This window comes from Dipodomys spectabilis, unplaced genomic scaffold, assembly GCF_019054845.1.
Source record: "Dipodomys spectabilis isolate Male_0828 unplaced genomic scaffold, ASM1905484v1 ptg000034l, whole genome shotgun sequence".
NCBI classification, from domain to species: Eukaryota; Metazoa; Chordata; class Mammalia; order Rodentia; family Heteromyidae; genus Dipodomys; species Dipodomys spectabilis.
In genome coordinates, this window is record NW_024870711.1 from 1,538,966 (window position 1) to 1,681,342 (window position 142,377).

Sequence of the window (142,377 nt, forward strand, 5' to 3'; positions counted from 1 at the left end):
GCTAGCCTTGAGCTGAAGAGCTCAGGACAGTGCCCAGGCCCAGAGTTCAAGCTCCACGACCAGAAAAAAAAAAGAAAAAGAAAAAAGAAAGCTGGGTGTTGTGGTATGAGCCTGGCATCTCAATTATGTGGGATAATTAAATAGGAGGATCCAGTCCAGGGTAGCCTGGGCAAAATAAATAAATAAGTAAAAGTGAGACCCTACTTGAAAAATAACTGGAGCAAAAAGATGTCTGTCCATGGCTCAAGTGGTAGAGCACCGGCCTAGTATGCATGAAGCTCTAAATTCAATCTCTAGTTTAAGAGGGAGAAAAAATATTGGGAGCTGAGGTATAGCTCAGTGGTAGAGTGTGCACTTAATCCTAAATAATAATATGTGTGTATGTTAGTATTTTTTTTTCTTTTTGCCAGTCCAGGGGCTTGAACTTAGGACCTGGGCTCTGTTCTTGAGCCTCTGTATTCCAGGCTAGCACTCTACTGCTTGAGCCACAGCGCCATTCCTAACTTGTTCTGTTTATGTGGTACTGAAGAATTGAACCCAGGGCTTCATGCATGCTAGGCAAGCGCTCCACCACTAAGCCACATTCCCAGGCTCATGTTTCTTAGAACAATATTCAATACTGCCCTTGAGTGTCTTTTTTTAATTTCAGGCTCAGCTGACTTCTGGTTTTCCGTTTGGGGAACGGTTCCTCCGTTGCAATCCTGATTAAGAGGCTCACCTGCTCTCCCCTCAGAAGTTGTATTTCTGTACTCCAGCTAATGTCAAGGTCAATAATTTTGCTGCTAATATTATAATCCTCTTACTTAATCCTTCGGTATTTTGAACTTGATTCTTCAGTTAATCTTTGGCCTTGCTGATTACTTGGACTCGATGTGATTATATGATTTGAGGCATAAAACAATTAATGATTAGCTTAATTTCTATAAATTCCTTACAAATGTGTTGAAATCAGTCCTCTGGCATTTTTTTTTTTTTTTTTTTGTCGGTCGTGGGGCTTGAACTCTGGGCCTGGGCGCTGTCCCTCAGCTCTTCAGCTCAAGGCGAGCGCTCTACCACTTGAGCTACAGCGCCACTTCCGGTTTTCTGGTGGTTTATTGGAGATAGGAGTCTCACGGTCTCTCCTGCCCGGGCTGGCTTTGAACCGCGATCCTCAGATCTCAGCCTCCTGAGTAGCTAGGATTACAGGCGTGAGCCACCAGCGCCCGGCTCCTCTGGCATTTTTATGAGATTACAACCAGTCCTAACATTCTGCTTGAAATTTTGTGCTTTTCCCATTTGGTATTTGCATTTGGGACTGTAACTTTTTTTTTTTTTAACTGTCAGTCATGGGTCTTCATCCCAGAGCCTGGGCCCCTGTTCCCAGATCTTTTGCTCAAGGCTATTAGTGCTCTATCACTTGAGCCACAGTGTCACTTCCAGTTTTCTGGCAGTTAATTGGAGATAAGAGTCTCATAGACTTTCTTAGTCTGGCTGGCTTCTAACCTTGATCCTCAAATCTCAGCCTCCAGCGTAGCTAGGATTAAACAGACGTGAACCACCAACACCTAGCTTTGGGACTTTTAAATCTGTCCTTATACAATTTGTCTCTTTTCTTCATTATTCTTTAAGTGTTTTTTTCCTGTTTTCTTTTCTCTCCTCCGCTCTTCCCTCCCTTCCCCTGCTCTTCTCTCCTGTCCCCTCTTCCCTCCTTTCCTTTTCCTTTCAGTATGAAAGCTATTGTCCCACTACACAACCACAGTGCTAACCATCTTGGGAATTTTGATGTCGAAGTTTTGTTTTTCAGATAAGATCTTACTGTGTGGTCCAGGCTGGCCTTGAACTGGAAACCCCCTGCCTCAGCCTCAGGTGATAGGATGCAGGTGTTACCTCAGATGATTTTGTGGGTAATTTATTTTGTCAGTTCCAGTATATACTTAAAAAAAAAATTTAGCCGGGCGCTGGTGGCTCACGCCTGTCATCCTAGCTACTCAGGAGGCTGAGATCTGAGGATCGCGGTTCAAAGCCAGCCCGGGCAGGAGAGACTGTGAGACTCCTATCTCCAATAAACCACCAGAAAACCGGAAGTGGCGCTGTAGCTCAAGTGGTAGAGCGCTCGCCTTGAGCTGAAGAGCTGAGGGACAGCGCCCAGGCCCAGAGTTCAAGCCCCACCACCGACCAAAAAAAAAAAAAAAAAAACTGGAAGTGATGCTGTGGCTCTAGCGGTAGAATGCTCACCTTGAGCTGAAGAGCGCAAGGACAGTACCCAAGCCCAGAGTTCAAGCCCCACAACTGACAAAAATAAAAATAAAAAATTGCATTCTCAGGTCATCCAGCATTCCTAGAGACACTTCAAAAAAATATAATTTCTATTTATGGCATTCACCACATTAGAAAACCTCAGATCTTAGTTAGGTTGATATTTCAAAAGTAGTAAAAGCAAAATCATTCACTTCTCAATCTTCTCAATGACACAGTTATATCAATATTTGTATAAGCATTTCAAAAATTAAATGAAAGATGAATCAAGAAGCAGAGTCTAGACATTTTTTCTTCTGTCTGGTGCTGGGGAATCAAACCCAGAGTGAGGCCTCACTTTTTTTTTTTTTTTTTGTGCCAATAGTGGGTTTTGAACTCAAGATCGGGGCTCTATTCCTGAACATTTTTGCCCTTGGCCAGGGCTCAACTGCTTGAGCCATAGCTTCATTTCCAGCCTTTTACCATTTAATTGAAGATAAGTCAGGCTTTGAACTTCGATCCTCAGATCTCAGCCTCATGAGTAGCTAGGATCACCGGCACTGCTGCCCTCTCAGGCTGACTTCTTGGTGGTGGTGGTCGTCGTGGGGCTTGAACTTGGGGCCTGGGCACACTGTCCCTGATCTCTTTTGCTCAAAGTTAGCATACTACCACTTGAGCTACAGTGTCACTTCCGGTTTCTAGTGGTGTGAGCGAGACTGACATTTTTAAGAAAATGTTTTCAGTTCTTTCCCTTAGTTTCCTAAAGGACATGGCAAGTGAGAAGTGGTTTCTGGTGTCACCTATCTGAAAGAGATTCTTTTCCAGCTGAGAACATTCCTAAGCAATTACTCGGCTGTCAGATTGGTCAGACTGAGCTAAACCCCTGCGTGCTGTTTGGGAATGGCCAATTCATCATGCTGAGTAGACAGTGGCTGTCAGCACAACCAGAATGTGTTCTGGTTTTCTCCAACATCAATATCTTAAGCATTTTTAATTGGGTTATCAAATCAATATATAAAAGTAATTTTTTAAAATCTGTAGTGGGACCTGAACTCTGGGCCTGGGCGCTGTCCCTCAGCAATTCAGCTCAAGGCTAGTGTTCTACCACTTGAGCCACAGCGCCATTTCCTGCTTTTTCTGCTTACGTGGTGCTGAGGAATTGAACCCAGGGCCTCATGCATGCAAGGCAAGCACTCTACCAGTGAGCCACCTTCCCAGCCCATACGAGTAATTTTGAGGGCAAATCTTTTTTTTTTTTTTGGTTGGTCATGGGGCTTGAACTCTGGGCCTGAGCGCTGTCCCTCAGCTCTTCAGCTCAAAGCTAGCGTTCTACCACTTGAGCTACAGCGCCACTTCTGGTTTTCTGGGGTTTTTTGTTTTGTTTTGTTTTTTATTGGAGATAAGAGTTTTGTTAGGTTTTTAAAAAGAGGTAGCCAAGTAAGAACAGCACCAGCATGCACGTGGTATTCAGGTAAGGGGTAGGTTTATTCAGTAGACCTGCTGGGAACAGGCAAGGTTGGCACTCCACGTGGCTGGGAAAGGCCTGGGAATGAGAGAGAGCTGGGAAAGAGAGGAAAGAGCTAGAAAAGAGCAGAGAGAGGGGTGAGAACAGTAGCACTCACGTGGTATTCAGGTATTCAGAAGACCTGCTGGGACCAGGCAAGGTTGGCACTCCACGTGGCTGGGAAAGAGAGGGGAAAGAGCTAGAGCAGAGAGAGAGCAGAGAGAGCTAGAAAAGAAGAGCAAGAGCAAGAGAGCTAGAAAAGAAGAGCAAGAGAGCTAGAAACGAACAGAGAGAGAAAGAGAGAGTCTGGGCCTGGGCTAGGCCTTATGTAGGGTATGGGCGGGGAAAGGTGTGGCCACATCAAATTCAGATGTGACCTCTTCCAGGTGTCTCAGTTGCCTAGGTAACGCAGGTACTGGGTGGAGACTTTGCTGCGAGGAGGGTGGAGTCTGCTTGCCATCCAGGAGCAGACCTTACAAGTTTCATGGACTTTCCTGCCTGGGCTGGCTTTGAACTGAGATCCTCAGATCTCAGCCTCCTGAATAGCTAGGATTACAGGCGTGAGCCACTGGCGCCCAGCTTGAGGGCAAATCTTTACCTTACTTTCTCAGAACTCAAAAAGTTCTGAGAAGGCAGATATCCGTGGTTCATGCCTGTAATCCTAGCTACTTGGGAGGCTAAGATCTGAGGATTGTGATTCAAAGCCAGCCAGGACATGAAAGTCAGAGGGACCCTTATCTCCAATTAACCACAAAAAAAGCCAGAAGTGGAACTGTAGCTCAAGAGGTAGAGCATTAGCCTTGAGCAAGAGTTCAGGGACAGTGTCCAGGCCTTTAGTTCAAGCCTCAGGATTGACACAAAAAATAGTTCTGAGAAATATATTGTACTATGTACATATTACACTACATCTCTGCTTTGTCTTAGACCATTTATTCCCTAGGTGATCTTTTCTTTTTCTTTTTTCTTTCTTTCTTTTGTGTGTGTGTGTGTGTGTGTGTCAGTTCTGGGCTTGAACTCAGGGCCTGGACACCATCCCTTAGTTTTTCAGGTTTTCTTTTCTTTTTTGCTTGAGGCTAGTGCTTTACTACTAAGCCACAGCACAACTTCAGGCTTTGGGCTGGTTAACTGGCAATAAGTCTCACAGATTTGTCTGCCCAGGCTGACTTCAAACTATAATCCTCAGATCTCAGGTAGTAGGTATGAGTCACCAATGCCCTGCTTTTAGGTGATCTTGAAGTTTACAATCTTCTGAGAGCAGATAATATTCATTCACTTTCTCAGATGACAAAATGGTTAAAAATGTACTCCTTTCCTAGTAAACTTTCCTCTCATTTTCCCTGGGTTTGAGTCTTGCCTGAATTCTTACACCGGACACAAGGATGGGTTGGTAAGTCATAATTACATCCAGTAAAATTGACACCCAGTAATAGTTACTGAGTCCTGTAAGATATACAAATCAGTAACACTGCAAATAACTTCCATTGCAATGAAAATGAATGGGTCCAGTGGAATGCAATTGACTGTTGCTTTTTAAATAGCATACCTAGGGTCTGGGAAGGTGGCGTAGTGGTAGCTTGCATGCTAGCATGAACTAAGCCCTGGGTTCAATTCCTTAGTACCATATGAACAGAAAAGGCCAGAAGTGGTGCTGTGGCTCAGGTGGTAGAGTGCTAGCCTTGAGCAAAGGAAGCTCAAGAACAGTGCCCAGGCCGAGTTCAAGCCCCAGGACTGGCAAAAATACATACAAACATACATACATACATACATACCATATACATTAGGAAATTCATTCCTGGTTGTTGCCTATAACTAGATATGGTTCTTTGAATTCTCCTAGAGCCAGTTATGCCTTCTCACTGGCTCTTTAGATATGCGCTATATAAAAAATCCTTGGCTCTGAATTAGAGGCGTGGCTCAGTTGAAAGAGCACTAGCCAATGGGTGGAAGTGGCTGCAGGAGTTTGAGTCTTAGTCTCAGACCAAGGCGGGGAAAAAAAGAGAAATGCTCAAAAAGAATTATACTCATGGGCTGAGAAGAAGGCTCAGTGGTAGAATGCTTGTCTAGAATACATGAAGCCCTGGGTTTAATTCCTCAGTACCACATACACAGAAAAAGCCAGAGGTGGCACTGTGACTCAAGAGGTAGGTGCTAGCCTTGAGCAAAAGAAGCTCAGGGATAGTGACCAGGCCCTGAGCTCAAGCCCCAGGACTGGCAAAAAGAAAAGAAAGAAAGAAAAGAAAAATCCTTGGCTCACATTCATTTTGTTTTTACCATTTTACTTAAATGTTGTATTATATTATAATTATATACTTAATTTATATAATATATAATTACATTAATTATAATTACTTATTGTATAATTACATTATAAATATTGTAAACATATTACAAATATATAATCATTTTATAGCTATTGTGTATGTATATAGCAAACATTATATGCATTATGATATATATGCTATTAGTATTTCACTTTTTTCAACTTTCAATATTTTATTAATGCCTTGAAATATTGACTTTTTTTTTTTTTTTTTTTAGTATTTCATTCTATTCTATATGAATTATATAATGGTCCATCAAAAGTTATACTGTCAGCCAGGCATCTGTGGCTCACTCCTGTAATCCTAGCTACTCAGGAGGCTGAGATCTGAGGATCACCGTTTGGTTTGAGGACAACCAGGGCAGGAAAGTACTTGAGACTCTCCTCTCCGATAAACCACCAGGAAACTGGAAGTGGTGCTGTGGCTCAGCGCCCAGAGTCCAAGCCCCATAACCCACCAAAAAAAAGTTATACTGTCAATTGAAGGCATAATCAGAACTCAAACTCAGATTCCCAGCCCAGATCAGTTCTTCTGTAAGACTATACTGCCCCCTACCAACTAGGTTACTTTATAGGTGTTAGTCTGAACTTGCACTGTGCAAAGTTTGCCCCGCCAGAGTAATGCAAGAATAATCAAGTTCAGGCAGAAAGAAAGGCCTATCTGCCTGGCCCTTTGAGAGGCGTCAGTCCTGGGTTCAGAAGGTCAAGAGGTCAGAGTTGGGGTTGAATAGGGACCAGGAACCAATATCCCCTTCAAAGGCACACACCCTAGTGACCCACGCTTCCATCAAGGTTCCACATCCTCATGTTCCCATTACCTCCCAGTAGCCCAAGGCCCTGTGAACCCACAAGTGGCTTCATGATGGTAGGGCAGAGCCTGGCCATGGCCCAGTCACCTCCCTCAGAGGCCCCACCTACCAACACCACTGCCCCAGGCTCCAAGTCTGCCGACACTCAAGTGTCACATGCAAACCCCACAGCAGTATTTCTAAAACTTCCAAAGCAATGTATTCTTATAGAAAAATATCATATAATTAATGGCATACTAATATTATATATTATTGTATTTTCAAAAAAATGTCTTTGGAAAAACAGTCCCTAATAGCAACAGAGAAGCTTTAAAACACAACAATGTATTATTCCTAAAATAAAAATGGTATTATGAATCAATTTACAAAACTTCAAATACTACTTAGAGTAAGATTTATACTGGCCATCTATCAACAAAAATTAAAAAGAAATTACTACAGATAAATTACTACAAACTTTATTTACTAATATATAGAAAAAAATCAAAATCATCAGATAGATTTTATTTCAGGAATTGGAGGATGTTTTACTCTCATGAAGTCCTTTAATGTAATCAATCATATGGGTGATTTAATGATAAAAGTAATATATCAAGATAGCAATTCATTTGATCAAACTTGTAGCTTCTAATAAACAAGAATAGATATTATTTCTCTTCTATTTAAAAATACGTAAAACCAACTCACTTCATATTTAATGAAGAAATGCAAAAATAATCTTTTCATCATATTGTTTGTATTTAACGCAAAATAACAAATATATGAGAGAAAATCATTTTCCACTTATGATTTTATATTTAGAAAAATAAACTGGCCACCCACAAGTATGAGAACAAAGATAAATTGCCAAAAGATATTTAAAAATTAACAGCACTTTAAAGATAGACATAGAACACTCAAGAAAGTATGAATATAACAGATTTATAGGACCTAGACAAAAATAGAAAACAAGTAGTATGAAATAAGTAAATAAAAAAGCCACATTAATAGCAGAAACTTTAGCCTTAATAGAAAATAATTAGTATAGGTGCTGGGAAGGTGGCTCAGTGGTAGAGCACTTGCCTTGCATGCCTGAGGCCCTGGGTTCGATTCCTCAGCACCACATAAGAAAAAAACCAGGAGTGGCGCTGTGGCTCAAGTGGTAGAGTGCTAACCTTGAGCTGAAGAGCTGAAGGACAGCGCCCAGGCCCAGAGTTCAGGCCCCACAACCGGACCCCAGAAAAAAAAGAAAAGAAAAGAATTAGTATCTACAACCCTTAAAGAGTTCATTTTAGATCTAGATAATTCACCTAAAGCACTTTTAAAATATGTATACCATCAATAGGAGAAAAAAATGGAATATTAAAAAAAATAAGTAGGAAGCTGGGTGCCAGTGGCTCACACCTGTCCTAGCTACTCAGGAGACTGAGATCTGAGGATCATGGTTCAAAGCCAGACTGGGCAAGGAAAGTCCATGAGACTCTTATTTCCAATTAACTACCAGAAAACTGGAAGTGGTGCTGTGACTCAAGTGGTAGAATGCTCGCCTTGAGCTGAAGAGCTGATGGACAGCGCCTACCACAACTGATTGAAAAAAAGAAAAGAAAAGAAAAAAGGGAATGGAAAACCAATATGATACTGATCCAAACAGATTCAAATTCAGAGTTTAATTCAGTATATATTTTTAATTTTTTTTAAAGTTTTAACCTCCAAGTATGAGAATTACATGAATAATACATGCTCTCACTCAGAGGCAAAGAATTGGAATGTAACATGGTAAGTCTGATGCTGGTGCTCCAAGAATTCTCCAAGAACCATCTCTAGGGGTCAGGAAAGGTTAATTATTATTTTAAAGACTGTAATTTTGCTTTTGAGGCAGGCAGAGAGATGTTGTAATGAAACATAGTCACAAGACAAAATAGCACATTCCTCAAACTGCAGGTGGATAGTACAAACAGAATTGCTTTTTGAATTGAGTTTAAAAACTCAATTCAAGCCCGGTGCCAGTGACTCACTCCTGTAATCCTAGCTACTCAGGAGGCTGAGATCTCAGATCTGAGATCAGAGATCACAGTTCAAAGCCAGCCTGGGCAGGAAAGTCCTTGAGACTATTAACTCCAATAAACCACCAGAAAATTGGAAGTGGCGCTGTGGCTCAAGTGGTAGAGAGCTGAAGAGCTGAGGGACAGAGCCCAGGCCCAGAGTTCCCCACAACCAACAAAAACAAAGAAAACAACAAAATAAAACCAAAAAACCTCAATTAAAAGTCAATATTAAACATCAGAAAGTTTCTGACAAAGTTCTGGACTTGCAGCTTCTTCAGAAAAATGAGACAAGAAACAGAAAGCACACTCCAGATGGCATCCAGGGGCAGCTGCCACTTTAAGCTAGACAACTGGCCAGAGTACTAATGCCTTGTCCCCATTTCTGGTCTACTTCATCGTTCTAACTCATACTCCTGGTCCGCGTAGGATTTAAGCAATGACTCTTGCCCTCTGGCATGGACATCTATTAAGATTTTACTAGGAAGAAAAGCCATGTGATTACATTTATTTTCTGAAGAACAAGAAGACAGCTGGATGCAAGGCAGGAAGAGGAAAGAAATAAGGAGATCAATGAAATCCACGTAATCCAATTACATTAACAATTAAAGTGGGGCTACCTAGAATTTTGTATAAAAGAAAAAAAAATCCCAAACACCTAACTTGAAAACCACTGAATTATATCAGCACCTAGGCCCTGAGTTCAACCCTCCAGACCAGCACCAAAAACAAACAAGCAAAAAAACAAAACAAAACTTCTTTGCCTCAACCCCTAGACTACAGACATCATTGGGTAAGCGGCCAGACCTTTGCTAGTAACAATTAGATGAGATCATTTTACAGAATAAATAGCAACAGAACTCTCCTTAAAGTGGAATATTATAGAACTGAATAAATTCCAACAAAGATTATAGTGAGCCAAAAACTTCACATATAACATATATAAGAGCACAACTCTAAGATATATAAGAACACATAATGTAAAAGTCTACTAAGCCTTTTAATGTTAAGTATACTTTTATATACTGTTACATAAGGGTTGCAACAAAAATACATATGATAAAATGATAAAGAGTAAATAATAATAATAATAAGTAAAGATATATTTTTTAAAGAAGTTAGCACCAAGGCTGGGTACAGCTTAATGGTAGAGCACTGTGTCCAGCATACATAAAGCCTGGGTTTGATCCCCAGTAGAAAGAAAGAAAGAAAGAAAGAAGGAAGGAAGGAAGGAAGGAAGGAAGGAAGGAAGGAAGGAAGATAAATCAGCACCTATAAAATTGAGATTGAGGGAACAACTCTCAAAACAAAATATAGAAAACATCATTCAAACTTGTTGAAGCCTGGTGCCTGTGGCTCAGGCCTGTAATCCTAGCTACTCAGGAGGCTGAGATCTGAGGATCATGATTCAGGAAGTCCATGAGATTCTTATCTCCAATAAACCACCAGAAAACCAGAAGTGGTGCTGTGGTTCAAGTGGTAGAGCTCTCTCCTTGAACTGAAGAGCTTAGGGACAGCACCCAGGTTCTGAGTACAAGCCCCACAACTGACAAAAAAAAAAAAAAGAAGGGCTGGGAAGGTGGCTCAGTGGTAGAGCGCTTGCCTTGCATGCCTGAGGCCTTGGGTTCGATTCCTCAGCACCACATAAGCAAAAAGAAAAAAGCCGAAAGTGGTGCTGTGGCTCAAGTGGTAGAGCTCTAGCCTTGAGCTGAAGAGCTGAGGGACAGCGCCAGGCCCAGAGTTCAGGCCCCACGACCAGACCCCCAAAAAAGAAAAAGAAAACAGTTGTTGACAACTAAAGTTAAAAAAAAATTACTATATGATTCATGACTCACTGCCTGAAGAAAAAAATATAGTAATTTCTCACTTTGAAAAGGACATTTCAGCCTATATGGTTCATAAGGAAATTTTCTGTAATTTAAATAAATCTGGCTTGATGAAAACTTATTACATTGTCCCTATTTCTCAAATATATGTTTTTGCAGGGCAGTTAACTAAAAAAAAAAAGGTCTTACTGGGCAGGGCGCTAGTGGCTCATGCCTGTAATCCTAACTACTCAGGAGACTGAGATTTGAGGACAATTGTAAGCCAGCATGGGCAGGAAAGTTTATGAGATTCTTATCTCCAATGAAACAAAAAAATCTGGAAGTGCAGCGGTGTATGGGTCAAGTGATAGAATGCTCACTAGCTTTGTGGGGAGAAAAAAAATCAGGGATACACCCAGGCCCTAAGTTCAAGCCTCAGGACCGGCACAAAAGAAACTTTAAAAATCAAAACAATCAGGAAGTAGTTACACAGAGATCTAATCACTTGCACATATATTTAAAGAAATGCAAGTTAAAAGACAATATTATTTAGCATCTGTAAGTTAAGCAAGAGTAAAAAAAATGACTTTTGCAATTCAGTACTGTGTAGATTTTACAAAAAGAGATATTCAAGGATTTGTTCAGAAGAACTGAAATCTTCCAGGGTAAGAGAGGTAGTTCAACTATGATATATTTTTTAAGAGGTGCAAAAAATGATTATGTATGATAGATGCTTATGAAGCAGCTAAATAAAAATTGTGTAGGAAATGTACAAGCTCTGATGCTCACAATGGAAACTGCCAGTGAGTACTGTACTAGATTCATCTCCTCCAGACTCAAGAGTTTTTTTGTTTGTTTCTCGTTTTTATCATTTGGGGACTTGAACTCAGGGCCTGGGCACTGTCCTTGAGCTTCTTTTGCTTAAGGCTAGCACTCTACCACTTGAGCCACAGTTCCACTTCTGGCTTTCTCTCTCTCTTTTTTTTTTTTTTGTCAGTCATGGGGCCTGAACTCTGGGCTTGGGAGCTGTCCCTGCGCTCTTCAGCTCAAGGAGAATGCCCTACGGGCTTGAGTCACAGCGCCACTTCTGGTTTTCTAGTGGTTTACTGGAGATAAGAGTCTCATGGACTTTCCTGCCCCAGCTGGCTTTGAACCGTGATCCTCAGGTCTCAGCCTCCTGAGTAGCTAGGATTACAGGTATGAGCTACCGGTGCCCGGCTCCACTTCTGGCTTTTTCTGTTGATGTGGTGCTGAGGAATGGAACCCAGGGCTTCATGCATGCGAGGCAAGTGCTCTACCACTGAACCACATTCCCAGCCCTAGACTCAGACTTCACTCTCTCCTGCTTGTTTCATGTCCAATCCCATCTGCAACGCTTTCCTCCTAAGTTGACATTTTTTCCTTTTCCATCTTTAATTGACACAATCTGTGAGGTAGGTATCATCATGAATACGGCTCATAAATAATAGCATGAACGAACTGTCACAAACAAAAGCTCAGCAAAGCTGTGCTTTTGAATCTTCCAAGATGGTCAAACTTCTCACTTCTCCAATGCTCTTTAAGGTTTAGCTGGACAGGGCTTGCTGGCTGACAGAGCAGCGACGGGGACAAGAGGCCTGGCTTCTGCTGTCCCAGCCTTGTGCGCGCCTTGTTTCTCAAGGCCCTGTGAATGCTCAGTAGAAGAAGCTGAGTTATCTAAAAGGAAAAATAAAGAGATGAGCTTCACTGTCAAAATTCCACTTTATATTGGGAGCATCTCCCCAGCTACCCAGGCCTCAGACAAGACTCCTGATACATGAGTTTAAAGAGTTTTGTCTGCATTCAAATATATGATTGATATATTAAAAGTATAATAAAGCCAGGCTCTGGTGGCTCACACCTGTAATCCTAGTACTCAAGAGGCTGAAATCTGAGGATCGCAGTTCAAAGCCAGGTGGCCAGGAAAGTCCATGAGACTCTTATCTCCAATAAACCACCCAGAACACAGGAAGTGGCGCTGTGGCTCAAGTGGTAGAGCGCTAGCCTTGAGCTGAAGAGCTGAGGGACAGCACCATGTCCAGTTCAAGCCCCACGACCAAAAACAACAACAACAAAAATATAATAATAGGCAGGTAATGGTGGTTAATGCTAGCCTTCAGTGAAAAAGCTCAGAGACAGCACCGGATCCTGAGCTCAAGACCCATAGCCAACAAAAGTAAAATAAAATAAAGTAAGTATCATGCAATGTAATAAAGAAAGCCATCTCAAATAATATTTAACTTTCTAGTTACGGGAGAAAAAGTGATCATTTCTGTCAAACCAAATGTCTCCCATCTTGTAACCAGTCACAGTTCAGTACCAGTATTTCCTAGAATTATTTGCTTCTTGTCTTGAAACGATAACCACTTGCTATGTTGTTTGTGACCAGCCAGCCATGTTAAAGAATAGAGCCTCTCCACCCCACCTTGAGTGAGAACTTCTTCACTAATGCTTGAAGTACTTTCAAACTTCCTTGTATTATCCCATTACACTTGATAACCAATTGTGACTCACGGGAGTCTGACTCCCAGACAAGGAAGAGGGATAGCGTGGATTGGGATAAAAACCGAGCTAGGCAAGCACTCTACCACTAAGCCACATTCCCAACCCCTCTATTCATTTTCTGACAGTGGAGGGTCGTGAGTTTCCAACATAGTTATTGAACCATCTCCTTCCTCTGTTCTCAGCCAAGCTGTTAAGGCTGCTCCACTTCCTGAGCTTTCCCTCAATTTACCTAGGTGCTACTCTGTTCAAATCCTTGGGCACATTCTATGAATTGGCAGTCTTCTCTTTTTTGGTTAGAACTACAAGGCTCCATTCCAAAAGGTCAACTGTCTTAAGCTTTCCAAGGATGAAATTGCAATGAACATACAAAGTATTTCATCCCCAGACTCACTCTCAAGTGTGTGTGTGTGTGTGTGTGTGTGTGTGTGTGTGTGTGTGTGTGTGTGTGTGTGTGTGTGTGTGTGTGTTAGTACTAGGGCTTGAACTCACAGCCTCGCACTCTTGCTTGGCTTTCTCACTCATGGCTGGAGCTCTTCTACTTGAGCCATACCCCCACTTCCAGCTTTTTGCTGGTTAACTGGTGATTGTCTGTCAGATTTGTCTGCCTGGGCTGGCTTCAAGCCAGGATTCTCAGATCTCAGTTAAAATTAGTTAAGATTACATGTATGCACTACCACCAGCATCCGGCTCTCAAGTGAATCTCCTTCCTCTTCACAGTGAAGAATCTCCGAAGCACCTGATTGCCTATGGTTCTCAGCCATTTCGGAGACGCCTACCTTTATTTTCAAGCATCTGGTGCAACTTCATATGCTTGTATGCAGAGATGATCTGAAAATTCACAACACTTGAAACACTTAGTTCCTGGCCCTCCAGCCACTTGAGGGAGGCGGCGTGGATGAGCTGATGGGACCGTTTGCAGGTGTGAAGTGTGCACTCTCCACGCACAAAGTTCTTACACACATGGAACTTGGTGCATTTCTCCTTGAGGTTGCAGTACCCGTAGGGGGGGTGGCCGCCTTTGTTGTACAGCAAACAGACCTGGAGCAGAAATAAGGGAACACATCAAGTGTGAGAGTTCACTGTGTCTTCTTTTATTTTGATTTTTTTTATGGGGGCACAGGACTTGAACTTGGTACCTCATGCTCTCGATCACGTTCCTTGCTTGCTATCACTTTATTTATGTATTTATTCATTTTTTGGTGCTGGTTCTGAGGCTTGAACTCAGGGTCTGGGTGCTGTCTCTGAGCTTTTTCACTCAAGGTTAGCACTTGAGCCACAGCTTCACTTCCAGATTTTTGGTGGTTAATTGGAGATAAAAGTCTCACAAATTTTCTTGACTGGGCTGGTTTTGAAGCACAATCCTCGGATCTCAGCCTCCCTAATAGCTAGAATTATAGGCATGAGCTCTGTATCTTTTAAGCCCTAAACCACTGGGGATTACATCATCTTCGTTGTTGTTGATCTTGGGGCTTGAACTCTGGGCCTGGGCGCTGTCCCTCAGCTCTTTAGCTCAAGGCTAGCACTCTACCACCTGAGCCACACAGCCACAGCCATTTCCGGTTTTCTGTGGTTTACTGGAGATAAGAGTCTCACGGACTTTTCCGGCCCATCTTGGCTTTGAACCTCGATCCTCAGGTCTCAGCCTCCTGAGTAGCTAGGATTACAGCTGTGAGCCACCAGCACCCAGCTTAAATCATCTTCTTTCAATTCTTGCTTTTAATACTAATGGTAATATTAATTAAGATTATAGGCTCACACCTGTAATGCTAGTAACTTAGGAAGCTGAGATCTGAAGACAGTTTCAAAGCCACCCTGAACAGATAAATGCAAGAGACTCTTATCTCCAATTAGCTAGCAAAAAGACAGAAGTGGCAGTATTAAGAGTACTTCCGGGGTTGGGAAGGTGGCTCAGTGGTAGAGCGCTTGCCTTGCATGCCTGAGGCCCTGGGTTCGATTCCTCAGTACCACATAAGCAAAAAGCCGGAAGTGGCGCTGTGGCTCAAGTGGTAGAGCGCTAGCCTTGAGCTGAAGAGCTAAGGGACAGTGCCCAGGTCCAGAGTTCAGGCCCCACCACCGGACCCAAAAAAAAAAAAAGAGTACTTCCGAATCAAGTGTTTCCATACCAGCTTGAGCAAAAAATCTAAGAGAGACACATGGCCTTGAGTTCAAGCCACAGTAGCAGGCTTGAGCCAAACCTAACAAACCTTTAGAATATTAAGATAGAGGAACATGGTAAATGACAAAACAGGAATGTAATTGCTTAACTTGAAATATGGAAAATTACACAGAACACATAACCTACTTCAAAATAAAACATCTTATCTATAATGGTGGCATGAAATTTTTAAAACAAACACATAATTGTAATGCAATTCAACCTGCCAAGTTTCTATAATGTAGCTTTAGAAATTTAACTAATTCTAAATCTAGTCTGCAGGGGCTGGGAAGTGGCTCAGTGGTAGAGCGCTTGCCTTGCATGCCTGAGGCCCTGGGTTCGATTCCTCAGCACCACATAAGCAAAAAGAAAAAAGCCGGAAGTGGTGCTGTGGCTCAAGTGGTAGAGCGCTAGCCTTGAGCTGAAGAGCTGAGGGACAGTACTCAGGCCTAGAGTTCAGGCCCCATGACCGGACCCCCAAAAAAAACAAAAACAAAAAAAATAAATCTAGTCTGCAAAAGGAAACAAGAACTGATTAAACAAACAAAAAGAATGGAAAAAGAAGAATAGTAAGCAAAGCGATTTCTATTGTCTATTAAAATATGAACTAGGGCTGGGAATGTGGCTCAGTGTAGAGTGCTTGCCTAGCATGCATGAAACCCTGGGCTGGATTCCTCAGTACCACATCAACAGAAAAAGCCAGAAGTGGCGCTGTGGCTCAAGTGGTAGAGCACCTTGGGCAAAAAGGAGCTCAAGGGGGCCGGGGAGGTGGCTCAGTGGTAGAGGGCTTGCCTTGCATGCCTGAGGCCCTGGGTTCGATTCCTCAGCACCACGTAAGCAAAAAGAAAAAAAGCCGGAAGTGGCGCTGTGGCCCAAGTGGTAGAGTACTGGCCTTGAGCTGAAGAGCTGAGGGACAGCGCCCAGGCCCAGAGTTCAGGCCCTAGGACTGGCCAAAAAAAAAAACAAAAAACAAAACAAACAAACAAACAAACTTGGGAGCATAGAGACAGTAGGTTAGAGGGTACAAAGTTTCTGTTAGAATGAATGATTCTGGAGGCTTCACGTACAGTGTGATGAATACAGTTGATAATACCATATTGTGCCCTAGGCCACTGCTTAGCGTAGATCACACAGCCCCTTATCACTCCCCCCCAAACACAAAACCAGCCAGAAAAAAAAAAAGATAAGCATTGATGTGTTGACAGGTATGGTGGCACAGGCCTGTCATTTCTGCTACTCTAGAGGCTGGCTGAGGAAGATTCCAAGATGAAGGCCAGCCCAGGCTTGATCAAGACCTTATCTCAAGCAGGTTGCTTATGGCTCATGCCGGGCTTCAAAGCCTGAAGGAAGTTAAAAGGAGATGGCCAAGAAGAAACCTCTGGCTCCTCAGACACACTTTGCGTGCAGATTCTGCTGCGATGGCGGCCTCTGCCCCCTGCACCAGACTCCTGGCTCACAGTGTGTGCCTTTGCTGCCTCTGGAGTTAAAGCAGGACCGCATGATGATGGGTAGTATTCAGGAGTCTATAGACTGCGAATGTCTATGATAGAATCCCCATGCTAGATTAGAAAATCCTACTGTTTTATTTTTGGTCCGGTTTGATTGTTTTGCTTTTCTTTTATTGTAGGATCTCACTACATAGCACACGCTGGTCATAAACTCACATTTCTCCTGCCTCTGTCTCCCAAAAGCTAGGATTACAGGTATGCACCACCAGTTCAGAAAATTAGTCCCATAATATACTCTCTTGGGAGTTCCATTTTTTAAAAAATTCTTTATATGGCCAGGGCTGAGAAGGTGGCTCAGTGGTAGAGCACTTGCCTTGCATGCATGAGGCCCTGGGTTTGATTCCTCAGCACCACATAAGCAAAAAGAAAAAGGCCGGAAGTGGCACTGTGGCTCGAGTGGTAGAGTGCTTGCCTTGAGCTGAAGAGCTGAGGGACAGCGCCCAGGCCCAGAGTTCAGGACCAACGACCCGACCCCCCCCAAAAAAAATTTCTTTATATGGCTAAACAGAAACAAGCATGCTAATTGCTATAATAGCAACTGTAATGGGTACATCTTGAGACTCAGAAACTAAGCAGTTATAATGGAATTGGCTCACTTCTGTAATCCCAGCTACTAGAGAGGCAGAGATTTGGGAGGTTTGAGGTTTGAGACTAGCCTGGACAAAAAGTTCATGAAACCTTATCTCAACCAGTATGCGGTGGCATCAAATGCCTAGCATCCCTCCAACACGGGAAGCATGAAGAGAAGGACTTCATCTATGCTGGTATACATGGGAGATCTCATTCAAAAATAACTAAAGCAAAAAGATGGGGGACGTGGATTAAGACAGAGCACCTTCCTAGGGTGGGGCTCTATCTTCCTAGGCCCATCCAAGTAACACAGATACACAAAAATGACCCCAACTCCTAGAGCTTCGAAGCAATCAGAACTCAGATCTAAAACCAAAAAGCCAGAGGAAACCCCTGTAAGGATACAGCAATGAGGGTCAGCGGTGACTCACCTCTGGCAAAAGGCACGGGTCATTCTGCAAAAGCAGGATGCGAAGCTGGGCTTCATTGAGACCAAAGAGCCCGTGGCTTTTCAGGACTTGGGTGTTGACTGGGCTGTGGATGTCATGGGAAAGGGCACAGATGGACCTAGGAGAATACAACAGCCGTGGTCAGACGCTAAGGTGAGCAAGGGGAGGTGGGTGCGGGTCCCTTTCCAGGGCAGCTTCCGGCTTACAGGTGAAGTCAATTTCTCAAGTACCGAGAATAAAAATCAAAATACTGAGTAGGCCAGATATCCTGGCTCATGCCTGGAATCCTAGTCACTGGGGATGATGAGATCAGATGATCTCAGTCTGAAGACAGCCGCACAGAAACTCCCAGGAGACTCTTATCTCCGATTAACCGGCAAAAAGTCAGAAATGGAAGTGTGGCTCAAGTGGTAGAACACCAACCTCGAGTGAAATAAAGCTAAGCAAAAGCACAAGGCCAGCCAGCCAGGGAGTCTGCTTACCTAAACGTGTTTAAGCAGAGATTTAGATAAGGCCGACAATATTTGTGCTATATGATAAGAGCCTAAAGGACAATCAGAGTTGTTCAGGGCCCTGAGAATGGCTACAACTAGTTTTAATAGGGGGAAGCATTTTTGCAAGACCTTACTGTTAGGTTTTTAAAAAGAGGTGGCCGAGTAAGAACTGCACCACGCTTGTGGTATTCAGGTAAGGGGTAGGTTTATTCAGTAGACCTGTTGGGACCAGGCAAGGTTGGCACTCCACGTGGCTGGCAAAAGAGAGCATCTAGCCCAGGTTAGGCCTTATATGGGGGGGGGGGGGGGGGGGAAGGTGTGTCCAGGTAAAGGAAAGTGGGACCAGGTAAGAGGTGGGATCAGGTGGGAGAAAGGTGTGACTACATCAGATTAAGATGTGACCACAGCGGATGCAGATGTGACCTCTTCCAGGTGTCCCAGTTGCCCAGGTAACGCAAGTACTGTTCGTATCCAGGAATGGACCTTACACTCACTACCACAAAAGATGCGAAGAATTGAAATGCCAATGTTAGAACTTTTTTGAAGGCCTGCGGCACAGAGTCTTGGGCCAAGGATGTCCTGAAAGAGAACTTCAGGTGCAAGAAATGAACAAAGAAGTGGACTATTCAAAAGAAAAGCGGCTCCAGGAGATGGACACGGACGGGGTTTTTCCTTTGATGCTGTTTCCACCTTCTTTTCTTGTCAGTCCGTGCGTTCCTTTCTCTGTCTTTGGGAGGGTTGGGGAGGCCCAGGAAACTGGACCCGAGGTGGGAAATGAACGCTGCCACTTGTGGGTGGGGCCGGGAGGGGAGAACTGGGGGAGAGCCAGGGAAGGGGTGACAGGGTCCCCAGAGAAATGTCCCCCTTACCTGACATGTCATGTGCCCTTCCGTAATTACCTGCACACTAACACATTTTAAAAGGTAAAACAAAGCGCAAGGCCCCGAGTTCAAGCCCCAGGGCCAGTACACGCACACACACGTATACACACACAGCACGCGCGCGCACAGCTCACGCGCGCCCTGGTCCAGCCGGACCGCGCCCGCCCGGCACCCCGCCTCAGGGCGGCCCGGGGTCCCCCCGCCCGCGCCCCTCACCAGCAGTCGCGGTGCGGGCAGCGGCCCAGCATGTGGCGGCGGCAGAGGTGCAGCTGGTCGCAGGCCGAGCACTCGCCGCGCTGGTAGCGGGCGCAGAGGCGCGCGGAGGTCACGGCCACCACCCGGCAGGCCTCCGCCGCGGCCTCCGCGCCGCCCGCCGCGCCGCCCGCCGCCGCCTCGGCCTCCGCGTCCCAGCGGCCCTCCCGGGCCTCCACCGCCTGCAGCAGGAAGCGCTCGGGCCCGGCCCGCAGCAGCACCGCCCGCAGCTGGGCCTCCGACAGCTCCACGTGGCCGCGCAGGTCCCGCAGGAGCATGCGGCCGCCGTGCGCGCACAGCACCTTGCTGAGGAACGAGCACACCGTGGGGTCCGCCATGGCCCCGGCCCCGAGACTCCTCCCCGGCACGGCCGCCCTCCAGCCGGGGCGGGGCCTCGGGGGCCCCGGACTCGGAGGGTTTCTGAGGCGGGACCAGTGAGCTGGGGAGCTGGGGAGGGGTGTGGGGGGGGTCGTGTCTGACGTCACGGTGGCCGCTGATCATGCTGGAAAAGTGATCCTGCGGCACTGAGCTCTGTGTGTGTGTGTGTGTGTGTGTGTGTCCTAGGCTTGAAGTCAAGGCGTAGGCCATTGTCCTTGACCTCTACCACTTGAGTCTCAGCTCCACTTCCAGCATTTTGGTGGTTAATCGGAGTTTCCTGACCGGGCTGTCTTCGAACCGTGATCCTCAGATTTCAGCCCCTTGAGTAGCTAGGGTTATAGAGGTGAGCCACGGGCACCCAGCAACAAGACCTTTGTAATCTAACTCATTACTGTATATCATCATCACCTGTGTCCAGACATTTCGTAGGACAGTGTGTGTGTGTGTGTGTGTGTGTGTGTGAGAGAGAGAGAGAGAGAGACAGAGAGACAGAGAGACAGAGACAGAGAGAGACAGGGAGAGAGACACATTTTGCTAGTCAAACACTGTACACTGACCTACATCCTAACCCATAACAGCTATTTTAGAATAGCTGGCAGTAATGAGAGGAATGGATTTCTAGAAAGCAAGACAAGTAGTGGGGAAAAAAGCAGGCTTGAGGAGCTATAAGCCTCTATTTTATTGCACTTGCAGTGGACAGTCTAATAGAGGGCTCATATGCAGTTGCCTTTCATATAAGGTCTAGGCTTTAGTGGAGATACAAAGCTACTCAGGATACAGAGGCAGAAGGACCTCAAGCTTGAGACCAGCTTGGATCTTGGTATGACCCTGTCACTGGTGGCAAATGGGGGTTTGTGAAGATTCCTTTAAAAAAGAAGAGAGGGAGAGGGAGGGGGCCCAGCACCTGGCAGAGGACACCTGTGGCTCATGCCTGTAATCCTAGCTACTCAGGAGGCTGAGATCTGAGGATCCCAGTTGGAAGCCAGCCCAGGTGGGAAAGTCCTCTTGCAACTCATCTCCAATTAACTACTCAAAAACAAACACATAAACAAAAAAAACAAACAGAGGAGCTGTGGCTCAGAGTGGTAGAGTGTTATCCTTGAGCAAGAGATCAGAGACAGCAACCAGGCCCTGAGTTCAAACCCCACAAATGACTCTCCCCTCCCTCCTGCACCCCTCCATTCAGGGCCTTTATCCTGGGACAAGTCTCAATGGTAAGAAAACTTGGCAGAACTTTTTGAGCAAGCAGAAAGAGGTACCCTCTAACAGGTAGAGCGGGGGGTGCTCACAGGAGACACCCCCAGCTGCTTTGACATCAGAGGTATTTATAGCTAAAAGAAAGTAGAATTGGGATTTGGCTCCTATCTACCCCAGGAGCACAAGTTCCCTTTTGTTCTAACACCGGGTAACATTTTCTCCTGCTTGATGTTACAGTATTTATCATTTGGGTCAAGAGACTTCAAGGTTAGCCTGTTGCACTTGGTCTCTGTTGTACTTGAGTTGAAAAAAAACAACAACAAAAAAAAAAACTTGAATCACTGATGTCTGGACTTCTTTCAGATAAAGGGTAGGTTCTTCATACACTCCTTTAAAGACAGGTGTCTATCCTGAAGATAAATATTTTTCTTAGCAAATACTTTACTGTGCCCAAAGGAGTCATTTTCCCAGAATAAGAGACTAAGACTCAGTCTTGGAGCATGCTAATCAGCTGGACATGTAGGCCAGGGCAGAGGGAGACAGCTGTTCTGGTTCCTTTTCTTTTCTTCTTTTTTCTTTTAACTGAACGTTGCTGTTTATGAGGGAACACAAGGCATATCGCAAAAGTAGTGTTTCTGTTTTTGTTTTTTAATCAAGCTCTTGACCAACAGTGTTCGTCTCTAAATTTCTCACGGCTGATTCCAAGGCCTCATTTTCTCTATCTTTCCTCAACCCTATCTCAAAAAGAAAAAAAAAATACAAACAGGCTCAGTCATAGCATGCCCTGGATTCATTCCCCCAGGTGAAGGAATGGATATACTTTTGAGGGACACTTGAGTGTTAGGCAACAGAAGCTGTGAAAGCTAAGTGTGAAGAACACTATTAAGGGGCTGGGAAGGTGGCTTAGTGGTAGAATGCTTGCCTAGCATGCATGAGCCCTGGGTTCGATTCCTCAGTACATCAACAGAAAAAGCCAGAAGTAGTGCTGTGGCTCAAGTGGTAGAGTACTAGCCTTTAGCAAAAGAAGCTCAGTATAGTGCTCAGGCCCCGAGTTCATGCTCCAGGACTGGAAAAAACAACAACAACAATGAAAGAAGCAGATGACCGGGTGGTACCTGTGGCTCACACCAGTCATCCTAGCTATTCAGGAGGTTGATGTCTGACAATCAATGTTTCCTTGAGAATCTTTTTTTTTTTTTGTCGGTCATGAGGCTTGAACTCTGGGCCTGGGCGCTGTCCCTCAGCTCTTCAGCTCAAGGCGAGCGCTCTACCACTTGAGCTACAGCGCCACTTCCGGTTTTCTGGTGGTTTATTGGAGATAGGAGTCTCACGGTCTCTCCTGCCCGGGCTGGCTTTCAACCGCGATCCTTAGATCTCAGCCTCCTGAGTAGCTAGGATTACAGGCGTGAGCCACCAGTGCCCAGCGTCCTTGAGAATCTTATCTCTAACTAGCAAAACCGCAAATGGAGCTTGGCTCAATAATACAGTGCCAGCCTGGAAAGAAAAATCAAAGGGACAGTACCCAGTAACAACACACACACACACATTTTTTTTGGCCAATATTTACTTCAAATTTGTGTGCCTCAGTCTTACCCTGCAGGCACCCCTGGGGCCCGAAGGTATGCTACTGGCTCCCAACCTTTCTCTTCCTAAGTCCATAACCAGAGATGCGCCCACCCCCTGTGGGTCTCTCCAGGCACCACCAGCCCGGCCTTGCCCTGGCAGTGTGCCAGGAATATGGAAGCCAGAGGAGGAAAATCACATCATCTCCTTTTGAATAAACCAGTCTCTGCCGTTAGAGATACCTACAAGCAGAGCAAATAAAGGCAGCAAAACTGAATCCATTATTTTCTTTTTATTATGTAATTTCTCAAATTAAGCAAACAGAAGCGGCAATGAAACGCAACTGAAACATAAAAAATTGAGCATATTCAACAGAATTCAACATTATCAGTGAATCAAGCAAAACCAACTGACTAGTACAAAAAGATCATTTTATGCTGGACAAATGAAGGCACAAGAGTTTGTTTTTCTTTTTTTGCTGGTCCTGAGGCTTGAACTCTGGGCCTGGGCACTATGCTCTACCACTTGAGCCACAGCGCCACTTCTGGCATTTTCTGTGATTTAATTGGGAATAAGAGTCTCACAGACTTTCCTGCCCAGGCTGGATTCGAACCTTGATCCTGAGATCTCAGCCTCCTGAGTGGTTGGGATTACATAGGCATAAGTCACTGGCACCTGGCTCACAAGTGTCTTGTTATTGTTTTGTCGGTCATGGGGCTTGAACTCCGGGCCTGGGTGCTAAGCTCTTCAGCTCAATGCAAGCACGCTAATCACTTATGCCAGAGCACCACTTTGGATTTTCTGGTGGTTAATTGGAGGTAAGTCTCCTGCCTGGGCTGGCTTTAAACAGTGATCCTCAGATCTCAGCCTCCTGAGTAGCTAGGATTAGAGGCATGAGCCACCAGTGCCTGGCACAAAAGTATTTTCAAAACCAGAGGTTTGGAAGATTGGAAAGGATCTAATCAAATGGACAGTTGAGCTAAATTAAGGGTGCTGGATGTGAACTGGGTCAGTTGGTTCTGTTATACAGGAATTCCATTGCACAATACAGAGAAGCCACACTCTGAGAGGTTGAATCTGAACTCTTTATTATAAAGCCGGCAACTGTGAGCAGACTCATGCCTCAAAAGCATGTGAATGCAGTTCATTCAAAAAACCACAGAATCGGTATGAGGAACTTAACCTAGCAAAAGTATTCACAGAAGCAAAACAAGCTAGGAAGAGCAAGACTTTCCTGGAGCTGCACAACCCATAACACAGCTGCTGTTTAAAGAATGACCCATATCCCCGCCAGAGAGTGTTCAGAACTGGGTGAAAAGTTTCCATTATCGATTAAGATGCCAAGATGGCGGTGAAGACAAGATGGCAATACTTAGACCCAGTATCCATATTTCAGTGGTCACTGTAGTATACCAGAAAGGAGATGGCTTGTTGGTTTCATGGTAGCTGAGGGCGGCGTGGACACTGAGTAGATGCTGCCAGATGCACAACAGATGTTCCACAGGAGGAAGAATTGTTCTGCTTCTGCACGTCTGTCTAATGTCCTGCTGGACATTTACGTAGGACCTAGTGCTTGTCTGAGAGATTACAAAGCATTTTTCTCTGAGACAATCAGAAATGTGTCCTGTGCTACATTATGTTAACCTTGCTTCAGGTACGGGAACTTCAGATTTTCCTTTACCATAGACAGATTATATGGTGTGTTACGATTTTCACTAATTACTGGTTTTCATTCTAGTGTTACCTGTATCTCTAATCTTTCATTTTCCTGGATGCTTTAAGCCAAACACCCATTCAGAGTAAGAGTAAATGTCTGTCTCATGGCGTAAAACGTAGTCATGCCTGAGCATTTAACATATTTCATTACAAATTTCTGTGTGTGTGTGTGTGTGTGTGTGTGTGTGTGTATCGGAACTCAGGGTCTCACACTCTCATTTGGCTTTTTCACTCAAAGCCGGTGCTTTACTACTTAAGCCACAACTCCACTACTAGCTTTTTGCTGGTTAACCGGAGATAAGAGTATCTTTAATTTGTGTGTCTGAGCTGCCTTCAAACTGGAATCCTCAGAGAAGTTACCTCGAGAAGCTAGGAATGCACTCAGCTTTATTATAAATTTTTTAATTTCCATGTTTCCATTATAATAGAACACTCAATTGATTTTTTGGGGGGGAGGGGACGGTTGTGAAGCCTGAATTCTGGGTGTAGGCACTGTCCCTCAGCTCTTCAGCTCAAGGCCAGCACTCTACCACTTGAGCCACAGCGCCACTTCTGGCTTTTTCTGTTTATGTGGTGCTGAGGAATTGAACCCAGGGCCTCATGCATGCAAGGCAGGCGCCCTACCACTGAGCCACCTTCCCAGCCCCTCGATTGACTTTTTTAAAAAAGATATTCATGTGATACCTAGGAATCATCTCAGTATAGCAAGAGATATTGCAAAACAGCTATTTTGCAAAGGGCAAGCAGGTCTTGGGGTTTATGGTGGTCTTCTTAGAGAAAGGTTTCAGGGTACCAGGTGCAATTGGCATTTAGCACGTGAGAATCAAGTATGCCGAAGATCAAGCAATACACTGGACAGTTCTCACAGTCAGCAATCATTTTGCACCCTATACGAATTTTGAATGTCTCTCTAGACATTCATTAAGACTCACAGCTTGTCTGTGACAATAGTAGATTCATTTTCTGTCGACAATCTGTAAATTCTCTTATACAGAATATTTCAAAGGTTATTTCGTTCCTATCACATATACACAGTGCTATCATTTACAAGCAAGTTACCTCATGGCTTTCTATCCTAAATGTCCATTCTTGTTGTTGGGTTTTCATGTTCTCTGTGCACTATAACTTTTGAGCTCCTACCTCTGAGTTCGTATTTATTCACTATAAGTAGGCATAGGCATCGACGTTTTATATCTTCTAGTACTGTGAAGTTGTACCTAAGCTAATGTGCCTTTTATTTCCCTTTTGTGTTTTTGTTAGTTTTATTGAATTTTTAATTTATTTCTAGAATGGCATGTGGTTAGTATATTTATCTCTGAATTGCATGCGAAAATCACAAAGCAGACATTGTGAAGGATTTATCATTTAAAGGGAAGAAAAGGTAGAAAGGAGATATTGAGAACCACTGAACTAGGCCTAAAGGACCTGTGTAGCTGGGGTGAGGAGGATAAATAAAAGGAGATCACCTCAACCAGGAAATTCTGACACTTTAGATACTGATGTAAAATTTGACCAACAGAAATATCAACTCAAGTGGAACTAGAACTGGCAATTTTGGCAACTGGCACAGCTTGTTGAAGAAGAAAAACACTTGAGTCATAATACAAAAGGATATCGGTCCAGCTACCCATGTGCTCCTAAGACTAATGCTATTTAATTTGCCCGAAGTACAAAAAGAAGACCCTAGCAGGGACAAGGCATGCTTCACACATCATTTCCGGTTCTGCTTCTGTATATACCTGAATCAGGGTCCAAGGCCGGCCCTTCTCATTTCTTAGTGAGCTTTGTTAAAATCGCCAAAGCAAGCCACGATGGCAACATGTGGGTTTATCAACCAGGCTTATATGAATCTCATTACTGCAACTTAGTCCTCCTAAAACACAGACATTTCCATGATATCTTGACCTGAGAAAACATTCTCTGTATTCACACTACAGATGGCTACTTTGCCATAATTCCATCAAGAGCCCAAACGGGCAGTTCGTTCCAGTTGTTTCTGTTCTTACAACTGCATCTGCGTCAAGCCCTTAGAGTCTCTGCGTTGTAACAAAATGTAAAGACACAGAAACGTGTGCTTCATATCAGCTCATTACATAAGACACAGCACTCTATTTAGGTCTGCAGTAATACTTAAATTTAACTATTTTGTTGTTGTTATTTTTGGTCTCTGCAAATCTTCTACCCAAGATGCAATGTCTTAAGTCCTGATTTTAATGGGTATAATTCCATCTCATCGACAGAGATAATTTTCTTTCAATTAAATCCAAACAAAACCACCTTATGCTATCCAGTAAATTAAAAGAGTAGATGAGAAAGGTTGATGTAATTGACAGAGAAGTTAGCAATTAAGCTTTGACCAGTTACATCTAAGACAACGCAAATTCTCCAACAAAACATTGGAATTATGGGGAATTCTTTAAAAACTAGCTCTGAAGCTGGGCGCTGGTGGCTCACGCCTGTAATCCTAGCTACTCAAAAGACTGAGATCTGAGGATCAAGGTTGAAAGCCAGCGTGGGCAGGAAAGCCCATGAGACTCTTATCTTCAATAAAGCACTAGAAAACTGTAAGTGGCGCTGTGGCTCAAGCCATAGAGCGCTCGCCTTGAGCTGAAGAGCACAAGGACAGCGCCCAAGCCCAGAGTTCAAGCCCTATGACCGACAAAAACAAAAAAAAAAACAACAAAAAAAACCAAAACAGCTTAGCTCTGCATGATGATCACCCTCAGAAGGAATGACTTAATTGGGAGAGGGGTCCAAGATAGGCATTGGAAATTTTGTACAGCAAAGCTTGGAAGCTACTAATTTTAAGGCATTAGGTCACCTGGCAAGGAAATATCAAAATCTACCCTATTTATCTGGGGCACTTTGGTCCTGTAAGAAAATAAAATGGGTAGGTATCATTAATATTTGCCATTCCTTAACTTATCACACAGGCTTTATCTGATTCCACATACTCAATCACGTATGCTGGGTAAATCTGACTTTTCTGGAAGATGACATAGACAGAAGGATTCAACCGTGTATCCACACAGCTGTCATACATGGAAGGAGGGCTCGTGTACGCCATATTTCCTTCGATGAACTCTCCAGCCAGGACTCGGGCTACAAACATGACGGTATTTTTGGTATCACATGCGTAACTTTTGTGGGAATAGATGGCTTCTTTTGTAAAGTAATTGCCTAGACATAAACAGAAAGATTGAGAATATTATTACAGAGAATCAGATGATAAGGGACTGTGTTCCAATATCTTAGCAATATTTAGAAAACCATCCTTTGCATTAAAAAAAAAAAAGTTTATGGCCAAATACTGGTGGCTCATGCCTGTAATCCTAGCTACTTAGGAGGCTGAGATCTGAGAATTATAGTTCAAAGCCACTTTCCATTTATTATGATGTTTGTCATTCTCTCTTTTTTTTTCTTCAGTTAGATGTTTTTGTTTTTGCCAGTTGTGGGGCCTGAACTCTGGGCTTGGGCACTGTCCCTCAGCTCTTCAGTTCAAGGCGAGCACTTTACCACTTGAGCCACAGTACCATTTCCGGCTTTTTCTGCTTATGTGGTGCTCAGGAATCGAACCCAGGGCCTCATGCAAGCAAGGCAAGCACTCTACCACCAAGCCACCTTCCCAGCCCTTCAGTTAGATGTTTGAACTCCAGTTACACTGCTTATCCCAGGTAGACCAAATATTGGAAGATCTGAGTAAATAATGTTCTACTAATTTAAAGTTAAATACGAAACTTTGCCTGCTGTGGTCTGGGTATTGAATGTGGCCCCATGTATTAAAGGCTTCGTTCTCTGGATGGTGCACTGGAAGATGGCCAGCCCTTGGGAGATGGGGCAGAGTTAGGGTCCTAGCTCATTGGGGGTGAGCCTTCCAAGGGGATTATAAAATCGTGCAGTGCCATGGTTTTAGAAGCCAAACAAACCTGTTTATAAGTTAGTTGTTGCAGATATTTCATTGTAGTAACACAAAGCTGAATAATATACTACCAGTACATCAATATGACCTAAGTAGGTCAGTATGGGAAGTCATATCTATTCTCAGCACTCCTCCAACAATTAATAGCTTCTTGGGAATTTCTTTCACAATTGTCTCTATGTACTTGCATACATATATATGCACATCCAATCTAATACTATTTTAGTCCAGTTTATTTATTCACAAATAAGATTATACTATAGAGCTAGGTATGGTAGTGCACACTATAATCTTGCCACTTAGGAGGCTGAGACAAAAGGATTGATAAGTCTGAGGTCAGTCTGAGCTACTTAGTGAGGCATCCTGCTGAGCAGAAGCGCATTTGCTTAGCATGTATGAAGCCATGGATTCAAATCTCAGTACCAAGCAAAGAAGCAACCCATTTAACTTTTGTTTTACTAATAACAGATGTCACTGTGAATGTACCATTAATAACACAGAGAGGCCCTCTTGAGTTATAAGGTGAATATCCCTACATTCCTCTATTCCTCAGTACTAATGGCCCTAGCATAAGATTAAAAAAAAAGTTGAGCCAGGCACTAGGTGGCTCACCTGTAATCCTAGCTACTCAGGAGGCTGAGATCTGAGGATCAAGGTTGAAAGCCAGCCAGGGCAGGAAAGCCCATGAGACTCTTATCTCCAATTAAGCACCTAAAGTGGTGTAGTGGCTCAAAATGGTAGAGCGCTAGCCTTGAGCAGAAGAACTCAGGAATGATGCCAGGCCCTGAGTTCCAGCCCCACAAGTGACAAAAAAGAAAGAAAGAAAGAGAGAGAGAGAGAGAGAGAGAGAGAGAGAAAGAAAGAAGGAAAGAAACAAAGAAGGAAAGAAAGAAAGAAGGAAAGAAAGAAAGAAAGAAAGAAGGAAAGAAAGAAAGAAAGAAAGAAAGAAAGAAAGAAAGAAAGAAAGAAAGAAAGAAAGAAAGGAAGGTGTCTGTTTTGTAGATTCTTTCCCCCCCAATCTGTTATCCTCTAGCATAGCATCTAGGCTCCATTTCAAATCTGCTGGGCTCAGAAATAACAAACTTCTCAAAGATAATATTGAAAAAACAATGTGCCTTTACTATGGTGATGCATGCCTATAATTCCAGCATTAAGGAAGCAGAGACAAGAAGATCACAAATTAAAGGCAAGCCTGCTATCCATAGTGAGCTTCTAACTTATAAGTAAATAAGGTAGCACTGCTTTTTTTTTTTTTAATTGGGGAAGGAAAGAGAGCTCCGCATATATAAGCACATATATAATTATAACTATTCATTTTTTAGCCAGACATATTTGGAGGGAGGCTAGTACTTGGGCTTAAACTCAGGGCCTCCCATCCAGCCTTAGTCAGACATATTTTGCCTCAAGGAGAATTGTAATTATTGGAAGGAATATCAAAAGAAAGAATCATGATCCAATTCATAAAAATCAAAATAAGATTTGGCAATTAATTGTAAAATGCTGCTGTAACCTGAGGAAGGAACCCTTCCCAGGCTGAGAGTTCACATGGCCGCCACTGCCTCTAATGGCACGGCAAATGGCTACTGGACAGAGGACAGGGAAGAGACAGCACACTGGAAGCCAGGCCCAATTCCTGTAAAGCTAGCATTCGGCTCTTTGTTGGATTCTTTTGGGTTTTCTCCAGAGACATTTCTATTACCTCTAGAAGCAGTTTTTTTTTTTTTTTTCCCATCATGGGACTTCAACGCTGTGCCTCTGAGCACTGTCCCTCAGCTCTTCAACTCAAGGCGAGCGCTCTACCACTTGATTCACAGGCCACTTCCAGTTTTCTGGTGGTTTATTGGAGATAAGAGTCTCACAGACTTTCCTGCCTTAGCTGGCTTTGAACCGCAATTCTCAGCTCTCAGCCTCCTGAGTAACTAGGATTACAGGTGTGAGCCACCAGTGCCTGGCTTTACACATCCCTTTTAACAGAAGCATGTATAGACCTAGAGCATGATTCAGCTAGTTAGCTTTCTCTATTCTAGTACAAACCTTTTCCATATTTGGTTTCATGAGCTCCATGTAAGACGTAGTCGAAATTATTTGCACAGATGGAATCTACATGGGCACGGCTTGTTGCATAGAAGAGAAGTTTCTCGTCTCTCTTATTCATCGTCCATTTCTTGCTATGATAAGGAAGTATAAGAATTACCATCAAGGAGATTCTCTTTGTTCTAGTTAATAAACATCAATCCTACAACCAATCTTGAAATCATCTTAAATCATCTTCTTTCAAAAGGGAAAATTCAGTCAACAATTCATTGTACAGGCTCACACCTGTAATCCTAGCTACTCAGGAGGCTGAGATCTAAGGATAAAGGTTTAAAGCCAGCCCAGGCAGGAAAGACCATGAGACTTTTTTTTTTTGGTTGTGGGGCTTAAACTCTGGGCCTGAGTGCTGTCCCTGTGCTCTTCAGCTCAAGGCTAGAGCTCTCCCGCTTGAGCCACCGTGCCACTTCCAGTTTTCTGAGTGGTTTATTGGAGATAAGAGTCTCACGGACTTTCCTGTCCGGGCTGGCTTTGAACCATGATCCTCATATCTCAGCCTCCTGAGTAGCTAGGATTACAGGCATGAGCCACTAGCATCTCACTATGAGACTCTTATCTCCAATAAAAACCACTAGAAAACCAGAAGTGGCACGGTGGCTCAAGTGGTAGAGCACTCGCCTTAAGCTGAAGAGTGCAAGGTCAGCTCCCAAGCCCACAGTACAAGCCCCATGACTGACAAAAAATAAAATAAACTCATGAAAAAATTTAAAGACACATAAAATCATTAACTTGTAAGGTTTGCAAACTGCAAGAGGGGAGCTCAAGTCTTTTTGTTTGTTTGTTTTTTGTCAGTCGTGGGGATTGAAGTCTAGGCCCGGGCAGTCCCTCAGCTCTTCAGCTCAAGGTGAGTGCTCTACCACCTGAGCCACAACACCACTTGCAATTTTCAGGTGGTTAATTGGAGATAAGAGTCTCATGGACTTTCCTTCCCCAGGCTGGCTTTGTACCGTGATCCTCAGATCTCAGCCTCCTGAGTAGCTAGGATTACAGGCGTGAGCCACTGGCACCTGGCGGAACTCAAGTTTATACAATGGAAAAACTAGTAGAGACAGAAAAACTGTTGTCTACTAAAATAAAACAGTAAATATAAACTGAAAAGACTGTAGCACACCCCGCTTTTCTGTAAAGAAACCCCATAAGGTAGCTGGGCACTCATACTTGTAATCCTAAGCTACTCAGGAGGCTGAGATCTGCAGGTCGCAGTTCAACGCCAACCCAAGCCGACAAATCTGTAGGACTCTGATCTCCAATTAGCTAATTAACACTAAAAAGCTCCGAGTGGGAATCATGGCAGGTGGCAGAGTGCCAGGTTAGAATGAAAAAGCTAAGCAAACGCCTAATACCCTGAGTGCAAGCCCCATTGACAGCACCAAAAACAAACCCCACAACTACAAAAACAAACAAACAAAACCCAACCCCCAAATGTGGCTACCAACCTTTCAAAAGTATCCAAGAGTTTTGGATTGTTGATCTTCTTTATCTTTTCAATCTTGAAATTTTTCATAGAAGCCTTAAAATGTTCACTAATTGTTGCATATTCCTGACAGTAACTATTCAGCTCCAACAACTAGAAAAGATATGAAGCATGTAAATGTGAAGCAGGAGACACAAAAAGCATGCCACATACAAATGTATGCTCAACCCTCAATCCATGAGGATCATTGCCAGGCTTGGGTAAGACAGGCTGCCTTCAGGTCCTGGGGCCTCTTCACACTTAGGCCTCAGGGCAAAAGGACACCTTCATGGGCAGCTAGAGACTTGGCAAGTTATTTGCCTAAAGCTCCAAAACTAGCACATTGACACAGGAACTGGTGGTAATCACAGATCCCCGAGATCTCTGTACAACAGCTGAAGCAAGATGGTCTAGGTATAGTCTTGCCACAACCAGGCTAGGTAAGAAACAGTTACTTCTGAGTTGCAGTTTTCTCATCTGTAAAATGGAAGTATTATAGGCCACTAGTAGCTCATGCCTGTAATCCTAGCAACTCAGGAGGCTGAGATCTGAGGATAACAGTTCAAAGCCAGCCAGGGCAGAAAAGTCAGTGAGAGTCTTTTCTCCAATGAACCACTCAAGAACCAGAAGTGGTCCTGTGGCTCAAAGTAGTAGAATGCTAGTCTTGAGTGAAAGAGCTTAGGGATAGTACCCAGACCCTGAGTTCAAGCTCCACCACTGACAAAAAAAAAAGCTGAAGTGGAGCTGTGGCTCAAGTGGTAGAGCACCAGCCTTGAGCAAAAAAGGCAAGCAAGAATTCAAGCACTAGTACGAGCACAAAACAATAAAACAAAACAAAACAAAAATAAAAACTTGGATTTTCTTGTTGGTGGTGGTGTTTGTTTCTGCTTTGGATTTTTTTTTCTTCTGGAGGAATAAAGGGAGTGAAAGGGAGGAAGGGAGGATGAACAAATGCAATCATGCTATTCAGTATACACTGTGTGGAAAATGACCTGTGTAACTTTGGCGAGAGATGGGAAGGGGAAACGGGAAAAGTGACGGAAGAAGTGACATTATCCAAAAAAAGAAATGTACTCATTATCTAAGAAATGGCAACCCTTCTGTAAAACACATTAACAAGACCAAAACAAAAACCAAAACCCTACACACACATACACATACACAAAAACAGGTATTATGGCTGGGCGCTGGTGGCTCACGCCTGTAATCCTAGCTACTCAGGAGGCTGAGATCTGAGGATCGCGGTTCAAAGCCAGCCCGGGCAGGAGAGACCGTGAGACTCCTATCTCCAATAAACCACCAGAAAACCGGAAGTGGCGCTGTAGCTCAAGTGGTAGAGCGCTCGCCTTGAGCTGAAGAGCTGAGGGACAGCGCCCAGGCCCAGAGTTCAAGACCCACGACTGACAAAAAAAAACAGGTATTATGCTCTACCTCATAGGACTGTGGTGAGGATTTGTGTGGATGAAAACATGTGGCTAACTCCCCTCCCCGCCAAACCATGGCATGCCGAGGCCAGCTGTTGTATGGAACAACAGCAGAGTCACATTTCAGGTCTGCCTTTGAATCTGGATCTCAGTAATTTACAGAGCACCTTCATTCATTCAAACAGACAAGCATACGGGTATCACAAAATCCTTCCTCAACTCTAAAGGATTCCCCCACGAAGCAAAGAAAACCCACATACCTCATAGGTACTGGCAGGGAGGGAGTCAGCCACTGTCTGAAGATGAAATTCTGAAGTTAAAGCTTCTGACCTGCTCCCCAGAGGCTGATGGCTACAAATAAAGGAGAGAGAATTCACTTGGGTCCCATTCCATCAGCCCAAATGATGCTCTAACCTAACTCCAGCCACGAAGCCAAAGTTTCCTGGAGAAAAGCATGAATTGCTATTTCATTTTGGATTAAACATCATCCTTGCACATCCTGGTAGAGCGGTGCCAGTGATCAAGGCTGGTTTTCGTTTGTTGTTGTTTTTTGTGTGTGTGCCAGGACTAGAGCTTGAACTCAGGGCCTGTGTGCTCCCGGTTGGCTTTTTCACTCAAGGCTGGCACATTACCACTTGAGCCACACTTCCACTTCTGGCGTTTCACTGGTTAATTGGATAGAAAAGAGTGAGAGTCCCCTGGACTTTTCTGCCTGAACTGGCTTAGAATCACAACCTTCACACTGCAGTCTCCTGAGTAGCTAGGATTACAGGTGTGAGCTATCAGTGTCGGGCAGGGTTTGTTTTTTCTTAATGACAGACATTCAAGTTGAGGAGTCCAGAACCTCCCCTTTTCCTGTGTAAACTTGATTTCAGGGTAACAGACATAAGGGAAAATTCTTTAGATGAATCAAAGCCAAGAAAACAGAAATTAAAACAAAACTTGTCATTTTGCAACACATAATGACCAACTGGACCTAGCCTGTGACTATCAAGGGCTACTAAGTTAATAGCATTAATGACAGACAAGATGAGGAATTCTATAATGGAAGGATCAGACGGCAGTGACTTAATCTGCTTCACTAAAAATAGGACAATGGGATGTTAAGCATGTCCTTAATAAGAGGTGACAGGAAGTACAAAACATCCCTTGTAGCAGATTCTTGACCAAAAACTGGACCTGAATCTAATCAACCCCCTCAATCTAATCATCAATTGACAGAAATTACCCATCAAGTGACCTCATCAGAATACAGTTTAGTAAATTTTGAATTCAAATTATCCAGCTTCTTAAAGACAAACTGCATGAAAAAAGCAGAGGAGGGAAACTGCATAGAATAAAAGAAGCTTAAGAGACCAATCAATGAAATGTAATGAACAGATCATGTTTGGATTCCAACGGGAATAAACCAGTACAAAAAGGTCATTTAGAAGACAATGGGGAAGCAGAGAACATGACTTGAACTAGATATTATGTGATATTAAGCAATTATTGTCTGATTTGTTAAGTGAGTTATTCTATAATAGTATTGTACATCTGTTAGAGACATACCTGATATATCTACAGAGAAATGAGTCTTTGTGGGATTTACAAAAAATATTCCAAAAGGGATTCAGATAGAAAAAGAAGTCAAACTATCCCTACTTGTGGATTACATCATCTTGTATCTAACAGATATGAGACTCCATCTCCAAGCTCTTAGAGCTGATTAATAACTTTGGCAAAGTAGTAGGATATAAAAATCAACCCACAAAAATCAGCAGCCTTTCTGTACATCAACCATGTACAGGCAGAGAGGGAAATCAGAAAAACAATGCCATTTGCAATAGCCTCAAAATATATTTAGGAATAAACCTAACTAAGGAAGCCAAAGATCTTTATCATGAAAACTAAAAATCTGAAGAAAGAATTGAAGATGACATCAGGAAATGGAAAGACCTTCCATGTTCATGGATAGGTGGAATTAATATTATGAAAATGGCCATACTACCAAAGGCAATGTACAAATTTAACACAATCCCCATCAAAATCCCAATGACATTCTTCAACGAGACAGAGAAAACAATCCAAACATTGATATGGAACAACAAAAGACCTCAAATAGCTGAAGCAATTCTAGGCAAAAAACAGCAATTCTGGTAGCATTACAATCCCAGACCTCAAGCTCTACTACAGAGCTGTAACAACAAAAATAGCTTGGTACTGCACAAAAACAGGCCCAAAGATCAACAGAACAGAACAGAAGATCCAGAAATAAAGCTATATACCTCCGGTTATTTATTATATTTGGCAGGGGAGACAAGATACACTGTGGAAAAAAGATAGCCTCTTCAGTAATTGCTGTTGGAAAAACTGGACATTCATATGTCGAAAATTAAGATCAGATGGATACCTGTTGGATAAAATTGGATACTGTTGTACCAGTATCTCAGAGTGGATCAAAGACCTCAATGTCAGACCTGAAACTCTGAAACTACTGCAAGAGGGAGTAGGAGAAAGATTAGAATTAATAGGCATAGGTACAAAAATTTTTTAGAGTCCTGGAGCAAAGCAAATAGGAGAGAGACTTGACAAATGGGATGACATCAAAATAGTTTTTGCATAGCAAAGGAACCTAGTTACTGAACTAGAAAGATAGCCAACAGACTAGGAAAAGATCTTTACTTGCAATACATCAGACAAAGGCCTAATATCCAAAATATACAAGGAATTCAAGAAATTAAACCCTCTCCTCCCCCAAAAAACTAATAAACCAAACAATAAATGGCCAAAGGAGTTTAAAAGAGACTTCTCAGAAGACTGCAAATAGACACATGAGGAATGCTCATCATCCCTGGCCATAAAGGAAATGCAAATCAAAACAACTCTGAGGTTCCATCTCATCCCAGATGGATTAGCCAACACCAAGAATTTGAACAAATGTTGGCAGAGATGTGGGAAAGAAGAATCCTATTGCACTGTTGGTGGGAATGCAAACCATTCTGGACAGCAGTCTGGAAATTCCTTAAAAAACTAAACATAGACCTTCCCTATGACCCAGTCCTACTACTGGGCATCTACCCAGAACATCACAAGTCAGGATACAATACAGTCACTGGCACATCCATGTTCACTGCTGCACTATTCATAATAGCCAAGTTATGGAAACAGCCCAGATGCCCTAGATTTGATGAGTAGATCAATAAAATGTAGTATATACACACAATTGCATTTTACTCATCCATTAGAAAGAGACTGTCATTTGAAGGAATATAGCTAGACCTAGAACAAACCATGTTAAGTGAGGTATGCCAAGCTCAGAGAGACAAACAGCACAGGTTTCTCTCATATGTGTAAATTAGAGCTAAAATATAACTGGACATGATGACCTACATAGCACTCTAAAGTGGAGGAACCCAAATGTGTAACTGCTCTAACATTTAAAATACTATTGTATTAAAACTAATGTCAAGAAATAGAAACATGGCTTTTTGTTGGTGGTGATGCTGTTTTTTATTTTTATTTTTATTTTTGGGAAGGGAAAGAGGGTGAACAAATGCAATCATGCTATTCAGTATACACTATGTGGGACAGGAACAATGTAACTTATGGGCAAGGATGGAAGGGAGAAGTTGAGGGAAAGTAAAGGAAGGGGTGACACTGTTCAAAGAAATTCTAATTACCTGACTTATAAAATGTTAGCCCTTTTGTTCAATACTTTAACCATAAAATTATATTAAAAAAAAAACAAAACAACTCTAGTGAGGATGAGCACCCATGGTTCATGCCTGTAACCCTAGCTACTTAGAAGCCTAAGACCTGAGGGTTGAGATTTGAAGCCGGCTCAAGCAGAAAAATCGAGACTCCATCTCCAATTGGTCAATAAAATGGAGGCATGGCTCAAGTGGTAAAGCACAAGCCATGAGTAAAAAAGCACAGTAAAAGACCCTGAGTTTAAGCCCTGATAATGGTACAAAAAAAAAAGGGCTGGGAAGGTAGCTCAGTGGTAGAGTGCTTGCCTTGCATGCATGAGGCCCTGGGTTGGATTCCTCAGCACCACATAAGCAGAGAAGGCCAGAAGTGGCGCTGTGGCTCAAGAGGTAGAGCGCTAGCCTTGAGCTGAAGAGCTGAGGGACATCACCCAGACCCAGAGTTCAGGACCCATGACCACCAAAAAAAAAAAGGGGGGGGGGTAGTGGAGGGAAGCAGGGAGGGCAGGAGAAAATATTCCAGTGAAATAAAAAATTGGAAATTATAAAAGTGGATGAAACAAGATGGTAAAAAACTAGCACTGAAGAAACGTGTTGGGTACACAGCAGTTTATTATACAATTCTCTACACTGGTTGATATTTAAAATTTGACATCACATCAATTCTTTTTATGTTAAGGTGATTACAGAGGGGTTACAGTTACATAAGATAATAAGTACATTTCTTGTCAAACTTGTTAGCCCCTTCATTTTTTGGGGGGGAGGGGCCCAGTTGTGGGGCTTGTACTCTGGGCCTGGGCACTGTCCCTCAGCTCTTCAGCTCAAGGCTAGCGCTCTACCACTTGAGCCACAGCGCCACTTCCGATCTTCTTAGTGGTTCACTGGAGATAAGAGTCTTGTGGACTTTCCTACCTGGGCTGGCTTTGAAAAGTGATCCTCAGATCTCAGCCTCCTGAGTAGCTAGGATTACAGGTGTGAGCCAGTGGCCTCCGGCCCCTTCCCTCATTTTTCTCCTAAATTCCCTCCCCCACCCTATTACCTTTTTTTGTGGATTTTTGGCAGTATAGGAGTTTAAATACAGGGCTGTACCTATTAGCCAAGCCAACCTGTCTTTTTCTCTATTTTTCATGTGTGGTCTAAAGCGTCTGCCTATAACACTTAAAAAACAAATGCATTAAGGAAAATAGTCTGTTTTCCCTTTCCTTTGGAGGTGCTGTGGCTTGAACTCGGGGCCTTGTGCTTGGCAGGCAGGCAGGCACTCTACCACCAAGCCACTGCTCAGCCCTTTCTCCAGGGGTTATTTATGAGGGAGTGTTTGGTTTTTACCCTGGCTGGCCTGAGTTGTCATCTTCCTCCTTGTGCTTCCCCAGGTCATTGTAGACCACAGGCATTTAACACAGTGTACAACCATTAGCTGAGTCTCCCCAACTTTCTTTGTCCATCGTGGGGCTTGAACTCTGGGTCTAGGTGCTGTCCCTGAGCTCTTCAGCTCAAGTGAGCTGGAGCCCACTTGATCCGCAGCGCCACTTCCGGTTTCCTCTCCCACTCTCCGCAGGCCTCTCTGCTCACCACGGGCCTCTCCAGCTCTCACAGGCCTTTTGGGTCTTCACAGGCCTCTCGGCCTCTCAGCGAGCTTCTCCACCGGCCTCTGGGCCCAGCGTAGGCCTCCTCGGCCCTGCACCTCTTCCTCTTGGCCCTGTGTGGGTGTCCTCAGGCCTATCCGCCCGCCTGGGCCTCTGTTCCAGCCCAGGTCTCCCTGGACCTCTACGCAGGCCTGAGGAGAGCCTGGGCACTGATCTGCTCCAGGGACAGCGTCCCTCCCTCCCTTCTATCCCTCCCGGGATCCTCCTCCTCCCTATATCCAGTGGCGGACCCCCACCAAGCTGCCCTTTGACGCCCTGCGGCCTGGCGTGATTGGCAGCTGGAGGGGGAGGGCTGATTCTCGCATAATCATACTTTAGTCATCTGGGGAGGGGGAGAAATCCCACTCCAAAAATGTTCATAAGCAATGTAGTCTTTTTTGTTTTTGGTTTTTTTTTGTCATGGACCTGGGTGCTTCATGGTAGAGTGCTTGCCTAGCATCATGAAGACCTGGGTTTGATTCCTCAGTACCACATAAAGAGAAAAAGCCAGAAGTGGTGCTGTGGCTCAAGTGGTAGAGTGCTCACCTTGAGCAAAAGAAGCTCAGGGACAGTGCCCAGGCTCTGAGTTCAAGCCCCAGGACTAAAAAAATAAAACACAAAAACAAAAAGGAAAAATTACAGTGGAATGTAAGCAGCTTTCCAAGAACACAGGATGAGCTAGATGCCAGAGGCACTTGATGAGGAGGCTGAGAACATTGCACACATCTGCAGGTGTTCTAAGAGCACTTCAGAACACTTACACTGCTCTTGCTTTGATCTGCTCCACATCCCGCGAAGAAACAAACACCGGCCTTCGGACGACATCCTTCTGCGTCTTGGAATCAACGTTTGTCTGAATCATCCCTTAAGAAACAAAAGCCAAAAACTAGCCTTAAAAAAATAAAAATGGGGCTGGGAATGTGGCTTAGAGGGAGAGTGCTAGCCTAGCATGCATGAAGCCCTGGGTTTGATTCCTCAGTACTGCATAAACAGAAAAAGCCAGAAGTGGTGTTGTGGCTCAAGTGGTAGAGTGCTAGCCTTGAGCCAGAGAAGCTCAGGAACAGTGCCCAGATCCTGAGTTCAAGCCCCAGGACTGGACAGATAGATAGATAGATAGGTAGATAGATAGATAGATAGATAGATAGATAGATAGATAGATAGATAGATAGATAGCTCCTTTTTCAGAAGCTATTTGCACAATTGCTCTCCAGGACTGCTGCTCACACCTGTAATCCTTGCTAATCAGGAGGCAGAGATCTGAGGATCATGATTCAAAGCCAACCTGGGCAGGAAAGTAAGTCCATGAGACTCTTATCTTCAATTAACCACCAGAAAACTGGAAGTGGTGCTGTAGCTCAAGTGGTAAAACATTTGCCTTGAGCTGAAGAGCTGAGGGACAGCACCCAGGCCAAGTTCAAGCCCCATGACCAATTAAAAAAAGAAAAAATTAGATCCTTCGTTGCCCTAATTAAAAGATTCTGCTATCAAGTGGTGAAAGTACATTTAGAAATTAACCAAATCTGTACACGGAAGTCAGAAAAAGAGGAGAACTAAGGCACTCAGATAACAAACAGCAACTACTTAAGCTGCTTTGAAGCAGACAGAAGTGATTATGGGTTGGAACTGGTAGCCTTCTTGAAGATTAAAAAAAAAAATGAAACAAAAAACAAAACAAAACTTGGCACTGGTGGCTCATGCCTATAATCCCAGTACTCAGGAGGCTGAGATCTGAGGATCATGGTTCAAAGCCAGCCCAGGCAGGAAAGGCGGTGAGACTTTTTTTTGTTGGTCCTGAGGTCTTTTTCATGTGGTGCTGAGGAATGGAACCCAGGGCCTCATGCATGCAAGGCAAGCATTCTACCACTGACCTACCTTCCCAGCCCTCGCGAGACTCATCCCCAATAAACCACTCAGAAAACCAGAGGTGGTGCTGTGGCTCAAGTGGTAGAGCACTAACCTTGAGCTGAAGAACTGAGGGACAGCGCCCAGGCCAAGAGTTCAAGCCCCATAACCGACAAACAACAACAACAACAAATATCCACCTAAGCTAGGTGGTAGTGGTTCATGCCTATAATCCTAGCTACTCAGGAAGTAGAGATCTGAGGACTGTGGTTCAAAGCCAGTTGTGGCAAGTCCATGAGACTCTTATCTCCAATTAACCAGCAAAAAGTCAGAAGTAGAGCTGTGGCTCAAGTGGTAAAGTGTCAGCATGGAGCAGATAAATCTCAGGGACAGCTCTCAGGTCCTAGTTTGTGCTTGCATGCGCGTGCAGATACACACCCACACAAAACCTTTACCCTGGTGTGGCCATGACCCTGAGTGAGGCTATGTTTCTCAATTGTTCCCTCTCTCACAGGTGCAGGATGTTCTGGTTTCCAAGGACATATAACTCACCTTGGAAACTCAGCTCGAAGTTCCTCGAACCCTCCTGAAATGGCACAACTCCTCTGGGACAGGACAGATAAAAGGACTCCAGGTAGGAAGAGTCGATGTCTGAACTGGGTTGGTTGTCATACTAGTTCAGTTAAATTAAACAGAAAGAAAAAAGATGAAGACTTCAGGATTGGCGTTTAGGCAGTCTCTACTGTGCTAGTTTGTAGTTTTATTTCAGCTGAAGGATTTGAACAGGAGTGTGTTTCACTTCCCAAGCCAGGCTGTGAGGGGCTTCCCAGAGGGAGCATATGCACCTATTTTTGTTAGTGAAGGTGTATAGGTTCCCCACTCAGAACTCTGAGAACTGAGTTCAAGTCCTAGGACACACACACACACACACACACACACACACACACACACACACACACACAAATCACTGGGCACCAGTGACTTGTGCCTGTAATCCTAGCTACTCAGGAGGCTGAGATCTGAAGATCACAGTTCAAAGCCAGCCAGGCCAGGAAAGTCCGTGAGACTCTTATCTCTAATTAACCACCAGAAAACCAGAAGTGGCGCTGTGGCTCAAGTGGTAGAGTGCTTGCCTTGAGCTGAAGAGCTGAGAGACAGCGCCCAGGCCCAGAGTTCAAGTCCCACAACCAACCAATAAAAAAAAGAAATAGTATCCGAACTGGTCATCAGTGGCTCATACCTGTAATCCTAGCTACTCAGGAGGCTGAGATCTGAATGAAAACACTATGAGACAGTTCCTCGGCCTGAGTTCAAACACCAGTACCAGCATGCACACACATACACACACACAAAGGCAATTCATCCATTTGTTTCCCAGACCTACTGGAGTAGATGGGAAGAGACAAATACGTGCTTTCCTCCATGTGCACTTCCCATGGGGAGGCATACTGACTCCAAATATTTCGTTAGTAGCTGCTTGGGATTTTAATGTTGGCACGTGTACATAAGGGCCTTTTTCAGTAGGACTGGCACTCACCTCTGCTCCATATTGTATCCATTTACCAGATTTGTGCTTCCAATACCAAAGCCATTTGGTGGTGAAGACAGCATTGGCCAGCTCCGGGACGGCAGCGGAAGGGGTGGAGAGGCGTCGGATGGGATGAAAATCACAAATCATCTTCTTGAAATCGATTTCACGGTTCCCTATTGAAATTCTGAGAAGGAAGAAGAAGGTAATGAAAGGTTCCCTGGGCCCTGCAGGACCCACTTTTTTTTTTATTTTTTGGGGTCCGGTCATGGGGCCTGAACTCTGGGCCTGGGCACTGTCCCTCAGCTCTTCAGCTCAAGGCTAGCGCTCTGGGGTCCGGTTGTGGGGCCTGAATTCTGGACCTGGGCGCTGTCCCTCAGCTCTTCAGCTCAAGGCTAGCGCTCTACCACTTGAGCCACAGCGCCACTTCTGGCTTTTTTCTTTTTGCTTATGTGGTGCTGAGGAATCGAACCCAGGGCCTCAGGCATGCAAGGCAAGCGCTCTACCACTGAGCCTCCTTCCCAGCCCCCTCACTTTCTTATATTCTGCTGTCCTCTAATGACAGCACAGAAGTTCGAGAAATTAGTTTTTTGTTTTTTGTGTTTTGTTTTTGTTTTGTTTTGCCTCCTGGGGCTTGAACTCAGGGCTTGGGCACTGTCCCTGAGCTTCTTTAGCTCAAGGCTAGCACTCTACCTATTTTTTTTTTTTAATTTTTATTTTTTTTTACCCCCTCCATTGTTTTCCCCCTACCATCCCTCCCTCCCTTCCCCGAGGTTCTTTTTTTTTTTTTTTAAATTGTTACTAAGTGATTACATAATTTCCAGAATTTCACAGTATTGTGGAATAATGATGCTCATTTAAAATCACAAGTTCATTCTAACTTTCCTGGAGCAAATTGTCTATCACAGTCTGTAACATATAACGGTGTTCACATGTTATATACCATATATGTGATCAGCAGCATTCAGTTATTTTTTTGAATAGTGACTCCCCTTTATTCCTAAACTAGCCTGGACTGTGATACTCCTATTCATGTTTTCCATGTAGCTCAAATGAGTGTACGTAACCACATTCAGCTTTTATTGGTTGAGATAGAGGTTTCACAATTTTCCCAGTCCCCCTTCCCCCCTGCCCCCCCCATGGCTTTAAGTCAAGGATTACAGGTCTGAGCCACAGTTTAATTTTTTAATACAAGACCTATAATTCACAGAAGTAGGAAGACATTGGGATCATAGTACAGTTTAAGAATGTTGAAGCTAGCATGGTGGTACACATCTGTAAACATTAGCATTCCAGAGGCCCAGACAGGAGGATCTTAAATTCAAGGACAACCCAGGCTACAGACCATAGCTCTAACCATCTCACAAACAAAACCAAGCAAGACAGAAATGAAAAAAAAGAGTTTGATGAAAAAGTTTGGGAACTGCTGCTGTAATAAAGATAGGAAATTGGGAACAGGGAGGATGATGCTCACTGGGATCAAGAATAGATGCCAGCTGAGCACCAGAGACTCACACCTGTAATCCAAGCCACTCAGGAGACTCCTATCTAAGGATTATGGCTCAAAGACAGCCTCGGCAGGAAAGTCCATTAGACTCAAAACTCCAATTAACCACACAAAAAACTGGAAGTGGAGCTGTGGCTCAAGTGGTAGAGCATCAGCCTTGAGTGAAAAAGCTAAGGGACAGTGCAAGGCCCTGAGTTCAAGCCTCAAGATAGTTATCCTAGAAAGGAGAGCACATCCAATGCTGCCCTCTACTGGTAGCACTTGGCAACAAAGAATCTCTACCCAAAGTTTACTGTATTTTGCATAGGAGGAATTCGGCATTTAGGTCCCCACCACCACCAAGGAATTTCCCTGTGAAACTTGAATTCATCTCACATCCCTGCACATCACCAATAAATACAGTCATGTGAGTACCATCCATTCCATCCCTGAAGGAGAAATGCAAACTATCCCCTTAGCTAATGTATAATAAAGAATATAGCTACATAAAGTAGAAGCAGGGTATAATAGAATGCCTGTAATCTTAGCTCCTTAGGAGGCATTACTAGGATGATTGCTAGACTAGTCCTGACAAAATCAAAAACAAAATACAAAGGGCCAGGGTCATAGTTCAAGTGGTATAGCACTCAAGTGCAAGGTTGTGGGTTCAGGCTGAGGGAGGAGGAGTGGGAAGAAGGAGGGGGAAGAGAGGAAAAGAGAAGGGAGGAAGGGAAGGGAAAAGGAAAGGAAAGAAGGAGGGGAAAAGGAAGAAGTAAAGAGAGGAGGGAGGGCGGAAGGAAAGAAAGGAGGGATAGATAACAAATTCTTGCATTAGGATATCGAATTATCCAAATCATGTGCTCTCTATTTTGGGAAGGGGAGTGTGATACTGAGGTTTCCACTCAGGGTCTTTCACTTGTTTAGCAGGTACTCTACCACTTGAGCCACGCCTCCAGCTCAAACCACGTTTTAAAATTATGCAATTAGGGGCTGGGAAGGTGGCTCAGTGGTAGAGTGCTTGCCTCGCATGCATGAGGCTCTGAGTTCACTTTCTCAGCACCTCATAAACAGAAAAAGCCAGAAGTGGTACTGTGGCTCAAGTGGTAGAGTGCTAGCCTTGAGCTGAAGAGCTGAGGGACAGCGCCCAGGCCCAGAGTTCAAGCCCCATGACTAACTCTCCCCCCCCCAAAAAAAAATGCAATTAAGTCAAAGTTTCATTTGTTCTGAATCACTTAGTAACTCTTCCCCTTCCTTTCTATTCTTTGAATTCTTGTCTGTATCTACCACTTGAGTCATGCCCTCCCCTATCGTTTTTGCTTCTGCCATTTCTCAGATGGAGTCTTCTATCCCAGGCCAACCTGCACTACAATCCCTGCTTACATGAGGTGTCTTGTTATCTCCCGTTCCCTAACTCCACCTCCCACATAGCTGGGATGAAAGACAGACCATCCCACACACAGCTGTTGACAGAGATAGGGTCTTCTGACTTTTTGCCAGGGTTGGCCTTAAACCACAATCCTCCCAAACTCCATTCCTAAGCCACTGAGCTTGGCCTCATTTAATACTTTTAACAACTCTTAAAATGAATGCAATGCCCTCTGTCCTATGTTTTTCTGCAGGACACACAGCTGGTATCAACTGAATGCATAATCATATCACTGTCCATTTCATTTGTCTTAGCAAAATTTCCAGCATTTCCTGGCATTAGCCAGGCTCCATGTAGCATAAGCCTAGCACTGTGCTTGAATTTCCTAAGCCAGAGGCCAGTCACGAACTTACTTGTGCTTCTGAGGGTCACAGTAGGCCTCCTCGATCTGCTCCATGGCCGGCAAGTCCCTCCAGGTGTTGGAAATCAGAATCTGCCACTGGTAGGGCAGGTGAAAGTGTATTTTGTTGCAGTTGCCTAGAAAGAGAGACAGGTCTACAGGTGTAGACAAAATTCAACCGAGTTTCACCGCTGGCTCTCCATGCTCTGCCAACCTTTCCCTTCTGTGGCTACATGGCCACAGCACCACTTCCGGTTTTCTGAGTGGTTTATTGGAGATAAGAGTCCCACGGACTTTCCTGCCTGGGCTGACGTTGAACTGCGATCCTCAGATCTCAGCCTCCTGAGTAGCTAGGACTACAGGCTTGAGCCACTGGCGCCCAACTGGATGCAGCTCTTTTTACTGCTGGGTGATGTGAAGCCTCACTCTAATCAGAAACCTTAGGAAGAAGATTGCATCACTGCTTAGCTTTGTCCCCTTTGTGTGAGCAGCATGGGTAGCCATGGGGGGTAGGGGTGGGGAATGGCTATCAAATGAAACTCAAAAATGAGGTAGATGTTAGAGGCCCCTGACACAGGAATATGGAAAATAGCTGTTTGGGTGTGTTTTGTTTCCCTGTCCTGTTAAGTTTACATTGCTTTGAAATGTTCAAAAGGTATGTGACTGCTTTAACACAAAAAGGTACTACAGGGAAAGCCCCAGACTGGCAGTTTAAGCAGAGGCTGATAAAGAAATGTTAAGTACCCATCCCTACCATTAGAATGGCTGCTATCAAAGAGAAAGAAAGTGGGTACGGGATAAAGGAAAGAGGGAGAAGATAAGGAAAGAGGAAAGGAAAGGGAGGAAGGGAGGGGACAGGAGAGAAAGAAAGGAGAAGGGAAGAAAAGGGACAAGTAAGGAGAAGGGGAGAAAGAGAGAGAGAAAGAGACAGAGACAGATTGAGAGACAGAGACAGAGACCGAGAGAATACGCCTGTGCTAAGTAGCTTTCTCCTTTTTCTCCTTTCATTCCATCTGGGCCCCAGCCTATGGACGGCCTTTCCTCCCATGTTTATCCTCTCCGGAAATGGCTTTCCATCTCAGGGACAGAAACAGAGGTGTGTCTTACTTATCTCCTTGGTCCTAGGAAGCATGTGGAGAAATGTGCAACCTTGTACACTGCAGGTGAGGATGAAGAATGACCCATCCACTATGGAAAATGGTTTGCCCACAATTAAATATCTAATTACCAATTCCATCTCTGGGTATTTCCCTAAAAGAAGTGACAGGAAATGCTTGAGCAAATATTAGCATACCTGTGCTCATAGCAGAAGTTCTGTCACTTACCATTCACTTTACAACCCATATACAGATGGTCTAGACAAATTTCCTTTGGGCCAGCATTATTCATTGTAGATGTGATACTTGAGATCCCAGACATAGAATCTGTAAAACAAGAGCATAAGTGTTTCACATTAAATTTTTTTTTTAATAAGGTAACCTGGTCTCACCATGAAAAGCAATGATTCCCTGTTGCTTCCCGCAACCTGGAACAACACAACAGGATACTGGAACGAAGAAATGAGAACAGAGAGAGTAGAACACCTAGGGACCAGAGCTCAAGGTTCAAGGCTCATTCAATTCCCATAAGCAAGCCTATTTACTTAGGTTAGTACAGGGAAGGTTACCATAGGTACATGCAGAAAATAAGACGTCCATCTATTTTGTTATTACAATCATGGAGATGAACCCAGAGTCTGGGTGCATAATGAATAACTGGCTCCCTTACTGCTTTGGGGAAAAGACTGCAACTTAGACATAACTTAGACAATAACCTACTTTATCTGTTTCAACCTTTCCAGGGTCCAGTTCTCAGCCTTCTGTGTACTGATGAGGTGGCCTTCCAACCTCTTAACTCTTTTGTGGTCTCATAGCTCAACTTGAGAGCTCCCTAGAGTCCCTCCAAAATTGGGACCATGTTCAAGAAAAGATGTGGGTTTCAGCCACTCAGTAGAACAAAACATGGACCCTAGGTCCAGATGTCTTACACTATGATTGTGCTAATCTGAATTCTAGTAAATGCAGCCAGCCATATCTTCTATGTGGTTCCATGGTTTGGTCTCTCTCTCTCTCTCTCTCTCCCTCTCTCTCCCTCTCTCCCTCTCTCCCTCTCCCTCTCCCTCTCCCTCTCCCTCTCCCTCTCCCTCTCCCTCTCCCTCTCCCTCTCTCTCTCTCTCTCTCTCCCCTCTGCTATAGAGGCAACATTTGGGAATCCCTCTTTCCGGGGACTTACTCTGGGCAGAACCTGTAGACCTTCTTGAGAGCTCATTGGTGGAGTTCACAGGAGTGTGGGCGGAGCCTTGGGCCCCATAGTCTCCAATTCTGACGGAGGAAGGTGGAGGTGCTTGGGGCAGCATGCTGACTCCTGCAGAAGCAGTGGCTTCCCCAGGGGTGGCTGGGACCTGGCTTCGTGGACCCTTACTTCTCAAATAGAATGCATCTTTTTCTCCAGTGACTGCTGTTTTTAAGCCCAAACCTGTGACACAAAATTGATCTGCATTAGTAACTTCATAATGTGAGTGAGTCGGTGCTTCGGTGTGTTGTATGTAGCTCCATATTTACCATTCAAAAATGTCAATCCTGGGTCTTTATCATCACCAGTCTTTTGGCCAGTGGTCTGGAGATCCCAGAAAGTACTTCCATTGTTCAGATGGTTCCCAGACAGTGTTACTTCTCTTTGATCATTGATGGCTGCGGCTCTGTAACTGACAGATCTTAGAGAAGTTAGATCTGCAGCCACTCCGTTGGCCTTATTTTTAAGAAGGACTTGCTGGATGTCTTGAGTTCCACTCCTGCCTTTGACATGCACGTGATCTGATGAAACAATGCCCAGGCTCTTGCTGGAGGTTATGGCTTCAGGTGTTTTTGTAAAACCAAGGAGAGAGCTAGAAACAGCCTGGCTGGATGTTGAATCAGAAGGATTCCTGTAAAAGAAGCTGTCGGGACCATTATCCTTTGATGCTCTCTGGCTTCCTCCTGCTTGAGGTGCTCCTCCTAGACTGGCCACCTTAGCTGAGGCTGAGGAAGACTGAGCCAGATCCTCACGCCCCAGACAGCTGAACTCCTCCTCAAGATTATTAATACCATCCTCGAGAGAAGGCGAAAAACTCGTGGCACCCAGGCTGGGTGTGCAGGGCTTATAAGCCGTTGAACTGAATTCTTGGCTGAACTGAAAAAATCGGTCTCTACTTTTGCTTCGACCTCGTGATGCCGGTGGGGCTCTATGATTCAAGGGAGCTGGGAAGAGGAAAACAAAATAACCAAATAATGAAAATGAAAAGCTCACATCATTCAGTTTCTACCACTGCGACTCCTCTGCTTTTCCAGCCTTGCTTTCCAAGTGCTGTTATCTGTTCTGCCAGGTACCACTAGCTCATGCCTGTACTCCTAGCTACACAGGAGACTGAGATCTGAGGGCTGACGTTTGAAGCCAGCTCAGACAGACAAAGCCAAGACTTTCATCTCCAATTAACCAGCAAAAGGCTAGAAGTGGAGGAGTGGCTCGAGTAGTAGAGTGCCTGCCCTGAATGAAAAAGTTAAGGAGCAGTAAACACCCAAGCTCTAAATTCATGCCTCAGTACTAGCATGTGTGTGTGTCCATGCACCCACACACGCACACACCCAATGTATTTCCTTCTGTTGAGAAGAAAAACAAAGCTGGGTACTGGTAGCTCACACCTATAATCCTAGCTACTCAGGAGGCTGAGTTTAAGCCCTTTGACCAAAAGAGAGAGAAAGAGAGAGAGAGAGAGAGAGAGAGAGAGAGAGAGAGAGAGAGAGGAGAAACACAGCTTTAATAGTTAACCTTGGAAAAATCTGAAACATTTTTCTGCCAAGCAAAAAATATCAAATTGCAAACTCATATATATGCTGATTGCAATTAGATTAAACAGCGCATTCAACGGACAAAGTTTGGGAAGGGAAAATGTAGAAAATTGAATGTATACAGGTCCCAGAAATTACAGAGGTGGTACTTTCAATTCCTAGAATATTTTTTTAGTGGGTTACTGGGGTTTGACTCAGAGCCTGGGCATTTTCCTAAGAGTGGCACTCTATCACTTGAGCCACAGTTCCAAATTCAGCTTTGGGGTTGATTAATTGGAAATAAAGAGTCTCAGTGACTTTCCTGCCTGGGTTGGTTTGGTATGGAGTCCTCAGATTTCAATCTCCTGAGTAGCTAGTGTGAGAAAAAGCCATCTTTTCTGTCAAGCCGAAATGCCTCCAACTTGTAACCAGTCACAAATATATACTGATATTTCCTGGAATTATTTGCTTCTTGACTTCAATTATAACTATCATCTGTGTTGTTTGTGACCAGCCAGCTATGTTAAAGAGTATGAGTCTTTACCCACAGAGTTAAAGACCACTCCCCCTTGAGTGGGAACTTTCCAGACTTTACCAACCTCCTCCAATCATAAACTTGACTCCTTAAGAAGGGACAATGTCACCTTTTGGGTTAGGATAAAAACCAAGCAGACCACCCTGCCTGGTATGCCTGTCTAGCTCTGGGGAGAAGTAAATTGCCTTAACAATATCTCCTATATCTCTTGTTGTCTGTATTCATTTTCTGACACAAGAAGGTCACGTGTTTCCAACACTAGGATTATAGGTGTGAGCTAATGTCATGGGGCTGATTCCATAGAACCTGTTTATGTGACAGCTCGTGGGTTTATCTAAGGCTGGGCGAGTACCTCTAGAGCGGGGCGGGTTCCTGCGAGCATGCTTGTTGTTGCAGATGTCCTGGATGTTCTGAACCACCTCTGGGCTCAGGCCATGCTCCCTCATGATGGCGAGCGCCTTTCTGTCCATCAGGTTGTGGGACCTGTTGCAGTTGAGGTACTTGCAGTTCCCGCGGGTGAAGTGTTCACAGATGTGCAGCCTCTCACACGCTGCGTGCTCGCTGCACGTCTGTTTGCGTCCCTCCCCTTTGTACTCTTTGCAGATCTACAGAAGAAAGACACAACACTCATTGCCTGAGACAAAACACTTCTTTGTAGCTGCCACACACTGTCAGGAAGGCTCAATGCAGAGACATTTCTGAAGCGTGTAAAGACCAAAGGGCAGGCAAAGGGTGAGGATATGCGATTTCACTTTTTTTTCTCTTTTTTGTTTTTGGTGCTGGTACTGAGACTTGAACTCAGGGGCTAGGTCCTGTCCCTTAGGCTGGTGCTCTACCACTTTAGCCACATCTCCACTTCTGGCTTTTTTTCGGTGGTTAATTGGAAATGATAATCTCAGACATTCCTGTCCAGGCTGGCTTTGAACTTCAATCCTCAGATCATAGCTTCCTGAGTAGCTAGGATTACAGACTACCAGCACACACTTTCCACAATCTTCAATGAGATGCATTGAAGTGATGACTTATTTGAGTCAGAACTCAAGACCTGCAGACTAATTAAGGGACAGTGGTGCCAGGTATGGTAGCAGATACTTGTAACCCCAATACTCAGGAGACTAAGATAAGGGACTGAGAATCTGAGATTGCGTGGTGAGTCTTAGGCCGCTTGGGCTGTATATTGAAACCTTGTCTCAATAAAGTTAAGAAGAGAGAAAGAAGCTGGGTGCTGAAGACACACCTGTAATCCTAGCTACTCAGGAGGCTGAGATCTGAGGGTTGGGGTTCAAAGCCAGTCTGAGCAGGAAAGTCTGTGAGACTCATCTCCAATAAACCACCAGAAAACCAGAAGTGGAGCTGTAGCTCAAAGTGGTAGAGCATTAACGTTGAGCAAAAGAGCTCAGGAACCACTGTTCAAGCCCCATGACCAACAAGAAGGAGGGGAAGGAGGAGGAGGAAGGGGAGGGGGAGAAAGGGGAGGGGGAGAAAGGAGGAGGAGGAGGAGGAGGAGGAGGAGGAGGAGGAGGAGGAGGAGGAGGAGAAGGAGGAGGAGGGAAGGGAAAGAAAGGGAAGGGAAAAAGAGGGGAGAGTGTAGTTGTGGAGGTGGGAGGGAAGGGATGGTAAGGGAAAAACAAAGGAGGCAACAATGCTTGGTAAGAAATGTACTCATTACCTTGCTCATCTAACTGTAACCCCTCTGTACAGTATTTTCACAATAAAAACTTATAGAATAACCCTTGGGAAAATCAAATTCAGATGACCAGCTATAAACAAGACCCAAAGTGAGCCCCACATTATAAAGAAGCCTAAAGATGAAAGTCTAGCTTTGAATATCAACTTTATACTTACAAGGACATATATGTGCTGAGCACCAGTAGCTTTCTAGCTGTAATTCTAGCTACTCAGGAGGGTGAAATCTGAAGAATCACTGTTTGAAGCCAACCTGGGCAGAAAAGCCCTCAAGCCTCCATCTCTAATTAACCAGCAAAAAGCTGGGATAGAGCCAGGTGCCAGTGGATTACGCCTTTAATCCTAGCTACTAAGGAGGCTGAAGCCAGCCAAGTAAGGGCAGGAAAGTCTGTGAGACTCTTTAATAAACTACTCAGAAAAAGCCAGAAGTGATACTGTGGTTCAAGTGATAGAGTGCTAGCTTTGAGCACAGAGAGGCTCAGGGACAGTGCCCAGGCCCCAGTTCAAGCCCCAGGACTGGCAAAAAAAAAAAAAAGAAGGTTACGATAGAGGCATGGCTCAAGTGGTATAGTATCAGCTGTGAGAAAGAAAGCCCAGCAAGATCAAGCCTTGAGTTCAAGCCCCTGATGGACATTAGGATATATGTTTTACCTGTGTAACTGTTGGGGAATTAAAAATCTGGTCTCTGCTGGGCATAACATTAAAGTTTCTCAAATTATTAAAAGAAGTTTAAAATTAAAACAAAAATGTTCTTTTTTAACTAAAGTACATTTTTTAATTAAAATAAATTTTTTGGTTTTTTTGTTTTGTTTGTAGTCAGTCATGGGGCTTGAACTCTGGGCCTGAACTCTGTCCCTCACCTCTTCAGCTCAAGGCTAGTGCTCTACCACTTGAGCCACTGCACCACTTCCTGTTTTCTGGTGGTTTATTGGAGATAAGAGTGTCATGGACTTTCCTGCCCGGGCTGGCTTTGAACTTCAGTCCTCAGATCTCAGCCTCCTGAGTAGCTAGGATTACAGGAGGGAGCCACCAGTACTTGGCTCTTTTGGGGTTTTTGTTGTTGTTGTTGTTTTTGGTCAATTGTGGCTTGAGAGCTTGAGGCTTCAAAGCTTCGGTTAGGATTAGGGTTAGGGTTAGATCTTTTTTTTTTTTAGGTCCGGTTGTGGGGCCTGAACTCTGGGCCTGGGCAATGTCCCTCAGCTCTTCAGCTCAAGGCTAGCGCTCTACCACTTGAGCCACAGCACCACTTCCGGCTTTTTTCTTTTTGCTTATGTGGTGCTGAGGAATCGAACCCAGGGCCTCATGCATGCAAGGCAAGCGCTCTACCACTGAGCCACCTTCCCAGCCCTAGGGTTAGATCTTTTGCCCATCATTTTCAAATGGGATCTTAGGCTAAGCATACAATAGTTAGGTAGGTAACCACAGGGACCAGCTGTTCACACCTCCTTCAGGAAATGATGACTTTCCCAGCCTGGGATCTCCATCCTGACCATAGGCAAGTGGAAATTTCATTATTAGCTCAAAGTCAAAGCAAGCTTCAGACAAGTACTTTCCACCTCACTCACTAAACATGGGTGCTACAATTATACAGGAAAAGGGGTATAGTCCCCTAATAGATTCTTTTTTTTTTTTTTTTTTTGGGCCAATCTTAGGGCTTGAACTCAGGGCTTGGGTGCTGTCCCTGAATCTCTTTGTGCTCAAGGCTAGCGCTCTACCACTTGAGTCACAGCACCACTTCTGGCTTTTTCTGAAGAGTTTATTGGAGATCAGAGTCTCATAGACCTTCCTGCCTGGGCTGACTTTGAACCATAATTCTCAGATCTCAGCCTCCCTAAGTAGCTAGGTATGAGCCACCAGCACCCTGCTCCCTAATAGATTCTTACAGGATGTATGATATATCTATCCTGAGCTCAGTGCCCAACTGAAAATCATCTCTCAACTCTGTGTGTGCGTGTGTGTTTAAAGTTATTTTTCTAATTGTTATTATTAAGTAGTTGCATGAAGGGATCACAATTCCTTAAGTCAGGTTAGTGGTACCATGCTTCTTATTCATATCAACCCTGTTCTCCCTCCTTTTTCCTCTCCCATCCCTGCAAGTTTTTTGTCTTGTAATACTAGAGATTAAACTCAGGATCTCCATCACTTGAGCTACAACTCCACTTCCAGCTTTTTTTTTTTTTTTTTCAATTGGACATGAGTCTCATGGACTTTCCTGCCCAAGCTGGCTTCTAACCATGATCCTCAGATCTCAGCCTCCTGCATCTCTCAGTTTTTAGGTCATGAGGGAAATGCATTGAGCTGAGTAAATATGTGCTTAATCCTCAAGAAGTCCTCAATAGCTTTCTTCCCACATGGGTAGTGCTTCTGAATTCTATGCTGGACCTCTCTTTCAGAATAAGACAAACTTCTCTACTGAAGGATTTCTCTCAAGCCAGATACCATGCTTTGCATGCATCCTCTAATCCTGAAGTCTGCATGTCTATGGTAGAGGAAATTTAATCAGCCACCACTGCCAGGTGCTGGTGGCACATGCCTATGATCCCATCTGTGCAACAGACTGGGATCTGAGGATCCCAGTTCAAAGCCAGCCTGGGCAAGCAGATCTGTGACACTCATCTCTACCCAGCAAAAAGCTGTAAGTGGAGGTGTGGCTCAAGTGGTAGAGCATCAGCCTTGAGAAAAAAAAGCTGGGAGTGAGAAGCCCCTGAGTCCAAGCCCAGCACAATAAACAAATAGTAATTATCTATGGTTGTCCCTATCTTTCTTCTAGTAATAGAAGTTCCCAGATTTAGGTAGACAAATTGGCATCAAGCAAGAAACCACATTTCCCAAGCTCCCTTTCGGCTAACATAGGCCATGTGTTAAACCCTGAACAATGGGATGTGAGCGATATACAATGTTCACGTCACTTTTTGTTTTTATTTATTTATTTTTGGGTGGTTCTGGGATGTGAACAAGAGTTCCAGCCTGACTGGGCTCTTTATTGCTGAGTTATGTATGCCTCACATCCTTTTTTCACTAGTTCTTTAGAGATCAGGTCTCACTTTTGTCTGGGCCCACATCTATACTGCAGTTGACCTATTTTCTGCTTCTGTTTGTAGCTAGGATGGCAGGCATGAATCACCATGTCTGTGTTGAGATGGAGTGTCAGATAGTCTCGTGCCCAGGCTGGCCTGAAACCTTAAGCTTCCACATCTTGGCCTCCCAAATAGATTACAGGCATGAGCCACCTCACCCGCCCAGGTCACATCTTAAAAGGAAACTGCATGCATTTCAATAACTTCCTCTTTACATTTCTGCTGCCTAGAAAATGGTGACAAATGAGAACAACTTGTACCTAGAGAAGGAAGACATATTTTAGAGGTAACAAGAGAGGACATAATGGCCCGAGTCCTGGATGAAATCGTAGGGTTTACCTGCTGACCACACAGCCTACCTGCCTGCCCTTACCCAGGTAAAACAGGAGTTGGCCGACTTTTCTGTAATGGATTAGACAGTAAATTCTGTAGGCTTGGGCTGGGAATGTGGCTTAGTGGTGGAGTGCTTGCCTAGCATGCATGAAGCCCTGGGTTCGATTCCTCAGTACCACATACACAGAAAAAGCCAGAAGTGATACTGTGGCTCAAGTGGTAGAGTCTAGCCTTGAGCAAAAAGAAGTTCAGGGACAGCATCTAGGTCCTGAGTTAAAGCCCCCGGACTGGCACAAAAAAAAATAATAAAAATAATAATAATAAAGAAAAATACTGTATGCTTTGCAAGGAATTTGGCCTTTGTTACAACTACTTAACTTGCCCTAGTAGGTTACAATATGTAAAAAGATGTAGCTGTGTTTTAATAACCTTCACTTATACAATCAGATGGCAGGCCAGACTTGGCCTGTGCATAATCTGATCTAAACTACTAAGTAAGAAATAAATACATAGATTTCATTTGAATCACTCTATTTAGGGTAGAGGAGCCGATTATACAACACCCAATCTGTACTCTCACCTTTCCACCTCTCTTTTAAACATCATTTCTAAGGCCACCTCCTCCAGGAAATCACCCTGAAGTAATACAGTTATTTCTACCATTATGTCTTTAGCTCATCTTTGCTAACACTGGGTTCCTGGCAGCCCGTCAGAGGAGATCACATCCCAGACATCTCAGCAAAGCCTTGACTGCCACCTTCGGAGCCCTGGTGCTGGCGTTGAGGTTTTTCTGTGCCTTCTCCAACACAGTACTCTCCTGTCATCTCAACTGGGAAGCCACCACTTACCTCAGGTATAAAAAAGGGGTCACTCTGGACCAGGAGTACGGCTAATTCCTCTTGGTTAAGCCCAGAGAGCTCGTATTTTTTCAGGACTATAAAGTTGTCCTCTGAGAGAACACTGTGAGAATATTTGCATAATTTCCTAGAAGAAAGAGAACAAGTGTCAGTGTTTCCATGACACAGAAAATTTCACTCAGCAAAGATAGTGTCCAGAATCCTCTGGGTCCAGGCACAGGTTGACTGCCACTTAAAGAATACCATTTAAAAGCTAGGCACCAGCTAGCTTTAATCCTAGCTACTCAGGAGGCTGAACCTGAAGACCGTGGTTCAAAGCCAGCCTGGGCAGGAAAGTCAGTAAGACTCTTTTTTTTTCTCAGTCATGGAGCTTGAACTCTGGGCTTGGGAGCTGTCCCTGTGTTCTTCAGCTCAAGGTGAGCGTTCTACTGCTTGAGCCACAGCACCACTTATTGGAGATAGTCTCACGGACTTTCCTGCCCGGGTTGGTTTTGAACCTTAGCTACTCAGGAGGCTGAGTAGCTAGGATTACAGGCGTGAGCCACCAGCGCCAGGCAGTGAGACTCTTATCTCCAATTTACCAAGAAATCAGAAGTGGTGCTGTAGCTAAAATGGTAGAACACTGGCCTTGAGCAAAAGACCTCAGAGACAGTGCCCAGACCCCAAGTTCTAGGTCCACGACCTACCAAAAAAAAAAAAAAGTTGGGAGCCAGTGGCTCACATTTATAATCCTAGCTACTCAGGAGGCTGAGATATGAGGATCATGGTTTGAAGCTATCTAGGCAGGAAATCTCCACTAAACTACCAAAAAAGCCAGAAGTAGAGCTGTGGCTCAGGTGGAAGAGCACTATTGTTGAACAAAAGAAGCTGGACCAGCACACAAAACAAAAACAAGTAAGCAAAAAGCCAGGAAAAACTAAACCAAGAAACTATTTAAGCCAGGGGTTTATAGTTCACACCTGCAAGACTAGCGACTCAGGAAGCTGACAATCCAGATTCGAAGCCAACCTCCAATTAACCACAAAAGCCAGAAATGGAGTGCCAATTTTGAGTGAAAAAGCTAAGGGACAGAACCCAGACCCTGAGTTCTAGCTCCACTATCAGCACAAAAACAAAAGCAAAAGGAAAAAAAAAAAAAAACTACTGGGAGCCAGGCACCAGTGGCTCACGCCTGTAATCCTAGCTACTCAGGAAGCTGAGATCTGAGGATCACGGTTCAAAGCCAGCCCAAGCAGGAAAGTCCATGAGACTCTTATCTCCAATAAACCACTAGAAAACCGGAAGTGGTGCTGTGGCTCAAGTGGTACAGCACTTGCCTTGAGCTGAAGAGCTGAGGGATAGCGCCCAAACCCAGAGTTCAAGCCCCACGACGACAAAAAAAAAAAAAAAAGAAAAGAAAACTACTGGGATACCGATTGTGTTTTTATTTAGTCTTTTGCTTGGAGTCCAGAACCATAAAATTTAAATGTTTTCAACCATATTTTAAATATTAACAAGATAAATTGATTGGAATACAACTTAACATGGAGATGGAACAGTAAAATTCCCACCCTTTTACAACTGATGTAAGCCAATAACAAAAATAAACATTAACAGAATGAGTTCTGTCACTGACTTCTAGGACAGGAAATACTTATTTAAGCCTTGTTCTGTTTTCCTTATTTGTAATTGAAACATTTCTATTAATACTTTCAAGTATTGAATACTGTCTGTCACCACCTTTTTCACAAACAACTGTTTGTGACTGGTAAACAAATATAAAATGATCTTACTGAAATTGATAAATTTTCAAAACTGTTAGCATTGAAGCGTGTTAGTCTCTAAGAATTCATCTTTAAATATCCCAAGTACCTGTGCAAAACACTCTAGAATTGCCTTCAAATTTAAGCTATAGAATCTCATTTAAAAAAAAAAAATAGGCCACAGAATTCCTGTGAGCCACTGGCGGGGCCGTTAGGCCCTGGCTTGATTCCTGGCTCTCTGCTCACCAGGAAGCCAAGGGCAATTGGGCTGGCTTTGGCAACAGCTCCCAGTCTAGCTTCCAGGTGAGCCCTGACCTTGCTTTCTCCACTGGCGTCTTTAGCTTTGAGCTTGTTCCTGGCCTTCCTTGTAAAGGCCAGCCTTTGCTCCTCTAACGTTTGGGGTTTTGCTCTGAAGTTTCAGATGACTGCTCCCCCATGCCAGCCCCCTCCACCACCTACCCAGAATCCTCAGCAGCTGGGCAAAGTCCCCCTACCATGCTCACTTCCCCAGCCTTGGGAGGGAGATTTTGGGAGGGAAGAGACTCCAAGAGGACAGGCCTCCTAAAGGGAATCTCATCAACATTTCAGCAGACGTTTGCCCAGATGCATCTATAGCTGTTTCTCGTCTAATGAGACAGCTCATTCCACTCTTCCCAGGGCTACTGCACCAACGTTCTTGTCATCACTGATCTGAAACTCACCCCACCCCACTCCCAACAGACAGACAGGTTCTGCCCGCTTGACAACTGTTCGTGGAAGGAATAAGCAATTGGCTGCTATCTCTTCCGCTCCAGTTCAGACATCCCGAATGAGGAATCAGCGGCTAGTCACAGAAAGATACTCCATCCTAGGCCAGGAATATGTCATTTCCAAGGTCCCTGGTGAGCATTTCCTCTAAATGACTAAGGGCTAGGGTCCCTCTCTTGGCATTCTGCATACCTCAGGATGCTCGCGCACATGGAGTGCGTGCTGTGCTGGCTGGAGTCCTAAATATCCTCACGATGGCACTGATTTTACTCTACATTTCTTAATTCTCAACAAGCTCCTTCTGACACACTCACTGAACCCAGTTTGGATCTCTGTGCAAGCCTGGGTCTGGCCGATGGTCCCATCCCTGGCAGGCTGTGCTGTTTCCCACATTCCGTACATCCCCCACCCCCTGAAGCAGGTTATGTCTTTAAACCTGAAGCCTGACGGAAGTGACACCATTTTGTGTCCCAAGGAGAAAGGCCCCTGACCCCAGATATGTTATTTGCTTAGCAAGTTCTGCAAAAAACCACAAGTTATTTGCTCAGCAATTTCTGCAAAATAAACAAACAAACAGTTTCATCTGCCCAGTATTCTGGGAAATAAGTCTAGGTTTATCATAATGCTCATTTTCATCACTTTTTTTTTTGGCCAGTTCTGAGGCTTGAATTCATGACCTGGGCACTGTCCCTAAGCTTCTCTTGCTCAAAGCTAGCTACCACTTGAGCACCACTATCAGTTTTTTGTTTATGTGGAACTGAGGAATCGAACGAATACAGGACTTCATGCATGCTAGGCAAGCACTCTACCACTAAGCCACATTCCCAGCCCACTCATTTTCACTTCTGTGTATACTTTGCCAAACAAAAAACCCCTATGCATTATGGTTTTCTGAAGAGGATGTGGCTTTTGCCTTTACAAGAATGACTCTCAGCCAGAAATGTGGCTTAGTGGTAGAGTGCTTGCCTAGCAAACATGAAGCCCTGGGTTTGATTCCTCAGTACCACATACACAGAAGAAGCCAGAAGTGGTGCTGTGGCTCAAGCGGTAGAGTGCTAGCCTCAAGCAAAAGAAGGATAGTGCCCAAGCCCTGAGTTCAAGCCCCAGGACTGACTAAATAAACAAACAAATAAATAAATAAATGAAAATAAAAGACTGAGGGGGCTGGGAAGGTGGCTCAGTGGTAGAGTGCTTGCTTTATATGCATGAGGCCCTGGGTTCGATTCCTCAGCACTCCATAAACAGAAAAAGCCGGAAGTGGTACTGTGGCTCAAGAGGTAGAGCGCTAGCCTTGAGCTGAAGAGTTAAGAGACAGCGCCCAGGCCCAGAGTTGAGGCCCCGACGACCCACTAAATAAATAAATAAGTAAATAAATGAATCTGAGCTGTCTCATGGCTGCATTAAGAAGTCTATGCATCTGTGTAGTCATTGGCTTTTACATTAAAGACTCCTATAATTTGTCTTATTAATTGTGGCCTCATTTTTTTTCTCATTGATTGGGATACAACATTTTGGAGGCCCTAGCAAGATCATGCGTACCGGCACTTGGGAGACCCTTCTTGGGTTGGACGCCTGGGGACAGCTGGCCTCTCCCTCCCAGGTGTCAGTTTCCACAGAGCCTCTAAGAGAAGCAACCCTCGAGACGTTCCAGGGCCCCCCCGGAGGACTCCAAGGGAGGTTTTGACACCTGAGCAGGAGATATCAGTCCCCATCTCTGCATCCCAGGAGTCTCTCTGCCTTTGTGGAGGTAAGTCACCTCACCTCATTTGTCTAGGTACCCGTGCAGAGGTGGACTGTGGGAGAGCAGGACACAGCCAGAACTCCCTGCCGCCAGCTCCCCTAAGGTGTTAGTGGGAGCCATTGGCGGTCCCTGGAGTGAAACCCGTTTGAAATTGTGTTAATTATCCTGGGATGTCTATAGGCCCTTTTTGTTTGTCCTGTGAATTTGAGTTGTTTGTTTTGACTTTTCTTTATGATATTAACTGGTTTTTATCCTCTTCCCCTGAGGATTTCTTTTCATGGATCACTGACCTTTTTTATCAAGGAACTCTACAGGACTTTTCCCCTTCTAAAATGCTCTTTATACCCTCTTTTTGATTAGGGAGGATAGGGGAGCAGATATGCTCAGACCCACCTTCCTTCTCTCTTTCTGACGAGAATAGAGGGTGCTACTTCTGGTTTGCCATGATTAGAGATCTGAGGACCAGACCACGCAGCGTTGGGTACTGCTCTCATACTGCAGTATGACTCCCAACGGTAGAGTTCTGGTAGGGCTAAACTGAGGAGGCCCACTTACGGTGAGAGAGGCCCCAACTCAGCTTTTGATTTTTGTGTTCCTGTCTTGTCTCATACTGTTTTCTGTGTCTGTATTCTTCATATGGATATCTGGGGGGAGGGGGGGGCGGAGGGAGTCAAAGTTCTAGCATGTGGCAGTAGCAGCAGCTTGCTAAGTACAGCAGCTGAAGTTGGAGGCTGGGCGCGGGTAGCCTCAGTCCTGGTTCTGACCCCTTGTTAACTCTGGCAACTTAAAATTGAAATTGTAAAGCACGCCTGTCTAAAACTGGATAAAAGATGGAATCAGGACAGTTCAGTTTAGCTTCAGGTAACCCCCATCCTATCCTTCCTCTATCTAAAGGTATTCAAAGGTCAATTGGTATACCAATCCCTTGCTAAACAAGCAAGTCCTGGAGACATGGGGCTGGGAGATGCAAAGGTGATTTGTGAATTTGTTAGTCAACTTTTTTTTTTTGTCTTAAATCTTAGTCATCTGTAAGAATAAATGGCAAAAAATATCTCTTGCCACTGGAATTCCAGAAATGTACAGCCTACATTCATTTTTGGGTGCTTGAAGATCTTTGTGCACAAGTCTGTGTGTGTGTTTGTGAGTGTGTAACCATGTTCAAGGTAAAAGCTGTTCTTAGTGTAATGAAGAGTTATCTGGCTTAGCAAAAATGTAATCTTTTGAGGACTTAGGTTTTATTTCCCTCCACTGTTAAAATTTGGGGCTAAGTCTCCAAAATTTGAATGTAAAGGTGTGTTTATCACTGTTAAAGACAATGTCTAGCTCTCTAAAAGGGCTTTGGTATTTGTCTCAGTCAAAAATAAAGAGGAAGGACTAAAAAAAATTTTTTTAATGAGTCAATGGGGGCCTAGCTGTGAGGGGTGAAGACTAATCTGGCAAAGGTGCAGCTTGCCCAGCCCTAAAGGTGGGTGAGCTGGTGAGCTGGCACAAAAGCAGCTCAGCTAACCCTAAGGAGTCAGATGGGTTTATGCCCACTCCATGGGACAGGCGGGTGGCCCATTTTCACTTCTGTCTCTTTCTTTTCCTTATTGACAGACATGAAAAACCTGATGATATTGTGGGTAATATATTTCTGAAACTGCCCCTTGGGATATATACAAATTTTAAAAAATAATAAAACTTTAAAGGAGGGTTAATGTAATCTGGTTTCAATGATATTTTGCAAATAGATTAATTTTTTAAAAAGCAAAAAGATGCTCTGAGCTTCCTTTAGTTTGTTAAATTCTGGATTCTTGGTGTAGTGCCAACATGCAGTGCTGATCTGCATGTAATTCTTACATGTAGAAAAACTGTCATTTGAGTTAAAAGGTTTTCTAAGAATTAACTCAGTCTGAGGCTGGGAAGGTAGCTCAGTGGTAGAGCGCTTGCCTTCCATGCATCAGGCCCTGGGTTCGATTCCTCAGCACCACATAAGCAAAAAGAAAAAAGCCGGAAGTGGCACTGTGGCTCTAGTGGTAGAGCGCTAGCCTTGAGCTGAAGAGCTGAGGGACAGTGCCCAGGCCCAGAGTTCAGGCCCCACGACCGGACCCAAAAAAAGAATTAACTCAGACTAAAACCAAAAACAAAGAAAACCAACTGTTTTAAAAGCCAGGCTACAAAAAGAAAATGGGGCTGGGCATGGTGGCTCACACCTGTAATCCTAGCTACTCAGGAGGTTGAGCTCTGAAGATCAAGGTTCAAAGCCAGCTCAGTCAGGAAAGTCCAGAAGACTCTTATCTCCAATAAACCACTCAGAAAACTGGAGTGTCGCAGTGGCTCAAGTGGTAGAGTGCTAGCCTTGAGCTGAAGAGGTGAAGGACAGTGTTCAGGCCCAGACCAACAACAACAACAAAAAAAAAAGTAAATGGGCATTACTTGCTTCAAGGGCTGGGAAGATGGCTCAGTGGTAGAGCACTTGCCTTGCATGCCAGAGGCCCTGGGTTCAATTCCTCAGTACTACATAAGCAAAAAGAAAAAGCCGAAAGTGGTGCTGTGGCTCAAGTGGTAGAGTGCTAGCCTTGAGCTGAAGAGCTGAGGGACAGTGCCCAGGCCCAGAGTTCAGGCCCCACGACCGGACCCCCCCCCCAAAAAAAAGGCATCCCCTGTGTAAAAAATTTGAAAAATGAGCCGGGTGGCTCATGTCTGTAATCCTAGCTACCCAAGAGGCTGAGATCTGAGGATTGTGGTTCAAAGCCAGACCAGGCAGGAAAGTCTATGAGACTCTTATCCCCAATAAACCACCAGGAAAATAAAAAAGGAAATGGCACTGTGGCTCAAGTGGTAGAGTGCTCACCTTGAGCTGAAGATCTTAGGACAGCGCCCAGGCCCAGAGTTCAAGCCCCACGACTAACCCCCCCCCCAAAAAAAAAATTTAGGACTACCAAACTTCACTTAAGTATTTACGTTAAGGCCATTTTGCTATGTCAAGTCCGCTTCTCAAGGATATGTGCTGCCATGGATCCTTGGAGCCTTTTTCTGCCTCATTCTTCATTGTAATCACAAAAGGTCAGGTTCCCCAGACAGCCAAAAAAAAAAAAAAAAAATGCTTTTATAGACCAGAACTGCTAAACGAGCTACACTACTATAGCTCCCCAAAATGACTACACAGTTATTAGAAGTTAAAAATTATATTATTTCCCATTCTGTAATACATATTGCTCCTATTGATATCTGATCCTGGCAACCCCTTGGTAAAAATAGGCTAAGCTTTTAGGCTCTTGTCTACTTACCCAGCTTAAAACAGATAGAGAAGATGGATCTTCGCCCAGCTTCCCTTATGATCAAGGAACCAAAGTCATTTTTAGACAATGAGGCAAGATAGATTTATAAAAGAGGCATGGAGGGGCTGGGAAGGTGGCTCAGTGGTAGAGCACTTGCCTTGCATGCCTGAGGCCCTGGGTTCGATTCCTCAGCACCACATAAGCAAAAAGAAAAAAGCCAGAAGTGGTGATGTGGCTCAAGAGGTAGAGCGCTAGCCTTGAGCTGAAGAGCTGAGGGACAGCGCCCAGGCCCACAGTTCAGGCCCCATGACCGGACCCAAAAAAAAAGAGGCATGGAAAACAGTGGTAACAAGTGTGCAAGTGTGGAGATGGCACTTGTTAGCGATGGTTACAGACTCAAGCCTTCTATGTCTGCCCAAAAGATCCTAGCCTTATTTTTTTTTAATTTGGTTAATAAAAGTTGTTGCCCAAGTAAATTGCCCTGGGGCAGGCGGAGCTGTCCTAAAAAACCAGTAGGGCGCCAGCCAGCAAAGCAGGTATCCTCAGGGAAAAGCAACCAGAAACTATTGGGAGGTTCACTCAGGTTGGGCTCCTGTCTTAGGTTAAGTTAAAAATGCAGCCTTTTTTTTATTTTGGTCAGTCATGGGGCTTGAACTCTGGGCTTGGGCACTGTCCCTGTGCTCTTCAGCTCAAGGTGAGCTCTACCACTTGAGCCACAGTGCCACTTTGGGTTTTATGAGTGTTAATTGGAGATAAGAGTTTCAGGGCCTTTCCTGCCTGGGCTGGCTTTGAACCGTGATCCTCAGATCTCAACCTCCTGAGTAGCTAGGATTACAGGCGTGAGCCACCAGCGCCTGGCAAAAATGCAGCCTTAACCAGTCTGTGTAGAACTTGCAGGCAGCCCAACAGAAGGTGTGTAATCAGTCTAAGATTCTCAGAGATGATGCTAAACACTGCTATGGCTGAGCTTGGATCCAGCCCATCCCTTCCAACCTGGAGATTCCATTTGGGTTAAAATGTTAATCAAGGATGGCCAGCAGCCATGTAAAACGGATTCTACCTCACCACCCTGAGCACCCCCCTCCCCATGTGAAAGTAGACAGGACCCCTGCCTGGCTCCATCATCCTGATGGAAGGCCACTTTGAATCTGCTGGAGCTTAACACTTTTGTGGGGCATTCTTTCTGTAAATCCTCCCCAGCCTGACCTGGGAGAAGATTGCTGGTTATGTTGTTTTAAGGCTAGTAGAACAGGTGTAGCCCAGTTAAAGTAACTTGGAGTCCTAAGGGCCCAAGGTAGCTCTTTCACTGAGAATTCAATGATTTGATTCATACACAGAACTGGGGGAATGAAGTAGGGTATGTCTTTAAGCCTGAAGCTGGACAGAAGTGATGCTATTTTGTCCCCAAGGAAAAAGGCCCCTGACCCCAGGTGTTTGCTTAACAGGTGCTGCGAAAAACTGCAAGTTGTTTGCTCAGCAGGTTCTGGGGGAAGGGAGGAACCAAAAACCCCCAGAAGTTCCATCTGCCCAGAATTCCAGGAAAGAAATCTAGATTACTAATGTTCATTTTCACTTCTGTGTATGCTTTGGGGAGGGGGGGAATCCTATATCTTGTTTTTCAAATGAGATGTGGCTTTTACCTTTAAAAGACTGTGTCTGAGACAATTTAAAAGTCTATACCCACTGGGCACCAGTGGCGTATGCCTGTAATCATAGCTACTCAGGAGGTTGACACCTGAGGATCTGCCCACCTGGGGCAGAAAAGTCCCATGAGAGTCCTATTTCCAATTAAGCACTCAAAAACCGGAAATGGAGCTGTGGCTCAACTGGTAGAGCACTAGCCTTGAGCACAAAGAGGCTCGGGGACCACCCCCAGACCCTGAGTTCAAGCCCTACAACCAACAACCACAAAAAAAAGTCTATGCCTCCATGTAGTTGCGATAAAGACTCCCATGATTTAGTTTAATTGTAGCATCCTTTGTTTTCTTAATGATAGGGATACAACACCCCGACCTCCTCAACCGCTTCTTCCAGGCTATATCTTCATCCTAATTTCAGGGGGGGGGGGGGTGTGTTTGGCTTTCTTGCTCATGGCTGATAAGCAGCTCTTAAATCATGCCTCCCATGGAGCATTTTGCTGGTTAGTTGAAGATTTAAAAAAATGACTTTCCTGCTGGAGCTGGCTTTGAACCATGATGCTCCAGGTCTCAGCCTCCAGAGTAGCTAGGATTACAGGTGTGAGCCACAGATGCCCAGGAGAGAATGAGTTTTCCTAACATACTTCCAGGGAGGTGATACTCGTTGCTCAAGGCTGCCTCCCCCTAAGGGAACAATGGGTGTATGATAGAAGGTTGATTAGAGGCGCACAAGTACTCTCTACGCAACAGTCCAAAAACAGCTTGACTACGAACCTTTCTGAATTTCCTGTAACAGAGCAAACATTTGCAGAATGCTGCCCCCACATGGAGCAGATAAATCACAAGCCATCAACTTGGTGGAAATAGGAAATGGTAACTTAAAAATTAAAAAAAAAAGGGGGGGGAGGGCTGGGAAGGTGGCTCAGTGGTAGAGCGCTTGCCTTGAAGGCACCACATAAGCAGAAAAAGCCAGAAGTAGCACTGTAGCTCAGGTGGCAGAACGCTCACCTTGAGCTGAAGAGCTGAGGGACAGCGCCCAGGCCCAGAGTTCAGGCCCCACGACCAACAATAAATAAATAAATAGGCCAAGATGGCCTTGAAAGAGGCAGAATTATCTCTCTTTCAGGAATCCCAGGCCAAAGCCTAAAAATCAAATGACCTTTCTGCTTTTCCATTCCATACCCAGAATAAAATGTTTTAACCCAGCTGGGTGAAGCTTTCCCAGGCCCCATGTCTACACAGTAAGCCTGCACAGGGTTCTTAAGCGTGGTCACAGATAACACTCCCACTGGAGAGTTTTTAAAAATACCTGAGCCCAGCCACATCCTGAGACTGGTTTACTTTGACTGCAGTGGGATTCCAGGTGATTTGAGACTCACTGGCTAGGTTCAGATGTTCACCTCTGAGCGCTCAAACTCATCAAGACAGTAAAACTCACCAAGACAGTAAACACAGAGCCAGTCACATAGCAGACTGCAAAGGAAGACAATAACCTGAAACCTTTGATAGCCATTTATATACTGAAATACCTCTTCTTTTCTCCCCACTTGACCTTATGCAGTTGATGAAAACACACACACACACACACACACACACACACACACACACACACACACACAGAGATAGTTAAAAGACACTATAGGAGGGGCTGGGAAGGTGGCTCAGTGGTAGAGTGCTTGCCTTGCATGCATGAGGCCCTGGGTTCAACTCCTCAGCATCACATAAGCAGAAAAAGCCGGAGGTGGTGCTGTGGTAGAGTATTAGCTTTGAGCTGAAGAGCTGAGGGACAGCGCCCAGGCCCAGAGTTCAGGACCCACAACCACCAAAAAACAAGTTACTATAGGAAATATTCAAACACATGGAGATTGAAAAACACAGCTAGGTCACTGAAGAAATGAAAAGAGAAGTCAAAAAGTTCCTGCAAACAATGAAAATGAAAGTATAGCAAAAGCAGGGTAAGAGGAAGTTCATAGTTATGAGTGCCTACATACAAAGGCCAGGTGCCAGTGGCTCACGTCTATAATCCTAGCTACTAAGGAGGCTGAGATCTGAGGACTGTGGTTCAAAGCCAGACCAGGCAGGAAAGTCCATGAGACTTTTTTTTTTTTTTTTTTTTTGTCCGACCTGGAACTTGAACTCTGGGCGTGAGCACTGTCCCTGAGCTCTTCAGCTCAAAGCTATGCTCAAAGTTAGTGCTCTAACACCTGAGCCACAGAGCCACTTCCGGTTTTCTGGTGGTTAATTGGAAATCAGAGTCTCATGGACTTTCCTGCCCAGACTAGCTTTGAACTATGATTCTCAGATCTCAGACTCCTGAGTAGCTAGGATTACAGGTGAGCCACCAATGCCTGGAGAGACTCTTATCTTCAATAAGCCACCAGAAAACTGAAAGTGGCACTGTGGCTTAAGTGGTAGAGCACTTGCCTTGAGCTGAAGAGCTCAGAGACAGTGCCTAGAACCAGAGTTCAAACCCCACAACTGACCAAACAAACAACAACAAAAAAAGAACAGAAAGTTCCCAAATAAATAACTTGACAATGCAACTAAAAACTTCTAGATGGGCTGGGAAGGTGGCTCAGTGGTAGAGCGCTTGCCTTGCATGCATGAGGCCCTGGGTTCGATTCCTCAGCACCACATAAGCAGAAAAAAAAAGCCGGAAGTGGCACTGTGGCTCAAGTGGTAGAGTACTAGCCTTGAGCTGAAGAGCTGAGGGACAGCGCCCAGGCTCAGAGCTCAGGCCCTATGACCGGACCCAAAAAATAAAAATAAAATAAAAAATAAACTTCTAGAAAAACAGGAACAAACCAAACCCCAAACTACAAGATGGAGAAAAATAGTAAAAACCAGGCAGAAATGGGTGAAATCGAAATTTATTTTACACACACACACAATCAATAAAATAAAAAGCTGGTTATTGGGAGAGGGGGGATAATATAAACTAGTCAAGAAAAAAAAAAGACCAGAAAATGTGAAAAGATAGAATCTAGACAACAGCTGGGCGCCGGTGGCTCATGCCTGTAATCCTAGCTACTCAGGAGGCTGAGATCTGAGAATTGCAGTTCAAAGCCAACGGGGGACAGGAAAGTCTGTGAGACTCTTATCTCCAATTAAGCACCAACAGCACAAAGTAGAGCCTTGGCTGAAGTGGTTGAGGACTAGCCTTGAACAAAAAAGTTCAGAGGCAATGCCTAGACCCTGAGATTCAAAACCTATAACTGGTACCAAAAAAGAAAAAAAGATTACGTCAGTGGGTTAGGAGAGGGTACGGATGGGTCACTGGGTCTAGGATGCCTACAACAGTGGGGAGAAACAAGACCAAGAGACCACATGAGCAGTGTGGGGAGAGGAAGGGTGGAGCTGGCAGAACAGCTGACTTTAACCACAGCTTTATTACCCAGAGCAAGCTGGACAGAAATCAAGCTCCAGGTGAGTGAATCCAGATAGATGACTGAGCCTCAGCTGGCTGCTGGCCTCGGTATGGAGAAACAACTACAGCTAAGCAGCCTTGATTATGCAGGGACCTCACAACCCATCTAAGATAGAGTAGCGACAGAGGAGAGGCTGAGGATCTGTACGTACTCTACAGTTATATCAAGACTGAAGACAAATGCCACGTAGGGCCTTTGCTAGAATCTCTGTGCCTGCCTGGAAATACAACTCAGTGCTGGATGGCTTGCCCAGCATGTGCAAGGCCCTGGGTTCTGCAAACAATTTTTTTTTTTTAATTTGAAAACTAAAACAATGTAAATCTCCAGGTTTAACTCAGACCCTTCAGAAGTCTGTAAGAATATCTAGGGATAAGAACTTTGAAAGATTCTCCAAGGATTCTGCCATGCAGCTAAATTTTGGAGGCATTGCCCTAAATCCACAGCAGGGCTGAAGGAAAGCAGAGGAAGAGAAGAGAGTAAAGGATAGGGGTCGGCAGTGGCATTGCCAAAACAATGATGGTCAGAGAAACTAAGTCACCCCAGTCTTCTCTTCTCCCCAGTTACACTTCCCAACATAAATTCCTTTGAAAGGTAAATTGAGTAGTGTGATGCAAACCTGTAATCCCACCTACTCCAAGAATCAAGAGACACAAAGAAGGACTGAGGCTCTAGGCTCAGTCAAGACTCTATCCCAAGAATAGCCCAAAGTAGTGTTTACTGAGTATGGTGGCTCACACGTGTGGTCCCAGCTACTCAGGGGGCAGTGTCATCTAGTGAGTTGGTCTGAAATGTATTAAATGCTCTCTCTAGAGGGAAAAGAGTGGAAAGGGCCTCTACTCTCTCCTCAGTCCAGCTCCCCTGCTCTAACTTGATTAAATTCTGATATCTCAGTAGCCAGAAATCCTGGGTCCTCCTGGGGTCTTTTACACCTCTGCCTTGCCATTTAGGTCCTTACCTATCCCAAAGTAGCAGATTCCTTCCTGGCAATAAATATGATTAGGGACAGAAAGCAAGTTAAAAGCATTTAACACTCGGAAAAGTAATATATACTTATTTCAGATGTTTATTTTTGCCCTCCCTGTATTACTAAAACTTAGAAAGTATTGTTTCCAGATACATATTTGTCTCAATGTAAGATTTTGATCATGGTTTCCAGAAACCTCTTGTTGTTGTTGTTGTTGTTGGTTGTGAGGCTTGAACTCTGGGCCTTGGCGCTGTCCTTGAACTCTTCAGCTCAAGGCTGGCGCCCTACCACTTGAGCCACAGCACCACTTCCAGCTTTTTCTGCTTATGTGGTGCTGAGGAATGGACCCAGGGCCTCATGCATGCAAAGCAAGCGCTCTACCACTGAGCCACCTTCCCAGCCCCCAGGAACCTTGTAATGCCACCGAGTTTCTTCTTACCTTAATTTCTGCAGAACACTGCAGACATGGAAAGTCACATGTGATCAAATTAAAATGGAGCAAATCAGAAAAGAATGGAAATTCCCAAATGATTCTAAACCATAGGGTGCATCTCTTTGTGTCACAGGGTGGAGAAAACAGCATGTCCTCAGGGCCGCAGCCTGACTACGTGACCCGGGACACAACTCAGATGACTAAGAGAAGGAACTTCCCGCAAGAGTGTTCCTGGTAAGTTCACCCACACACATGCATGGCACGTGTGCGCACTTGTACTGGCAAAATGCAAGCCTTGAAAATGTCCTACTATGCCCAGAACCCAACAGCAATGCCATATAGGATTCCACCTCAAGCAAATGTCTAGTATAGACAAATCCATACAGAGAGACAGTGGATTGGAGATTTCTAGAAGCTGGGAAAGGGCTGAGGGAGGAATGACCCTTGCTGGGTGTGGAGTTCTTCGGAAGGTGATGTAATCTGATAGTGATAATAGTTGCAAAACATCATGAATGTGTTTGCTAACTCTGAAGTGTACACTTTTTTTTTTTCAGGGCCTGGACGTGAGCTTCTTTTGCTCAAAGCTAGCACTCTACCACTTGAGCCAAAGTGCCACGTCAGGCTTTTTTTACTTATGTGGTACTGAAGAAAGAGACTCAGAGCTTCTTGCATATCAGGCAAGCACTCTACTACTGAGCCACATTTCCAGCGCTTAAGTATACACTTTTAAAATGAGTTTTTAGCTATTTTAAATAGTCAAATAGTAAGCCTGAGGCTCATACCTGTAATCTTATCTCAGAAAGGAGGCTGAGATCTGAGGATGACAATTCAAAGCCAGCCTGGGCAGGAAAGCCCAGGAGACTCTTATCCCAAGTAACCACAAAAAGCTAGAAATGGAGCTGTGGCTCCAATGACAGAGCCAAGGAACAAGTGCCCAGTCCCTGAGTCAAAGCCTCAGTACCATAAAAAAGTAATTTATTTATTTTAAAACTCTTTATTATTTTATAATAAAATAGAATAAAGGGTACTATAAACAAAAGTAAAATGTTCGCTTCGGCAGCACATATACTAAAAATTGGAAGGATTACAGAGAAGATTAGTATGGCCCCTGCGCAAAGATGACATGTAAATTCGTGAAACATTCCATATTTTTAAGTGAAGTAAGCCAGGCCCAAAGAAACATAGGTCCCATTGTTTCCCTTATTTACAATAACTAGTATTATCTCTGAGACTAGCAGAAAAGGTCAGAAAAGTTGATGTTAGCTGAAATGAACCCTAAGATAAGTATTCAAATTTGTTTTTCTTTCTTGCAATTGTTTCTAACATATTTATAAGATGATTTCTTTGTTGCTTTGTATGTCCCTCCCCCGCACGGTTTAAGCCCTGCTTTCACTGTATTTGATGTTGGTATAATTTATGGAGGGGAAGGGCAAAAACAAACCGTTTAAATAGGGATACAGGTGGACCCATTGAAACAATGAGATGTACAAGTCGTTATGTTGAAAAACAAACTTTACAATTTTGGTGAGGGGGGGTGGGGGTGGGAGGGGCAGGAGTTGGGAAGGAATGGAGAGGGGAAACAAAGGAGGAAGCAAAAATGCTTGATAAGAAATGTACTCATTACCTTGCCCATGTAATTGTAACCCCTCTCTAAGGTATTTTTACAATAAAATTTTTTTTTAAAAAGTAAACTGTGAAAATGACCCCCCAAAAAGTAAAGTCAAGTAAGACAAACTTAAATGATAACTGGGAATCTGGTATGGTGTTGCATGCCTATAATCCCAACTACTTGGAAGACAGAAATAAGAGGTTCTCAATCAGAGACCAGGTGGGACAAAAACTCAAAACTCATTTGAAAAACAACCTAAAGCAAAAAGGGATGAGGCATGCTTCAAATGGTAGAGTGCTTGCCTAGCAAGTAACCCCAAGTATACCAGGGAATAGCAAGTTGGAAGCTTGCCTGCACTATACTACGAAAACATAAAACAAAAATAAAAACCAGGGCTGGGAAGGTGGCTCAGTGGTAGAGTGCTTGCTTGCATGCATGAGGCCCTGGGTTCAATTACTCAGCACCACATAAGCAAAAAGAAAAAAAAAAAAAGCCCAAAGTGGCACTGTGGCTCAAGTGGTAGAGCGCTAGCCTTGAGCTGAAGAGCTGAGGAACAGCGCCCAGGCCCAGAGTTCAGGCCCCATGACCGGACCCCCCAAAAAATAAAATAAAAACCACTATGATACAATTTCATAGTTCTGTATTGGCCCAAATTTCAAAAGACTCACGAAACCTCATGGCAGGGACTCAGCATGGGAATGTTGTCAACTGGGTGGAGAACAACTTGGAAAACACTCTTTAGAAAACAATCTGGAGGGGGCTGGGAAGGTGGCTCAGTGGTAGAGTGCTTGCCTTGCATGCCTGAGGCCCTGGGTTCGATTCCTCAGCACCACATAAGCAAAAAGAAAAAAGCCGGAAGTGGCGCTGTGGCTCAAGTGGTAGAGCGCTAGCCTTGAGCTGAAGAGCTGAGGGACAGCGCCCAGGCCCAGAGTTCAGGCCCCACGACCGGACCCAAAAATAAATAAATAAACTAAATTAAATAAAATTTGTGCTACAAGTGAAGGGGAGGGGAGGGGAAAGTCAGGAGGGGAGGGGAGGGGAGGGGAGGGGAGAAAAGAAGCTAGGGGAGGATAGGGGAGGAGAGAGGAAGAAGGGGAGGGAGGAAAGAAGAGAGAAGGGAAGAAGACAGGACAGAGAAGCGGAAGGAAAAAGGAGGGAGGGGAGGGAGAAAAACAAAAGTAGTCGCTCCTAATGTCAACATGACTACAACTTCAAAACAATACTGAATGAAAATTCTAGAACACATTAATCTTCACTTTTGAATAGATACACACATATATATGATACACATATATACATGAAGAAATTTAAAAATCCTAAAAGAGCAGGATACTAAAATCACAATTGGGGTTACTTCTGGGAAAAGAGGAGAATGAAATGAAGGGAATTTAAAAAACAAAAGTGCCAAGGCCTATTTTACTTTTATTTACATATTTATTTACTTATTTATTTGGCAGTACTGGGGTTTGAACTCAGAGCCTGGTAGACTAGACACTATGCCATTTTTTTTTTTTTTTGGTCGGTCGTGGGGCTTGAACTCTGGGCCTGGGCGCTGTCCCTCAGCTCTTCAGCTCAAGGCAAGCCACAGTGCCACTTCTGGAGTCTCCCAGACTTTTCTGCTGGGGCTGGCTTTGAGCCGAGATCCTCAGATCTCAGCCTCCTGGGTAGCTAGGATTCCAGGAGTAAGCCACCAGCGCCAGACTTTTGCCTTATTTTTCAGATAGGGTCTTAGCTTAGACCCAAGCTGGATCACAATCCTTCCATTCGTGCTTCCCGCACAGCTGGAATGACAGAAATAGAAACAGCTAACTTTCTGCCCTGGCTGGCCTGGAACCGCAATCCTTACTATCTCCATGTCCCAGAAGTTATTTCCTTTGTACAGCTAAGGAACAAAAATGAAAAAGGTAAACATTCATTCTGAGAGATGAGTTACTTCTGAGAGGTGAGTTACAAGTATATTCTCTATCATTTCTGTGTGTGTGTGTGTGTGTGTGTGTGTGTGTGTGTGTGTTTTATTTATTGCCAGTTCTAGGGCTTGAACTCAGGGCCTGGGCACTGTCTCTGAGCTTCTTTTGCTCAAGGCTAGCACTTTACCACAGAGTACCACTTCTGGCTTTTTCTGTTTATGTGGTACTGAGGAATCAAACCCACGGCTTCTTGCATTCTAGGTAAGCACTCTGCCACTAAGCCACATTCCCAATCTCTCTGGTATATATTCAGAGTACACATACGTTCTCTTATTCTTTGTGCATTTCAATATTCTTCCTCTCAATATATGAAACAACTGGTCTTCTTCTTATTTACCCACCCCCACCTAACGTTTCAACTAAAAGAGAAAGGCAAAGGCACACAAACAGGAAAGCAAGAGGAGGAAACACCCACATTGGCATAAACCACAGAGCCCGTGGAAGGCACTACCAGCTGACTTGAAACAGTTAACCATCAATGGTGCTTGCAAAAACAATAACCTGAACTGATGCGAGATCACACTTCCTAGATCACACTCACTTCGATGAATTGAGATAACATCTCTAACAAGCTTATCTCAGAGCTTGGTACTTAATGATTTGTTCAATAAGTGGTAGTTATTGATGTCAGAGCTGGAGTTTGTTTTCCATATGTGGGAATATTACTTCAGCAAAGCAAAATTTAATATCAAAACTAATGTGCCAAGAGAAACAATTTTTGTTGTGTTGTTTTTTTGGGGTTTTTTTGCCACTTATGGTGCCTGAACTCTGGGCCTGGGCACTGTCCCTCAGCTCTTCAGCTCAAGGCTAGTGCTCTACCACTTGAGCCACAGCGCCACTTCGAGCTTTCTCTGCTTATGTGGTGCTGAGGAATCCAACCCAGGGCCTCATGCATGCAAGGCAAGGACTCTACCACTGAGCCACCTTCCCAGCCCCAAGAGAAACAATTCTATAACACCTAAGCGAGCCTGATTATCAACTGAAAAGTACAGGTTAAAGCATTGAAAAAGCAGGGGGAAAAAAAAAAAAGAAAAGAAAAAGAACAGACAGAAATTATAGGACAGGGCCTGGGAAGTTGGCTCAGTGGTAGAGTGCTTTTGCCTTGCATGCCTGAGGCCCTGGGTTCGATTCCTCAGCACCACATAAGAAAAAAGCCGGAAGTGGTGCTGTAGCTCAAGTGGTAGAGCACTAGCCTTGAGCTGAAGAGCTGAGGGACAGCGCCCAGGCCCAGAGTTCAGGCCCCACGACCGGACCCAAAAAAAAAAAAAAAAAGAGAGAAATTATAGGACAGAACAAAATCCTGTCTAAGTCCAGGAGCTGGTGACTTGGACCTGTAATCCTAACTACTCAGGAAGTTGAGATCTGAGGACGGAGGTTCAAAGTCACCCCGAACAGGAAAGTCCATGAGACTTTTATCTCCAATTAAATACCAAAAAGCACAAAGTAGAGCTGTAGCTCAAGTGGCAGAGCACCAGCCTGGTGCAAAAAATTTCAGAGACAGCACCAACTCCCTGAGTTCAAGCCCCAAGATCTGAAAGAAAAAAAAAGGTAGGTGTACTATGATTACTCTAATAAAACATAGATTTTTATCTGTTAGATATAATTACCAAAATTATGAAGCAAATGACTGCTAGGATTTTAAAAACTCATTGAGTTCAGGATAGTGTAGAGAAGGCAAAATAAACAAGACCAGCCATATTTTGAAAACTGATGAGTCAAAATGATGGACATGGGGTTGGGAAGGTGGCTCAGTGGTAGAGGGCTTGCCTTGCATGCATTAGGCCCCTGGGTTCCATTCCTCAGCACCACATAAGCAGAAAAAGCCAGAAGTAGCACTGTGGCTCAAGTGGTAGAGGGCTAGCCTTGAGCTGAAGAGCTGATGGACAATGCCCTGGCCAAGTTCAGGCCCTATGACTGACTCTCCTCCCCCCACCCCCCCCCCAAAAAAAAAAAACTGAGAAAAAGACTTGTAAAACCAAAAGTCAACATTGGTTGGTGAAAGAATTTTCAAAAACAAAAACAAAAAAAAACAGATCAGGAAACCTTGTGACTGGTTGTTACTCACAACAGTAGAAGAATGTGCTAGAATGTTCTTTCCTTTTCTCTTCTCTACCCAGTCTCCTTTTCCTGCTTAATGGAATTGCTGGTAACTTAGTTGCCTTCTAGATACAAGTTCTGGCAACTCAGAAATACATTTTTTCTTTTTTCATGGGGCTTGAACTCAGGGTCTGAGCATTAACACTGAGCTTTTGTGCTCAAGAGTAGCAGTTTACCACTTTTGAGCAACAGTTCTACTTTTGTTTTTCAGGTAATTAATTAGAGATAACAGTTGGGGGGGGGGGGGGACTTTTAAACCACAATCCTTAGATCTCAGCCTCCTGAGTAGCTAGGATTACAGGCGTGAGCCACCCACCGGCCCACAGCCACAACATATTAAATACATATTTTATTAGGAGAGTCCATCCTAGCAACTAAAAGAATTAAGTTTTCTTTTTAAGCATTCTAATCTAGTAAATTTCTTGGGGAAAAAAAAAAAAGATCATCTCATCCACTCCATCTATTTAAAACTCTTTGTATGTTTTATTACACACAAATTAAGGTGAGAAACTAGGTTTTTTGCTAGTAAGTTCATGACCAACTGTTTGATGACCATCTTTTTGAATACTGGGCACCAGCTAAAGCTTTTTTTTTTTTTTTTTCTGGCCCTGGGGCCTAGGCACAGGTCTCTGAGCCTCTTTATGCTCAAGGCTAGCACCCTATAACTTGAGCCACAAGGCTACTGCCAGCTTTTTTTGAGTAGTTTATTGGAGATAGGAGTCTTGTGGAGACTTTTCTTCAGAGGCTGGCTTAGAACCCTGATCCTCAGATCTCAGCCTCCTGAATAGCTGGGATTACAGGTGTAAGCCACCAGTGCCCAGCTTCACCTAAAGATTTAAGGACAAACGTTTTACCTTTATCAGTTACCTATATTGTTGCTGTTTTCCTTTTTGAGTAGATAGAACCTACCGACAGAAAAGATGTGAAGGACAGAGATTCATTAATGAGCCTTTCAATCTCAAGTGAGATGGGGGAGGGGCAGATGGGGAGAAGGAAGGGAGGGGAAGGGAAAGACAGGGGTGGAGAGGAAGGGGGGGAGTAGGAAGAAAAGGAGGGAGAGGGGCAGACAGGAGGAGAAGGAAGGAGGAAGATAGGAGGGAGGAGAAGAAACTGGAGCACAGGTCGGAGAGCCTGCCCGGAGGGAGCTGACCAGTGTGGTCACAAGATTGCTCAATTCCTCGGACCCCGGAATCCAAGAGAGCAGGCCTGAGCAGCGAGTGTGTATTTGGAAGCCATCTTGTCATCACCATCTACTTGTCACGCCATCATCGGTGTCACCATCCTAGGTGTGTGACATGTAAACCCCTCACCCGATGTTTGACTCCTTTTTGTAGTTGTTTAACAAGGCTGGAGATCACCCCAGGCCTTGGGTACGTGGGGCCAGCGCTCCAGGAAGAACTGAATCACAAGGCTTGCCAGGCACCGGTGGCTCAGGTCTGTCACCCCAGCCACTCAGGAGACTCTAATCTCCACAATTAACCAGCAAGAAGCCAGGAGGGGAGGTGGGAATCCAAGTGATAGAGCTCCAGCCTTGGAGGGGGGGAGGGGGGGAAGAAAAGCTAAGCCGGAGCTGGAGGCCCTGGGTTCAAGACCTGGGAGCAGCACAAAAAATGAAAAAAAAAAATCAAAATAAGAGCTTCAAGAGCAGAGGGCGACCGCGGGGGAAGCGTGGGCTGGAGGGTGGTCCTGGGGAGGGCGCACGGGGCTGGCCCCCCGTGCGGGCGGCCCGGGAAGGGGGCGAGGGGGCTTTTATCTCGGGTCACTCTGAAAAGGGCCTTGTCGGCCCGGCGGCGGTCAGGAGGAGCCGCGGCTGAGCGGCTACGTGCGGTGTGGACCGACGCCGGTCCGGGGTAGTGCTGCTGGCGATCTGGGAGGATCTCCACCCGTTCCGGGACCCGAGTAAAGGAGGAAACGACGCCAGCTAACCCGAGATCTGCCTCCCACCCCGCAGGGAAGTGTGGCTCTGGCCACACACCGGGAACGAGGCAGGGGCGCCGATCGGCAGGGGACCCCTCGCAGAGGCGGAAAGGCGCGGGCCCGCCCCGGGGCGGGAGCACTCACCGATCCGCCTGCGTGTAATGGCACCGGCCCAGCAGGTTGAGCTTGCAGAGGTGCAGGTTGTCGCAGCCTCGCTCGCAGTACTTGCGACGGCAGACGCGGGCTCGAGTGTTGGCCACCACCGACCAGGTGCTGCCGGTGCTGCTGCGGGTCTGGAGCAGCACGAAGCGGTCGGGCCCGGCGTCCTCCAGCACCTGGCGGAGCTGGCCCTGGGAGAGCGCGATCTCCTCCAGGAGCGCGTCCAGGGTCATGCGGCCCCCGTGGGCGCACAGGACCTTGACGATGAAGCTGCACACCTCCGGGTCCGCCATGACGGACACTCGCGCGGGGACTCGCGCGGGAACGGAGAATCGGAACTTAGCCGGGTTCCCGGGGCGGGCGCGGGCGGTGCCGGGCGCGGGGCGCGCGCGCTTTCGGTTTCCGATTCCGATTCGTCCGGAGCGTCCCGGGAGTTCGGGGCCCGGCGATCCCGCGGAGAGCCAGCCGCGCGACGGCCAGGGGAGGAATCGATCGCGCACCCCCGCCTCTCTGCCCCGCGATCGCGGCCGGCGGCGGCGGCCACAGCTGGCCGGGTCCCTTCTCTCGGTCCCAGCTGCGCCCCGCGACGCCTCCTCTCGGGTAAGAAGAGGAAGTTGAAGATGGGTCCTGGGACTCCGCGGTGGAGGTCGGTGCGGGCCAGCCCCGGAGGCGGGCGACACGCCCCAGGGCCCCACTAGAGCGGCCCCACCCCTCTCCGGAAAGAGCGGACCCTTCGGGAGCCGCGCTAGGAAAACCCGTCTTCCCCACCCATCTCCCCACCCCTCCGGGGTCAGCGCCAGGTCTGCACCCGGGGAAGTAACCCGAGCTAACGCGTCCCGCCACCCAGGGCTCCCCAAACACGGATCCCCGGACCCCGGTGGCGGATGAGCTTGGTTTTAGGGTGACTTGAGTTGCACCCTCTCTGAAAGATCGACGTGTTGGTGACTTTATGCCCTTTTCTTCTCGTTCGGATTTGCTTATAACTGCCGACTTTGGGGTGTCTCCCCCCACCCCCAAATCACAGCTTTTTCAGTCTCCTGATGGCGAGAAGTCGCAAGTGGACAAGTACGGATAGCCCAAGATTTCCGACCGGTGCCTTCCCCCCCCCCCCCCCCCCCGCCCCGTCTCCCCTAGATGTGACATGAAGACTGTTTCTAAGTGAAAACCTTGGTGTGATAGCAGAGGTTAAAAAAAAATAAGTCTGTAAATTTGCCTTTGCTGACTAAAGCAGGAGCCCCCCGAAGACTGCTCTTAACTGGGGTGGGGTAGGGGTGCATTTCCTGCTCACTCACCTGCGGGGTGGGGGCGGGGGGCAGGGGATCTATCCCTTGTTGTTAGCATTAAAAAAAAAAAAACAGTACATCCATATGCAGAAAACTGAAAGTGGATCTCAGTGGGTCACCAGGCACTAATACCAATTCGAAGTGGATCGAGATCGCTGCGTCAGACCCGAAACTGAAATTACTGCCAGAGAAGGAGAAACAGAACTTACAGGTAGAAACTTCTTGAAGAGTCCCCTGAACCCCACAGATAGGAGAGAGACATGACACGTGGGACTACATCACTGTAACAAGTTTCTGCACAGCTAAGGACATAGCTAACCCAGGAAGAGAGCCAACAGAAGGTCCCTCGCTCTTTTTTTGAAGGTCTACATAGAAGTGATTTTTGTTATTTTTGTGCCTGAAATGTAACCGCTTTTTCTACGGAGCAAATAATGGTAAAATACTAGAAAGGTTTTATATGCTATTTTATTCCTTGTCTTTATTTATTTTTGCGGGGTGGTGGAGGAGAGACTCTAAGCTTGGGAGTCTGGCGCCGCCGCTGCCTCCTCCTCCTCCTCCTCTTCGTCTTTGCAATAGGGCTGTTTTCTGTTATAAGTTAGTTTGACAGCCTTTATGATGTTCTTGATGTTTTTTTTTTTTTCCCCAGGGCTGAGGACCGAACCCAGGGCCTTGAGCGCGCCAGTAGGCACCCTTCCGCTGAGCTAAACCCCCAGCCCCTCTTGATGGTTTTTTATAGTTAATGCTATGCTATTTTGTGCAAATGTCTGTATCTGAATTTTTTATCTAAGATCAGAGATCGATATATTTTATTTATTTAATAAATATGACATACAGGTAATATATTAAAAGATATTTATTATAATTAGTGGAAGTTTTAATTCAAAATTAACACAAAACAGAACACAAACATTGGATAGATCTTGGTTTTTTATTCAATTTGCTATTCTTCTTTTGATTGGAGAACTAAGTCCAAGAATGGTTAGGGTTATTATAGAGAGATGTGTCATAATTTCCTGTATTTTGCTTTTTCCTCTTCCTGTAATTATTAAATTGATCTTCTAGTGATTTGGCCCGATATGTTTCTTTGATTTTGATTATTTTCTTCAGATTGTATTCCTCCCTTTAGAATTCTTTATAATGCTGGGTTAGTGGTCATGAATTCTTTTAATTTTGTTTGTCATGGAAGGAGAAGATCTTTACCAGCAATATCAGACAAAAGCCTAATATCCAATATATACAAGGAGCTCAAGAAACTAATTCCTCCCAAACCTATTAAACCAATCATTAAATGGGCAAGGGAGCTAAGGAAAGACTTCTTAAAAGATGTAAAATGGACAAAGAAACATGAGAAAATGTTCATCATCCCTGACCATAAAGGAAATGCAAATCAAAACAACTCTGAGATTCCATCTTACCCCAGTTAGATTGGCCAACATTGTAAATTGGAACAACTAATGTTAGCAAGGTTGTGGGGGAAAAGCAACCCTACTGCACTGTAGGAGAGAATGTAAACTAGTACAACCACCATGGACCGCAGTATGGAGTTTTTCAAAAACTAAACATAGACCTATCCCATGACCCAGCCATACTACTCCTGGCATCTACCCAGAACATCACAAACCAGAATATAATAAAGACATTTGCACATCTATGTTCACTGCTGCACTATTCACAATAGCCAAAATATGGAAACAGCCCAGATGCCCGCAATAGATGATGGGTCAAAAAATGTGGTACCTATGCATAATGGAACTTTACGCAGCCATTAGAAAGACTATAATAATGTCATTTGCAGGGAAATGGATGGAACTAGAACAGATCATGTTAAGTGAGGTAAGCAAAGCTCAGAAAGACAAAAGGTGCATATTCTCCCTGATATGTGAAAATAAGATATAAAATACACTGGAATATGATAAACTATACATAATTCTAGCTACACACAGTGAGACCCCAAAAGAGGATATTCTTTTTTGTCCATCATGGGGCTTGAACTCTGGGCTTGGTCACTGTCCCTGTGCTCTTCAGCTCAAGGCCAGCGCTCTACCGCTTGAGCCACAGTGCCACTTCTGGTTTTCTAGTGATTTACTGGAGATAAGAGTCTCACAGACTTTCCTGCCCAGGCTGGCTTTGAACTGTGATCCTCAGACCTCAGCCTCCAGAGTAGCTAGGATTACAGCCACCAGCGTCCAGCTATTTTTTTTTTTTTCAATTGTGAAGGTGATGTACAGAGAGGTTATAGTTACATAAGTAATGAGTGCATTTCTTTTTGAATAATGTCACCCCCTCCCTCATTTTCTCCCAGTTTTTCCCTTTCCTTCTGTCCTCCCCAAGTTGTATAGCTCATTTCCAATATAGTGTCTAGTGCGTATCACTGCTGTATTAGTTCACCCTTTGTCCCACTGTTTCTGTGCTTCCCCTCCCCAAACCAGCTAAACATATATAAGACAAAGGATACAGAAATAAAAAAACAGTGACAAAAAGGGGAGGGGGTGGGAGAGAACCACAAAAGAGAGAAACTCAAAGGCACAATGCCTTAGTGCTTCATATTCTTTTGTCTTTCTTTCTTTCTTTTTTTCTTTTCTTTTCTTTTTTTTGCCAGTTCTGGGGCTTGAACTCAGGGCCTGAGCACTGTCCCTGAACTTTTTTTTTTTTTTTGGTCCGGTCATGGGGCCTGAACTCTGGGCCTGGGCTCTGTCCCTCAGCTCTTCAGCTCAAGGCTAGCGCTCTACCACTTGAGCTACAGAGCCACTTCCAGCTTTTTTCTTTTTGCTTACATGGTGCTGAAGAATTGAACCCAGGGCTTCATGCATGCAAGACAAACACTTTACCACTGAGCCACCTTCCCAGCCCTCCTGAACTTCTTTTGTTCAAGATAAGCACTCTACCACTCAAGCCACAGTGCCACCACTTCCAGCTTTTTCGATGTATGTGGTACTGAGGAATTGAACCCAGGGCTTCATGCATGTTGGGAAGCACTCTACCACTAAGCTACATGCCCAGCCCATCTTTTTCAAATAGTTCCAAGTCTAGTCTAGACACTGAGATCTGAGAATTCAGGTAAGAATACTGGGCAGAAAAGTCTTTAAGACTCTCATCTCCCACAAACTAGTAAAACAACAGAAGTGAGCTATGACTCAAGTGGCAGAATGCCACTTTTTTCTCTTGAGAGAAAAACCTAAAGGGATAGCGCCCTAAGTTCAAGCCCAGTACCAACATGTGCACATAGACAGACAGACAGACACACACACACACACACACACGCACACACACACACAGAGAGAGAAATAGAAAGCTGGGCACTGGTAGCTTACACCTGTAATCCTAGCTACTCAGGAGGCTGAGATATGAGGATCACAGTTCAAAACCAGCCCAGGCAGGAGAGTCTGTGAGACTCTTATCTCCAATAAACCACTCTGAAAACCAAAAGTGGCAGTGTGACTCAAGTGGTAGAGTGCTAGCCTTGAGCTGAAGAGCTGAGGAACAGTGCCCAGGCCCAGAGCACAACCGACAAAAAAGAAAGAAAGAAATAGAAATACAAATAGAAATAGAATCTTTGGTATGAAAACCAGCCAGACCTGGGTCCACATTATCTGACTCCATTGGCTGTACATGCTGCATCTATAGTTGGACTTTTTTGTAGTCTGACAGGTTCCTAGGGACCTTTTACTAGAAAATCACTTGAGTTCAATGAATTCATTGTATTTACTGATAACCTTCTATGCAACCATAGATCAGTCACTCTGAACATGTAGACATCTAAGAAACATTCTCCCATACTCAAAGAATGTTTGGGGGAAACACAAATAAGTGTTAAAGTATACAGGAATCTAGGCTTGGAAGGTGGCTCAGAGGTAGAGTGCTTGCCTGGCATGCATGAGGCTCTGGGTTTGATTCCTTAGCATCACATAAGCAGAAAAAGCTAGAAGTGGTGCTGTGGCTCACGTGGTAGAGTGGTAGCCTTGAGCTGAGGGACAGCACCCAGGCCCAGAGTTCAAGCCCCAAGATCAACAATAACAACAACAACAAAAAAGTATACAAGTATGTGGCTGAATGCCACAGCAGGCATTCAAGAGTTAAAGAATGAAGAGTTGTACAGGTAGTAAATAATTCCCCTCTATTTGAAGTCATAGAAATCAATTGGAGAGGCAGGCACCGGTGGCTCACACCTGTAATCCTAGCTATGCAGGAGGCTGAGATCTGAGGATCACAGTTCAAAGCCAGCCTGGGCAGGAAAGTCCATGAGACTCTTATCTCCAATATACCACTAGAAAACCAGAAGTGGCACTGTGGCTCAAGCGGTAGAGCGCTCACCCTGAGCTGAAGAGCACAGGGACAGTGACCAAGCCCAGAGTTCAAGCCCCATGACCGACCAAAAAAAAAAAAAAAAAAAATCAATTGGAGGACTGGGGAAATAGCTCAGTGGTAGAGTTCTTGCCTAGCTTGCATGAGGCCCTGAGTTCTTTCTATTCCCACAAACATAGGCCTGTATGTAATTGTGTGTGTGTGTGTGTGTGTGTGTGTGTAATTAGATAAGGCTTATCTCAAAAGAAACCATTTTGGTTGTGGAAGGGGAGGGCAAAGAAGATACTTAGGGTTTTGGAAGTAAGGAATTTTAGAACCATGGATGTGGTCAGCCTCTCAGGAAGGAGCTACTGACACGAACATAGGTGCTGAAGTGGCCAGGTGTGGTGGTACCTACTTATAATCCCAATACTGGGAAGGCTAAGGCAGGAACACCAAGGAGAAAAAACGAGGGGAGTAGTAGAAGAATGCAGAGGAAACAGCACAGAAAGTCAAAGGAGATAGTCTGTGTCAGACTGGGGAGCTCCCCGAGCAGGAGTCTACCCTGGGGGAAAAACAAAGTCCTATACATTGCTTTGGAGTCACAAGGAAAATACCAGTTTGGCTGGAAAGTGACTCCAGAATAGTTAAGCCTGAAGGCTATCAGCAACACACTCCTGGAAGCCAAACAACAAGAATGTGAGTGTGGTGTCAGCTAAAGTCCATGCTTGACTAGTGGAGAGGGAAGGTCACGTGGTGCCAAGCATGAACAATAGTTGATACCATGTGATCCTCCTTCTCCATTGTACTAGGGAAGCAGCTCTTTTAGAACCTCTCTTCCTACAAGGAAACTCAGTGCAGGGAAACAAGTGCAGTGGCCCTTATTCTACCCCCCCCCCCGCCCCCCCCCCACACCCTGCACTGTGGATGCTAATACCCCTCACCCTGCTCTAGCACTTCAGCAGATCTTAGTAGCTACCAGACTGGGAGCCCCAGTGCTCATTCTTAAGGGGTCTAAGCACATTCTCCAGTAAAGGTGCTGTTCTTGTCATAGTCATTCAATCACAGTTAAGTAAAGAACAAAGAGACACTTAAATCCATCCCTGGGGTTCCAAACACATTCCATTCTGTCCCCAGTATGGAACAACCTTACTTCCCTTAGCTGACTTTTCCTGAGATGGCCTTTCCTTTTCTTACCACCTGCTCTCTAACCATTTAGCTAGCAGCCAGCACTTGGGAACCTCTGTTGTATCTATGGGCTAAAGTATGTCCATCTGGGGACCCTGGGCCTCTAACTCTACAGAATTCAGAATTGTGGGGACAGAAATGCCCAGGAAGTCATTGGAATGATGACCAGATTTTCCAGTTCTCTTTGGACTGAATTATGACAGGACTCTGTTAAGTAAAGGTAGCTCTATGGCAAAAGTGTGAACATCTGTTACTCATTATGTGTGAATAGGAATTATGTTCTGATTAGGGTAGACAAGAACACATTCATTAGATGAATGCTGCAAACCACATGCCTTAGGAGGCACAAATTTACCCTGGCAAAAATGCTATGTTCAGCACAGGAGGTATGACGAGCAGTAGTCCGTAGGCATGGTCTAGGACTCATCCAGTTACTTCAGGATCCATACTGGAAAGCTAAACAGAGATACAGCATGGGCCATACTTCCTCATCCTTTATGTACTTAAGTGTAGCACTAAGCCGGGCACCGGTGGCTCACGCCTGTAATCCTAGCTATGCAGGAGGCTGAGAGCTGAGGATCACGGTTCAAAGCCAGCCTGGACAGAAAAGTCCGAGAGACTCTTATCTCCAACCACTTGAAAAACTGGAAGTGGCGTTGTAGCTCACGCAGTAGAGTGCTAGCCTTGAGCTGAACAGCGCAGGGACAGCGTCCAAGCCCAGAGTTCAAGCCCCACGACCGACCCAAAAAAAAAGAAAAAGAGTAGCACTAGTCTCTGCCATATTTTCCATCACTATAAATCGTGACTATTTCACAGTTGTCTAGAGAGCGGGATGCAATACCAGATGGTTCCAGCTCAACTTCTCTCTTTGTTCTTGTTGTTGGTTGAGGAGCTTGAACTCAGGGCCTGGGTAATGTCCCTGAGCTCTTTTGCTCAAGGCTTAGTGTTCTACCACTTTGAGCCACAGCTCCACCACCAGTTTGTGAGTGGTTAATTAGAGATAAGAGTCTCACAGGGACTTACGTGCTCAGGCTGACTTTGAACTGCAATCCTCAGATCTCAGCTTCCTGAGTAGCTAGGATTACAGGCATGAGCCACGAGTACCCTGCACTATTTTTGTTTGTTTTTGTTTGCTGTTTTTTGTGTGCCAGTCCTGTGGTTTGAACTGAGGTCCCAGGCACTGTCCATGAGCTTTTGCTTGACTGTTGCTCTACTACTTGAACCTCACCTTTATTTCACCTTTTTTTTGGTAGTTAATTGGAAATAAGAGCCTTAAGGACTTTCCTGCCCAAGATGGCCTTACCTGAATCTTCATATTTAAGCCTCCTGAGTAGCTGTGATTACAGGCATGAGCACTAGCACCTGGCTCGACTCCTGCCTTACAAGGCCAAAATGAATGCGATTAGCACAACTTATAAATACATCAGTCCCAATTATTTGACAAGTGATAGAGCTAAGGGGACTCAAGAACTCTGTAAGCTTGACCTTAATCAAGACTTCATTTGACTCATTCTCCTGTGGGGTTCATGAAGATGCTTCCAGTTTCTGGACAAAGGCTGACCTCTGACCTATGCCTAACACTCATTAAATTGTCTAGTTTTTCCTCTTTTCTCAGTATTTCATCACTGCAGTAAATGGTGTCTGTCTAGGGAAAAGATTGGAAGAACCATTGCAATACATTGCTGACATGGTCTTGCAGGTCCTTCACCTGAGGAAAATAGCCGCTTTTCCAACTCAGTGGGTTCTGAGCTCAAGTATGGAGTCTGGGTAGGGAATTGTGATTATGTGGGGTGACTACTCTTCTAGTTGTTCTGCTTCTTAAATCTTGTTCTTTGAAGGGAGGGTATAGTACTATAGTTTGAACTCAGAGCCTGGTGTGTCATATGCAAGTGCTCTGTCACTGTGCCAAAGCCTCAGCCCTTTTTGCTTTTGTTTGTTTTTAGAGTAGGGGTTACACTATTTGCTTGCTCCAAGCTCAGACCATGATTCTCCTTTTTGTACCTTAGTAGTTGCTAGGATTACAAGTGACAGTTCCTTACTCATTAGTAATATCTACCAGCACTACTGAGCTTTTTCTTTTCCTTTCCTTTCTTTCTTTCTTTCATTTATTTTTTATTTTTGGGGTCCGGTTGTGGGGTCTGAACTCTGGTCCTGGGCGCTGTCCCTCAGCTCTTCAGCTCAAGACTAGCGCTCTACCAGTTGAGCCACAGCGCACTTCCGGCTTTTTTCTTTTTGCTTATGTGGTGCTGAGGAATCGAACCCAGGGCCTCTTGTATGCAAGGCAAGTGCTCTACCACTGAGCCACCTTCCCAGCCTCTCTTTCTTTCTTTCCTTCTTTCTCTTTCTTTCTTTCTTTCTGTCAGTCATGGGACCGAACTCTGGGCCTGGGGACTGTCCCCCAGCTTCTCAGCTCAAGGCTAGCACTCTACCACTTGAGCCACACCAATACTTCTGGCTTTTTCTGCTTATGTGGTACTAAGGAATTGAACCCAGGGCCTCATGTGAGCAAGGCAAGCACTCTACCGTTGAGCCATCTTCCCAGCCCCTGAACTTTTTCTTTTTAGACAGGAGTTGTAATGTGTTGTTCAGACCCCCCTCAAATTCACCCTCCTCTTGGCTCATCTTTTTTTTTTTTTTGTTAGTGGTAGGACTTGAACTCAGGGCCTGGGAGCTGTCCCTGACCTTTTCTGCTCAAGGCTAGTGCTCTACCACTTTGATGCACAGCACCACTTCCAGTTTTTCTGGAGGTTACTTGGAGATAAGAGTCTCACATCGGGGCTGGGAAGGTGGCTCAGTGGTAGAGCACTTGCCTTACAAGCCTGAGACCCTGGGTTCGATTCCTCAGCACCATATAAGCAAAAAGAAAAAAGGTGGAAGTGGCACTGTGGCTCAAGTGGTAGAGCGCTAGCCTTGAGCTGAAGAGTTGAGGGACAGCGCCCAGGCCCAGAGTTCAGGCCCCATAATTGGACCCAAAAAAAAAAAAAAAAAAAGAGTCTCACATCTCACAGACTTTCTTGCCCTGGCTGGCTTTGAACTTCGATCTCAACCTCCTGAGTAGCTAGGATTACAAGATTATCAGTGCCTGGCTTTCAATCTCCATCTTTATGTATTATCACCTTTTCATGCTTTAGGGAAACATCTTGGCAACAATCTGCAACATCTGGTCTTTGCCAGAACACTTCATGTTGTATCCTAAGAGTGGGCACTGAAGTCAGTAAATTCTTCCATATACAGTCATATTTCCATTTATTTAACAGTTTTCTCAGAATGTTAACATTGGAAATCAGTATCTATAGTTTAAAAAAGTAGGACAAGTGACTGATAAGGGAAAAGAAAGAATTGTTAAGTAACCAAAGGAAGAATTTTTGTTGTTTGTTCTTTTTTATTTTAATTGTGTCTGTCTTTCTACTATTATTGTGTATCACTGTTATTCGATTGGATGATCTGGGCATATGTGGGAACCTGAAGGAAATGAATTGGAGGACAGCGTAAAGTTGGAGTTGACAGGGCACACTGGTATGAAATTAAGCTATATGAGCCACCAATCAGAGGGAAGCAAAACAAACATGGGCTATGATGAGTCTGCTATGCCAAGTCATAGAAATGAAAAGTACATAAACATTAGGGTTGAGTCAGATGGAATGTCCAAAGTCCATGCCAACAGGTGTTGGACAGGAGATATGGGAGTGGAGAGAAGCTGCAATCCAGAGATCAGATAAAAGGAGAAGGGAAAAGGCTGGGACGGGGTGGAGGCAGCAGACGCAGGGGTTTTCCCTACTGAACTGACTCGAGTAGTCAGCTGGCCCTCAATGACTTTGCCTCCAGACGTTTTCACCTTTGGGCAGGTACCTGAATGGGACTTATTTTTGTAATCAGTAAGATAGCATAGAAATAACAGTAGTCCGACTTCTAAGATCAAGTCAGGCTTCTTTTTTTTATTGTAAAAATACTGTACAGAAGGGTTACAATTACATGGGCAAGACAATGAGTACATTTCTTATCAAGCATTGTAGCCTCCTCCTTTGTTTCCCCTTCCCATCCCTTCCCATCCTCCCCCCAAGTCAGGCTTCTTCATTGCCTTTTTTGAGATCCTTTGCTCTGGGGAAGCTGAACATTAGGTTTGTGCTTACTCAGCTGTCCTAGGAAGAGGTCCCAGTTGCAAGTGAAGTACGCCCTCCCCAAACAGCCAGCACGAACACAGCTCCTCTGTGAGCCTTCCTTCCTTCGATTCCTTTCCCTTCCTTCCTTCCTTTTTGTAGAGTACTGACACTTGAACTCAGGGTCTTGAACTCTTTATTAGCTTTGTTTTTGCTCAAGGCTGGCCTCTACCACTTGAGCCACATCTTCACTTCCAGTGTTTCGATGGTAAACTGGAGATGATAGTTGAGGCAGGATAGACTAGGGGAAATAAGACGTGGTAAACGGCTACCAGGAATTCAAAAATCTTAAGCTTAAATAGTCATTCTACTTTCATTCATTCATTCATTCTACTTTCCAGCTGTACTTCCTTTAAGATTAGAGGAGGAGGAGGGCTGGGAAGGTGGCTCAGTGGTAGAGCGCTTGCCTTGCATGCCTGAGGCCCTGGGTTCGATTCCTCAGCACCACATAAGCAAAAAGAAAAAAGCTGGAAGTGGCACTGTAGAACACTAGCCTTGAGGTGAAGAACTGAGGGACAGCGCCCAGGCCCAGAGTTCAGGCCCCACGACCGGACCCCCCCCCCAAAAAAAAAAGATTAGGGGACAAGCCGGGTGCCAGTGGCTCATGCCTGTAATCCTAGCTACTCAGGGGGCTGAGATCTGAGGATCATGGTTCAAAGCCAGCCCGGGCAGGAAAGTCCGTGAGACTCTTATCTCCAATAAACCACTAGAAAACCAGAAGTGGTGCTGTGGCTCAAGCAGTAGAGTGCTTGCCTTGAGCTGAAGAGCGCAGGGACAGCACCCAAACCCAGAGTTCAAGCCCTACCACCGACCAAAAAAAAAAGATTAAGGGATAGAAGTCATTTAGGAGAAAATGAGCCAACTCAGAAACAAGGTATTTAAAAACATAGAAGCTTGGGGCTGGGAAGGTGGCTCAGTGGTAGAGCGCTTGCCTTACATGCATGAGGCCCTGGGTTTGATTCCTCAGCACCACATAAGCAGAAAAAAAAAAGCTGGAAGTGGTGCTATGGCTCAAGTGGTAGAGCGCTAGCCTTGAGCTGAAGAGCTGAGGGACAGCGCCCAGGCCCAGAGTTCAGGCCCCACGACCCCAGACCCCCCCCCCCCCAAAAAAAAAAAGTAGAAGCAAGCAGGGCTCACGCCTGTAATCCTAGCTACTCAGGAGGCTGAGATCTGAGGATCACGGTTCAAAGCCAGCCCAGGCAGGAAAGTCCATGAGACTTATCTCCAATAAACCACTAGAAAACCAGTAGTGGCGCTGTGGCTTCAGCGGTAGAGTGCTTGCCTTGAGCTGAACAGAATGTGCCTCCTCCTTTCTGCTTGTCTGTCTGCTTGCTTACTTAATCAGTAAAGCTCTGACCAGTTTTCTTACCATTGTGACTTGTCCAGAAATACATATCTGCAATCGAAGTCAAGAACTCTAAGTGAAGAGTTCCTACTTTTTTTTTTTTGGTCCAGTCCTGGGGCCTGAACTCTGGGCCTGGGCGCTGTCCCTCAGCTCTTCAGCTCAAGGCTAGAGCTCTACCACTTGAGCCATAGTGCCACTTCCAGCTTTTTTCTTTTTGCTTATGTGGTGCTGAGGAATTGAACCCAGGGCTTCAGGCATGCAAGGCAAGCACTCTACCACTGAGCCACCTTCCCAGCCCAGAGTCCCTACTTTTAAAGGGAAACTTCAAAACCTTCACCTGCATCTGGTGCCTGTCTCATGGACTTTTCTACCTGGAAAGGATCTGTAGTCTTCAGATTCCAGCCTTCTGAGTAGCTAGGATTACAGGTGTGAGTCACCAGAGTCCAGTTCACTAACATTTCTTAATGTGTTGATGTTCCCTTAGCAACTCATAGCCTGGTGAAAGGTGGGATGTGATTTACACAGTGGTTTCTAAGGTCTAAGGGTCAGCATAGCCACTCACCAGAGTGAAATTGGAGAAACAGAGATTCAAGAACATTGGTCTGAGTTCAAAGCTGGATTGATTATTTTTAAAACAAAAAATCAGGTTTACTAAGATGCAATTTACATATCATAAAATTCACTTGTTTTGTTGTACATTTCAATTATTTTTTTAGTACTTTTACATTCATATAGCTATCATCACAATACAAATTATTTTTATCACCAGAAATCACTGTTCTAAAAGCTGTAGATGATGAAACATAGTTGTTAAACTCCAGGCCCAAAGTCCAAGAGTCCCATGTCAGGGCTGGCCACTCACCCTCATATGCCAAATAAAGATATAAGTTGAGGGCTGGGAAGGTGGCTCAGTGATAGAGTGCTTGCCTCGCATGCATGAGGTCCTGGGTTTGATTCCTTAGCACCACATAAACAGAAAAAGCCAGAAGTGGTGCTGTGGCTCAAGTGGTAGAATGCTAGCCTTTAAGCTGAAGAGCTGAGGGATAGCGCCCAGGCCCAGGATTCAGGCCCCACAACCAACCAAAAAAAAAGAAAAAAGAAAGAAAAAAGAAATAAGATGAAAGACAGTGAAAGGAGATTTATTACATGGCAGCGATGGGAAGACAGCACTTCAGTACATCTTCAGCCATCTTCAGAGGTACAAACACTAGCTTCAGGTCAAATAGGAAGATCTGCGGGCTACAGGTAAGAAAGGTCTGCAGAGTTTAAACAGTCCCAGGTCCCAGGCATGGCCTGCGTGGTGGGCCATTAGCTCAGTCTTTGTCTTTGGTGAAATTCTGGAGATGTTTTTACTTTATTACTGGAACAGAACTGGAACAATGTGATCTCCTGCATTTTTGGTTGTTTGCTTTAAGATAAGAAGAAGACATTGCTTGTTTGAGGGGCAGTTTGCCTTCCATAAAAGGTGGTTATCTGAATCTTTCCTTTCCTCCTGCAAACAGATGATTTAAAAGGGACTGAAGTAAAGAAAAGCTCAGCTCAGATAGCATTGGCACTGGTGGCTCACGCCTGTAATCCTAGCTACTCAGGAGGCTGAGATCTGAGGATCATAGTTCAAAGCCAGCCCAAGCAGGAAAGTCCATGAGACTCTTATCTCCAATTAACCAGGAGAAAACTGGAAGTGGTGCTGTGGCTCAAGTGATAGAGTGCTACCCTTGAGCTGAAGAGCTGAGGGACAGCGACTAGGCCTAGAGTTCAAGCCCCACAACCAACAGAAGAAAAAAAAAGAGGTACAGATAGCTGAGACCTATAATCTGCTACTTGGGAGGCCAAGGTCTGAGGATCACAGTTCAAAGGCAACCCAGGCAGGAAAATCTATGAGACTCCTGTCTCCAATGAACCACCAGAAAACAGAAGTGGTGCTGTGACTCAATGTGGTAGAATGCTAGCCTTGAGCAAAAAAGCTCAGAGAGGGGCTGGGAAGGTGGCTCAGTGGTAGAGTGCTTACCTTGCATGCCTGAGGCCCTGGGTTCGATTCCTCAGCACCACATAAGCAAAAAGTAAAAAGCCGGAAGTGGCGCTGTGGCTCAAGTGGTAAAGCGCTAGCCTTGAGCTGAAGAGCTGAATGACAGCATCTAGGCACCACGACCGGACCCAAAAAAAAAAAAAAAAAAAAACTCAGACAGTGCCCAGGACCTGAGTTCAAGTCCCATGACTGACACACACACACATACACACACACATACACACACACAGAAAAAAGGCACAGATAGAAATGGGGAAAGAAGGAGAGGCAACTATTAGTTAATTCAGAGGATCCAGTGAAAGCATCTTCTTAAAATCCCCTCTTATACTGGAATAATAACTTCTTCGGTGTATTCAATACGCTTTCAAACTATAGCTGCATCTCAAACAACCTCTCAGGAGTCAGAGACTAAGAGCAACACACTAAACTTTTAGAAATCAGCAATCACTTCCATTGATTTAGCAATTTTAGCAGGGTACTTTCTGACATTATCAGCAATACTCCTGTAGACTCTGGTGAGAAGGCCTTGCATTGGGCTCCACACTGTTACTGCACCCTAAACTAGGTGTGGAGTCCATGGGGCAGAGGGGTGCTTACACATTCCCCACAACCATGCCATGATGCTCAGGACTCTGAATTCCCTGTCTATATGACTTCAAACTTATTTTCACAGCGGGGGAGGTCTCCTCCCTGTTCCCGTCATCTTTTTAGGTCTATCATAAAATGGTAGTTCCCTATAGAGTTGGGTGATTAGAGATTGGATCTGTAGACTGAGTATACATGGACACACACACACACACACACACACACACACTTCTTGTTGCATGGAATGGTGCCTAGATATATCTGAAGGGGTATTGGCTGGGAATTGGAGATAGATCTTTGCACTGCCATAGTCAGCACAAAATTTTGAGAAACCTGAACTTCTTCATAGTGGTATATATTTATTTTTTTTTATTTTTTATTTTTTGGGTCTGGTCATGGGACCTGAACTCTGGGTCTGGGCACTGTCCCTCAGCTCTTCAGCTCAAGGCTAGTGCTCTACCACTTGAGCCATAGCGCCACTTCCGGCTTTTTTCTTTTTGCATATGTGGTGCTGAGAATCGAACCCAGGGACTCATGCATGCAAGGCAAGCGCTCTATCACTGAGCCACCTTCCCAGCCCCATAGTGGTATATTTTTGTCAGTGTAAAAAGATAAAACATTTTGGCTGGGAAGGTGGCTCAGTGGTAGAGTGCTTGCTTTACATGCATGAGGCCCTGGGTTCAATTCCTCAGCACTACATAGACAGAAAAAGTCAGAAGTGGCATTGTGGCTCAACTGGTAGAGCACTTGCCTTGAGCTGAAGAGCTGAGGGACAGTACCCAGGCTCAGAGTTCAGGCCCTATGACTGACATAAATAAATAAATAAAACATTTTATTTAGCTGTGGGCAGTAACTCGTACCTGTAATCCTACCTACTCAGGACTCTGAGATCTAAGGATCCAGACTTGAAGCCAGCTCAGGCAGGAAAATCCTCAAGACTTTTATCTCCAATTAACCACCAAGGAGCCAAACGTGAAACTGTGTCTCAAGTGGTAGAGTGCCAGCCTTGAGCAAAAAAAGCTAAGAAGGGGCTGGGAAGTTAGCTCAGTGGTAGAATGCTTGCCTCGCATGCATGAGGCCCTGGGTTCATTTCCTCAGCACTACATAAGCAGAAAAAAGCCAGAAGTGGACTGTGGCTCAAGTTGTAGAGAGCTAGCCTTAAGCTGAAGAGCTGAGGGACAGCGACCAGGCCCAGAGTTCAGGCCCCACAACTGATCCCCCATCCCAAAAAAAAAAAAAAAAAAAAACGCTAAAAGATGCTAGTCAGGACAGAGTTTAAGCCCCAGTACTGGCACTAACATACAAAATATTTTTGTAATCCTTGTATGACTTCATTAATATGAAATAACCAAAATAGACACATCTATAGACAGAAAGCAGATTAGTGATCACTAGAGGCTAGGGAAAGGATAGAATGATAAGGGATGTCGGGTTCCTTTCTGGGATGATGAAAATGTTCCAGAGCAAATAGTGGTAATCTATCTACACACAGTAGAGTGAATATATTGAAAAGCCACAGATATACACTTCTTAAAAAATTATGATTTGGGGCTGGGAAGGTGGCTCAGTGGTAGAGCGCTTGCCTTCCATGCATGAGGCCCTGGGTTCAATTCCTCAGCACCACATAAGCAAAAAGAAAAAAGCCGGAAGTGGCGCTGTGGCTCAAGTGGTGGAGCACTAGCCTTGAGCAGAAGAGCTGAGGGACAGTGCCCAGGCCCAGAGTTCAGGCTCCACAACTGGACCAAAAAATAAAAATAAAAAAAATAAGAAATTATGATTTGAATGACATTGTAGTTAAGCTGTGAAAAATATGTATAGAGAATACTGCTGTAAATGAGGAGCCAACATTTTTTTTGTTCTAAACTTAACCCAAAGTGGGGCTATTTCTGAAGTTTTTGTTTTGTTTTGTTTTGCCAGTCCTGGTGCTTGAAATCAGAGCCCCGGCACTCCACCTGAGCTTCTGCGGCTCAAGGCTAGCACTCTACCACTTGAGCCACAGCACCACTTGCAGCTTTTCTGTTAATGTGGCACTGAGGAATCAAATCCAGGGCTTCATGCATGCTAGGTAAGCACTTTACCACTAAGCCACATTCCTGGCCTTATTTCTGAGTTTGGAAGCAAAAAATTAAAAATACAGTGCTGATAAATGTGTGTGTGTGTGTGTGTGTGTGTGTGTGTGCTGGGAGCAGGGCTCAGATTCAGCTCCTGGGCACTGTCCCTGAGCTTTTTCACTCAAGGCTGGTGCTCTATCACTTGGGCCACAGTTCCACTTCTGGCTTCTGCTGGTTAGTTGGATATAATAGTCTGCCTGGGTGCCGGTGGCTCAGGCTTATAATCCTAACTACGCTGGAGGCTGAGTTTGAGGATCGTGGTTCAAAGTCAGCCTGGGCAGGAAAGGCTCTGAGACTCTTTTTTCCAATTAGCCGCCAGAAAACCAGAAGTGTCGCTGTGGCTCCAAGTGGTAGAGTGCTAACTTTGAGCAAAAGAGCTCAAGGATAGTGCCCAAGCCCTATAATCAAGCCCCATGACTGACCCCCCTCCCAAAAAAAAAAAAAAAGTCTCCTAGACTTTCTTACCCAGTCTGGCTTCCAGTGTTCAGATGTCAGCCTTGTGATTCGCTAGGATTACAGTCATGAGCCACCAGTGTCTAGCTTAATTTGTGCATCTTTGGGGTATAAATATGTCTCTCTCAGTGTCCCTACGAATCAAGCTTGTTATATACAAAAGTATATACCCATCTGTGAATTAAGGTAAGTAGTCATTCACTAACTGATTTCAAGAGGAGACAACAAGATGGACTGAGGCTGGAGCTGAAGGACTATGCAAATGAAGTTAAGAAGTGAAAGCAAGCTTTCCATGCATTTAAGGTATACTTGAGTCTCATTAGGCTAGTTGTTCAGGATGGTGTGCACAATATTTCACTAAGCCCAATTATTAGTATTATTAAGATGTTAGTTCTGGGGCTGGGAAGGTGGCTGGGGCTGGGAAGTCTACCCTACCAGGCCTAAAACGTTAATTCTTTTAGTCTGCTGATTTATTTATTTATTTACTTATTTAGGCCGCTCCTGGGGCTTGACCTCAGGGCCTGGGCGCTGTTCCAGAGCCACTTTGTGTTCAGGGTTTGCGCTCCACTTTGTGTTCAGGGTTTGCGCTCCACTTTGTGTTCAGGGTTTGCGCTCTACCACTTGGGCCACCGAACTACTTCCGGCCTTTTCGGAGTATGTGTGGGAGATACGAGTCTCACGATCCTCAGACCTCAGCCTCCCCAATAGCTAGGATTACAGGCGTGGGCCACCGGCGCCCAGCTTAGTCTGTTGATTTTGAGGGTTTGATTAGATGTTCTCTAAGGTCTCTGGCAACCCCACCATCCCCTGACTCAGCGCATTTGGGGGCTGGGAAGGTGGCTCAGTGGTAGAGAGCTTGCCTTGCATGCCTGAGGCCCTGAGTTCGATTCCTCAGCGCATTTGAAAGCTACCTTGGTTAAATTCAGTCGTCGTCCTCTCAGCACACGTTTCTTTCGGCTCCTCATTGTGTGTAGCTGAACTGAAGCCGAAGAGCCCTGTGGATGCCACTTCCGCCCCCAAAGGGCAATTCCTTCGGCTCAGCACAACAATTAAGATAACTCAATAAAATTCAGTGCTTCCCCCACCAGCCTGGGCTGGACTGGGGTCCAGACAGAGCCAGGAGCCGCCACAGGGCCCAGCAGCCTCCAAGACGGAAGTGGTCCTTGAAAATGGCCGTCCCAGGAAACATGCATGTTAAAAACTCTGTCATTCTAATTCGTGCTTTCCTAAACTCGACACGGCGCAACTTTCGCTGTTAGCACAAACAGAGATGATACTCCTCACCCCGCAAGAAAGGAACCTCCACCCTGAGCCAGGAAAGGGAGAGGCGCGGAACCAAGATGCGGAGTGGCCTGTGTTTCCGGCGAGCCCTATTTCCGGCAGAACCGGCCTTCGGGAGCCGTTGCCCTGGAGACGGAGCTTGCAGAGTAGATGCGGCGACGCGCCCCAGCTCGGCCTTTGCTCGCCATCTGCAGACGGGGTTCTCAGGACTGACGCCAAGATGGTGAGTGGCTTCTAATGATAAGGGAGAACTTTGAGTAGGTCCTGAGACCTGAGGTCAAAGATTCCCAGCACACTTTTGGGAAAACTCTAGGTGTGACACCAGGGGGCGAGGGGAGTTTCCTTGTGCACCCCGATTCCCACAGGGGAAAGGAAGGGAGACGAATGTAAAACCTGGATGTTTTCGTCTCTCCTGCTTCATTTCCCACACATGGGATGGAAAACTGAACGAGGGGACGCCAGATGGCAGAAGCTGCGTGAAAGCACCTTTGTGAATAAAGAAGTTGGGACTAGTTGGTTCAGCTAAGTGCATGATGATAGATCTTTGAGGGAAAAAAAAAGGGGGGGGGGTGAGTCTTTGAGTAGCTTCTTCTGGATTTGACTTGTAAATAAATTGTGAAGCTGTCACTCTTGAAAATTGACGGTCAGTCTGGGAAGGTGGCTCAGTGGTAGAGTGCTTGCCTTGCATGCACAAGGCCCTGCGTTCGATTCCTCAGCACAGAAAAAGCCGGAAGTGATGCCATGGCTCAAGTGTTAAGAGTGCTAGCCTGCAGCTGAAGAGCTGAGGGACAGTACCCAGGCCTAGAGTTCAGGACCCATGACTGACCAAAAAAAACAAAAACAAAAACAAAAACTGACCGTCAGAATTGGATGTAAAGTTACTTGCCTTTAAGGATATATCTACATCTATATCTATATCTATCTTTGCTGGCAGGGATGTGGGGGAAAGGGAACCCTATTGCACTGTAGCTGGGACTGTAAACTAGTACAATCACTCTGGAAGGCAGTTTGGGGGATCCTCTAAAAACTAAACATAGAACTTCCCTATGGCCCAGCCATATCACTCTTGGACATTTACCCAGAACATTTTAAGACAGGAAACGGTAAAGATACTTGCTATTCACAACAACCAAGTTATGGAAATAGGCCAGATGCCCCACAACAACAGACAAGTGGATCAATAAAATGTGGTATGTACACACAATGAAATTTTACTCATCTATTAGAAAAAAATAAGATTTATCATTTGCAGAGAAATGGATGGACCTGAACAAATCATGCAAAGTGAGGTAAGCTAAGCTCGGTAAGACAGACTGCACATTTTCTCTCATATGTGGAAGCTAGACCTCAAATATAACTAGATATGATCACTTATACAGGACTCTTAGCATTTACACACAGACTAAAGGGGGGTATCTTTAGGAGAGGAACTCAAAGGGTAACTACTCTGGACATTTAAAATACTATTTGTGGGGCTGGGAAGGTGGCTCAGTGGTAGAGCACTTGCCTTGCATGCTCAAGGCCTTGGGTTCGATTCCTCAGCACCACAACAGCAAAAAGAAAAAAGCCGGAAGTGGTGCTGTGGCTCAAGTGGTAGAGCACTAGCCTTGAGCTGAAGAGCTGAGGGACAGTGCCCAGGCCCAGAGTTCAGGCCCCACGACCGGACCCTCCCCCCCCCCCCCAAAAAAAAAATAAAATACATTTGTCAAAACAAACTCCTGGAAATGAAAATGTTGGTGTTTGTTGTTGTGGTTGGTGGTGGTGGTATTTGTGTGTTTACTTTGGGTTTTCTTTCTGTGCGGTAAAGGAGATATGCAGAAAGGGAGGAAGGAAGGGTGAATAAATATAGTCATGCTATTCAGTATACACTATGTGGAAAATGATTTATGTAACTTGTGGATAGGGATGAGAGAAGGAAACTGGGGGAGAGCAAAGGAAGGCATGACACTGTCCCCCCCAGAAAAGAGAGAAATATACTCATCACCTGACTTATAAAATGGTAACCCTTCTGTAAAATACCTCAATAATGAAAATAATTTCATTTGTTTTTGTTGGTCATGGGGTTTTAACTCAGTGCCTGGGCCCTGTCTCTGACCTTTTTGCTCAAGGCTAGCACTCTACCACTTTGAACCACAGCACCACTTCAGGTTTTCTAGTGGTTAATTGGAGATAAGAGTCTCATGGCCTTTCCTGCCCATACTGGTTTTAAACTACAATCCTCAGATCTCAGCTTCCTGACTAGCTATGATTACTGGTAGAAGCCACCAGCACCAGGCTAAATTTTTTTGTTTTGGGGGGCCAGTCCTGGGGTCTCTGTCTGTGTGCTCAGGGCTAGTGCTTTACCACTTGAGCCACAGTGCCACTTCTGGCTTTTTCTGAGTAGTTTATTGAAGATAACAGTCTCGTGGACTTTCTTGCCTGGGCTGGCTTCTAACCATGATCCACAGATCTCAGCCTCATGAATAGTTAGGATTATAAGCATGAGCCACCAGTGCCTGGCTTTTTTTTTTTGCCAGTCCTGGGGCTTGATCTCAGGGCCTGGGAACTGTCCCTGAGCTTCTTTTGCTCAAGGCTAACATTCTACCACTTGAGCCACAGTGCCACTTCTGGCTTTTTCTGTTTATGTGGTACCAAGAAATCAAACCCAAGCTTCACACATGGTAGGCAAGCACTTTTACCACTAAGCCACATCCCCAGCACCTCGTTGTTGTTCTTGTTGTTTTGAACGTACTTTTGTTATTCCTTTTGCAGATGCTTTCAAGAGCCAAACCTGCAGTAGGGGGGGAACCACAGCACACTGACAGAAGAAAGAAGAAAGGTAGGAAGATTCCAAAACTAGAGGAGCTACTTTCACAAAGAGATTTCACTGGAGCTATTACTCTCTTAGAGGTAATGTCTAAAGAAGATGGCTTGCTTCTTAGTCTGATGAATACCTGACTTGATACCAGGGCTGGGGTGAATGCTGTTTACTCTGGAGTTTCTTCAACAAAGCCCTTACTAAATCTACTTGGCCACAGATTCCAGATTCCAAGTTAAGTATAAACCTCATTGAAGATTTAAAAAAAAAAAAGTAGTATTTGTTGAAAGCCAACTTTTCTTTTTCTTTTTCTGTTGAGAGTCTTGGGATTTGAACTCAATGCTTCATGTTGCTAGACATGCCTTCTATTGCTTGAGCCATGCCTCCAGCCCAAGGGCTAAATTTGGATTATGTTTAGGTCCTATAGAGGATGGAGCTAACCTACACATGTAGAGACACATAACTTTAAATAATTCTACTGTGCTTATTTTGAAAGTACCGTATACCCAGAAAATATTTCAATAGTTTATGAAAGTAATTCTCAAAAAAGCAACACCTGGAGTTGAATCTAGGGCCTCAGGCAAATGTTCTACCATTGATCTACTTGCACAGCCCCAGGAGTTCTTTCCTTTTAAAATGTATTGGAGGGGCTGGGAAGTTGGCTCAGTGGTAGAGCTCTTGCCTTGCATGCTTAACGCCCTGGGTTCGATTTCTCAGCACCACATAAGCAGAAAAAAAAAAAAAAAAAAAAAAAAAAAAGGGGCTGGGAAGGTGGCTCAGTGGTAGAGCGCTTGCCTTGCATGCCAGAGGCCTTGGGTTCGATTCCTCAGCACCACATAAGCAAAAAAAAAAAAAAAAAAAAAAAAAAGCATTAAAAAAAAGAAAAAAAAAAAAAAGCCAGAAGTGGTGCTGTGGCTCAAGTGGTAGAGTGCTAGCCTTGAGCTGAAGAGCTGAGGGACAGCACCCAGGCCAAGAGTTCAGGCCCTATGACCGGACCCCAAAAAAAAAAAAACAAAACTTAAAAAATATATATATTGGAAGCACTGGGTACTGGTGGCTCACACCTATAATGCTAGCTACTCACGAGGCTGAGATCTGAGGATCACAGTTCAGTTCAAAGCCAGCCCAGGCAGGAAAGTCCATAAGGCGTTTTTTTTTTTGGCCTGTCCTAGAGCTTGAACTTGGGGCCTGGGCACTGTCCTGAGCTTCTTTTGATCAAGGCTAGCACCCTACCACTTGAGCCACACAGCTCCACTCTGGTTGTTTTTTTTTTTTTTTTGGGGGGGGTCCAGTCGTGGGGCCTGAACTCTGGGCCTGGGCGCTGTCCCTCAGCTCTTCAGCTCAAGGCTAGCGCTCTACCACTTGAGCCACAGCACCACTTCTGGCTTTTTTCTTTTTGCTTATGTGGTGCTGAGGAACCGAACCCAGGGCCTCAGGCATGCAAGGCAAGTGCTCTACCACTGAGCCACCTTCCCAGCCCTCCACTCTGTTTTTTTCTGTTTGTGTGGTACTGAGGAACTGAACCCAGGGCTTCATGCATGCAAAGAAAGCCTTCTACCACTAAGCCACATTCCCAGCCCCTCCATGAGACTCTTCTTATCTCCAATTAACCACCAGAAAATGGGAAGTGAAGCTGTGGCTCAAGGTGGTACAGGTTAGCCTTGAGTAGAAAACTTCAGAACCAGCACCCATGCCGAGTTCAAGCCCCATGACCAACAACAACAATAAAAAAAAAGTATTAGAAGTATTTAGGAGTGTTACTAAGATGTAAATATGCTTGAGCTCCTGCCTTGGCAATCAGAGCAATCAGATTCTGTGTGTGTGTGTGAGTGTGAGTGTGAGTGTGTGTGTGTGTGTGTGTGTGTGTGTGTGTGTGTGTGTAACTCAGGGTCTGAACATTATCTTTTTTTTTTTTTTTGGTCGGTCATGGGGCTTGAACTCTGGGCCTCAGCGCTGTCCCTCAGCTCTTCAGCTCAAGGCGAATGCTCTACCGCTTGATCCACAGCGCCACTTCTGGTTTTCTAGTGGTTAATTGGAGATAAGAGTCTCACAGACTTTCCTGCTGGTCTGGCTTTGAACCGTGATCCTCAGATCTCAGCCTCCTCAGTAGCTAGGATTACAGGCGTAAGCCACTGGTGCCTGGCTGAACATTATCTTTTAAGCTTTTTCACTTAAAATTTATGCTCTGCCTCTTTTTTTTCCCCTTTTTTGTCAGTTTGGGGCTTGAACTCTGTGCCTGGGCACTGTCTCTCATCTCTTCAGCTGAAAGCTAATGCCTACTACTTCTGGCTTTTTCTGTTTATGTGGTGCTGAGGAATGAAACCCAGGGCCTCATGCATGTGAAGCACTCTTCCACTGAGCCACCTTCCCAGCCCCAGTGCTCTGCCTCTTGAGCCACACCTACCTCTACTTCTGACTTTTTTGTGGTTAATTGGAGATAAGAGTCTCTTGGACTTTCCTGCCCCAGGCTAGCTTCATGCTATTATCCTCAGATCTAACTTTCAGGATAGCCTGAATTATAGGCTTGAACCCCCAGCACCCAGCTTGTAATTCAGATACTTTAGGACTGACTGCATTCTTTTGGAATCTGTACCTTAGATAAGTAGTCTTAAGTACTACTAGTGTATATAGTCTAAGGAAACTGTATTTTTCAGAGCTGCTTTGTGGAATACATGTGTTAGAGAAGAGTGCAGAATACACTGAAGTGGAAGTGTTTGTTGTATTGTACTGGTTGTATTATGTTACATTTTATTACATTTCTGGAAAAGCACTACTGTGTAGCCATATGACAGTGAGCCTATCAATAATAACTGAGGGGCTGGGAAGGTGCCTTGCATGCATGAGGCCCTGGGTTCGATTCCTCAGCACTACATTAGCAGAAAAAGCCAGAAATGGTGCTGTGGCTCCAGTGGTAGAGGTCTAGCCTTGAGCTGAAGCGCTGAAGGATAGCGTCCAGGCCCAGAGTTCAGGCACCACGACTGGCCAAAAAAAAAATTAATAACTAAGAAGAGACAACATAATATTAAAGGGTTGTTTTTGTCTTGCCATGGCTACAACTCTGTGATGATACTCTATGAACACCTGTTGGCTAATTATTGATTTATCACCCCATTCAGTAAAAAAAAAAAACAAGTCACTTTGTCATAGCAATTCAGAATCAGTCTTCAAAGTTTCAGTCCTTTCCTCTGTAATAAGATTCTTCTTTTGTTGGCTGAGGTATTCATAAATATTTGCTCCCATATTGCATAAATAAGGCCATTCCTTTGCATATTCTTAACTCTTGAAGATCTGGCCTGGGTAATAGAACAATTGAATGGATTTTCCTCAAACGAAGGTTATAAGCTATTTTTTTGGGGGGGGTCTGTTCATGGGGCCTGAACTCTGGGCCTGGGCGCTGTCCCTCAGCTCTTCACCTCAAGGCTAGTGTTATACCATTTGAGCCACAGCGCCACTTCCGGCTTTTTTCTTTATGTGATGCTGAGGAATCGAACCCAGGGCCTCTGGCATGCAAGGCAAGCGCTCTACCACTGAGCCACCTTCCTAGCCCAGATTATAAGCTATTAATAAATATATATGTATGCTAATGGCATGGGCTAGAAGTGTAGAGCTAAATGCAGGAGGTTGGTTTGGAGGCAGACATCACTTGAAGTCTTTATTTTCAAACACATTGCTGTGTAGCCTTGACTTCAGTGCTCAGCCTCTCTAACCTTTAGTTTTTTGGCTTTCAAAATTTCACATAGGGCCATTTGCCAGTGGCTCATGCTTGTAATTCCAGCTACTCAAGAGGCTGAGATCTGAGGATCGCGATTCAAAGCCAATGCAAGCAGGAAAGTCTGTGAGACTCTAATCTTCAATAAACCCCCAGAAAACTGGAAGTGGCACTGTGGCTTAAATAGTAGAGTGCTCACCTTGAGCTGAAAAGCTGAGGGACAGTGCCTAGGCCCTGAGTTCAAGCCCCACAACTGACCCATACCCCCCCCCCCCCCCCCACAAAATTAAAATAGGTTTTCCATTCCTTACCTGTCATCCAGAATCGTTAGATAACTTAAATACTTACTGGAGTAAGACATCTGTAACTGCAGAAAAGCAATTGGGAGGTATATGAACATATGTGACAATTGAAAAGTAATTGTGCTAAGTCCTGTAGTTATGGACTTAATAAAACTGCATATTGCCGGGGCTGGGAAGATGGCTCAGTGGTAGAGCGCTTGCCTTGCATGCCTGAGGCCCTGGGTTCGATTCCTCAGCACCACATAAGCAAAATGAAAAAAAAAAAAAGCCAGAAGTGGCGCTGTGGCTCAAGTGGTAGAGCGCTAGCCTTGAGCTGAAGAGCTGAGGGACAGCGCCCAGGCCCAGAGTTCAGGCCCCATGACTGGACCCCAAAAAAAAAAAAAAACTGCATATTGCCCTACTTCTGTTACGTTCCATGTTGAATATTCATCAATACCATAACACAGAATGTTTTTACATTGAAGGTTTACTACTCAAAGTTTTCATGATTTTCTTTTTTTTTCCTCTATGAATTTCTAACCTGAAGTTCAAACGCCATGCTGGAGAGCAAGAACAAGATACTAATCTGTGGATTGGCTACTGTGCCTTTCACCTGGGGGACTACAAGAGGGCTCTGGAGGTAAGTAAACAACAACAACCACCATCCAACAGGAGCCTTTGGAAATGGTATTACACTGTGTATAACAACAGTACAACTTGGTAAAATCCAAACAAAGCAGAAAGAAGTAACATTAAAAACATCCCATCCCACTTCTTTGTTAATGGAAAAGAACACTGACACTTTGTTACTGTACTGATTCAGAGATATTCTCTCTATATGTTCCAGGCTGTATCTGGTTTATTTTTTACTTTTACTAATGAGAATGCATATCATATTAGCATTAGTATTGAACCCATGGCCTGGGATTATAGCATCTTGTTTTTTGGGTTTTTTTTGGGGTCCGGTCATGGGGCCTGAACTCTGGGCCTGGGCGCTGTCCCTCAGCTCTTCAGCTCAAGGCTAGCGCTCTACCACTTGAGCTACAGCGCCACTTCTGGCTTTTTTCTTTTTGCTTATGTGGTGTTGAGGAATCGAACCCAGGGCCTCTGGCATGCAAGGCAAGCACTCTACCACTGAGCCACCTTCCCAGCCCGATTATAGCATCTTGTCTCCTGTATAGTCTTACTTCCAAGACATAATCTAAGGAAAGTCAGATATAGTGGCATACACTTGTAATTGCAGCACTTGGGAGGTTGAGGCAGGAAGATTGTGAGTTTGATGCCAGCCTTTGCTACATAAATACTTCAAGACAAGCCTGGGCTATATAAGATTGAAGCCAGTGTGAGCTATTCAATGACATCTTGTCTCAAAAAACAAAAACAAATCCCAAAAACCCACCAGGCTTGCAAATCTGTAAGCCCAGCTATTTGGGAGATAGAGATCAGAAGGATCCTCCCCATTTGAGTACAGCCCTGGCAAAGAAAAAAAAGAGCTAGAAATTAATGAGAGCCTATCTTGGTCAGTAATCCAGGCATAGTGGCTTATGTCTGTAGTCCTAGCCACACAGAAGGCTGTAGGTAGGAGTTTATCAGTCTGAGGCTGGCTCCAGGCAGAAATGTGAGACCCTACCTGAAAAACAACTAAAGTGAAGAAGAGTAAGTGGTAGAACACTTGCTTAGCCAGCACTTAAGCCCTGAGTTCAAACCCCAGTACCATCACTACCAACAACAACAAAAGAAAGTAATAAAATTTGAAGAACTTACATTAAAAAAAAAACCAAAAACCATTGATGCCTGACACTGGTGGACCACGCCTATAATCCTAGCTACTAAGGAGGCTAAGGTCTGAGGATCGTGGTTTGAAGCCTGCCTGGGCAAGAAAGTTTATAAGACTCAGCGGGGTGGCAGTGGCGGCAGTGGCTCACACCTGTAATCCTAGCTACTTAGGAGGCTGAGATCTGAGGATCGTGGTTCAAAGCCAGTGGGGCAGGAAAGTCCTTGAGACTCTTATCTCCAATAAACCACTAGAAAACCGGAAGTGGAGCTGTGGCTCAAGTGTTAGAGCACTCACCTTGAGCTGAAGAGCACAGGGATAGTGCCCAAGCCCAGAGTTCAAGCCCCACGACCGACAAAAAAAAAAAAGAAAGTTTATAAGACTCATGTCCACTTAGCTACCAAAAACTCTTTAAGTGGAGCTGTAGCTCAAGTGGTAGAGCTCTATCCTTGAGCAAAAAAAGTTTAGGGACAATGCCCATGCCCTGAGTTCAAGTTCTAGGACAGACACACAGACACACACAAAAACTCAAAATATTCAAGGCCAAGTAATGAGGTGAGATGAAGAATAGAAAAACTTGCTGAAGGAATAGGAAAAGGATAGAAGAGTGGCTTCTAGTGGGGAAAGGTAGAGGAGAGAGAGGGTAGTCCAAATACAGTAAGAAAAAGCAAGAGAGGCACCTGAGAAAGACTGATAAAAAGTAGGAGTACAAAAAAATGTGACTGACAGTGAATCTTAGACGTGCCCTTGGCAGGAAAACACAACCTTTTTGAATGTAAGGCCAAATCCACAAAAATCACCAAGGTCAGAATGAATTGAAATTTACAGTGTATTAAAGTTCTAGGGTATTAGCTAGGCATTGTTGACTCACGACTTTCCTAGCTCGGGAAACTGAGATCTGAGGATTATGGTTTGTAGCTAGCCCAGGCAGGAAGGTCTGTGAAACTCTGACCTCCACTTAATCAGCAAAAAGCCAGAAGTAGAGCAGTGGTAAAGCACCAATTTTGAGTGAGAGCACATGACCCTGAGTTCAGGTGGCTCAGTACTGGGCTGGGAAGGTGGCTCAGTGGTAGAGCGCTTGCCTTGCATGCCTGAGGCCCTGGGATCGATTCCTCAGCACCACATAAGCAAAAAGAAAAAAAAAAGCCGGAAGTGGCGCTGTGACTCAAGTGGTAGAGCGCTAGCTGAAGTGGTAGAGTGCTGAGCTGAAGAGCTGAGGGACAGCGCCCAGGCCCAGAGTTCAGGTCCCACGACTGGACCCAAAACAAGTGGTTCAGTACTGGCAGGCACACGCGCGCGCGCGCACACACACACACACACACACACACACACACACACACACACACACACACACACACACACACACACACACACACACACACACACACACACACACACACACACACACACACACACACACACACACACACACACACACACACACACACACACACCCCTAAGTTATAGGGTTTATTACAGGGTTTAAGATGAATCAAGTCTGTGTGTGTGTGTGTGTGTGTGTCAAGTCTGTGTGTGTGTGTGTGTGTGTGTGTGTGTGTGGTTTTTTATTTTTTGCCAGTCTTGGGGCTTGAACTCAGGGCCTGGGCACTATCTCTGAGCTTCTTTTTCGCTCAAGGCTAGCACTCTACCACTTGAGCCACAGCGCTAAGTCCAGCTTTTTCTGTTTATAAGGAATGGAACCCAGGGCTTCATGCATGCTCTGCAAATACTCTACCCTCAGCCACATTTCCAGCCCTGTATGTGTTTGTTGTTGTTGAAGTCTTTTTTAAGATACATAGTATATTGCTTGTTGGTTGTTTGTTTTGTTTTCATTTCTGAAATTAGTTAGCTCATACAATTGCACCATGTAGGGAAATAATGTTAGAGGATGGAGGATTACAGCACTGCCTGGAGCAGGGAGCTTCTGGGCTTGTAGGATTTCCTACACCTGAGGTTGCCCTGCGGTCTCAGTAAGAAATCCCACTCCATCAACTGCTTCACTGCCGCAGATCACCCTTACTATATATTTCAGGAATATGAAAATGTAACAAAGGAGGAAAATTGCAATCCTGAAGTCTGGGTGAACCTAGCCTGCACCTACTTTTTTCTTGGGATGTATAAACAAGCTGAAGCAGCCGGATTTAAAGGTAAATGGGCTTTTTTTACCTATATATATATATATATTTTTTTTTTTTTACCTTATATTGGAGACTCTTCACTTCAGTATGCATCATTTTGGAGATCTTAAAAACTTTTCTTAGGGGGCTGGGAAGGTGGCTCAGTGGTAAAGCACTTGCCTCGCATGCATGAGGCCCTGGGTTCGATTCCTCAGCACCACATAAGCAAAAAGGAAAAAAAGCCAGAAGTGGCACTGTGGCTCAAGTGGTAGAGTGCTAGCCTTGAGCTGAAGAGCTGAGGGACAGCGCCCAGGCCCAGAGTTCAGCCCCACAACCGGCACCAAAAAAAAAAAAAAAAAACTTAGTTCCCCCTTCTTTTCTTTTCTTTTTCTTTTTTTGCCAGTTCCTGAGCTTGAACTCATGGCTTGGGCTCTGTCCTTAAGCTTCTTTTACTCAAGGCAAGCACTCTACCACTTGAGCCACAGTGCCACTTCTGGCTTTTTCTGAGTAGTTTATTGGTCTCACAGATTTTCCTGCTGGGCTGGCTTTGAGCCTTGATCCTCAGATCTCAGCCTCCTGAGAAGCTAGGACTATAGGCATGAGCCACTGGTGCCCAACTTCCTTAGTTCTTTTTTTATGAGGACAAAACTGACTGACATTAGAAAGGCAAAAAGTGACCTGGGTGTTGGTAGCTCATATCTATAAGCTTAGTTACTCAGGAGGCTGAGAGTTTTAGAATTATGGTTAGAAACTCTGTGTCCAATTAAGCAGCAAAAGAAGCTGAACTGTAGGCATGATTCAAGTGATAGAGCACCAGCCAGGCAAAAAAACGTAAGCAAGAAGAGAAGGCTCCAAGTTCAAAAAAGGCCCCAATTTACAAAAACGCTAAAATGTGCTGGGCAAGTCACTCATTCCTACAGTTCTAGCTACTTGAGAAGTAGAGATCAACGGATTGTGGGTCAAGACTAGCTTGGACAAAAAAGTTTACCAGGTTCTGTCTCAAGCAATGGCTGGGCACAGTGCCACATGCCTCGCATCCCAGAAACAAAGAGAAGCACAAATAGGAGGACCACAAGCCAACCAACCATGAAGAGAGACCCTGTCTTGAAAATAATGTATACAAAAAGGACCCAATCAATTAATTGACTTAAGTAATAAGGTACTTGCTTGCAAAGCATGAGACCCTGAGTTCAAATCCTAGTACTGCCACTAAAAGGAAGATTAAAAGATAAAAAGCTGAAAAGAACATATTAAAGCTATACACTTGAAAAAATACTGCACTTGACCAACTTTATGTTTAAAGAGGGAGCTAATTCCCCTCACCTTCCTCACAGTGCCCTCTGCCAAGGGGAGAAGTAGAGGATGAGAGAAGGAAAAGAGCAAGGCATCGCCATCAGGCCAGCTCAGTAGTGTGGCCATGCTACTGATAGAGCAGTGCAGAGGTATTGTTATTCAGGGCAGCCACTGAGGGAGAACCTGCGATTTCACCTAGAAGAATATAGATGCTTTCTCTTCCCTTCTGCTTTCTTAATGCCATGATGGCCATCTCTAGAGGATTGTATTCAAATTTGAAAAGAAGAGTAAGGGGAAAGGGAAATCTGGGAGAAAAGATTAAGAATAATTATGATGTAAATGAAATTCAAAGAAATGCAGAGAACATAGACAAGAGAAGTTTCATTAGGAAGTTGGTCCTATCTAGGATAGAATTCATATGTGTGTAATAGAAAGTCTGAGGCCTTTCTTCATCTGTGCCCAAACTGTGTCATAGCTACTAATTTAGGCATAGGTCCTTTAAAATATTTGCCTTACCTGTTGCTTCTAGACTTTTTTTTCCACATCAAAAGTGGTTGATAGTTATGTCCAGCATATATGTGTGTGTCTATATATATATATATTTCCTTCCTATGAATTGAAATACAAATTCTTTTTGCAGGGCTGGGAATGTGGCTTAGTAGTAGAGTGCTTGCCTAGCATGCATGAATCCTCCTTCGGTTCAAGTCCTCAGTACCACATAAAACAGAAAAAGCTGGAAATGGCACTGTGGTTCAAGTGGTGGGGAGCTAGCCTTGAGCAAAAAAGAAGCTAAGGGACAGTGCCCAGGCCCTGAGTTCAATCTCCCGGACTATCAAAAAAAATTCTTTTGGGGCTGGGAAGTTGGCTCAGTGGTAAAGTGCTTGCCTTGCATGCATGAGGCCCTGGGTTCGATTCCTCAGCACCACATAAGCAGAAAAAGCCAGAAGTGGCACTGTGGCATGAGTGGTAGAGTGCTAGCCTTGAGCTGAAGAGCTGAGGGACAGCGCCCAGAGTTCAGGCCCATGACCGACAAAAAAGAAAAATTCTTTTTGCATAAGAGATATAGAGTGTCCAGAATCAGATTTTCAAGAGCACAGAGGCAATGGATAAGGGTGTGAACCTCTTGTTTTGGCTGACTATTTAAGAGTACCACATTTCATGGAAGATTGTGACAATGGATAGAGCTAATATTTAAGCAAATATGACAGTCTAACTGGAAAAAATTTCCGAAGGAATTGAGAAAGAGTACTGTGACAAAGGGGGGATTGGGAGGGTGTCCGTGTGCTGAGATGGCTGTGTCTATTGTCAGTGTTTGTCAGTGTGTGATGGACATGGAGTGGGCTGCGGCTGTCCTGTATGAAGTGGGTCACCGTGATGGAAGCCAGCTCAAGGAGGTGGGAAAGCTGGTTCTTCATGTTCCTGCTGCTGCACTGGGCAGAGAGCAGATACGCCCCAGCATCTGCTAGGTAAAGATTTGGGGAGAGTTATCCTAGTCTCCTTTTAATCTTGCAGGCAATCGAGGGCTAGACTATTGAGTTCTCTCTTTTTTTTTTTTTTTTTTGGTTGGTCATGGGGCTTGAACTCTGGGCCTGGGCGCTGTCCCTCAGCTCTTTAGCTGAAGGCTAGCACTCTACCACTTGAGTGTCAGTCCCACTTCTGGCCTTTTCTGCTTATGTGGTGCTGTGGAATCAAACCCAGGGCCTCATGCATGCAAGGCAAGCACTCTACCACTGAGCCACCTTCCCAGCCCCTATTAAGTTCTTTAAAAAGCAGCTTGGATCATCTTTTTTTTTTTTTTTTTTCCTTCTTCAGCTCCAAAGAGCCGGCTCCAAAACCGCCTGCTGTTCCATTTGGCTCACAAGGTATTTTCTGTTTTTAATCTCCCTTTTTCTGTTTGGAAAACATTTCTCTAGTGTCCATCTTGTCACCAACGATAGTGAAAGGTACTTAACTAGAATCTAGCTGGCAGTGTTAAAAGGATTTTCCCCTCTTGGCTCTTTATCTGCTTAATGTATTCACAGGTGTCAGGTTCTGGTCCCTTGGAGGGCAGTCATGGTTGGTGTGGATGCCACATGAGTTGAAAACATGGGATACTTGACTTTTTGAGCTTGGCTATCTCAATCAGATGATCTCTAGTTCTATACATTTTCCTGTAAACAATTTCATTCGTAATGGCCAAATTATATTCCATTGTATATACATACCACACATTCTTTATTTCTTCATTGGTTGTTGGATATCTAGGCTGATTCCACAGTTTGGCTGCTCTGAGTAAAGCTTCAGTAAAGATGGGAATGCAGGTATTTATCTTGTGAATTGATTTACCCTCCTTCAGATATCTGCTCAAGAGTGTTACAGCAGAGTCAAAAGGTAGATTGATTTTTAGTATTGTGAGGCAACTCCATACTGATTTCACAGTGGTTGCACAAATTTACATTCCCACCAACAGTGTGTTTCCACTACTGTGGATCTTTATGTGTCTTTTCTCCTACAATTTTAGTTCAATGATGAGAAAAAATTAATGAACTTTCATCAAAATCTTCAAGATATCACAGAAGATCAGCTCAGTTTGGCCTCAATCCACTATATGCGATCTCATTACCAAGAAGCTATTGATATATATAAGCGAATACTACTGGATAACAGGTTTGTGGCCTTTCATACCTAGTCCTAATCTCATTTTGCTAATTTCAGGGTTTTGGGGGGGTTTTTTTTGTCGGTCATGGGGCCTGAACTCTGGGCCTGGGCACTGTTCCTCAGCTCTTCAGCTCAAGATTAGCACTCTACCACTTGAGCCACAGAACCACTTCTGGTTTTTCTGGTGGTTTATTAGAGATAGGCGTCTCATGGACTTTGCTGATTGGGCTGGCTTTGAACCACGATTCTCAGATCTGAGCCTCCTGAGTAGCTGGGATTATAGGCGTGAGCCACTGGGCACCTGGTGCTTCAAGCTCTTGCTTAGCTTTTTTGTTTAAGGCTGGTTCTTTACCACTTGAACCATACTTCCTCTTTCAGCTTTTTGCTGGTTAATTGGAGACAAGACTTTCCCAGATGTTGTCTGCTCGGGCTGGCTTCAAATCTTGATCCTCAGATCTCACATAGCTAGGATTACTGGCGTGAGCCACTGGTGCCCGGCCTGTTATTTCTTTTATAGGTAGTTTGGCTGAGTAATTAGTATTCTTTGGATCTAGAACTCCATGAGTTTAATCTGTTTACTTGATTATCTAGTATTTTTTTTTTTTTTTTTGGTCGGTCCTGGGGCTTGAACTCTGGGCTTGGGCGTTGTCTCTGCGTTCTTCAGCTCAAGGTGAGTGCTCTACTGCTTGAACCACAGCGCCACTTCTGGTTTTCTAGTGGTTTATTGGAGATAAGAGTCTCAAGGACTTTCCTGCCCAGGCTGGCTTTGAACTGTGACCCTCAGATCTCAGCCTCCTGTGTAGCTAGGATTACAGGCATGAGCCACCAGCGCTGGCTCTAGTATTTCTTTACAGATTGTTTAAGCTTAGTTTTCTCTATTTTTTAAAAAATTATTACCCATGTAAGGACTATTTTTAGACCCTTTTGTTTCCTCCTGATATACTGGTATTTATACCAATAAATACATGCTGTTGTAATATATTTAATTACAAACATTTATATGTATTACTGTATGTGCTTTCATGTAAAATAATTATCCTTTTTTTTGTTGTTGTTGGTTGTGGCACTTGAACTCTGGGCCTGGGCGCTGTCCCTCAGCTCTTCTGCTCAAGGCTAGCGCTCTACCACTTGAGCCACGGCACCACTTCTGGCTCTTTCCGTTTATGTGGTGCAGAGGAATCGAACCCAGAGCCTCATGCATGCGGGGCAAGCACTCTACCACTGAGCCACCTTCCCAGCCCAATCCTTTTGTTTTTTATTGCACCTTTGAGAGTGATATCACCCCTGTTAAAAATGCATCGTCTAAGCCAGGAGTGGATGACTCATGCTTTTAATCCCAGCTACTCTGGAGGCTGAAATCTGATGATCATGGTTCGAAGCCAGCCTGGGCAGGAAACTCTTATGAGACTCTTATATCCAATAAATTACTCAAAGAAGGTAGAAGTGGCACTGTAGCTAAGTGGTAGAGTATTTACCTTGAGCAAAAGAATCCCAGGGACAGTGCCTAGACCCAGAGTTCAAGCCCTAAGACTAGCAAAAACAAACAAAAATGTGTTGACTGGACTGTCATGGGGCACTCTTATAATGTTAGCTATTTAGGAAGTGGAAGATTGAGAGTCCCAAGTTTGGTCTGGACAAAGGTAGCAAGACTTGGTGTCAAAAATAAAATAAAACCAATCCAGCAACTTTGGAGGTAGAGATTGGAGGATTGTGGTTTGAGGCCCGCTTAAGCAAAAAGTTAGTGAGACACTATGTCAAAAGAAGAAGCCAGGCATGATGGTTTACGCCTCTAATTCCAGCTACCTATGAGGTGAATATAGGAGAATTGTGATGAAAAGCCAGCTAGAGCAAAAGCACAATGCCTGAAAAACTAACTAAAGCAAAAGAGCTGGCAGCGTGGCTATACCACTATCAAAAACAAGGCTCAAGTGATGGCAGACTGGCTTAACAGGAGGCCCTAGACTCACTGCCCAGTGTTGGAAAGAAGAAAGGAGGGAAGAGAGAAAGAGAGGAAAACAGAGAGAGGAGGAAATACTTGCAGAAAGAATGAGAAACCAATGATTCTGAAGAATTAGCATCCAACTTCACCACTTAACCCTTGTCTTTCTCCCATCTCCAGATCGCATCTACCTTCCCTCCTTCCTCCTAAATTGTCTCCAGTCTCCGGCCAGTTTTCATTACCAGTCTTTGGGCCTACCTGCCATCATTATCTATTCCCTGTACACTGTGTGCTTATTTGCTTATACTTCATTGTAGCCTGTGTTCACATCTCAGGATGAGCAGCATAACCTTTTCCCTTGCTTTTCTTTTCTTTTTTTTTTTGGGTCCGTTCATGGGGCCTGAACTCTGGGCCTGGGCGCTGTCCCTCAGCTCTTCAGCTCAAGGCTAGCGCTCTACCACTTGAGCAGCCACAGCGCCACTTCCGGCTTTTTTCCTTATGTGGTGCTGAGGAATCGAACCCAGGGCCTCAGGCATGCAAGGCAAGCGCTCTACCACTGAGCCACCTTCCCAGCCCCTTCCCTTGCTTTTCTAGTTGTTATCTTGTACTCTGCTCACATCAGAGCACCCCTCAAAGGCCAGGCAAGGTAACACATGCCTGTAATTCCTAGCTGCTGGGGAGTCTAAGGGGGAAAGATCACCAATTTGAGGTTGGTCTGGGCAACATAGGAAGAACCTAGTTCAAACACAATAATAAATAAAAGTAAAGACTGAATGTACTGAAATATATATGACAAAGCAAATAGAGAAAAAATGCACTGATTCTATCTTGCTTGCTTTCTTGCAAGGCAAATAGTTGTCCTGTCCTTGTCTACCCAAGCTTTGTAGTCTGACAGCATTTCTGAGGAACACTTAAACTATTAATCCTGCATCTCTCCCCCTTCATTCACATAGAGAGTACCTGGCTCTCAACGTTTACGTGGCCCTCTGCTACTACAAGTTGGATTACTATGATGTGTCTCAAGAGGTTCTAGCTGTTTACCTTCAGCAAATACCTGATAGTACCATCGCACTCAATCTTAAGGCCTGTAATCATTTTCGACTTTACAATGGCAAAGCAGCTGAGGTAGGGATGCAAATATGTTTCTAATTGCCTTACCTCCAATTGAATTACCTTACAGGTTCCAAATATTCTTAAGCTCTGTCATCTGTGAGGCTTCATTAATACCCTGTAGTCATTGCCACTATGATTCTGTAGGAAACTAATGATATACATATTGAGGTTTTTTGTGGTTTGTGTCTGCACGTGCATGCACCCACACATGTACACTGATCCTGGGGCTTGAACCCAGGGCCTAGGCACTGTCCCTGAGCTTTAATCTCTCAAGGTTAGCCCTCTACCACACGAGCCACAGTTCTGCTTCCCATTGTTAAGTTGAATGATGGAAGAAAAGAGTCTCACAGACTTTTCTGCCTGGGATGGCTTTGAACTGTGGTCTTCAGATCTCAGCCTCCTGAATTGCTAGGATTACAGGTGTGAGCTACCAGTGCCCAGCCTCTTTACTTTCTTATCATCATTGAAGAGTGCCTAAGAAAATGTGTATGTGTGTGTGTGTGTTTAAACAATTTATCTCATTGTTTTAGTTTTTAGTATGAGCATCAACTTGAATACTCTAGCCCAATGATTATCAAAATATGATCTGGAGCCAGGTGTGGTAGTACATACCTATAATCCCAGCTACTTAGGAGTTGGAGATAGGAGAATTATGAGCTCAAGTCCAGCACAAAGTTATTGAGACCTTATCTCAAAAACAGAATAAAACAATGAGTCTGGAGGGTGTGATTCAAATGATAAGACATTTTCTCTCCGAAAGTGTGAGGCCCTGGGTTCAATCCCAAGTAGTAGGGGGAAAAAAATGTGATCTGGGACCCAGGGCCTTTCACTCTCTGGGTAGCAGCAGGGTCTGAGAGTTAGGAAGTGAGGTAGATGGAAGCCCAAGTGGATCTGGATGGAGAGAGGGAGGGGCCAGTTGTATGGCAGCAACTCCAGGGATGGGAGGGGCTCAGGTCTGGGTGGAGCCTGAGGACCAAAGGTGAGCATAATGCTTACAAGCATCTCAGTCACTTTTGGCCTGGCATCTCATTGGTCATCCTGAGTATCTGCCCAGCCCATTTGGCTGTCCTCTAATAAGCCAGACTTTGTAGAGGCTTGTGAGAAATGTCCAACAGCCACTCTTCTCAGTAAATTTTTGTGGGTTAATCTAGTTTTTCAATAAAAATCTTTGAGATCCTTATAATTTAAGAGTATAAAAGGGATCTTGAGTCCAAAAAACTTGAAAACTGCTGAGCCAGCTTAGCATTACCCAAAATGAGAGAACTGCTGCTGTGGACAAGAAATGAATAAAAGGATTGCTGAGCAGACGTGAGCTCCCAGCTGAGATCAGGCAGAATGAGCGTGGGGGACACAGAGAGAACAATCAAGAACGCTATGATTTTATCTAGAAAGCTTAGTGACTCACTGGTGGAGACAGAAAAAAATGAGAGGAAGATTACTCAGAAGCATGACTTGGCAGGGTCGGAAGAATGGAAAGTCGGGGAAGGGGATAGAGCGCCTCAAGCCTCAGTGAATACACTTTTGGAGATGATGACTTTTTGTTTTAAGGTGAGTTAATGGGGAAAGAGAATGCAGAAGAGACACAATGGACCTAGTGCATTCTAATACTTGAGTAGTGTGATTTAAATGAAGTTGAAGAATCAGCCTCATTAAAGGCTCACCTCCTAAACACTGTGTGTGTCTGTGTCTCTGTGTGTGTCTGTGTACTGGGGCTTGAACTCAGCACACACTCACTTAAGTGGCTTTTTTTTTTTTTATAGTTCGGTCGTGGGGCCTGAACTCTGGGCCTGGGCGCTGTCCCTCAGCTCTTCAGCTCAAGGCTAGCGCTCTACCACTTGAGCCACAGTGCCACTTCCAGCCTTTTTTTTTCTTTTTTGCTTATGTGGTGCTGAGGAATCGAACCCAGGGCCTCATGCATGCAAGGCAAGCGCTCTACCACTGAGCCACCTTCCCAGCCCCTCACTTAAGTGGCTTTTATTGCTCAAGGCTGGCACTCTACCATTTGAGCTACAGGTTCACTTCTTTTTTTTTTTTCCTCCAGTTCTGTGGTTTGAGCCTGGGAGCTGCCCCTGAGCTTCTTCCTCTCAAGGCTAACACTCTACCACCTGAGTCTTAGCACCACTTCCAGTGTTTTCTTTTTCTTTTTCTTTTTTTTTGGGTCCAGTCATGGGGCCTGAACTCTAGGCCTGGGCGCTGTCCCTCAGCTCTTCAGCTCAAGGCTAGCACTCTACCACTTGAGCCCCAGCGCCACTTCCGGATTTTTTTTTTCTGCTTATGTGGTGCTGAGGAATCGAATCCAGGGCCTCATGCATGCAAGGCAAGCGCTCTACCACTGAGCCACCTTCCCAGCCCCACTTCCAGTGTTTTCTATTTATGTGAGTACTGAGGAATTGAACCCAGGGCTTCATGCATGCTAGGCAAGCACTCTACCTCTAAGCCACACTCTCAGCCAGCTTCACTTCTTTTTGCTGGCTCCGAACTTTGGTCCTCTGATCTCCGCCTCCTGAGCTGCAAGGATTACAAGTATGAGCCACCAGCACTTGGCTTCTCCTAAACACTTGTCACTGAAAATGAAGATCCTCTTGAGGAGTCCTCAGGCTTGAGTGCACTTGTTTACAAACTTGTTACCTAAGTATAAGCTTAAGACACCAAACCATTATATTCATTTGTTAAAGTATGGGCAATAACAAGTACATTGACTTAGAGTCATGAGGCTAAATGAGAGTAACTATTAGTCTTTATAAACTAGAAAGCATTTTGTAAAACATGTGAGTTAAGAATTATACCTCTGGGAGCTGGGAATGTGGTTCAGTGGTAGAATGTTTGCCTGCATGAGGTTTGAATCCTTAGTACCACATAAACAGAAAAAGCTGGAAGTGGTGCTATGGTTCAAGTGGTAGAGTGCTGGCTTTGAGCAAATGAAGCTCAGGGAGAGTGCCCAGGCCCTGAGTTCAAGCCCCAGGACAGACAAAGAAAAAAGAATTACACTTTGGACTGGATGCTTGTGGTGCATGTCTATAATCCTAGCTACTCAGGAGGCTGAGATCTGAGGATTGCAGTTCAAAGCCAGCCCAGGGAGGAAAGTCTGTGACACTCCTTATATCCAATTAACCACAAAAAGCTGGAAGTGAAGAGGTCGATCAAGTGTTCAGAGACAGTGCCCAGGTCCTGAGTTAAAGTCCCAGCACCAGCACAAAGAAAAAACCAAAAACAAAAGCTACACCTCTGTTACTTTCATCAGTCTTTCCTTTTTGTATTGCAGGCAGAACTCAAAAGCTTGATGGACAATGCTTCATCACCCTTTGAATTTGCTAAAGAACTCATCCGGCACAACCTGGTGAATAACTATTTCCTGGCTTCAGTCCTAAGTCTACTTGGGTACATCATAGCAATTAGAATGCGGAATGAAAGGAAATGCCTCAGCAAATGCTGCTTTTCTCCACAGGAATGCCTCCTTACTCTAGGAGAGAGAAAGTGAATTTAAAATATCAGTCTCCCAGCGGGAGGGGTGGCAGGATCTCTCCATGTTGCCCAGGCTGGCCTAGAAATCCTTTGCTCAAGCAATCCTCCTGCCTCAGCCTCTCAAGGAGGTGACTGTGGTGTCCACCACCATTTTTATTTAATGCTTGAGTTGGGGCCCAGGTCCAATTTTTTAAAAGCTTCCCAGGTGAATATAATATCCAGCTCAAGGTAAAGAAATACTATCTGTGCAGATGACTGGAAGAGACATATCAGCAATTAAGTAAATAGAAATTATCTTAGGAAAGTGGAATTAGATAAGAATATGGAATTTTTTCTTTCTCAATTTGAAATGCTGTATATAAGATTTTTTTTCCCCTAAATGAACACATTGCTCGTGTGTGTGTGTGTGTGTGTGTGTGTGTGTGTGTGTGTGTGTGTATTTATTTATTTATTTTTTGCTGGCCGTGGGCCTGGGCGCTGTCCTTCAGTTCTTCAACTCAAGGCTAGCACTCTACCACTTGAGGCACAGTGCCATTTCTGGCTTTTTCTTATGTGGTACTGAGGAATCAAACCCAGGGTCTCATGCATGCAAGGCAAGTACTCTACCACTGAGCCACCTTCCCAGCCCCTCATATATAATTTTTTAAAAAGCCTGAAAAATAGCCAGGTGCCAGTGGCTCACACCTGTAATGCTAGCTATTCAAGAGGCTGAGATCAGAGGATTGCAATTTGAAGCCCAACTGGGCAGAAAAGTCCCAGTGAAACTCTTCCAGTTAACTGCTTAAAAGCCAGAAGTGGTACTGTGGCTTAAGTGGTAGAGCACTAACTTTGAGCACAAAGAGGCTCAGGGACAGCACCCAGATCCTGAGTTCAAGCCCCACAACTGATAAAAGCCTGAAAAAATGTGGCAGCAGTATAAATGGTTAAGAATATCAATTGTTGAAGACAAACTTGCAGTTAAAATCATACTACACAAGATATAAGGCTTTGTAACTTCAAGGAAGTGACTTGACATTGCTTGGTTTGAGCGATCTCATATGTAGAATGGAGAAAAGTAGAACACCTAGCTTTTTTTTGGGGGGGGGGTCCGGTTGTGGGGCCTGAACTCTGGACCTGGGCACTGTCCCTCAGCTCTTCAGCTCAAGGCTAGCGTGTACCACTTGAGCCACAGTGCCACTTCCAGCTTTTTTCTTTTTGCTTATATGGTGCTGAGGAATCAAACCCAGGGCCTCAGGCATGCAGGGCAAGCACTCTACCACTGAGCCACCTTCCCAGCCTGCCTCCCTTTTTTTTCTTTTTACTTTTTTTTTTTTTTTCCAGTTGTGGGGCTTGAACTCTGGGCTTGGGCACTGTTCCTGTGCTCTTCAGCTCAAGGCGAGCTCTCTACTGCTTGAGCCACAGCGCCACTTCCAGTTTTCTAGTGGTTTATTGGAGATAAGAGTTTCATGGACTTTCCTGCCCGGGCTGGCTTTGAATTGTGATCCTCAGATCTCAGCTTCCTGAGGAGCTAGTATTACAGGCATGAGCCACCAGCGCCCGGCTTCTTTTTACTTGTTAAACAAGGTCTTGTTACATAGCCCATGTTGACCTCAAATTCCAGATCCATCTGCCTCGGCCTGTGAGTGCTGGGATTATAGGCAAGTGCCACCATTCCTGACATGAGCCTGCAGTTTGACTACATCCTGTCATGTGTGGAATTTTCCACTGTGGCATCATGTCAGTACTCAAAAATTCAGATTTTGGACCTTTGGATTAGTGATTCTCAACCTGTGGGAAGCATGTAGAAAATGGGGCTGTAATTGTCATCCTGTAGCTCAGTTTCTATGGAAACTGCAAACATGTGGAGAAAACAGAAGGAAACGTCCTTTGGTTTAGTTAAAAGGGTTAATTTGTGACTTGGGAGACTAAGTTTATTAGTGTACTGGGAACAAAAACCAGTCTGGGGTTGTCAAGAATAAGAGGGCAAATATGACTTAGAAGCAATAAGCAACATACTTTTGAAGTAGAAAAACAGGGCACTATCCAGAGACAACAATGCAACCAAGTGGAAGAGTGTTGAAGAGAACAAAATCCTGTGTGTTTAAAGTGGAGAAGTTGGGCCAGTGTTCTGGGAAGTTTGAGGACAAGGATGACTAATGGGGAAACAAAGTCTAGATGGGGGTAGAAGTGGCGGGATCAGGAAGATAGGTGGAGGAATTATCCTTAACAAGAGAGGGGACATTGCAGAGGAACAAAAAAAGATAAGCAAAATAGTTGTTCTAAGAAACGAGATTGTGTGGCTCACACCAGAGATTTTCATCATGTATGTGAAACAATATATACTCAACTGGGTCAGTAGACTTGGTTGTGAAACTTTGTGTGTGTGTGTGTGTGTGTGTGTGTGTGTGTGTGTTTATTACTGTTTTTGAAGTTTTTCTTTGTGGCACTCATGATCATCTGATGACATACTCATTCATTCATTCTTTGAAGGGCACCTCCTCCATACTTGTATAGTTAATATGGAAGTGACATATTTCTGCTGAAACAAGTGCTTATTAAGAACAGGCATGTAGATGCCACTGAGTATTTACTGAATTAAATATTACCTACCATGTGCTACCCATTTAGCCCACTTCAACTCATTTAATCCTCAGAATAACTCTGAAAGGTAGAGATGGAGGAAAGCTATAAGAGGCTCAGAAAGCTTATATATAAATTTCATCTTCCATTGTTGCTTTTGTGATGCTGGAAACCAAGTCATCATGGAGTTTGTTTGCTTTTGTCAGTCATGGGGCTTGAACTCTGGGCCCGGGCGCTGTCCCTGAGTTCTTCAGCTCAAGGTGAGTGCTCTACCACTTGAGCCACAGTGCCACGTCCGGTTTTTTGGTGGTTAATTGGAGATAAGAGTTTCATGGACTTTCTTGCCTGGTCTGGCTTTGAATTGCGATCCTCAGATCTCAGCCTCCTCATTAGCTAGGATTATAGGCATGAGCCACCAGCACCCAGTTTATCATGGATTTTTTGATGTAGAATGTCTAGATAGAAAGAAATTGTATTAATTATCAGCTATTTTATTTGTTTTCTGGGATGAGGTTATAGATTGTTGTTAGATAGTATGCATACTCAACATACATGAGACTCTAGATTTGATCCATAGCACCAATATAGACAAACACATCTTAAAAAGCAGGGCAGGGTGAAAACAAAATCAAGAAAGATTTTCTGCATTCTTTTTTTTTTTGGAGGGGGGTCAGTTGTGGGGCTTGAACTTTGGGCTTGGGCGCTGTCCCTGGGCTCTTCAGTTCAAGGCGAGTGCTCTACTGCTTGAGCCACAGTGCCACTTGTGGTTTTCTAGTGGTTTATTGGAGATAAGAATCTCATGGCTTTTCTGCCGGGGCTGGCTTTGAACTGTGATCCTCAGATCTCAGCCTCCTGAGTAGCTAGGATGACAGGCATAAGCCACTGGCATCTGGCTATTTTCTGCATTCTTAAGAGGAGAAAATGAAATCTGTACATCAAGCCTTAGGCTTTGCTGGAGGCAAAAACACCCAAGAACAAAGAAGAAAAGTCCTACTTTATTCTATTTCTTGCCATAATGTAATCAATAGTTTTCCTTCCATAAGGTCAGGGTCATTTGCAAATAGTTTCAAAAACATATTCTCTTAGAAATAAACATGATGACAACATCAGCCACAGTTCTTGGGGCTGGGTGCAACAAACACCAATGAAAAACTATATGATAAGATGCAGTGTATGACTGAGAATGTGGCTTAGTGGTAGAGTGCTTGCCTAGCATGCATGAAGCCCTGGGTTCAATTCCTCAGTACCATTAAACAGAAAAACCTGGAAGTGGCGCTTTAGCTCAAGTGGTAGAGTGCTAGCCTTGAGCAAAAGAAGCTCAGATATAGTGCCCAGGCCCTGAGTTCAAGCCTCAGGACTGGTAAAAAAAAAAAAAACAACAAAAAACAGATGCGGTGTATGAATGATGCAGTACTATGAGTGAAAGATGCAGTACTATGGATGAAGAAGGGAAAGAAGACAATGATGATAGAGATAGGTTTTAGCCACAGTGGAAGTAAGTTAACATAGGATGATTAGAAGGATCAAGGGAAGGAAAAGAAGGGGATAAAAAGCATGGGATCACTTAAGGTAATACTAAATTTAACCAACAGTAGAAGTTCCCAGTATGTTAACTGACCCAGAACTATGGTAACTGAACCCAGTTCATGATTAACATTTCCACTAACACATTGTACCTACATATGGCAGCAGTAACACAATTTCTCAATGTCTAGGTGGTTTTCCGAGGAGGTGAAGGGGCCTTGCAAGTCTTACCTCCTCTGGTTGACGTGATTCCCGAAGCCAGGCTAAACCTAGTGATTTACTATCTTCGTCAAGGTTAGAAAAATTTATCTTGTTCTTTCTTATAGCAACATATTTTAGAATATTTAATTGAACTATTTGTTGTATGTGTTAAATTCATAATTCTTCCTAAGATCTATCTGTACCAACTTCATAAGACAAAACTGATTTAGTAGTGCTTACCTGTTGTGTACTTTCTCTTATCTTCTCTCTCTTCTTCTGCCGCCCACCTTTTCTCTCTTGTTTTTGATTTTGCCCTTATCCTACTGTCCTCTCTGCCTTTTCTTTCTACTCATTTTCCATTGTTTTTCTTACCCTTTGCTGGTAGTTGTTCCTTTTTCTTGGGATGGCTTCAGGCATATAGATTAGCATAACTACCCATATTTTATATTTCAGATGATGTACAGGAAGCTTATAACTTAATTAAGGATCTGGAACCTACTACGCCACAGGTAACTAGAGCTGTACCTTTTTTTTTTTTTTTGGTCGACATGGGGCTTAAACTCTGGGCCTGGGTGCTATCCCTGAGCTTTTCAGCTCAAGGCTAGTGCTCTACCACTTTGAGCCACCGTGCCACTTCTGGTTTTCTGGTGGTTAACTGGAGATAAGAGTTTCATGGACTTTCCTACCTGGGCTGGCTTTGAACCGTGATCCTCAGATCTCAGCCTCCTGAGTAGCTAGTATTACAGGCATGAGCCCAGTTGAAACTACATTTTTACTGAACCAGTAATGTAGAAAGTAGAACTTCAGACATGTAGCTAGAGAATATTCTGGCTTGTAGAGTCCTAGGAAAGACCACATATATTAACCTAGGACTTTGTGTGTGTATGTATGCTAATACTAGGACTTGAACTCAGGGCTTTAAGCTTTCTTGTTCACATCAGGTGCTCTGCCACTTGAGTCATGAGTTCATTCTGGCATTCTGCTAGTTACTTGGAGATGAAGCCTCACAGACTTTTCTACCTATGTTGGCTTTGAACCTTGATCCTCTATGGCCTAGGAAAATGTGAGACTTTTGATAGAAGAATGTTACAGGCAGGCTGGGAATGTGGTATAGTGGTAAAGTGCTTGCTTAGCATTCATGAAGTCGTGGGTTTGATTCCTCAGTACCACATAAAGAGAAAAAGCTGGAAGTGGTGCTGTGGCTCAAGTGGTAGAGTGCTGGCTTGAGCAAAAGAAGCTCAGGGACAGTACTTAGGCCCTGAGTTCAAGCACCAGGACTGGCAAAAAAAAAGTGACAGGCTTTTTGCATTTGTTTTTGTTGGTCGTGGAGCTTGAACTGTATCAGTACCAGCGTTTGAATTCAGGGCCTCATGCTTACTTGGCTTGCTCATTCAACTAGTACTCTTACCACTTCAACTATGCCTATAATCTAGCTTTTTGTTGTTGGTAATCCTAGATTTGAACTCAGGGCCTGGGTGCTGTCCCTCAGCTCTTCGGCTCAAGGCTAGGGCTTTACCACTTAAGCCACAGTGCTACTTCCCATTTTCTAAGTGGTTTACTGGAGATAGTCTCAGGGACTTTACTGCCTAGGCTGGCTTTGAACCACAATCCTCAGATCTCAGCCTCCTGAGTAGCTAGGATTAGAGGGGTAAGCCCTGGCACCTGGCTGTTACAGGCTTTTTGATGTAGCTAAACTTCTTTATATGTATTTGGTCCCTCAAAAAGGGTTGAAGTGTGGTTGTTCATGCCTATACTCCTAGCTATCTGGAAGGCCAAGATCAAAAGAATCATTTGAAACTAGCCCAGGCCAAAACTGAGACAAGATAGCAGTTTCATGTTATAGAAATGCTCTTTACCAGGGATGGGAAGGTGGCTTAGTGGTAGAGCGCTTGCCTTGCATGCATGAGGCCCTGGGTTCAATTCCTCAGCACCACATAAGCAAAAAGAAAAAGCCAGAAGTGGCGCTGTGGCTCAAGTGGTAGAGTGCTAGCCTTGAGCTGAAGAGCTGAGGGACAGCGCCCAGGCCCAGAGTTCAGGCCCCACGACCAGACTCCCCCTCCCCCCCCCAAAAATGCTCTTTATCCTGCCTTGATCCCTGCCCCATATTTACACAAGTCAAAACAGGACTTTGCATCTCTTAATATATACAAATACTGTATATCAATCAAAAATATTTTAAGCTGGGCACCAAGAGCTCACAGCTACTCAGGAGGCTGAGATCTGAGGATAGTTTCAAGCCAGCCTGGGCAGAAAGTCCATGAGACTCCTATCTTCAGTAAAATTATCAAAAAGCAGGATGTGGAGCTGTGACTTGAGCAAAAGAAGCTCAGGGACAGCACCCCAGCTCTGAGTTCAAGCTCCAGGACTAGCACAAATATTTTAAAATCACTCTCTATTTAAAAAAAAAGCACCAGCAGTTTTAGTGTTGTTCTTTTAACGAACTCCCATAAATAAAAATGGATAAAACTGGGGCTGGGGGTTTAGCCCAACGGAAGGGTGCCCACCCAGTGCACACAAGGCCCTGGGTTCGGTCCTCAGCTCTGGAAAAAAAAAATGGATAAAACTACTAAGGGAAGTTATCTACTAAAAAAATTGAACCATGTCAGGGGGAAGAAGATGCAGACGAGCCCTTTGGACTCTAGAAGAGAAGTGGGAATCAGAAGGCATTTTTTTTGTTTTGTTTTTGAGGAAAAGGCTCAATAGTGAAGGTTATTATAGCACTGGAAATATACATGTTTATGCATATATTTATATATTATATATTTTTATTTTTATATAATACACAAGTATGTATATATACATAGATATGATATGTTTATAGAAAGTAGTAATAGGGCTGGGAAGGTGGCTCAGTGGTAGAGTGCTTGCCTTGCATGCATGAGGCCCTAGGTTTGATTCCTCAGCACCACATAAGCAGAGAAAACCTCATGTGGTAGAGTGCTAGCCTTGAGCTAAAGAGCTCAGGGACAGTGCCCAGGGCCACAACTGACAAAAAAAAAAAAAAAGAAAGAAAGAAAGAAGAAAAGTAATAGTAGCTGGTAAGGTAATAGAAATGATCATGAAAAAGCTTGACTAGAGGGCTGGGAAGGTGGCTCAGTGGTGGAGAGCTTGCCTTGCATGCATGAGGCCCTGGGTTCGATTCCTCAGCACCACATAACCAAAAAGAACAAAAGCCGGAAGTGGCGCTGTGGCTCAAGTGGTAGAGCGCTAGCCTTGAGCTGAAGAGCTGAGGGACAGCGCCCAGGCCCAGAGTTCAGGCCCCACGACCAGACCGAAAAAAACAAAAACAAAAAAGCTTGACTGTTTTTTCCACCCTGAGTTGAAGTAAAACTTATTTCTCAGTGCTTCCACTGAGTCCTTCTTAAGATTGAGAATTTGCAGATATGATGAATTCTTTTTTTTTTTTTTTTTTGGGTCCGGTCATGGGGCCTGAACTCTGGGCCTGGGCGCTGTCCCTCAGCTCTTCAGCTCAAGGCCAGCACTCTACCACTTGAGCCATAGCGCCACTTCCGGCTTTTTTCTTTTTGCTTATGTGGTGCTGAGGAATTGAACCCAGGGCCTCATGTATGCAAGGCAAATGCTCTACCACTGAGCCACCTTCCCAACCGACAATGAATTCTGTTATGTGGACATTTGCCTCTAGAAATTGACTATAAGCCAGAGGTAGAACACTGAATAACCCCATATAAGAAATTCTGATTTGCTGCAAAGGGCTAACAAGGATGACATTACATACTTTCATCTCCCTGTTAAATTAATCAGTTTTATTGTATGTTTCCAGGAGTATATCCTTAAAGGAGTGGTGAATGCAGCACTTGGCCAGGAAATGGGTTCAGTGAGTATGGAATCACTAACTTCCATTGGTACTAACTCCAAAAACTGAGATGTGTGAAAAGATGTAAATGGATACCACAGGCAGCCAGTAACAGCCTTGCCAACAAATAGGCTCTTCTCCAGTCTTGCTATTTCTCCAAATCCCTTAGTCCAGATTCCATATAAACAACATTGTTATTCAGAAACACAACAACAACAACAAAAAGCTTTAACTTTAGCTGGTTTGGGAATGTGGCTTAGTGGTAGGGTACTTGCCTAGCATGAAGTTCTGAATTTGATTCCTCAGTACCACATAAACAGAAAAGGCTGGAAAGTAGTGTTGTGGCTCAAGTGGTAGAGTGCCAAGGTCCTGAGTTTAAGCCCCAGGACTGGCAAAAAAACAAAAAACAAAAAACCCCCAAAACAAAAAAACGAAACAAAAAAGCCAACTTGCTAGTTTGTTTTAAAAGAGCCCTATTTTCATAAAGGGCTTATATTTCATAGCAATCCAAAAGATCACTGCTATTTATTCTATTTTCTGTGACTTAAAAACCCTTGTACAAAAAACTGAAACAAAGCCGGGCGCTGGTGGCTCATGCCTGTAATCTTAGCTACTCAGGAGGCTGAGATCTGAGGATCACGGTTCTTAGCCAAGCCCGGGCAGGAAAGTCCATGAGACTCTTATCTCGAATAAACCACTAGAAGACCACAAGTGGCGCTGTGGCTCAAGTGATAGAGTGCTCGCCTTGAGCTGAAGAGTGCAGGGACAGCCCCCAAGCCCAGAGTTGAAGCCCCATGACTGACAAAAAAAAAAAAAACTAAAACAAAAACCCTTTACATCTCTGACCTATAGTTTTGGCATCTGTAATATAGGGAACATTGAAAATTGTTTCTTTAAGGAAGCTTTTAAAATTTACATATTATTTCCTAAGGTCCAGGAGACAACTCAGAACCTTACATGCATTCTACCACTGAACTTTTTTCTTATCTCCTCTAGGAAATTTTTTTTTTCCCCCTGGTTCTGGGGCTCGAACTCTAGGCTTAGGCACTCTCCCTGAGCTCCTTTTTGCCCAAAGCTAGCACCCTACAACTTGAGTGACAGAGCTACTTCTAGCTTTTTCTGTAATTAATTTGAAGTAAGAGTCTCACATCCTTTCCCAGGCTAGCTTCAAATCACCATCCTCAGACCTCAACTTCCTGAGTAGCTAGGATTACAGGCATGAGCTATCAGCACCTGGCTAGAATAGCTTTTTTATTTTTTTTTAAATTTAAATAAAAAATTTGTTTTTGCCAATCCTGGAGCTTGAAGTCAGGGCCTGGGCACTGTCCCTAAGCTACTGTTGCTCAAGGCTAGCACTATCACTTGAACCACAGTGCTACTTCCGGCGTTTTCTGTGTATGTGGTACTGAGGAATGAAACCCAGGGCTTCATGCATGCTAGGCAAGCACTCTACCATCAAGCCACATTCCCAGCCCAGGATAGCTTTTTAATAAATGCCAAAACACTGGAAAATTAGGCTCTTATTCAGGCCAAGTTTATTATGAAATAAAATGGGATATATATTTTTTTTGAATTTTTGCTGGTAATGGAGCTTGCATTCAGAGCATTACCCTTATTCAGTTTACCTGCTCATGGCAAAATGAAGATTTTTTTTTTTTTAATCTCAAGTTCTCTCTATACCACCTTTTATAGTAGCTCAGTCGTAAGTGCTACATAAGTAAATGAGTTCTTAAGGACTTCTTGTTATTGCCACAGCTTCTACACCAAGGTCAGATGTATAGCAGAGGCACATTAAAGATTTGTTGAATGAATTCATAGCCGGACACTAGTGGCTGATGCCTGTAATCCTAAATACTCAGGAGGCTGAGATCTGAGGATTGTGGTTCAAAACAGGAAAGTTTATGAGACTCTTATCAACAATAAACTACTCAAAAAAGCCGGAAGTAGCATTGTGGCTCAAGTGGTAGAGTGCTAACCTTTAGCACAGAGAGGCTCAGGGACAGAGCCCAAGGAACAGGGAACTCAGGCAGGCTTGAGTTCAAGCCCCAGGACTGGGCAATAGATAGATAGATAGATAGATAGATAGATAGATAGATAGATAGATAGATAGATAGATAGATAGATAGATAGATAGATAATAGATTCATTTAATGTAGGTACTTTCAGGATAGAATTGGGGATTTAGATCTCTTTATATATTGACCTATTCTATTGATCTAGTATAAGTTTTTTAATTTCATTTCAGGTTATTGTTTTCTATTCTAGTTGCTTACATTAATGAGAATTAGTACTATTTTCTAGCATAATTTAAAACAGGATGTGTATATATATCATATCATATATCATATATATGATATATTTCAGATGGCATCATGGCAAATATATTATAGCCATAGAATACAATATAAATAAACTATTTTACCTGATCTGTGTCTCAGTTCTGTTTGATTTTTCAGAGGGATCATATGAAGATTGCCCAGCAGTTCTTCCAGTTGGTGGGAGGCTCAGCTAGTGAATGTGGTATGTCTAAAATCTGTGTTTGAAAGCTCATAATTAGAGTTGAGCAGTACTGACTGGTAGAGTTATATTCTCTGTCTAGGGATATATATTAGGCTTTACCTTATGAAGCACAAGGTCAGAAACACTGGAATTGGCTCTCCAGAACATGTCAGCTAAAGTAGAGAGGTAAATAAATAAGTGAACGTATACTCTTTAGCTCCTGAAAGTTTTGTTTTAAATTGAATCAGTTTTAGTTACGAAATATTAAGATTTAGTGAATTTTTAACAGCTCCATACATATTTGCCTTTTTGACATGTCACACATATGGGTCACGGTTATTTAAAAAAATTGCCTGTAGTATTTTTTTTTTCTTTTTGCTTATGTGGTGCTGAGGAATCGAACCCAGGGCCTCAGGCATGCAAGGCAAGCGTTCTACCACTGAGCCACCTTCCCAGCCCAGCCTGTTGTATTTTTTTAATATAAAAAAATTAAAGCTGGGTACAGTAGGGTACACATACCTGTAATCCCAGCACTTAGAAGCCTGAGGCAGGAGTATTGTGAGTTTAAGGGCAACCTGAGATCCATAGTGAGACCCTGCATAAAAACGTTAACAGTGTAAGATTTAAGAACGAGCCACGCAAAGCATAAATATACCTATACAACCTGTCTGTGGGTACCATAGACAACTACTCTAATTAACAGTGTTCATCCTGAACAGATTGTTAAATATTCTTACCACAATGGAAATTCACAAATTTTCACCAACATTTATATGAATATTTCCTTCCCAATGTCATTCATCCATTCAACAAAAATTTATTGAGATATTGAACACATATATGAAGAACATTTCCTTCCAAATGTCATTCATCCATTCAACAAAAATTTATTGAAGTATCTTTACCCTTGTGGAGCATATGTCCAGTGTGACAGAAAACAACATGACTTATAAATACATAGTATATCAGACTGTGATATAGTGTCGTGGTAAAAAAAAAAGTGAAATGGGCCAGGTGCCAGTGGCTCACCCCTGTAATCCTAGCTACTCAGGCAGCTGAGATCTGAGGATCTACTGCTTGAACCACAGCACCACTTCTGGTTTTCAAGTGGTTAATTGGAGATAAGGGTCTCATGGACTTTCCTGCCTGGGCTGGCTTTGAACCACGATACTCAGATCTCAGCCTCCTGAGTAGCTAGGATTACAGGGCAAATTATTTCTTAATTCAAGATTAGAGGTGCCAGGTTGTTTTAAACAGACAAAAATGGACATCCGCCACATAAACTTATTTGTAGATGTTGGAATTGGATGGAAGAATCCACACCTGGAAAATGATGTGGAGACTGCTGTAACCAGAGACTGCTGTAACACTGCGGAGCATGTGTTCAGTTTGGACTCTGGTGTTAAACCCCTCACAGAGATGCTTAGTCTCCCCGCTAGGACTGCGACCCCTGTTAAATGCTAAAGACAACTTTTTTGCTTAATGACCCCACAAGGTTTTCTTTTCCCTCCCTTTCAGATACAATACCAGGGAGGCAGTGCATGGCTTCCTGTTTCTTCCTACTGAAGCAATTTGATGATGTCTTGATTTACCTCAACTCATTTAAGGTCAGTATAGAATTATTTATGTGACCTTTTGTTAGAAGTTACAATGTTCTTACAGATAGTCCTTTTTCCTCTGGTGGCATTACTAACATCAATAAATTAATCTAATTCCTAGGAATACTTTTATGTGCATAATCAATGAAACTGATTTTTTTTTGTATTGTTTCTCTTTTTAAACAAAATTTATTGTTAAGGAGCTGGGAAGGTGGCTCTGTGGTAGAGTGCTTGCCTCACGTTCATAAGGCCCTGGGTTCCATTCCTCAGCACCACAAACACAGAAAAAGCCAGAAGTGGCGCTGTGGCTCAAGTGGTAAAGCATTAGCTTGAGCTGAAGAGCCGAGGACAGCACCTAGGCCCAGAGTTCAAGTCTTATAACCAACACCAAAAAAAATATATTATTAAAAAATTCATTTTATTAAAAAATTCATTGTAATTATAACCCCTCTATATGGTATTTTCACAATTAAGAAAATAAAATAAAAAATTCATTGTGGCTGGGTAGGTGGCTCAGTGGTAGAGTGCTTGCCTCGCATGCATAAGGCCCTGGGTTCCATTCCTCAGCACCACATACACAGAAAAAGCAGGAAGTGGTGCTGTGGCTCAAGTGGTAGAGCACTAGCCTTGAGCTGAAGAGCTGAGGGACAGTGCCCAGGACCAGAGTTCAAGCCCCACAACCTGCAAAAAAAAAAAAAAAAAAAAAAAAAAATATATATATATATATAGTGGGAATGTGGTTTAGTGGTAGAGTGCTTACCTAGCATCATGAAGCCCTGGGTTCAATTCCTCAGTACCACATAAACTGAAAAAGACTGAAGTAGTGATGTAGCTCAAGTGGTAGAGTACTCACCTTGAGCAAAAGAAGCTCAAGGACAGTGCCCAGGCTCTGAGTTCAAGACCCAGGACTGGCAAAAATAAATAAATAAATAAATAATACATATCTATATATATGTATATATATAAGTATATATATATATATATATATTTACTATAGAGTTGATATACAGAGGGGTTACAGTTACATAAGTCAGATGAGGGGCTGGGAAGATGGCTCAGTGGTAGAGTGCTTGCCTTGCATGCCTGAGGCCCTGGGTTCGATTCCTCAGCACCACATAAGCAAAATGAAAAAAGCCGGAAGTGGCACTGTGGCTCAAGTGGTAGAGCGCTAGCCTTGAGCTGAAGAGCTGAGGGACAGCGCCCAGGCCCAGAGTTCAGGCCCCACAACCAGACCCCCCACCCCCCCAAAAAAAAGTCAGATGAGTACATTTCCTTTTAGACAATGCCACCCATAATTGGTTTTATATTTTAAATATTAAGCTCAACATGACCTGTTCCTTTTTTTAGAGTTACTTCTATAACGATGACATCTTTAACTTTAATTATGCCCAAGCCAAAGCTGCAACAGGTAATACCAGTGAGGGAGAGGAGGTAGGTATCTCCTTTTTTGTTGTTTGTAAATGATATTTATTAAGGTACCTGCTTTTGAGAGCAGTTGAATGATTCTGTCTAAAGCATTCTTATCTTTTTCTCACTAAAATAAAATGGTCGTGTTAAGTCTAGTAGTATATACCTATAATCCCAGGTACTTGGGAGGTATAAATGGAAGGATTGTAAATTAATGCTATCCAGGGCAAAAAAAGAGACACACTATTTGTTTGTTTGTTTTTGGTGGTTTGTTGTTGCTGATCTTGTTGTTTTTGCAGGTTCTGGGGCTTGAACTTTGGGCGTAGGTGCTGTCCTGAGCTTCTTTTGCTCAAGGAGAACACACTATCATTTGAGCCACAGTGACACTTCTGGCTTTTTTGAGTAGTTTATTGGAGATAAGAATCTCACGGAGTTTTCTGCCCAGGCTGGTTTTGAACCTCGATCCTCAAATCTCAGCCTCCTGAGTAGCTAGGATTATAGGCATGAGCCACTGGCATCCAGTGAGAGAGCCTATATGAAAAAATAAACTGAAATGAAGCGAGCTTGGAATGTGACACAAGTGGTCCAGCCCTTGCTAGCCTGAATTTAAACACCAGTAGGGCCAAAAGCTTTTAAAATGAAATAAATCAATAAAAGGGTCAAGGATGAAGGACTATTAAAGAGTCTTTGATTTTATTTTAGGGTACATTAAAAAGCAAAAGGTTATAGGTTGCATGGTTGTCCTAATTTTTTTTCGGCCAGTCATGGGACCTGAACTCTGGGCCTGGGCACTGTCCCTCAGCTCCTCAGCTCAAAGCTAACACTCTACCACTTGAGCCACAGTGCCACTTCCAGCTTTTTCTGCTTATGTGGTACTGAGGAATCAAACCCAGGGCCTCATGCATGCAAGGCAAGCACTCTACCACTGAGACACCTTCCCAGCCCTGCCCTCATTTTTTATTGTGCCCATAAATCTACAAGTAAACACACTGGATGGTAAAGGACAAAAAAAAAATACACTTGGACATAATAAATTGTACAGGACTCTAGACATTCACACAGTGAGACCAAAGGAAGATATTCTTAGGAAAGTATCACAAAAGCTCAATATCTATGTGCAAATGATCTTAAAATGATGTTTATTGAAATGAACTCCAAGAAATAGAAACAAGACTGCAAGGTTCTCCAAAAGGAGACGCCACATGGTTCAGGCAGAAAAGAGTTAATTGGGAGGAGAGCAAACTGCCAGCCCACAGGAGATTGATGTGTGCAGAAAGAGAAGAAAAGAGAAAAGCAGCCAGGTGCTGGTGGCTCTTGCCTGTAATCCTAGCTACTCAGGAGGCTGAGATCTGAGGATCGAGGTTCATAGACAGCCCACACAAGAAAGTCTGCAAGACTTCTCTCCAATTAACCACCAGGAAACCGGAAGTGGCACTGTGGCTCAAGTGGTAAGAATGCTAGCCTTGAGCTGAAGAGCTGAGGGACAGTACCCAGGCCCAGAGTTCAAGCCCCACCACTGACAAAAAATAAAATAAATAAAAGAGGAAAACAGAAGGAGGGAATTTGTGGTTGAATGAGATTATATAGGGAAAGGCTGGGAGATGTGACCACGGCAGATGGGAAGTGATCTCAGAACCTGGGAAACATCACTGTCTAAAGGAGGTGTGAACTGGGGAGGAAGGGGGGTGGGGGATGGGGTGAGGATGGCAGGTTGGGGGGTGTTCAGGAAGTGACCTCAGGGGATAAGGAAGCAACCTCAGAGTCTGGGGTCCTTTGCTTACTCCCAGTCAGATGATTACTGGTTGCAGGCAGGTGATTTTTGGTTAGGCTGCATGCTGTCTTTCCACAAAGAGGATGATGGGAGAGGGAGCTGTTCTTCCTGGCAGACATAACAAAGGTTTTTTTGTTGTTGTTCTTTACTTTTTTTCCTCTCCTTTGTAGCTGTTTTTGTTTTCTGTTTCTTTTGTCTTGTATGTAAGTTTATCTAATTGGGGGAGGGTTAAAGGGAAATGGTGGGACAGGCTGGGCGCTGGGGGCTCACGCCTGTCATCCTAGCTACTCACGAGGCTGAGGCGTGAGGATTATGGTTCAAAGCCAGCCTGGGCAAGAAAGTTCATGAGACTCTTATCTCCAGTTAACCACCAGAAAACCAGAAGTGGCGCTGTGGCTCAAGTGGTAGAGCACTAGCTTTGAGCTGAAAAGCTCAGGGAAAACGACCAGGCCCAGAGTTCAAGCCCCATGACCAACAACAAAAAGAAATGGTGGGACAAAGGGTGAACAAATGCAGCAGTGATACTCATTAGACACTGTTGAAAATGACTATACAACTTATGGGTGGGCTCGGAGGGGAAAACTGGGAGAGAATGAAGGAAGAGGTGACACTATTCAAAAAGAAATGTACTCGTTACCTGACTTATGTAATAACCCCTCTGTACATCACCTTTACATAACAATTTAAACAAAAATCTCAAGGTTGGCCGGGCACTGGTACCTCAGGCTTATTATCCTAGCTCCTCAGGAGGCTGAGTTCTCAGGATTACTGTTCAAAGCCAGCCCAGGTAGGAAAATCTGTGAGTCTCTTAGCTCCAATTAACCACCAGAAAACCAGAAGTGGAGCTGTGGCTCAAAGTAATAGAGCAGTAGTCTTGAGCAAAAATGCACATAGTGCCCAGTCCTCAAGTTCAAGCCCCACAACTGACAAAAAAAAAAAGCACAAGATGAATAGACAAAGATTTTATAATAGGAATAATAATTTCCCTTTTTGAATAGTTTTTTAGAAGAAAAAAGTTATGTACAAAGAAGTATACAAAGCAAGCCTAGCCATATAACCAGTACATAGCTAACAAAACAATGTTACCATAACATCATAACTCACACAACACTTTGCTTTCTTCTTCTTTTCTTTTTTTGGTCGGTTGTGGGGCTTGAACTCGGGGCTTGGGTGCTATCCCTCAGCTCTTCAGCTCAAGGCAAGCGCTCTATCGCTTGAGCCACAGCACCACTTCTGGTTTTCTAGTGGTTTATTAGAATAGATAAGAGTCTCACGGACTTTCCTTGTTGGGGCTGGCTTTGAACCGTGATCCTCAGATCTCAGCCTCCTCAGTACCTAGGATTACAGGTGTACGCTACCGGCACCCAGCTCTTTTTTTTTTTCTCTCTCTTTTCTTTTTTTTTTTTGGGGGGGGGTCCGGTCGTGGGGCCTGAACTCTGGGCCTGGGCGCTGTCCCTCAGCTCTTTAGCTCAAGGCTAGCGCTCCACCACTGAGCCACCTTCCCAGCCCCTTTCTTTTCTTTCTTTTTTTTTTTTTTCTTGTCATTTGTGGGGCTTGAACTCTGGGCCTGGGCACTGTCCTTGCGTTCTTCAGCTCAAGGTGAGCATTCTACCGCTTGAGCCACAGCGCCACTTCCGGTTTTCTGGTGGTTTATTGGAGATATGAGTTTCACAGACTTTGCTGCCCAGGTTGGCTTTGAACCACATCTCAGCCTCCTGAGCAGCTAGGATTACAGGTGTGAGCCACCAGCACCCGCCTACACTTTTCTTTTTAAGTCAGTCCCCTTCTGCCAGAGTTAACCACAGTCCTCGCTTCAAGCTCCATGGAGGATGTGTTTAAATTATCTTATTTTCCCATTAATCGGTAAGGCTATAGTGATCATCAGCCCAAGGCACGCTGATACATCTGTGTAAACACACACAAACACATACACACACAAACACACGTCCACACAGTGGCTGCAAAGCCAGCCTCGTGTTTATCCTTCTCTTTCCTCGTGTTGCAGGTGTTCCTCCTGATTCAAAGTGAGAAGATGAAAAATGATTACATTTACCTCAGTTGGTTAGCTCGGTGCTGTAAGTCTTCTTTTAAATAACAGGAATCTTTTTGTTTGTATCTTTTTTTTTTTTTTTGTACCAATCTTGGGGGCTTGAACTCAGGGCCTGGGCACTGTCCCTGAACTTCTTTGGCTCAAGGCTAGCACTCTACCACTTGAGCCACAGCGCCACTTCTGGCCTTTTCTGTTTATGTGGTACTGAGGGCTAGAACCCAGGGCTTCATGCATGCTAGGCAAGTACTCTGCCACTGTCACATTCTTAGCCCCAGGCTTTTGTAGTTACAGAAAAATTTTAGGCTGAAACTATGAAGAGATTGGCTGAATAGTAGGTACTGGTACTTTCTTTTAAGAATATGGGCATGGTGGTGTATACCTGTAATGCTAGCACTTAGGAAGCTGAGACAGGAGGAGAGTGAATTCTAGGACAGCCTGTGCAACATAGTGAGACACTGTCTCAAAAATACTGTAAGGATAAATCTTTGTTTCTTTTTTGTAGATATCATGAATAAGAAACCAAGACTAGCCTGGGAACTTTATCTCAAGATGGAAACCTCTGGTGAATCCTTTAGTCTCTTGCAGCTCATTGCTAATGACTGTTACAAGGTAATTTTGAGTGAAAGTAAATAGAAAAAGTGACAATCAGTATCCCATTGATGTATTAGCTAAGTATTAGGGAGAAGTATCCTAGATGCAGAGTAGCTATTGGTAAGGAGATTTGCATGATGATGTCAGAAATACCATTCTCTTTATGAATGATCTGAACTCAGAGATGGGCAGATTTCAGTTTTACCCATATATGAGTTTTAGATTTCTAAAGGCTATGAATTTTTAGTGGTTGAAACTGCAGATCTAAAACTCAGGAAAGAGTCCTGTTGATGTCTACAGATATAAATTAGGACTCATCACCAACACTTAAGTAGAAATCAAAGCTCTCAAAAGTAATGAGAGAGCTGGGTGCAAGTGGATAATGCCTATAATCCTAATTGTTTAGTAGGCTAAGATCTGAGGATCACAGTTCTAAGCCAAGCCGGGCAGCAAAGTTCACAATATCTTTTTTTTTTTTGGTCGGTCATGGGTCCTGAACTCTGGGCCTAAGCACTGTCCCTCAGCTCTTCAGCTCAAGGCTAACGCCCTACCACTTGAGCCAAAGCGCCACTTCCAGCTTTTTCTGCTTATGTGGTGCTGAGGAATCGAACCCAGGGCCTCATGCATGCAAGGCAAGCACTCTACCACTGAGCCTCCTTCCCAGCTCCAGTTCACAATATATTATCTCCAATTAACAGCCAGAAAAAGCCAGAAGTGGAGCTGTAGCTCAAGTGTTAGAGCACTAGCCTTGAGTCCAAAAGCTCAAGGACAGTACCCAGTTCATGCCCAAGTCTGGCACACAAAAAATTAAATAAATAAAGCAAATAACCAGAAACAGAAGTGGAGTTGTGACTGAAGTGGTAGAATGTCAGCTTTGAGTGAAAAAGCCAAGCAAGAGGCCAAGGCACTGAGTTCAACCCTGGGTACTGGCACCAAATACATCCAAGTAGAAGCTATCATGACAAAGAGGAGATAGTGAGGGGAGGAAAGATATTACATATATACTTCTACAAATACATACCTATATATGTGTGTATATATAACACATACATGTATAATTATTTATATTTAAATCATTCATATAAAATCAGCTTATATTCTTGCTTTATTAGGAAATGAAATTCAAGTTTCAAGCCAAAAATTTTGTCATTTCCATGTGCATTTATATATTTAAGTTAAATGTATATGTTTATTTTAAATGTTGAGTTGTTTGCATGAAACATTTATGTGTGTCATATAGTTGTGCTTGTCTGTGTGCTTGGTACCATGATGTCTAATCTTTTGCGCGTAACTGTCAGCACACACTTGTTTTGTTCAGATGGGCCAGTTTTACTATTCAGCCAAAGCCTTTGACGTCCTGGAGAGACTTGATCCCAACCCTGAATACTGGGAAGGCAAAAGGGGCGCATGTGTGGGCATTTTCCAGATGATCTTAGCAGGGAGGGAACCCAAGTAAGTAATCCAACAGGCACTACTGCCTCTCAATTTGCTGTTGTATAGTGGGCAATAATTGTGTCCTTTGATGATATCTTTCTGTTGTTGTTGTTGTTGTAGGGCTTGAACTCAGGGCCTGGGTGTTGTCTCTGAGCCTCTTTGTGCTCAAGGCTAGTGCTCTACCACTTGAGCCACAGCACCACTTATGTTTATTGAGTGATTAATTGAAGATAAGAGTCTCATGGGGACTTTTCTGCCCTGGCTGACTTGGAGCCATGATCCTCAGATCTCAGCCTTCTCAGTAGCTAGTATTACAGGTGTGAGCCATCAGTGCCTGGCTGATGATACCTTCTGTAAACACGAAATTAAAAATCTGCTTTAGAATGATACAAAAAGTTAAAAAAAAAATTTTTTTTTTTTTTTGAGTCTGGTCATGGGGCCTGAACTCTGGGCCTCATGCTGTCCCTCATCTCTTTAGCTCAAAGCTAGCGCTCTACCACTTGAGCCATATTGCCACTTCTGGCTTTTTTCTTTTTGCTTATGTGGTGCTGAGGAATCGAACCCAGGGCCTCATGCATGCAAGGCAAGCGCTGTACCACTGAGCCACCTTCCCAGCCCCTGAAATGTTTAAGATTAGTATATGATCATTTTTCTTAAGAATTGCCTTTATTTTATGGAATAAAATCATCCTAAATTATATTTATTGGGAGCATTGAGTATAGTTAAACTTGGAAATGAAAGGGCAAATTGTATATTTGGTTTCAAAGGAATACCCACTTTCATAAACAAAATGGTTTATACTCTTCTATTTTCTTTGCCTATTGGATTTTTTTTTTTTGCTAGTCATGGTGCCTGAACTCTGGGCCTGAGCATTGTCCCTCAGCTCTTCAGCTCAAGGGTAGTGCTCTACCACTTGAGCCACAGCACCACTTCCAGCTTTTTCTGCTTATGTGGTGCTGAGGAATTGAACCCAAGGCCTCATGCATGCAAGGCAAGCACTCTACCACTGAGCCACGTTCCCAGCCCCGCCTATTGGATTTTTTATGTATGTATGTGTTACTTAGTTTAGACCTCAAAAAATTAGAGATAGCATGGATGTGGTTGATAATCCTGATATTTCTTCCATCTTGTTATAGTCCAGAAAATTCTAAGCCATTAGATTATATAAAGCTCCATTTGAACAAAAATTAAAAGACTTCAAATTCAGGCTCTAAAAATAGTTTCACATAATGCATTTGTTACTGATGTATACGAATAAGAAATGTAATAATTTTTTAAGCAAATAATCTTACAACGATTACTTCCTGCCTTGTATCTACTTCCAATTCTAAATAAGTTTCAGAGCATTTAGTCAGGTAAAGAAAGTTGCTTATGCTGGGTGCCAGGCTCACTCCTGTAATCCTAGCTACTCAGGAGGCTGAGATCTGAGGATCGTGGTTCAAAGCCAGGCTGGGCAGAAAAGTCTGTGAGACTTTTATCTCCAATAAACCACTAGAAAATGGGAAGTGGTGCTGTGGCTCAAGCAGTAGAGTGCTCATCTTGAGCACAGGGACAGCACCCAAGCCCAAAGTTCAATCCTCATGACCAACCCCCCCCACCAAAAAAAAACCAATCTGAGTGTTTACCAAATCTTAGTATTTGATGCTCTTTTCTTCCATCTGTATTATGTAGGCCTTTCTTGAATAAATTTCTTTTTTGTTGGTTTGTTTGTTTGTTTTTGGCCGGTCATGGCGCCTACCACTTGAGCCATAGCGCCACTTCTGGCTTTTTCTGTTTATGTGGTACTGAGGAATCGAACCCAAGGCCTCATGCATGCAAGGCAAGCACTCTACCACTGAGCCACCTTCCCAGCCCTTGAATAAATTTCTTGATGAAATATTATGATACCCCACTTAAAATGGTTACCAACTTAAATCTAAGACTCAGACAAATAATATGTCTTGTTAGTAATGTAGCTAGAATTTGAATCCAACTCACTAAGTCCAACTCCTGGATATTCTACTACTATTTTTATTTCTGCACCTCTTCCTCCTCCTTATCTTTTCTCCATCTCCTTATCCCCTTCTTTTTCTCCTCCTCCTCCCCTCTCCCTCCCTACCTCTTCCTTCTCTCCTTTCCTCTTCCTCCTCCTCTTCCTTACCTTCTTGTTTCTTATTGTACTGGAGTAAGAACTCAACCTCCTGCTCATGGATGTACACTTTCTACCTTTTTATGCAAAATAAATATAGAAATAGGAATAGTTAGATCATCTCAAAAGAATAAAAAGATGGGGGAGATGGGGGGGTGGGAGATGGGAAGAGATGGGAAAGGGAAACAAAGGAGGAGGCAACAATGCTTGATAAGAAATGTACTCATCGGGCTGGGAAGGTGGCTCAGTGGTAGAGCGCTTGCCTTGCATGCATGAGGCCCTGGGTTCAATTCCTCAGCACCACATAAGGAAAAAGCCGGAAGTGGCGCTGTGGCTCAAGTGGTAGAGCGCTAGCCTTGAGCTGAAGAGCTGAGGGACAGCGCCCAGGCCCAGAGATCAGGCCCCACAGCCGGACCCAAAAAAAAAAAAAAAAAAGAAATGTACTCATTATCTTGCCCATGCAATTGTAACCCCTCCATATGGTATTTTCACAATAAAAAAAAAGAATAAAAAGATGAATAGTATGTGTAGATAATATTGATAAGGAAAACTTGGGTTGACAGGATGGATTGCACAGAATTTCCATTTTGTACTGCCAATACCAGAATAGAAAGTTAGGAAGGTTGTAGTTGGATTGTGAGTACACAGTAATCTATTACTCTGCCTTACGAGAAGTACACTTACAGACGGGCACCAGTGGCTCACGCCTGTAATCCTAGCTACTCAGGAGGCTGAGATCTGAGGATCACGGTTCAAAGCCAGCCTGGGCAGGAAAGTCCATGAGACTCTATCTCCAATAAACCACTAGAAAACTGGAAGTGGTGCTGTGGCTCAAGCAGTCGAGCACTCGCCTTGAGCTGAAGAGTGCAGGGAAAATACCCAGGCCCAGAGTTCAAGCCCCACAATCGACAAAAAAAAAAAGAAGTACACTTACAAATTTACAAAGTTACAAATTATAGTACAGTAATAAAGTACTGCAAGCTCTATATCAAACTGCTATAAGTTAATAAAGTGTGAACATTGTGCATACTGTACTTTATACAGTTACAAAGTTATACATTAATTTTGTCAATTTTTATTCTTTATTGAAACATTTTGCTATTCCAACCTTTTTCTCAGAGAGACGCTTCAAGAAGTTCTCCATTTACTGAGAAGCACAGGTAATACCCAAGTGGAATATATCATCCGAATCATGAAGAAATGGGCCAAAGAAAACAGAGTGTCTATCTGAAATAGCTCCATGGTCTAAGCCTAAGGATCAGCTTCAACTTTGACATAACATTGGAAAACATTTTCCTTAAGTTGAATCAAAGATACAGGGCTCTACTTGATTGACATGGACCATCCTTGCTCAAGACCTAAGATCAGTGACTGACTTGAGACCTAGGTCCCTGACCTAACCAAGTACCATAGTCTGTGCTGTGGCCCTGTTATGATCCTACCAGCAATAAGTCATTGGATTTACTTGGTGCCTTTCTTCAGAGTACTGTCATGTAATTTACTGACATTTCTCTTCTTTTCATGTTAGGATTTCATGGTATTGTCTCTAGTGCAATAAGTGACTTTGATGATAAAGAATCACTATCATTTTGTCATCTTACCATCTCTCATTTCCAAATATTATCCTGTTTGTTTGTTTGTTTGTTTTGAGGGAATTCCATAAAGAGTTTTATAACACATTTCTGAATTTTGGGAGAACAGGATTTTTATTAACTAGCCGTGTGACACTAAGGATGGCCAGAAGATTCTCTATCAAACTGTCCCGCCATCCCTGGAAAAGATGCCTGCGGGGTTCCACTCTCTCAGGAATTGATTGTCCATGATACTAATGTTAATGTTACAGTAGAGTCTAATGAGTTCTGCGGTTTTTTAAAAGGTAAGTACTATGAAAAAAAATCGTGTAATGTCTCTAAAGGAATTCATGAAACAAAGTCTACAAATCTCATTAGTCATCTCTTCACTGTGTTTAGGTAACCAAGATAGTTGGGTTTAACTATATCTGCTGAGTAAGCACACACTTTGAAACTAGGGATACCACATTTATATGTAGTTACCATAGGCACTTATTCCTGTGAGTCATACTGGGATGGTGGCCTCTTGGAGACCTCCTCATGGCTGGACTTCATATGGTCGCTGAGCTCTCTTAACATACACCTCCTCTACAGCTGAGCATTCCTAGGCTCATAGCCTATTTCAGGAGATGGATCCACATCCATCTACACATTAATTACCTTTGTTTCGATATCATATCATTTTCATCAGTTTAATATACCCACTGTGACATCTAGAAAGTGCGCAGCCATCCCTATCCACCATAAAATGGATGTGAATTCCTTGAGGCAGTCACGTCAGAAGAATTCTATTATTCTTTTATTGCATTAGTTTTCCTCTTGTCCCCAGCATCCCCTTGGGGATGGCAGCGTCCTATAGAATGGCAATGGGCATCCAGCCAGACTCAGAGTAGCCCAGGAGAGACAGAGGCCACTGAAGATAACCTTACTTCTGGACGGTGGTAAGGGTCCTTCTCTATTGAGGAAGATGGCCAGCCTGCTTACGTTTTATATTCCATTCAGATGTAATCATTCTAGAGCACAAATCAAGATCAACTGGCCAGGCTGGGAATATGGCTTAGTGGTAGAGTGCTTACCTTGCATGCATGAGGCCCTGGGTTCGATTCCTCAGCACCACATAAGCAAAAAGAAAAAAAAAATCATTCCTGTAAAATTTTACCTTGCTTAACCCATTGGGCAACACAATAATGGGAAAGACCGACAGATCTCCTCAGTAGCTTTTGGCAATTAAATTTGTCTTCCAATGAATTGCTATGATTTTTAAATTTTCTTAACTTGCAAAGATTTTCTACTAATGGTGATTTACTGTTAAATGAGTTTTTATTGAATTTAACAATTTACTATTCATCCTGACATTTTCTTGTCTTTTAGTGGGGAAAAACATATTCCAAAAAGTAGCAGAATCTTAGGCTAATTTTTTTAAAGCTTTTAGTGTACAAGGTTGAGCCAGAAACATACAGATTCATTTAAATAGAAGTATATCCCATTCTATCATTCTATCATTAAGGGAACTGCTTCTGAATTTCTTGTAAGTGTTTAAGGCTGCAGGTTGTCTTCTCCCATGTGGTAATGGGGAGAGAGGAAAGTCCGGGCTTAGGAATGTAATATGATGTATATAGTTTGTATCATCAATGTACTATTTATAGCTTGAAGCATACATTACTCGCAAATGGGAAACAAACTCTTTTGCAATTATTTTTGTACCTCAAAATAATTATTACACACCACTGTATCATATTCCAATTAAAGTTTATTACTTGGTTTTTACCATGGCATTCTGTTTCATGTGTTAAGTGAAGGACCTTGGTTATGTCATGAGCCATCTCCCTTTCTTTCCTGGCACTAGAGTGAAGGTAGGAAAAGAAAAGTTTTGAGCCCCACAGATTACTAACCACAATAGAGGAAAGTAGGTATTTCCTAAGAAGCTTTTTCCACTTAAGAGCTGGTGAATCTAGGTTTGGCTCTTTGCTGAATTACAGTCTGCTCAGAAGTTGTATGAGCAGGACATAGTACAATGCCTCACGTATAAAACACTCTTAATTACTTGCTGGCTAAAGAACTACACATTTGATAACTGGTGGAGCAAGGGAATTGAGAGATCAGACTTCATGGATCTAATGATCATTGTGTTGTGTGCTAAGCCTATGCAGGGTACAGCAGATGTTAAGAGAACTAGTGCACAAGCCTG

General features: G+C 44.1%; 3 protein-coding genes, 2 long non-coding RNA genes and 2 other non-coding genes across 8 annotated transcripts; 4 read left to right on the plus strand and 3 right to left on the minus strand.

Annotated features, from left to right (window-relative positions):
* Positions 1-12,003: 12,003 nt before the first annotated feature.
* Zc3hav1l (zinc finger CCCH-type containing, antiviral 1 like) lies at positions 12,004-19,843 on the minus strand. The gene is made up of 4 exons (XM_042677268.1): positions 19,470-19,843; positions 17,861-17,996; positions 13,973-14,234; positions 12,004-12,368 (listed from the first exon to the last, which is right to left on the minus strand). Exons 1-4 carry the CDS (start codon positions 19,841-19,843, stop codon positions 12,232-12,234), a joined length of 909 nt encoding a protein of 302 aa, XP_042533202.1. The 3' UTR covers positions 12,004-12,231.
* Positions 18,337-18,469, plus strand: LOC122106003. The gene has a single exon (XR_006147108.1). It is a non-coding gene; the product is annotated as a small nucleolar RNA SNORA33 (small nucleolar RNA).
* Positions 19,844-26,995: 7,152 nt separating the features above from the next.
* Positions 26,996-78,280, minus strand: Zc3hav1 (zinc finger CCCH-type containing, antiviral 1). Its single transcript, XM_042677224.1, has 14 exons — positions 77,196-78,280; positions 55,501-55,636; positions 49,909-50,161; positions 47,780-48,454; positions 47,451-47,693; positions 46,505-46,603; positions 45,193-45,316; positions 41,937-42,114; positions 40,952-41,072; positions 39,319-39,421; positions 33,507-33,597; positions 31,806-31,936; positions 30,313-30,446; positions 26,996-27,539 (listed from the first exon to the last, which is right to left on the minus strand). Exons 1-14 carry the CDS (start codon positions 77,501-77,503, stop codon positions 27,277-27,279), a joined length of 2,859 nt encoding a protein of 952 aa, XP_042533158.1. The 5' UTR covers positions 77,504-78,280; the 3' UTR covers positions 26,996-27,276.
* Positions 70,508-70,614, plus strand: LOC122106009. The gene has a single exon (XR_006147112.1). It is a non-coding gene; the product is annotated as a U6 spliceosomal RNA (small nuclear RNA).
* A 269-nt stretch (positions 78,281-78,549) lies between the features above and the next one.
* LOC122105933 lies at positions 78,550-79,558 on the plus strand. Its single transcript, XR_006147100.1, has 2 exons — positions 78,550-78,927; positions 79,140-79,558. It is a non-coding gene; the product is annotated as an uncharacterized LOC122105933 (long non-coding RNA).
* Positions 79,559-96,055: 16,497 nt separating this feature from the next.
* On the plus strand, positions 96,056-141,956 carry Ttc26 (tetratricopeptide repeat domain 26). Of its 2 annotated transcripts, none has more exons than XM_042677048.1 (18): positions 96,056-96,143; positions 98,672-98,809; positions 103,255-103,347; positions 106,514-106,628; positions 109,704-109,753; positions 110,392-110,537; positions 113,421-113,592; positions 116,843-116,917; positions 121,317-121,419; positions 121,780-121,835; positions 125,108-125,161; positions 127,597-127,660; positions 129,158-129,246; positions 130,585-130,668; positions 134,421-134,490; positions 134,968-135,074; positions 136,375-136,508; positions 139,738-141,956. In XM_042677048.1, exons 1-18 carry the CDS (start codon positions 96,141-96,143, stop codon positions 139,847-139,849), a joined length of 1,665 nt encoding a protein of 554 aa, XP_042532982.1. In that variant the 5' UTR covers positions 96,056-96,140; the 3' UTR covers positions 139,850-141,956. The 2 variants fall into 2 exon arrangements, with proteins under 2 accessions (XP_042532982.1, XP_042532981.1); XM_042677047.1 differs by lacking the exon at positions 96,056-96,143 and adding an exon at positions 97,191-97,209.
* LOC122105763 lies at positions 108,064-123,883 on the minus strand. Its single transcript, XR_006147093.1, has 3 exons — positions 123,794-123,883; positions 119,055-119,060; positions 108,064-108,074 (listed from the first exon to the last, which is right to left on the minus strand). It is a non-coding gene; the product is annotated as an uncharacterized LOC122105763 (long non-coding RNA).
* Positions 141,957-142,377: the final 421 nt, after the last annotated feature.

Bases quoted from the DNA above. Each gene is read 5' to 3' on its own strand.
- Zc3hav1 (XM_042677224.1), bottom strand. From the start codon at position 77,503: ATGGCGGACCCGGAGGTGTGCAGCTTCATCGTCAAGGTCCTGTGCGCC. The intron at 50,162-55,500 runs GTAAGTGGTGGC...TTTCTTCTGTAG, and splicing joins ACCCCTTTTTTATACCTGAG to ATCTGCAAAGAGTACAAAGG. The intron at 41,073-41,936 runs GTGAGTGCCAGT...TAACTGAACTAG, and splicing joins GGATACAATATGGAGCAGAG to TATGACAACCAACCCAGTTC.
- Zc3hav1l (XM_042677268.1), bottom strand. From the start codon at position 19,843: ATGGCGGACCCCACGGTGTGCTCGTTCCTCAGCAAGGTGCTGTGCGCG. The intron at 14,235-17,860 runs GTGAGTCACCGC...TTTCTGCTCCAG, and splicing joins ACCCGTGCCTTTTGCCAGAG to GTCTGTTTGCTGTACAACAA. The intron at 12,369-13,972 runs GTAGGCGTCTCC...TTTTCCTTTTAG, and splicing joins CCAGATGCTTGAAAATAAAG to ATAACTCAGCTTCTTCTACT.
- Ttc26 (XM_042677047.1), top strand. The intron at 109,754-110,391 runs GTATTTTCTGTT...CTACAATTTTAG, and splicing joins TGTTCCATTTGGCTCACAAG to TTCAATGATGAGAAAAAATT. The intron at 134,491-134,967 runs GTAAGTCTTCTT...TCTTTTTTGTAG, and splicing joins CAGTTGGTTAGCTCGGTGCT to ATATCATGAATAAGAAACCA.